The 144,179-nt window shown below is 44.7% G+C and overlaps 5 protein-coding genes across 5 annotated transcripts; 2 read left to right on the top strand and 3 right to left on the bottom strand.

The window, feature by feature from the left end:
* The first annotated feature begins 45,258 nt into the window (after positions 1-45,258).
* On the top strand, positions 45,259-56,467 carry NELFCD (negative elongation factor complex member C/D). Its single transcript, XM_080925676.1, has 15 exons — positions 45,259-45,376; positions 48,996-49,114; positions 49,310-49,419; positions 50,779-50,888; positions 51,702-51,809; positions 52,200-52,352; positions 52,519-52,649; positions 53,149-53,314; positions 53,759-53,893; positions 54,244-54,383; positions 55,058-55,172; positions 55,384-55,479; positions 55,557-55,697; positions 55,949-56,078; positions 56,156-56,467. Exons 1-15 carry the CDS (start codon positions 45,290-45,292, stop codon positions 56,188-56,190), a joined length of 1,776 nt encoding a protein of 591 aa, XP_080781802.1. The 5' UTR covers positions 45,259-45,289; the 3' UTR covers positions 56,191-56,467.
* A 44-nt stretch (positions 56,468-56,511) lies between these two features.
* On the bottom strand, positions 56,512-66,824 carry CTSZ (cathepsin Z). Its single transcript, XM_080924693.1, has 6 exons — positions 66,602-66,824; positions 66,028-66,191; positions 61,627-61,806; positions 58,021-58,171; positions 57,535-57,700; positions 56,512-56,910 (listed from the first exon to the last, which is right to left on the bottom strand). The coding sequence occupies exons 1-6, from the start codon at positions 66,745-66,747 to the stop codon at positions 56,800-56,802; spliced, it is 918 nt and encodes a 305-aa protein (XP_080780819.1). The 5' UTR covers positions 66,748-66,824; the 3' UTR covers positions 56,512-56,799.
* Positions 66,825-78,814: 11,990 nt separating this feature from the next.
* TUBB1 (tubulin beta 1 class VI) lies at positions 78,815-86,071 on the top strand (the record flags this gene model as incomplete). Its single annotated transcript, XM_080924760.1, has 4 exons — positions 78,815-78,871; positions 84,002-84,110; positions 84,772-84,882; positions 84,990-86,071. The coding sequence occupies 4 exons, from the start codon at positions 78,815-78,817 to the stop codon at positions 86,069-86,071; spliced, it is 1,359 nt and encodes a 452-aa protein (XP_080780886.1).
* Positions 86,072-89,623: 3,552 nt separating this feature from the next.
* On the bottom strand, positions 89,624-92,592 carry ATP5F1E (ATP synthase F1 subunit epsilon). The gene is made up of 3 exons (XM_080925358.1): positions 92,455-92,592; positions 91,027-91,153; positions 89,624-89,773 (listed from the first exon to the last, which is right to left on the bottom strand). Exons 1-2 carry the CDS (start codon positions 92,484-92,486, stop codon positions 91,030-91,032), a joined length of 156 nt encoding a protein of 51 aa, XP_080781484.1. The 5' UTR covers positions 92,487-92,592; the 3' UTR covers positions 89,624-89,773; positions 91,027-91,029.
* Positions 92,593-93,612: 1,020 nt separating this feature from the next.
* Positions 93,613-101,380, bottom strand: PRELID3B (PRELI domain containing 3B). Its single transcript, XM_080925633.1, has 7 exons — positions 101,203-101,380; positions 97,768-97,936; positions 96,742-96,831; positions 95,551-95,621; positions 95,346-95,448; positions 94,410-94,541; positions 93,613-94,061 (listed from the first exon to the last, which is right to left on the bottom strand). The coding sequence occupies exons 1-6, from the start codon at positions 101,232-101,234 to the stop codon at positions 94,422-94,424; spliced, it is 585 nt and encodes a 194-aa protein (XP_080781759.1). The 5' UTR covers positions 101,235-101,380; the 3' UTR covers positions 93,613-94,061; positions 94,410-94,421.
* Between the last annotated feature and the right edge of the window lie 42,799 nt (positions 101,381-144,179).

Below are 144,179 nucleotides of genomic sequence, written 5' to 3'. Positions count from 1 at the left end.
ACAATGCTCAGCCTCGCTTATTAGCCACTAAATGTCAATCAAAACCCAGGGACACGTGGAACTCCCTGTTGGGAGTTCACAGGTGGCAGGTGGCAGGGATGGGAAAGGCTTTATAAGAATAGAAAGTTTGCTGCTCGTTTGACAGGGGTGTCGGTCAGCACGGACCTGATTAAAAACAAACAAACAAATCAGTCTGCAGGATGCCCAGCAGTTCAGAGTTCTGGCTGCCCTTCCAGAGAACCCAGGTTTGGTTCCCAGCACCACATGACACTTCGAGACTGTCTTTAAGCCTAATCTCAGGGATCTGACACCCTCTTCTGACCTCCATGGGCACCAGGCACACATGTAATGCACAAACATACATGCAGGCAAAACAACCATATGTGTAAAATTTAAAATATTTTTAAAGTGAAACACACCAAGTGTGTGACTGTCCAGCAGTCACATCTTAGGGTACATTCTCAGCCAAAGGAAATGGTATCAGTATATTAATAGTGTGTACATTTTTATGTGTATCACAGTACTGGTCATAAAATCCAAGCAGGAGGGTCAAATCTAACTGTCACACAGTTGGTACATTTAAAAAGATTTTTTAAAAAGTGTGGTGTGATGGTTTGCTTACACTTGGCCCAGGGAGTGGCACTATGTAGAGGTGTGGCCTTATTGGAATAAGTGTGTCTTTCTAGTCCTAGTTGCCTGGAAGTCAGTCTTCCCCTAGCAGCGTTCATATGTAGATGTAGAACTCTCAGCTTTGCCTGCACCATGCCTGCCTGGATGCTGCCATATTCCTGTCTTGATGATAATGGACTGAACCTGTAATCCAGCCCCAATTAAATGTTGTCCTTACAAGACTTACCTTGGTCATGGTGTCTCTTCACAGCAGTAAACCCTGACTTAAATACAGCTGGTTTCCTGTCCCACACAACAATCTGGATGAACGGAGGTGTCCTGTTTCATGTGAGGCAGATCACCTGTAGGTAGCAAGTGGTCACATGACCTTACTCATGTGTGGAATCTGAAGTTGAACTCACAGATACTGAGTATATTACCAGGGATGGAAAATATGGGTGTACAGGAACAAAATTTTAGTTAGACAAGAGGAACAGCTTTTGGAGACCTCTTTCACAATGGTAGACTGCAGTTAACTATAATAGTCTGCATCCCTGACTTCTGCTAAGAGGGTACTTCTAGCTGGAGTGCACACTGTCAAAAAGAAATAAATGAGGTGAGATTCACTGGGAATTACTTGTCAAGCTACCACGGGGACTCAACGTAGATCCTCATCACTTAGGTAAGAAGCTGCACACAGTGTGGCTACAACGCCAGCTTTGAATAAAACAGAGACAGGAGGATCCCAGGAACTCATTGGCTATCCAACCCTGTGAATCATCAAGTTCTGGGAGCAGGGAGAGGCCCTGTCTCAAAAAGGTACCATGCAGGGTGGCTGAGGAAGACGCTGGATGTCATAGATTACACAGACAGACAGGCACACACACACACCACACCACACAGGGGAGGAAAGGTGAGGTAGTACATGTTAGTTAACTTGACTTATGTGTTCATATTGCGGTCTTATACAATGTATCTGTTGCATTCTAGATTTGTGTGGCATGTCCCTGTGATAGAATAACTGACATTCCCTGACTGTTATGAGCTCACATAACAGGCCCATTACTATTATGGAGTCACATGACTTATCTCTGATGTTTCTGTTTGTAATTTAGACTCACTACTTTTCTGTTTGTCTTGTGAACTCATGTCTGGTCTGTCTGTGTTGTGGAATTGTAAAACACGTCTCTTTGTACTGTGGAGTGGTACAGTTTTTGGTCTCATACAAACTGTCTTTCTAAGTACAGATTCAAACTGCATGCCAATTTTTATTGTGCTGATTTTTTTTTTAAAGGATTTGGTTTTTATGTTATGTGAGGACACTGTCACTATCTTCAGACACACCAGCAAAGGGCATCGAACGGTTGTGAGCCACCATGTGGTTGCTGGGAATTGAACTCAGGACCTCTGGAAGTCAGTGCTCTAACCACTGAGACATCTTTCCAGCCCCAAATGGGACAATTTTTATTGTGCCGATTTTTGTCACACAATTTGCCTGCCTCACCTGCTACCTTTCTGTTTGTGTTGCAATCTCATGCTAACTTGCTAGTTTTGATTGTGCATACAAAATGCCTTAGTGTAATGCATCTCACAGAACATGTCTGTCTCCTCTGTAGATTCCAACAACATGTGTTTGTACTGTGGCTTCCTAAAAACTGTCTGTATTAAAGGCTCATAAAACTGTCATTGTGCATTGTGGCTTCATATAGCATGATTGTATTGAAGATTGGTTCTACATGTATTGCAGGGTCACACAACCCTTCTGTCTGTATTGAGGGCTCATCCAATATGTGCATTTATGTTGAAGGCTGATACACATGGTTTGTATTGCAGATTCACAGGACATGTATATTTGCTTATGGTGTTATTGTTTGAGTCAGAGTCTCACTGTTTAGGATTGGCTGGCCTAGAACTCACAATGTAGTCCAAGCTGGCCTTTAACTCATAGAGATCCACCTGCCTCTGCTTCCTAAGTACCAGGATAAAAGAAGTGAGCCACCATGTTCAGAAAACGGGTTTGGTTGTATTGTGGACTGATACTACAGGACTGGTTTTTATTGTCAAATTGTACCACATATCTGTTTACACCATGGATCATACAATCTATCCAGTAGCTTTATAGAATCATGCAATATATTTGCTTATAATGAAGACTCATGCAACATGTCTGCTTGTGTTTTGGTCTCATATGTCTATTTGTATTGTAGATTCATACAACAGGCTGTTTTATTGTCGATTCATTTAACATCTCTATTTGTACTGGAGGCTCGTGCCATGTGTCTGTTTCTATTGTAGACATACAACCTGTCTTATTATAGGCTCCTATAACATGTCTGTAATTATTGTGAATTTATATAACATACTCATTACCATGGGCTCTCAAAACATGTCTTTTTGCATGGCAGACACATACAACATGTCTATTTGTACTATGGACTAATAAGTCCTATGTGTGCATTGCAGACTCATAGAACATGCCTATTTGTATGAAGACTCATACTACATGTTTGTTGATATTGTGGACTTATACAACATGTCTTCTTATATTGTAGCATGATGCAACGTGTAGTATGTACTGTGAACTCATACAACATGTACTTTATACTGTAGAATATATGACGTGTGTTTGTTCTCTGGTCTCATACAACATGTCTCATTCAATATGTGTTAGCCTCTCACAACTTGTCTTTTTATATTCCAGACTCATATGAGGTGTTGGTTGGAATTAGAGAGAGGGTTAGACAACACTTTTCTTTATAGTTCAGAGTGATACAACATGTATATTTGTTTGTGGTCTCTAAATGACATGTCAGTTTATGTTGTAGGCTTACATATTATGTGTTCTTGCATTGTGGACTCATGACATGTCTGCCTACATAGCAAGCTCATACGACGTGTCTGTACTGTGAACTTGCACAGGATGTCTGTTTGTATTGTGGATTCATATAATATGTTTTTATACAACACATTTCTTTATTATAGTCTCATACAACATATCTGCTTGTATGTAGACTAATACGTGGAAAATGAGGTCTCCTCGGATCACCACAATCTGGGTCTCACACTCTTTCTGTCTCCTCTTTTGCAGAGTATTGAGGAGCGAGGCTGAGTGCTCCAAAGTCTCTCACTCTCTGTGCGTTGTCCAGTTTTGGATGCCTTTGATCCCATCTACTTCAAGAACAAGCGTCTCTGATGAGGAGTGACTGTTGAACTGATCACTGTTTCTCTTGGAGTCATCTTGTTGCAGTGCTTCTTTAGCAGAACAATAAGGGCAGGTTTTCCCCGAGGCCCATGACCTGTGTCGCCTCAGATTCTTGGACATTTTGGGTATGGGTTCCACCTCATAGGTTGGGCCTTTTGAGAAAGTGGTTGGTCACTCCTGTAACATTTGTGCCACTATCATATGGGTATATCTTGCAGATAGGTTGCTGTCATGGGTCACAGGGTTTGTAGGTGGCAGATAGCCATTAGGATGCAACATACCTACCAGTATCATGAACACTAGTCAGTATGATCAACTTCTAGCTGATCAGCTCAATTATTCTGTGTTTGATGTTATAAGCAAGTATTTCGCATAGAGCTTTATCATCAGGTTGCAGACAGTAACTCATAGATTTGGCAATAGTATATGGGACCCTTTTGGCTAACAACTCAGGAAGATATACCTCGTTCTAATATGTGTGTTTGTGTGGTGCATTCATACGACACATGTGTTCGTACTGAAGACTCATACGGTATGTCTGTATTCCAGACTCACAGAACCTTTGTGTTAGTGCTATCAACTTATACACATGTGAGCTTACGTTTTGAGTTCATACAAGAAGACTGTTTATGATATACAGCCATACATTTGTGTGTACACGTACCCAATATGTCTGTTTGAATTTCAGGCTCATAAACATGTCTGTTTGTATTGTAAGTCCATACAATGTGTATGTTCTCATGATAGACTCATACAACATATCTGTCTGCATTTCATACACACAGCATATCTCTAGTGCATATACAAACAAAACATACATATTTGTCTTATTGTGGACTCGTAGAACATATCTGTTCACTTCGCAGATTCATATAGCATGTATGTTTTTACTGAGGCCTCTAAAAACCTTTGTGTTTTCATTGCAGACTCATAGAACACATGCATGTATATTGTAGGTTCACACAGCCCGTCTGTTGAAGGCTCATATAAACTGTCTCATGGCCTCATACAACATGCATGTTTGTATTGCAGAGTCATACTATATGTCTGTTTATATTTCTAGTTCGTATAACCTTTCTGTTTATATGAATTCAGACCTATTCAACGTGAGTGCTTATGTCACAGGTTCCTGCAGCCTCTCCGTTTGTATGGTGATGCAGACAGCTGACTGGGTTGCAGTTCCTATAATCCGTACTTACTGTGGACTCAGAACATGTCTGTCTGTGCTGTCAACTTACACAACATTTCTGCTTGTGTTGTGGTCTCATACAAAGCTATCAGTTGTATGTCAGGTTCAAACAACAAATCTGTTTTAGTTGTGGACTCCTACAGCATGTCTGCTTGTATTGCAAGCTCATGAAACCTGTCTTGCAGTATATACTCACATGACTTGTCTATTTATATTATAGACTGTTACAACAGGTCTGTGGTTATGTGGTCTCACATGTCTTATCCATTAGCATTAGAGGCTCATACAACATACCTTGATTTCAAGGTCATATAGTGTGTATGTTTGTGTTTTAGACACACATAACATGCATGTTTGTTATTAGGAACTCGTACAATGTCTCAGCATTTCATATCATTTAACAGGTCTCTTTGTATGGTCAGCTGGTAAAATCTGCGTTTGTACTGTAGGCTTACACAGCTTGTGTGTTTGCATTGTGGACTCATACACATGTGTTACTGACTCATACCAATGTCTGTGTGAATAGTGGGATCATTCAACATGTTCACTTATATGGTAGTCTCATCCTACATGTAAGTTTGAATTGTGAATTCATATGACATGTGTGATTGCATTGTGAACTCATAGGACATGTCTATTTGTACTGTAGACACATAGAGCATTTGTGTTTTTATTGTGGACTCGTACAACATGCCCATCTGTATTGCAGGCCTGTGTAATCTATCTGTGTGTGTTTCAAGCTAATACATGTCTGTTTGTACTATGGATTCATGTTACATGTATGTTTTTACTGCAGAGTAATAAAAAATGCATGTTTTCATTGTAGACTTATATAACATGTCTGTTTTGTAGACTCGTGCAATAGATATTATATTGCAAACTTATACAATGTGCATGTTTGAATTTTGGACTCAAAAGCATGTCTGTTTTTATTGCAGACTCATACATATTTGTTTATCTTGTGTATCTGTTGGTACCGCATGCTCATACAAGCATTTCTGTGCATATTGTAGACTCACATGATCTGTCTCTGTGCATTGTGGATTAATACAACACATATGTTTCTGCTCTGGCCTCAAATATCTGTATTGCATACTCATGCATGCTGTGACTGCAGAATTATAGAACATGCCTTTGTAAATTTTGTTGTCAACTTATACAAGATGTATGTTTATATTGTGTAATAATGAAACATATTTCATAGTTTGGATTCATACTTCATGTTAATACTATAGACTCCCATAACATGTTTGTTTTTATTGTGAATACATACAGCATATGAGCTTATGGCATGGTCTCATAAAACTTGTTTACATTACAGATACATACAGCATGTCTGGACTGTGGAATCCTACATATGTGTTTTTATATTATATAATCAATCATAAAACTTGCTTATCTCTATCACAGAATGATATGAAGTGTCTGTTTATAATGTGAACTTACAACATATGTGTTTTTTACCATGAACTATGGCATGAATTTTGTATTGGAGAATATGCATGGATGTTTGTGGTATGGACACATGTAACATGCTTGTTTTTACTCCAGACTCATAAGACCCATCTATTTATATTGTGAACTTGCATAGTATTATCACAAGCTCAGTGCAGAGTCCCACAACATCTCAGTGGTATCATGGGCTCATACACCCTTCCTGTTCGTACCGTGGAATCATAGGACATGCCAGATGAAAGACTCATAGGATGTTTTCGACTCTGCTTCAGGCTCATACAGTATATCTGTGTTGCTGATTTATGGCACATGCCTGTTTCTATTATAGACTTATATGCCATACATGTTTGTATGGCAGATTCATGTAGCATGTCTTTTGCATTGCAGACTCATACAATTGTCTAATGTTATTTCCTATTCATTGACATGTTTGTTAATATTGTTGAGTCATACGAGTCTGTCTGTATACAGACTCACACAGCATAGTTTTATTCAGACTCACATGTACTGTGTTTGTACCTCAGAAACATTCAACCTCTATCTAATGTTACAGTCCATGCTAAATGTCTACTTACATTGTAATCTTATACAACATATCTTTTAAAATTAAAAGTAATATTTTATGTCTACTTGTATTTCAGACACATGCATCATGTCTGTTCCTATTATTGAGTCACACAACATTTCTATTTGTATCACGAACTCATCCAACGTGTGTTAATATTTTCAGCTCATGTAACATGTGTTTATATGGTAGACACATGGGTTTGTCTTGTGGACCCATAACACATGTCTCTCTGAGCTTATTCTCATGAGACAACATGCCTATATTGTAGGCTCACACAGCATGCATGTTTGTAATGTGAATTCATAGAACATATCTGAGTGTTACAGCTTCATACAGCACGTCTGCATTACATGTTTATACAACACATCTGTTTTTCTTAAGGGTTTAAAATGGTTTAACTACAAAAAACAAAACAAACAAACAAACAAACCCTTAGGTGAGTAGAATTGGAATACACAAGAGTGTTTTCATGATGATGTGGAAGTGACTGTTTTTTTTCTTTTTTATTGAATTGAACAACTTTATTTTAAAAAACAGAAATAAATGTACAGATTTTAAAAGCATTTTTGCATAAAAGTTTATGAATACATTTTTGTCAGTACTTGATTTTTTTAAAGGTTTGATAGTATGCATTAAAATCTTACTAGTTACAATGAGCATAAAGTACATGTAAAACAAGATGTAACCCGGAAATAGTCAAAATTTTCTTGGTGTGTAAAGATTAAGCATAATTATTTCTCTTTTTTTCTTTTGGCCTTTGCTTTTCTTGAACTTTATATAGTCTGTGAGTTGTTTCTGGGGTGTTCAGAGCTTTCTAGGGTTAGTATCCAATTATCAGTGACTGCATATTATGTCTGATCTTTTGTGACTGGGTTATCTCACTCAGGGTGATATTCTCTAGATGCACCCATTTGCTTAAGAATTTCATAAAGTCATTGTTTCTGATAGCTGAGTAGTACTCCATTGTGTAAATGTACCACAATGTTTGTATCCATTCATCTACTGAAGGATATCTGGATTTTTTTCCAGCTTCTGGCTATTATAAATAGAGCTACTATGAACATGTGGTGCATGTATCTTTGTTGTATGTTGGAGTATCTCTGGGGTAAATGCCCAGAAATGAAATAACTGGGTCTTCAGGTAGTACTATGTGCAATTTTCTGAGGAAACGCCAGACTGATTTCCAGAATGGTTGTATCAGTTTACAACCCCACCAAAAGTGGAGAAATGTTCCTCTTTTGCCACATCCTTGCCAGCATCTGCTGTCATCTGAATTTTTGATCTTAGCCATTCTGACTGGTGTGAGGTGGAATCTCAGGGTTGTTTTGATTTGCATTTCCCTGATGGTTAATTATGTCCAGCACGTCTTTAGATGCTTCTCAGCCATTCGATATTCCTCAGTTGAGAACTTTTGTTTAGTTCTGTACCCCATTTTTTAATAGGATTGTTTGATTCTCTGGTGTCTAACTTTTTGGGTTCTTTGTATACCTTGGATATTAGGCCTCTATCAGATGTGGAGTTGGTAAAGATCTTTTCCCATTCTGTTGGTTGCCGTTTTGTTTTCTTGGCAGTGTCTTTAGCCTTACAGAAACTTTGCAATCTCATTAAGTCCCATTTGTCGATATTTGACCTTAAAGCATGAGCCATTGGTGTTCTGTTCAGGAAATTTTCTCCTGTGATTATGTGTTCTAAGGTTTTCCCTACTTTCTCTTCTAATAATTTCAGTGTACCTGGTTTAATGTGGAGATCTTTGATCCACTTGCACTTGAACTTTGTACAAGGAGATAAAAAAGGGTCTATTTTCATTCTTCTGCATGCTGAGTGCCAGTTGGACCAACATCATTTGTTGAAGAGGCTGTCCTTTTTCCATTGAATGTTTACAGCTCCCTTGTCAAAAATCAAGTGACCATATATGTGAGGGTTCATTTCTGGATCTTCTATTCTATTCCATTGATCCACGTGCCTATCTCTGTACCAGTACTATGCAGTTTTTAATACAATTGCCTTGTAATATAGCTTGAGGTCAGGGATGGTGATTCCCCCAGATGTTTTCTTGTTGTTGAAGATGGATTTCACTATTCTAGGTCTTTTGTTATTCCAGATGAAATTGTATATTGCTCTTTCCAACTCTATGAAGAATTGGGTTGGTATTTTGATGGGGATTCCATTGAATCTGTAGATTGCTTTTGGTAAGATGGCCATTTTTAAAATGTTGATTCTTCCAATCCATGAGCATGGGAGATCTTTCCTTCTTCAGAGATTTGAAGTTCTGGTCATACAGGTCCTTCACTTGCTTAGTAAGCTGTTTTTTATAGAGTCATGTTACATGGAAAGTTTGTACTCTACACTCCTACAGCATTTCTGCTTTTACTGTATGCTCAGACCATTTGTTTGCACTGAACATCCATACAAAATGTCCATGTAGTTTTGCATTGCTGGTTCATAGAGCACAGGTATCTACCCTGTTGCCACGTCCTGTTTTTGTTGCAGAGTCATATAATATTTGTATTTGCATCACAAGCTCATACATCATGTCTGTACTGATGGCTCATACAAACTATAAGCTTGCATAATGGATTCATACAGCTTACAACATATATGTCTCTTCATAGCGGACCCAAACGACATGTCTGTATTTCGTACTCAGACAACCTGACTGAAGACTCACATGACATATTTGTTTGTAAGGCAGATTTGTATAATATGTCTGCTTCTATTGCATACCTTCACAGCATATCTGTTTGTTTGCAGACTCATACAACATGACTGTACATATTGTCTCATGTAACATGTGTGTTTGCATTGTAAATTCATATGACATGTGTGTTTGTGGATATATATACAATATGCCTATGTGTATTCTGGAGTCATGAAATATCTCTGTTTGTATTACAGATTCATATAGCCTGCCTGTTTTCAGGCTCAAACAAACTGTACTACAGACTAACACAACATGCCTTTCTATTGTGAGCTGATACATGTATCCACTTGCATTATATTCTCATGCATTTCATGTGTTTGTCTGCAGATTCATATAAGATGTCTATTGTATTGCAAACTCATACAACCTGTTTATATGACAGGCTAATACAACATATCTATACACACTGTGGACTCACTGAACATGGTTGTATTGTGAACACATATGACATATAGTCTGTTTTGTGTGTCTGTATATATATATATATATATATATATATATATATATATAATATATACACAACATGTATATTTTTATTGCAGGCTAATACAACATGTGTGTATTGCAGGCTCATATAACCTGTGTGTAATTCAGCTTATGTAACATGTTTGTATCATAGAGTCATAGAACATGCACATTTGTACTACTGATTCATATTACATGCAAATATTTCAAGCTCTACTTTCTGCTTGTATTGTGTACTTATGTAGCATGTTTATTTTGTATGGAGTCACCCTACATCTTTTTTGTAATGTAGACTTGTACTTCATATCTGTTTGTATTGTGGACTCATACAACTTGTTTAAGTGTGGTCATGTTCATTTAAGCTGTTTGTATGTCAGATGTCATGCCTGCCCATATCACAGACTTCCTCAGATGTCTCCGTGTTGAAGACTCACAAGCATGACTATTGGTATAGCAGGGCTTATATACGTCTCCATTTGTGTTAAAGGCACAAAATGTACCCTGAATTGCAGTCTTACATGTTTGCTTGTGTTGAAGACTAGTATAACATACCTACTTGTCTTCCAGAGTTATACAATGTATCTATTTGTGACCCTGATTCATGCACCATGTCTGTTTGTATTGCAGAATCAGACAACATGTCTTATTAACATTCCAGACTCACACAACATTTTAGTTTGTAAGGCAAACAAACACAAACAACGTGGCTGATTGCACTGATTGAATTGTAGACTCACACAACATCTCTGCATTGCAGACTCAAAGAGATTTTTCTCCCATGTTTTTATTTCAGAAAGATAGCGATTTTTTCATTTTTAAATTAAGTTTTTGGGAATGTCATCTAGTGTGTTTTGACTATATTCAGTCCCAACTCCTCCAACTTCCATGTCCTTTTTTTTATTCATCCAACTCTGTACACACACACACACACACACACACACACACACACACACACACACCATCATGTATATGTACCATGTTTCCACTATCCAGTTACTAGGAAATGAACATCTAAGTTTCTTCAGTTTCTTAGTTATTGTAATTGAAGCAGCAATGAATGAATGACCATTGTTGAGCAAGTATCGTAGTGGGATGTTGAGTCCTTTTGGGTATAAGCCCGGCAGTGGTATAGATGAATCGTATGGTGGATCTATTTTAACTTTTTGAGGCTTCTGCAATGTGAACTACATCAAGGCTACCCAGTTGGGAAAAGATGAGATCTCAGAGTGCCTTCAGTTTGATTTTGGCAGATTGCTCAGGATTTGGAACACTTTTATAGGCATTCTTTAGTCAATTATTCAAGACAGTGTCTCCCTATGTAGTCCTGGCTGTTCTGAAACTCAATATGCAAAGCTAGAGTGGCCTTGAACTCATGAAGACCTTCCTGATTCTTCCTCCTCCGTGCCACCATACTTGGCTTTTGGCCATTTTTATTTCTTCTTTTGAGAACTCTCTGGTTGGATCCGAAGAAGATTTTTTAAAATGAGTCATTGTCTTCCTCGTTTTTTTTTTTTTTTTTTTTTTTTTTTTTTTGGGGGGGGTTCTTTGTATACTCTGTCTTATCAGTCTTTTGTCAGATTACAGCAGGCAGGGGCCCTCCCCCATTCTTTAGGCTTCTTCTTCAGTCATGTTTCCTTTATTAGTCTTATGAAGTCCCATTTGCCAGCTGTTGGTCTTCCCTCTTGGGCATCTGCCATCCTTGTCACATCTTCCCTGCATCTGGATCTTACAGGTAACACACTTTCTTCTGCAGTTTCGGTGTCTGTGGTTTCACAGGACATCTTTGATCCATTTGGCTCAGTTTCTCTACAGGGTGACACATATGGATCTAATTTCATCCGTCTGTATGTGGACACTTAGCTTTCCTAGCAGCGAAGTTGAAGATGCTATGCAGTACTCATTCCCTCCAGGGTGTAGTTTTTGGTCTACATGTCTGTTGTTGTGTCAGTGACGTGATATGTTTATTACTGTAGCTCTGTCATGTGTCTTGAAATAGGTCATTCGTTTTGCTTAGGTTTCGATCTGGGTCTTCTCTGCTTCCATGTGCATTTGAGGGCTTTTGAAGACTCATGTGAAGAACGTTATGAAGATTTTGATTGGAATTGCATTGAATCCATACATTGCCTTTGGCAGGATAGTCACTGTCACAGTGTTCATTCTTCCCACCTGTGTACGTGCCAGTTCTTCCTGTCTTCTAGTGCCTCCTCATTTAAAGTGCTTCCTGTAGAGGTCTTTAACCTCCTTGGTTACACTTATCCCTTCTTTTCTGGTGTCCCTGTTGTTTGAGGCTCTTAAATGGAAGTGTTTCCTGACCTCTTTCTTAATGTCTTTGCCACTGGTGTGTAGCAAAGCTGTAGATTTTTTAAAGATAACTTTGTATCCTGATGCTATCCTAAAACAGTTACACCTTTTCAGAAAGTTTCTGGTGCAATTTTGGAATCCAGGTGTATCATAGTTTATCTTCTATGCATAGGGGTGATTTTACTTCAAGTCTGAAACAGACAACACAGTGGACATCATCCCTGTCTCATGAATAATTTTAGTGGAACTGCTTTGAGTTTTTCTCTATTTAGGCTGTGGGACTTTATTGTGCTAAGAAATGATCCCTCCAGCATTATTCTATTGAGAGACAATGATTTTGGTTTTATGTTGCTTTGTAAGATTATTTATCAACTGAAGTAGGTTGAACCATTCCTGCATCTCTAGGAGAGAGCCAATTTAATCATGGCTGGTACAGAGATAGGCACGTGGATCAATGGAATAGAATAGAAGATCCAGAAATGAACCCTCACATATATGGTCATTTGATTTTTGACAAAGGAGCTGTAAACATTCAATGGAAAAATTCAATGGAAAAAGGACAGCCTATTCAACAAATGGTGTTGGTCCAACTGGCACTCAGCATGCAGAAGAATGAAAATAGACCCTTTCTTATCTCCTTGTACAAAGTTCAAGTGCAAGTGGATCAAAGATCTCCACATTAAACCAGGTACACTGAAATTATTAGAAGAGAAAGTAGGGAAAACCTTAGAACACATAGGCACAGGAGAAAATTTCCTGAACAAAACACCAGTGGCTCATGCTTTAAAGTCAAATATTGACAAATGGGACTTAATGAGATTGCAAAGTTTCTGTAAGGCTAAGGACACTGTCAAGAAAACAAAACGACAACCAACAGAATGGGAAAAGATCTTTACCAACCCCACATCAGATAGAGGCCTAATATCCAAGGTATACAAAGAACCCAAGAAGTTAGACACCAGAGAATCAAATAATCCTATTAAAAAATGGGGTACAGAACTAAACAAAAAGTTTTCAATTGGGGAATATCGAATGGCTGAGAAGCATCTAAAGAAGTGCTGGACATAATTAGCCATCAGGGAAATGCAAATCAAAACAACCCTGAGATTCCACCTCACACCAGTCAGAATGGCTAAGATCAAAAATTCAGATGACAGCAGATGCTGGCAAGGATGTGGCAAAAGAGGAACACTTCTCTACTGTTGGTGGGGTTGTAAACTGGTACAACCACTCTGGAAATCAGTCTGGCGTTTCCTCAGAAAATTGCACATAGTACTACCTGAAGACCCAGTTATTCCACTTCTGGGCATTTACTCCAGAGACACTCCAATATACAACAAAGACACATGCACCACAATGTTCATAGCAGCCCTATTTATAATAGCCAGAAGCTGGAAAGAACCCAGATGTCCTTCAGTAGATGAATGTATACAAACATTGTGGTACATTTACACAATGGAGTACTACTCAGCTATCAGAAACAATGACTTTATGAAATTCTTAAGCAAATGGGTGCATCTAGAGAATATCATCCTGAGTGAGATAACCCAGTCACAAAAGAACAGACATAATATGCAGTCACTGATAATTGGATATTAACCCCAGAAAGCTCTGAACACCCCAGAAACAACTCACAAACTATATGAAGTTCAAGAAAAGAGAAAAAAAAAAAAAAAGAAAAGAAAAAACCATTATGCTTAATCCTTGCACACCAAGAAAACTTTGACTAATTCCAGGTTACATCTTGTTTTACATGTACTTTATGCTCATTGTAAATAGTAAGATCTTAATGCAGACTATGAAACCTTAAAAAAAATAACCAAGCACTGACAAAAATGTATTCATATACTTTTATACAAAAATGCTTAAAATCTGTACATTTATCTTTGTTTTTTAAAATAAAGTTGTTCAATTAAAAAATCATGGTGGATTATGTATATGTATATGTATATGTATGTGTATGTGTATGTGTACGTGTGTGTGTATGTGTATGTGTATGTATATACATATGCATACACACAGTTTGCAATTATTTTATTAAGAATTTTTTATTTATCTTTATCTGTCTATAGTTCTTTTGTTGTTGTATCTTCACCTAACTTTGATATTAGAGTAATACTAAATTTGTAGAAAAAGTTTGGGAGTGTTCCTTCTGTTTCTTTTATTTTTTTAATATAACTTGAGATTATTGATTGTAGTTCTTCTTTGAAAGTTTGATAGAATTCTGCTGTGAGCCAACCTAGGTCTTTGTCGTTACTGATTTTGGAAGGACTTTTAGTGCAGTTTCAACCTCCTGATTTGCTATGGGTCTGTTTAAGTCGTGGATGTCTTCTTGGTTTAATAATGGTGGCTCAGCTGTATTAAGAAATTGATTAATTTATTTTAGATTTTAAAGTATGCTTTAAAGTATCCCCTTACTCTACTCTGGGTTCCTTTGGTGTTTGTTGTGATGTCTCCTGCTCATTATTAATTTTTATTAATCTGGGTCTCCTCCTTTTTTCTTTTGATTAAATCTGGTGTCTGTCAACCTTGCTTAAGTTTTTAAAGAATCACTTCAAAGATTCATTGATTCTATGTGTTGCTTGCCTATTCTCTCTAAAATAGATCACATACTGGGACAAGAAACAAATCTCAACCAATACAGAAAAACTAAAATGAACACATATTCTTTCTGACCATAAAGCAAAAATAATCTTGAAATTAATAACAAATTAATCTCTAGGAATTACACAAATCTGTGAATATTTAAAAAAGCATTCCATTGGTAACTAATGGGCAAAGGGGAAAAAATAAAGAAAAAACTTCCTGTAAAAAATAAAAACACAAGATACAAAATTCCTGAGATGTGTTGAAAGAAATCTTAAGACAAATTTTTAAAGGCTATATTTTAAAAAATCAGAAAGAGCACAAACAAATGACTTTGCAATGTAATTCAAGAGTTTGAAAAACAAAACAAAACAAAAAGCAAAACCAAGCCATACTCAAATCTAATAGAGCTGAAGAAATAATAAAAGTTAAGCAGAAATTAAGGAAACACAAATACAGTTAACCTATTTGTGTTGTGGAATCACACAAAATGTCTTCTTTTCGGTGCAGACTCAAAAAAAAAAAGTGTATGCGTGTGTTGTAGGCTCCTGCGACAGGTCTAGTAGTATTGTCGGCACATGCAACAAGTCTGTTTGTATTGGAGATTCATGGAACAGGTGTATGCATGCTACAGTCTCAATCAACATATCTCTCTGCCAATGACAATCACACATGTCTGTCAGTGTTGAGGATCCACACAACACACCTTAATTGATGATTCACACAGTGTGTCTTTTTATGTTATAGATCCTATAACATATCTGCTTGTACTGCAGACTCATAAACACTGTCTTTTGGTGCTGAAGAGTCACACGATGTGTCTTTGTGTCACAGTGTCATACACTATGTCTTATTGGTACTGTAGACTCATGTAATATGTACAACTGTGCTGCTTACTACACACAACATGTCTGTATTTTGTTTTGGGTAGGGGTGGGACTTCCTGTGTACTTCCCCTTTCTTTTGTTGGGATTTTGTGTGGTTTGAACTTATGCAGAACTTGTGCATGCTGCCCCAACCTCTGTGAGTTCACATGTGCATTAGTCCTGTTGTATCTGCAAGACAGTTTCTTTGCAGTCACCCATTGTCTCTGACTTTTCTGTCCTGGTTCCTCTTCCACATAGTCCCTAAAGTGAAGGGAGGAGTTTGATAAATTAGATCTGGATGCTCCAAAGTCTTTTCCTCTCTGCATGTTGTTCAGATGTGGGGTTTATGTGTTAACTACCATTTGCTGTAAGAGGTCTCTCTGATGGCTGATGGTGATTGCATCTGAGTTCACTGATGCACTGATCTCTGGGTGTGGCCATATGTCATTAGTTGTCATGTTATAGCTGTTTCCAGTTTGCAAAATAGTATTAGTAGCTTTCCTCAAGGGCCATGACCTAACTAGTCTCAGGTCTCTGGCCACTTTAGCAGTGTCAAGTGTGGGTACCATCTCATAGAGTATGCTGTAGTGGTTAGTTAGTCCCCCAAAACAGTACTGTAGTACTACTACTGCACCACTGTATCTTGCAGGAAAATCCGTTTTCTCCAATGAAATGACTCTGAATATTTTAACCACCCTACAGGGAAAGCCTCATGCTGGGGTTAATTGGCAACACAAAATGTACTCCATGTTTTTAATGTTTTGTTATTGTTGTGTTTTGGCTTTTTTTTTTTTTTTTTTTTTTTTTTTTTTTTTTTTTTTGGTTTGGTCTAGCTAGCATTATCTATTTTATTGGGATTTTCTTGTTTATTTGATTGCTTGATCTTTCTTTTTGTTTGTTTTCTTGACAGAAAGAAAGATTATGAAGTTGTAGGAACCTGGGGAAGATCTTGAAAGAGTTGGGGAAGGGCAAAGATTATAATCAAAATATACTTTTTGAATACTGAAAGAATCACTGTATTGAAAAAATTAAGGAAAACTTGGATTTGCTTGCATTTTTCTGTATTTAATTGTTTGTAATAGAGTCTGTATAGCAGACTCCAACACAACTGTTTGCACTGTAAACTCACGCCTGCATCAGTTTTAGAATCAAGCACCATGTTTGCTTGTAATGCAGACTCATACATGTTTACTTGTGTTGCAGACGCTGATGGCCAATTTGAAGACTCATGTAACACATTTATTTGTATTGTAGACTCACATGACTTGTCTATTTGTATTTAGATACATATAGTTTGTCTATTTGTATTGTGTATATGCACCCAACATATGTGTTTGTATTGTAGACACAAAGAACACATGTGTTTGTACTGAAAATGCACACAATATGTGTGTTTGTTCTGGAAACACACACAACATGTGTGTTTGTATTATAGATGCACACAACACATTTATTTATATTGTAGATGCACACAACATGTGTGTTTTTATTGGAGACTCACGTAATGTGTTTGTTCTGTATTGTAGAGTCACATAGCGAGGCTTGTTTCCATTGTAGACACATACAACATGTCTCAATTGTATTGCAGACCCATGCAACATAATATTTGAAGTGCAGCTTCAGACAGCATGTCTATTTATGTTTAGATTCACACAGCATGTTTTATTCATATCACAGAAGCACATGTTTTTGTATTATGGACACATACATCTTATTTACATTTTAGACTAGTACAACATATTTGTATAGAAGACTTAGATCACGTGTGCTTATATTGCCCACACATACAACATGGGTATTGGTTTGAAGACTCATACAACATGCTTGTCTATGTTGTACACATACAGCATAGCTTCTTCTGTTAGAAAATCAACCAACATATTTTATACTGCAGACTCAAACAATGTGTGTGTGTGTGTGTGTGTGTGTGTGTGTGTGTGTGTGTATTTGGACAGGGTTTCTCTGTGTGTAACACTGCCTGTCCTGCAACTTGCTCTGTAGACCAGGTTGGCCTCATACTCAAAGTGATCCTCCTGCCTCTGCCTCCAAACTGCTGAGATTAAAGGTGTGAGCTACTACCACCCAGATGCAACATGTCTTTTTATATGTAAAATCATGTAACAGGTAATTTTGAAAGTAACATTTCTGGTTGCTATGTAGACTCATATAACATGTATATTTGCATTATAAACTCAGGAAAGGTAATTGTGTTGCAAATGCACACATGTAAATTTGTACTGTTTACTCATATAACATGTCTGATTGTTCTTCAGACTCATTCAACATGCTTCATTTTGTCTGTGTCAGGAATTCATCCAACATGTCTGTTTCTATTGTACATGCCTACAATGGTCTTCTGAGTTTGCAGAACCACACAACATACTTGCCTGTTCTGCAGACTCATGCAACATGCCTGTCCATATTGTGAACTTAAACATATACCGGCTTTTTAATATCATATAGCATGTCTTAACTGTCATGTTCCTTTCACTGTACACTTGAGTCTGAAACTTGTGCATATCATGACATAGGTTAGCTTTGGATCTTTCTAGTAACCATATTCTGTTCTATTGATGTCTCATTTTTAACCTGCTTACCAACTGAACAAACATTTGAGTTGCTTCTGCTCCTTAGCTATCATATATGATTCTGTTATGAAGCTCATGACTGTGTTTTTGGCAGACATGTGCTTAGGCTATTGAATTTCTTTCATGGCTAAGGTTATTGAAGATTTTTCAGGTCTTTGTCAGTTTTAGGTATTTGGAGAACTGTTTGTTCCATTCAGTTCCCCCTGTATTTGTTCTTTAGTGCTATTTTTTTCTGACCTTGCATATATTCTGAGCAATAGTCCCTGGTTGCACCATGTCGTAGAGATCTTCCCTCTGCAACTGTCTCTTCCCTCTGTGACTGTCTCTTCTCTCTGCCCAAGCGTTTAGTTTGAGATGACCCCACTGGTCAGTCCTTGCTAGGATTCCTTGAACTATTCAGAAAGTTGTTTCCTGTACCCATATCTTGAAGCATCCTCCCTGGTTTCATTTACTCCAGTCAAGTTTTAGGTTTTGTATCCAGTTCTTTGGCCCATTTTTATTTAAGTTTTGTACAAGGTGAGAGAGAAATCTCACTGCTTCCTGGATATCCAGTTTCCAGAGCACCATATGTTGGAGAGTCTGTGTCTTCTCTAATACATTCTCTTTGGCGCCCTTGTCAAGAATCATCTGGCTGCAGCTGTGTGGCCCTATTTCTGCATGTTCTATTATTCTGTCTCTCAGTGTGTCTGTCTTCACAGAAGTACCAAGCTGGTTTTGTTACTCAGGCTCTGCACTGTGGTTTGATTATAATATTATGACATTAAGACACCCTCAGGGATTTGAGGCTCCCAGGTTTGTTTCTTTTGATGAGTTTTGCACTGAGTACTTGAGGTCTCTAGTCCTTGAATATTAATGGTTTTTCCAGTTTTGTGAATAACATCATTGGAATTTTATTGGGGATTGTGTGGAATATGAAGATAGTTTTTGATGATATAACCACTTTAACAGTATTAATTCCCGGGGCTGGAGAGATGGCTCAGCAGCCACTGACTTCTTGCTCTTCCAGAGGTCCTGAGTTTGATTCCCAGCAAGCACACGATGGCTCACAACCATCTATCTGCAATGGGATATGATGTCCTCTTCTGGTGTGTCTGAAGACACCTACAGTGTGCTCATATACACAAAATAAATAAAAAAATTCTAAGAAAAAATTTAAAAAATATTAATTCTTATGAGTGTGGAGGATTTCCCAGCTTCTAGAAATTTCTTTAGTATCTCTTCTTAGTGTTTTACAGTTCTGTCTATGGAGGTCTTCATGTCCGTGGTTAAGTCAGTCCTATTTCTTGAAACTGTTTCAAATGGGAGTTTTTTCTCAGCATCCTCACAGTCAGCTCAGAGAAGCTTCTGGTGTGTGTGGGCTTGTACTTCTATACTTTGCAGAAAGTGCGTATCACACCTAAGCATTTCCAGGTGCCCTGTTTGGTGTGTTTTAAGTAAAATGATTATGTCTGCAGCAGGAACCCTTTGACTCCTTCTTACGTTGTCTCTCTTACGTGTCTTTCTCTTGGATTTATTGCTTTGGAGAAGGACACAAACCGTACTAAAAACACACAGAAAGACTGGGCAACCGTGGGCCAGTCCTCGTTTTAGAGGAAATGCCTATTTGTTATAATGTTAGCAAGAGGGGGTTGGTTAGACATGGCCTTTATTATATTGAATCATTGTCTTTTACTAGTTTCTTCAGGACTTTATGTCATATAAAATGTTGAATTCTGTGATGATCGTGAGATTTTTTTTGGTGTGTTTGATTCAGTTTAGGCAACATGTTTTCTGATTTGTGTATGGGGAGCTATACTTTTTTCTTTGAAACAACTCAGCCATTGCATATGATATATATATAACCTTTTTAGTGTGTTGCTGCATTCTGCTTGATTGAGAAATTTTGTGTCTGTGTTCATTGTGGAAACTGATTTCTTTGACAGTGTCCTTATCCAGTGTGGGTGGCATATTGCAACAAGCTTCATGGAATGGGTTCTGTTACATCCCTCCCCTTTCTCCTTCACAACTAGTTAAGAAGTGTGTAGCTACGTACTGGTAGAATTCTGTGATTAATTTTTTCATGTGGCTTTATTTCCCAAGAGACTCTTCATTACTGCTTTAACCTTATTCCTTATTAGCTATCTGTCTAGATGTATCAATCTCTTCATCCAACTATGGTCTAGGAATTCATATATTTCTTCTATGTCTTTCCACTTGTTGGACTATATAGGTTTTAAAGGAATTCATATATTTCTTCTATGTCTTCGCACTTGTTGGACTATATAGGTTTTAACGTATCCCCAGACCATCCTCTTTAACTCTCCATTAGTCTCACCACCATCTTTGTTATTTCTCATCGCTAAGGTGATTTATGTTTCTTTAAAGCCTTGACTTTGCACTGATGAGTTATTTATCTCTGTTCCGTAAGAAAAGATTTTACTTATTTTTATTTCCTGGGTGTGAGTGATTTGCCTGCATGCATGTATATGTACCATCTGTGTATCTGGTATCTGCAGAGGCCAGGAGAGGGTGTCAGTTCCTCTGGAACTAGAGTTACAGTTGGCTATGAATCCCTATGTGAGTTCTGGAAGTCAGAGTTAGGCCCTCTGCAAGAGCAGCCAGTGATTTTAGCCACCGAGCCATCTCTCTTGGCTTTTTAAAGCTTATTTTTATTTGTTTATGTGTGTTGTTGTTTTTGCTTGCAGCTATGTTTTTGTGCTACATGCATTGGTGCCCACAGAGACCAGAAGAGGGTACCAGATGCCCTGGAACCATGAGCCACCATGTGGGTGCAGGTAACTATACTCAGGGGCTCTGCCAGAGCAGCCAGTGCTCTTAACCACTAAACCATGCCCCCAGGCCTTGGTTGGTTTTAGTACTGCTTGCTCTCTTGTTTTTCCTTTATTGACTCTTGTGGTTTTGTTTGCTGGATTGCTGAATGAAACATGATTAATTCCTTCATAATTCTCTTTCCTCCATCTTTTATTCTCATAAAACTGATCTTGTCTTGAGCTCTTGCATTTTTGACTGTCTTTCTTCCTCCGCTCTGTGTGGGGTCCCTTTCATTCCTTTCTAGAAGGCTGACTGGATTCCATTAGTTTCTCCTTGTCTTGGAAGAACTTTGTTCTCCATTGATTGTCAAAGGTAGCTGATGAATATGACCATTTTAGCTGACAGTTATTTAATCTCATGACTTGAAACCTATCTTTCCACACTTTCTTCTGTTTTTAGGACAGATATGATATAATTCTGATGAACTTGATTTTGTTAGTAATTTGGCATTTTTCTCTTGTAGCTCTCAACAGTTTTTTTTTTTTTTTTTTTAATTCTTCAGTATTAGGATTTGTAAATATTATGGGACATAGAGAAGTTTCCAACCTGCTTGGTCATGTGTGGAATTTGAAACACCTCTTACACTTGGATGCCCCTCCCTCCCTCCCTCCCTTCCTTCCTTTCCTTCTTCCTTCCTTCCTTCCTTTTTCTCAAAGATTTGGGTGTTTTTTTTTTTGCCAAAATCTACTAAATAGGTTTTCTATGTCTTTAGTTTGTATCTTAGCTCCTTCTACCCATCATACTTGTTCCCGCACTGGCTTTTTCTCTTCCCTTCTTGCTATGTATCAGACGGACTTGGAGGACATCATGTAACCCTGGGTGGCATCCGATTAATGGTCCTTCTACACCAGTGTCTGATTACTGGGTTTCTATGATGCAGATGTGTGCTATGATGCCTAGCAATTTTGGTCTTTTGAGCACGCCCCTGGATTGTTGAACGCTGTGATCATGCTTGGATATTTTTGTCTTTGTTGTTACCTGAATTCCAACCTTGTGTTTCATTCCCCATGATATCCTTCATTCTGCTTGCTCTTCTCTGTTACTGGTGCTGTTGCCATCGGTTCTTTGTTCCCTTTCAACACTGGCCTTCTTTCCAGAATCTTCACAGCTTTGACGATTTCTCATCTGTGTTGCTGCTGCCTTTCTCGTTCAGGTCTTGAACTGACTTTCTTACTCCATCTGCTTGTTTGAATCTGGTTTGAAGTCACTAGTTTTAAATATTCAACTTACAACTTCTTTGCTGGTTATTTCAACCACTTCAGCATCTTGGGTTCTGTTCCTAAGGAGTCAAAGGGTGTGCAGGAGTCATGGGACCTTGCCTTGTCCCATTTCCTATGTTTTTACCCTGGAATCAGTGCCCCAGTTTGTTTTGCTTCTCCATTGGTTTAGCCCCCAGCTTCCCACTGGCAAGAAACTAGGGGTTACCACACACCAAGCCTGAGTGTGAAAATCTTAGTGCAAATCACAAAGGGCTTTAGGGTTCCAAAATCAGTGGGTGATTGCTCACCTAGTCAGGGGAGGGAGCCTCAAGGTCTGGAGATCTAAACGTGCAGGGAGCTCTAGTCTTTCTTGGCTAAGAATTTTGACAGTAAGAGCTGTGAAGGTGATTCTCCCATGAGCAGTGGAGAGCAGGCTCCAGTGTGTGGGGCCCTTCTCTGTGTCTGCGGCTTTCCCACGTAAAGGTGGACTTTTGCAGGTACCTGTCCACGTGCCCGTGGCCTTTCCTTTTTCTCTTTTGCTTGGAGGAGTTCCTTTCTCTCTGTAGCTTTGTTCACCATGCTAGGCCAGGATTCGTGCTTCTTTTAATTATCTAACATCAGGGCTGGAGAGATGGCTCAGTGGTTAAGAGCACTGGCTGATCTTCTAGAGGTCCTGAGTTCAATTCCCAGCAACCACATGATGGCTCACGACCATCTGTAATGGGATCCGATGCCCCCTTCTGGTGTGTCTGGAGGCAGCTACAGTGCACTCATATAAATTAAATAAATAAATAAATGAAATCTAACATTCGATATTTTCATCTTCCTTCCTGTCCTTTTCCAGGGCAGCCACAGACTACTCTTTTTATTTCAGATTCTTAAAGGTTTGAAAGGGTGGGGCATCTAATTCACTGTTGTACCCTGGGGCTGTTTTTAAATTGAGTCATTTGTCTTTTGACTATTGAGTTCTCGGACTTCTCCACCACCCTACACAGCATACTTCTCGGTGCTCCCCGGTGCCTCTTTTTGGACTGAATGTCCACTTTCTGCATTCTGTTCTTTGAGGCGCTGGCATTTTTAAATTAAGAAGTCTGGTTTAATAGTGTAGCTGATTGTATTGTCCCTGTCATGTTTAAGAAGCTGATGGCTAATCTAATTCCACAGCAATTTTTATCTACATTTTCTCTGGAAAATATTACTATTTTAGCCCTTTCATAAGGGTGTCCAGCCATTTTTTCAGTTGGTTATTGTATATTGTTTAAGAAAAAAAAATCCTATTCTTTTTCTTGTTTTGAAATAGGGTCTTATATAGCCCAGGCTGTCCCCAAACTCTCTACCTAGCCAAGGATGACTGAACTCCTGACCCTCTTGAGGAACGAAGCCTGCATTACACAGATGATTCATGTGTCCAGGGGATCAAACACAGAGACTCACACACGGTCTGGAAACACTGCTGCAGCTGAACCATCTCACCAGGCCCAAAGTCTCTGGGTCCTGCCGGTGTTTGGCAATGAAGTCTTAGAACCTCCTTTTAGTGGTCAGTCATTCATGAGAGTCCAGTTCCTTCTTGCAGTCAGAAAATCTACCAGGCTTTGCTTGGGGGCTAGGCTCTTCTGTTGAGTCATGTTCTCTACAATTCGGAAGACCGTTGTCAGCTAGCTCAACCCGAGCCTCCACTTCCTTCCTGTAGAGAACAGAGCATCAAGGTGAGTCAGCTTGGAACTGTGGAGCCTCCTTAGGTCACTCTTGCAGAAGATCGTACCTCAGGCATGTGTACCACCCTGTAAATTTGCTTTCCAAGCCCATGAAACTGTTTGCTCTAGTCTCTTTCTTCCAGCTTCTTGGTGAGAGACTTAGCACCCAATACTGTTAGCTCAGTCGGGCAGGAGTTGTTACATTTGCTAATGTTTTCAACAAATGTCCCAGAGAAAAAAGCTTTCTGTGAGAGGCTGCAGGTTCCCAGGCAACACAGATGCAGTCTGTCCAGAGGTGGGAGATGACTGTGCCTGGGGGTTGGGTTCTAAAGGCCTTCTCTCTGCTCCCTGTCACACATGACTTCACTACGTCAAGGTGACTTCGGAGTTCAGGAAGGAGAAATGGGGATCCAGCAGGCTACAGTGCTGTGATTTCATTGGTTTTAGTCAGTCTGACCATTTCTTCTCGAGTGAACAGTCTCCGGATTGCTACAAACTGCAGCTAACTTTCACATTTCTAAGGATGCCGATTCCCCTTTAGGAGGAAACTTTGAAATATTTTAATAGTTCCCCCTACCCTTCCACAAACATCACTGTTTTAAAGTTTGTTAAAAAAAAAAAAAAAAAAAAAACAATTATGAGATGAGATTTCATGTAGCTCAGGCTAGCCTTGAACTCACTGTCTCAGAAATGATGACCTTGAACTCCCCCCCCCCATCCACTTGCCTCTACCTCCCAAGTTCTGGGATTATAGGCTTGTGCCACAACGTCTAGTTTTATATATAGGGTTCCAAACCAGGGTTTCATGAACAATAGACAAACACTACCAAGTGAACATTGCCACCCCAAAACTCATTTTTAAAAATTGATTCAGTGTGTGTGTGTGTGTGTGTGTGTGTGTGTGTGTGTGAATGACATGTGGAGTTGGTTCTTGCCTTCACCTTTATGTGGTTTGGTGAATAAACTTTGGACACTAGTCTTATACTGGAAATGCCCTTACCCCTGAAACTATCTCACTGCCCCCCCCAAACTACTTTCCCCCTAAATTTAATAAGTGTGGAGAAGTTGGACATATGAGGTTTGAGATATAGGTGAGGTTTGATGTGTTCATTTTTGAAAGTGTGCTTTCCTGGTGACAGCTGCTGCTTGGTTGGGGGGAGGATTTTAATGAATCTTACTTGTCACAGAGGGTTAAGGTACATTCCTGTGTGTCCATTGCTATCTTCTCTTGAGGCCTGCCTTTGCCACATCATCCCTTTCAATATTAACCCCTTGACATTGCAGATTGTGCTGAGATACCTCTGCGGTAAAATAACTAGGTTTTGAAGAATAGAAACCTCTTTCTTTGTCTATCAAGTTTGGAAAAATGCTACTTACCGGTAGTATTTTCCTGGGCATGGGCTCCATGGATGATTTTACTGGGGATTTGTATAGTGATGGAGAGTTTCCATCATATGATATTCGATTGATTTATTTTAGGTATATAAATGCTTTGCCTGCATGCAATTATGTGCACTATGGGTAGGTCTTCATGAATGTGTGTGGTGCTGGAAATTGAAGCCAGGCCATCACAGAGGTCAGAAAAGGATGTTGGATCCCCTAGAATTGGAGTCATGGGTGGGTCCAAGAGCACATGGGAAGATGTCTCCACTCAAACTTCTCTGCAGAAACAAGGGCTTTTAACTGCTGATCCTTCTCTCCGGGCCCTACTTTAATTCTTCAAATGTATTTAAACTTTGTTTCTGTGTGTGTGTGTGTGTGTGTGTGTGTGTGTGTGTGTGTGTGTATGTGCATGTGGGCATGGGATGGATGTCAGGTGCCTTTCCTCAACTTTTCTCCCTCTGTTTTGAGTCAGAGCCTCTCACGGAGTCTATCAATTTGGCTAGTATAGCTTGCTAATGAGCGCCAGGTTCCCCCCTGTCTCTGCCTGCCCCCACCCCATGGCTGGGGTCACAGGTGCCTGCTGCCTGCTGTGCCCACCTTTCTCTGTGGGTGCCTCAGGTCTGAACGCAGCTCGTCATATTCGCACCGCAGGCAATTTACCGGCTGAGCGATCTGCCGAGCCGTGTTTAAACTCTCACCGGTGTGGGACGAGTATAAAAAGCTTAAAATGACTTGTCAGTCAAACAGTATCAGTAAAGTCAAGCCGTCATCGCCACAATATAGGTTCTGCTGATGAGCATGCATTTGCCTTTCTAATTTGCCTGGAGTTATTAAAAAACGTTTTAAGTATACAGTAAAATCTAATTTCCCAACGTTTATCATAATAGCTAGTGAAAGAGGGGCCTTCTTCTTTAGAAAAACTTAAATCTCTCTGAGCTCAAAACATCTCGATAAAACTTCAGAGCTTTAATAAGCCCTCCCTATCTGCACAGTAAGACAGGTTGAGACGGTTCGCCTGGTTTGGATAGAACACCACGGTACTGATTGAAGTCCACGAGAGAAAAGCCAGTGTTAACAGTGCTGGCTCAGCAAACACTTGAATTGTTCAGATACTTTCCTGAAAATAATCACTGATAAATGATATGCGCTCCTTTTGGCTTAAGGTCCTGATGTTTCTGAAGACCGCATGTGCTCTCTCGGCTAAGCCTGTTCTGATGTCACCAGCTGTCACACATCCTAAGGGAGTCCGCTCTCAACTAGTGAATTTTTTTCTCAGTTTTCCTCTTCCCTTCAAACCGGGGTCTTCACTAAATCGTTCGGGTCTGTAGGAAACTATTGGCTCCGTCAACTCGAGCAGGTCTCTTCCTTTAGCTGTTGCAACGGCAGCATGGCGGGTCTACGGGCATCTGTGTGGTACCGGGAAATGAAAGCTGCCCCCCCACATGCCAGGCGAGTCCTTCACTAATGGAGCCCCAACCCCGGCCCCTCTTCAGCATCTTTAAAAATACCCTCACCTGTTGTTGCCCCATGCAAACTATTCATGGAAGCAAATTCTTCAGCCTGTACTGCACAGTCAGCACGGACCTCCAAGGGAACAGCTGAACATCAAAGTAGGCCTCGCTTCTAAAGGACTAGCCACCCTTCTCCGGTGTGCTGATATTTTCAAACACTTTTTTTTCTGGATACATTTATTTGACTGTTGCAATCAGATATTTTTCCATGAATTCAAATCTATCAACAGCCTTCTTTCTTGACTGGCGAATAGATGCTTGCAAACTCTTTCTCATGGGGGGGGGGGGTTACCATTTGTGTGTATTTCTGTATGGTATGTGTTGCCATGTGATGTGCATGTGTGTGTGTAGGTTTGTGTATGGGGGGGTATGCATATGTATATGTGTATGTTGAGTGAATGGTGTGCATATGTGTGTGGTACACATGTGTGTGTGCCTGGTTTGTGTGCATGTGTGGTATGAATTTTTTGTGTGCATGTATGGTATATATGCTGTGTATGCATATATGTATATGATATGTGTGCATGTATATGCATACGATATACATATGTGTGGCTTGTGCATGTGTGTATACATGTGAAGGGCATGTGTGTGATATGCATATGTGTGTATACATGTGAAGGGCATGTGTGTGATATGCATATGTGTGTATACATGTGAAGGGCATGTGTGTCATATGTATATGTGTATATACATGTGAAGGGCATCTATGTGTGGAGTATGTGTTCATGGGCATATGTACAATTATGTGCAGGGGCACATGCCAGTAGGCATGCATGTGGAAACCCGAGGTGGACATTAGGATCTTCTGTCTCTTCTTTCTTGATATATCTCACACGCTGAATCTGGAGCTTGCTGTTGCTGTGATTTTGGCTGGCCTCTGAGTCCCCCCAGATCTGCCTGTCTCTGCTCTACCCCTGGTGTTACAGGCATGTGCTGCCACATCCAGGCTTTGCTGGGTTCTGGGGATTTGAACCCAAGTCTGCATGTTTAAGCTGTTCTTTACTCATCGAGCTATCACCCCAGGCCTCATTTTAATTTTTGTGAAGAAATCTCACCACGGTGTGGTCTGCAGTGCTAATGTCTCCAATCTCTACTTGTTTAGCTGTTACATCATTGCAAAAGAAGCACCACGTATCTCCATGCAATCCCATAATAATACAAGCCATACTGGTTACACTCTATGAACACAACGAAATCTACTCTGGTCTCTTCTTGCTGTGGCATGAAGGATACCTGCCTGCTCATCTTTTGAAAATGCTGTTGGGTCCTTGCGACCGCAATAGTCACAGTGGCTATTCCTATGAACATAAGAGCAAATCAGCCAAAATATCAGCATGGACCAGAGCGTTAAAAAGTCCCATCCCCATCAGATCAGCCACTAGTAGTTCACTGTTGCCAGGACAGTCAGTTTTCTTCAGGAATGTGGGCCTGGGTTGCTGCCCGTGCGCCAGGAGAAGCTCCACACCATCACACACAGCACCACGGGGATAGGAGGTGGCTCCACACCATGGGAACCCGGTGAGAAAATCAGTTTATGGGGGGTATGAAGCCTGGAGGAGAGAGATAGGGTAGGGAAAGAATTTAAAGGTGAGAGCAACAATGGAGACTGGATCCAAACACATTATGTGCATATATGTTTATTAAAGAAAACACGTAATAGAAAAACCTGCTCTGGCAGAAAGCAAATAGATTTCTGGTTGAAAACTGAGCCCTCCCAGCGAGTAAGTGAGTCTGTGTAGACCACGGTGGATCTACCTTCAAGATTTTACATTTAAGAGGAAAGTTACAGCGTTTGTCTTTCTGAATCCAACTTGTTCTGCTCACAGGGTGACCTTGAGTTCCACCCTTTCCCCTGCCACTAACACTGTGAACTCTTCAGTGCCATGGCGGGAAAAGAAAGTGCTTGACAGACAAGATGGAGCAGCTGAGGGCCAGAGACATGCTTTGGCACAGGATCAAGAAAAGAATCCAAAGATGTCAGAAAGCAAGAACGCTAAACCGGAGCTGCCCTGTGGCTCCCACCCACTCCATTGCCCTACTTTGGTGTGTCTCCAGCCAGTCTGTCCTTTTGCCTTGGGGCCTAGAATGGCCAGGAGATGGTATGTTTTGAAGTGGGCTCTGACAGGGACACTGGAGATCAAAGTCCTGACCTCAGTGGAGATGTGCACAGTGGATAACTTGGCCAAGAAGGCCCTTGCCGTGTGCCAGAAGCAAAGCAGACTTTCATGATTGGCAACAAGGTAGGCAAGCTTATTGGGTTTCACAAAATGGTACAATGCCCAGAGAGCTTTAACCATGATTAATTAATTAGAGAGTTCCCAGGAGTTAAAGCCATGGGTGGCCCATCTAGTCTCTGGCCATAAAATAAAATCCAGATCAACGGAAATGAGGCTTGGATTGAGAAAATCAAAACACAAGGAAGCCAGGATCTATTGTTTAATCCCTTGTGATGGGTTCCTTCAGTGTCTCTTCAGTATCAGTGGGTGTCAGGGAGTCTTGGCATCCACATGAAGATAAAGGGAAACAGCAGCATGTGTGTGTATGTGCATGTGTGCATGTGTGTGTTTATGTGTGTGTGCATATATCTGCCTGTCTGTATGTATGTAGGTGTGTGTGTGTGTCTGCGTGCTCAAGAGTGGGTATGTGTGTGTGTGTGTGTGTGTAAGAGTGTGTGTGTTTGACTATGGGCGTGTGTGTCTGTATGCTCAGGGATGGGTATTGTGTATGTGCATGTGTGTGCATGTGTGTGTGTGTATGTAGCTCAGAGGATAAACTTGGATGTTGGTCTTTACCTTCCACCTTGTTGGAGGCAATGTCTCTCTTGCTCGCGGCTGCTAGCCTGCAACATCCAGGCATTCTCCTCTATCCACATTGCTATAGGAGTGCAAGAATTACATAGGTTCTGAAGATCTGAGCAAGCCCATTTCCAGGTTTCTTTCTGACAGATGTACACAGCTGGCCTTTGTATCAGGGACAGTCCCTTCACTGCTTTGCTAAGGTATGGAGTAGGTAAGATTATTGTAGTTACTTCTAAGAAGAGCCTGGAATTCCCCTGATGGCCCAACCCCACCCCCATATAGCATACAAAAGAAATATGGCATCTCTGAGGAAAAGAGGGATTGTGGACATCCGAGAGTTGGAAGGGTTATGCTTGGTGAGTGTCAGGACATCCCACTGATTCTGCAGGTCAGCACACAACACAACACTGCTTACTGGTCGACCTGCAACACCACATTACACTCTTTGCTCAGCCCTTAATCCCCAGTTCTACCCACACTTCAGCTGTTCCACAGGATGACTGAGGCTCAGCCACCAGCTGAGTGTAGAAGTTTCTCCAATCATGGATTCCTTCCGGACTACTGTCTGTACTCGACTTCCTAGAAAGAATTAGCAACATGCTGGGAAGCTGGTAAGTGTATGTATCTGAGTGTGCAAGTGTGCACATGGGTGTGTATGTGTGCATTTGTGTGAAGACCAAAAGTCAACCTCAAGTGTCATTCCTTTGGAGCTAGCCACCTTGTCTTTTCAAGGTCTCTCACTGGTCTGGAACTCATCAAGGAAGCTGGGCTGCCTGGGCAGGGATCTTTAGAGCTCCTCCTGTCTCCTCTTCCTCAGAGCTGAGATCCAAGTGTGTGCCCTTGGGTGAGTCTTCGTATGAGGTTGCTGGGGAAGTCCTACAGCTTAAGTGCCCAGTGTTTTCCCTCTGAGGCCTGTTCACAGCTCTGGCATGCTTCCTTGATTGACATTTTCAGTAAAGAGAGGATGCCCCAAGATGTGCTTCCGTTGTGTTCCAGAGCTTGGCTGCTGGTTCGGGAGGCACAGTATTCTCACATGACCAGGATAATATGAGCACACTGAGCTCGGGGTGGGATGACAGCTGAATGCAACTTTGCAATGTTTTCACTTAGAGAAGGCAACCCGGAGCATTAGGGGTATGTGTGGGGATGTTTTTAACGTCAAATGTGTCAGGGTTGTAAGGTCATGTCTGTGGGTGAACCTTGGAAGTCCAGGGCTATTAGCCCAGAGCATCTGGTGGTTTTGCAGCCCACTGCTTCATCTACAGTTGGAGGACACTGACGGAGGAGAAGGCGGCTGGAGCACCTCTTGCTTTCACCAGAGGGCGAGACTGGTGAGGTCCATCAACAGGAACATTTTAAATGGAAGGACATAGGCAAGGGGGGTTGTTTGTTCATTTTTACCACACAGTCTGTACAACAAGGATATAAAAGTCAGTAGTGGGGGGCACACACCTCTCATCCGAGGACTCCAGGATGAAATCAGGGAACCGGGGTCATCCTAGGCTAACCAGTGAGATTGAATTAGCCTGGAATTTACAAGGCCCCACCTCACAAACAAAGCAAAAACAACAAAAAGAGCAAAATCTGCCCTAATTTTTCAAGTTGGTGGAAATGAGGCAAACACCAACAAATGTAAAAGCAGTGCAGTTGTATGTAATGCACAGTAGACGGGAGTTAAGGAAGAGACAATGAGAGTGTTTTTTGCAATGATATATTTTGTTAAGTCTAAGTATCTATTTGGAAATTAACACATTTCTACCTGACTGACAAGTTGAAGAAAAGTCACACTGGAATTATGAATATTTTCAAATAATTAAAATGAACATATAAGCTGTCTGTAGTTACAGGGTTCTGTAGGCAAACTACTTTTAGTTAGGGTTCAATCTCTCTTCTACCCATCCCGGAGCAGAGGTAATGGAAGAGAAAAGTTTTTACAATATGGGGCAATAGTTCTTTGGGGGTGAGCTTGATTTTCTTTGGCATGAGTTCAGTCCCATAGCAAAAACTGAATAGTACTCAGCAGCTGCAGACCAGTCCTCTAGGCAGCAGACACCAGGCATGAACCGGCAGGTACGGCTCAGTCCTTTTAGCAAGCAGGCATCAGGCATGAACTGGCAACCTCACAAGCAGTTCTTGGGCGGATTTCTCTCAATGTTGGTACTATTACAAGCTGAGCTCAACAACACTATGTAAGACAAACCAATACCTGAGTGTCTTTGGTGAGGAATAAAAAGGTGGAGCAAAGCAAGACTCGGTGCTCATTTCTCACTATCTGAGGGGTCACATTTATGCATCCTTTTACGTGTTTGCTCTATCCAAACATCCTTTCCCCCGAGACTGCCTCAGAAAATGTGTCAGCTCATGTGTCTTTCCGGTGTCTGCTTTAGTAAGACATCCTTTCACCTGTGCGCCACGGCCAAACATCATTCGGTGTAACTAACTTTCCAAAGAATTAGAAGTTTCCACTTTAGGGTTCTGTTCAAAGCTCAGTTTCAAAGCTCGGGGTTGAAGAGGCAGCTTAGTGGCTAAGGGCTCTTGGCACCTTTACCCTGATGACCTGAGTTCATTCCCGAGAACCCATTTCTTTAAAGCTGTCTTTTGACCTCCACATGGATGTATGTGTGCTGTGACATGTATTCTGTCCCCTTTGCCATCTCCTCTCATAAGAAGTATAAAATTTTTACTTCAGAAAAGTTGAGAGTATTAAATTATGTTAGAAAGGTATCTAGCCAATGATCCTAGCTCTAGACTTTGGAGGCTATGAAGACAGATGGTTCAGCAGTTAAGAGCACTGACCGCTCTCCCAGCGGTTCTGAGTTCAATTCTCAGCAACCACACTGTGGTTCACAACCATATGTACTGGGATCTGATGCCTTCTTCTGGTGTGTCTGAAGACAGCGACCCCATAATCATAAAAATAAATAAATCTTAAACCCAAAGTTGTCGGAGAGAAGAAAATCATAAAGAGTAGAATTTAAGAAAATTGTTAACAATAGGGGGGAAAAACACGAATCAATCAAGCATACAACTTGTTCCTTGGAAATCCTGATAAAGTCTCTGGGCATGGTTATCAAGACCAGAAGAAACAGGGCTGCTTGAAGCATTAGTAATGGAAATCCTTGAACCTAAGACCCCGGATGTCAAAGGACCAGGGAATATTTGCAACAATATCTGACCAATTAGACAAGAGAAAAAAGATAAGCTAAGTAGTCCTGTTCATGTATGTTGAAGGAACTCAATGTGTTAGTTTTTAAAGTCCCAGTAAGAACAAAAACTCACCTAGGCCTTGATGGCTACTGTTATGATTCTACCAAACAAGGGAGGGAACAAAGAACACAATTTTAAATGTATTTTTATATAATTAAAATGAGTTTGGGGATTGGGGGATGGCAAGGTGGTTAAAGCCTGTTGCTCAATCATGTTTGATCCATGCATACCATGGTGGATAGAAAGAACTAATTTGAGGGTTCTTTTCTGACCTTTACATATGTCCTGTGGTTTGTGTGTGCCCCTCGCACACATTAAATAAACATGTTTAATTTAAAAAGCAATTTTTTGAATTAAATTAGAAAAAGCACACAATTTACTGGAAGTTGGATTCAGAAAAAGCAATGCTTAGTGGAAGAAAATGGCCACATTAAATATGTATTAGGACATCATAAATTCTTCTTATAAGAATATTAGATAGTAAATCAATGCTCTTATAAATTCTTCCAGAAAACCAAAGAGAACAAAGTGCCTAACGACTTACTTTATGAGGCTATTACACAAATGTCAGACCAAATGTAAACACTAGAAAAAAGATCCCTCCAGATCGGTATCCTTCATGAACACGAACACAAAACAGCTCGATGAAATAGATTAAATTAAAGTCATTAACCATTAATAAAAACAAAATCTGGAGCAGGTGAGATGAGAGAGTAGGTGGAGGGGCCTTGCTGCTAAAGCAGATGTCTAGTGCTCTCCCTGGGACCTGAGCAGTGAAAGGAGAGAACAGACTCCCTGTGGGTTTTCTCCAATTTCTACATATGCACTCTGGCACTCATATACACACATATGCGTGCGCATGCGCGCGCACGCACGCTCACGCACACACACACACACACACACACACACACACACACACACTTAAATAAACGCAGACAATTTTAAAGTGTTAAATAAACTTTTTTATTCAAAGTTTTTCTGTCAAAGTGCAGGCAGTTATGTTAGGAATGCAAAACTTATTTAGTATTCAAGAATCAACCAATGTAACTTGATTGATCAGAAGTAGGGAATGGAAAGGTGACCATCTCAACAGGAAAAAAAACAATTTAGCGAAAGTAAACATAAATTCATTATAAATATTTTTTAAAAGCTCTTTGCAAGTTAGGAATAGATAGGAATGGAAAGGGAATTTCCTAGGCCTTCAGGTTGGTTCTATCTCCAGCAGGGGGAAAAATACAAAATGTCTTTATCCTCTTTGATACTCAGCTTTGCTGTTAAACAAGGAACTGGAGGCCTGAGCCACTTGAAAGAAAGCAAAAATTAACAAAACACTATTCTGACAAATGTTTGAATTTGTCATGATGAATGACACATTTGCCACATAGACTGGTGATCAGTAAAACTCTCGAATAGTAGATAACATGACTCTTTACATAAAAAAAAAATCGTCTATTTATGAACTTCTAGAGATGGTCCATGTTTCTAGCAAGGTCACATTATGCAAGTAACTTCCCTTTTGTGAATTTTTACTCAGTAATGGTGAATAACTAGAGAATTAAAAAAATCTGAAGTCTCATTTCCAACAACTCTGGAAATAAGGAAATAAACAGTTAACAAATAAAATTGAAAACCACTAACTCCTGATACACCCAACATGATTAGCTGTAAATACTGGTGTGTTCTTCTCTTTAAAGAGATCTAACTTCACTTTTTAAAAAAGTCAGGTTCTCACTATATATCCCTGGTGGGTTAGAACTCATTCTGTAGACCAAGCTGTTTGCAAGCTCCCAGAGATCTACCTGCCTGTTTCCCCAGTGGTAGGATTAAAGAAATGTACTGCCGTTATGTCTGGCACATGCCCCCCTTTTGGGATTACTTTCTTGGTATTTTAGCTTGGAAAATTTTTCCTAACTTGTGGTCACAACAATTCGGTCTGTGATCATGGAAGAGATTGTATTTGTGGGTTAGAAAGTTCAAACTTGTTAATATGCACATTCTCTCAAAACTGACATGTAAGTTTAGTGTAAGTGCTTTCTTTCAAGTGGCTCAGGCCTCCAGTTCCTTGTTTAACAGCAAAGCTGAGTATCAAAGAGGATAAAGACATTGTCTTTGTATTTTTCCCCCTGCTGGAGATAGAACCAACCTGAAGGCCTAGGAAATTGCCCTTCTATCCCTAACTTGAAAAGAGTTTTTAAAAAAAATATTTATAATGAATTTATGTTTATTTTCACTAAATTGTATTTCTGCTTTTTTTCTTTTTTTCTATTGAGATGGTTACTTTTCCCTTCCCCATTTCTGGTCAATTAAATTACATTGGTTGATTCTTGAATATTAAACTAGTTTTGCATTCTTAGATGCTGCCAATTAAAATCTGAGGAAAGATCCTGCAGAATAGTTCTCAAACTGATGTGTCAATGCCAAGGATTTAGAAATGCCCAATTGGTTCTAAAGCAGAAGTTAAGGGACTTGACTCCTTGACCTCAAAAGTTACTCTCAAACTCTAATGACTAATCCTGTGAGCTATTGATGCAAGGATGGATGGATGGATGGATGGATGGATGGATGGATGGATGGATAGATGGTGGATGGATGGATAGTGGATGGACTGTGGATGGATGGATGGTGGATGGGTAGGTGGGTAGTTGGTTGGTTGGTCATAGGGCAGATGAGTGAGTGAATGTGTGGATAAATTGGTAAATGGATGAATGTGTGGGGCCCTAAAGACACAGAAATGGCTGAAGTCAGACTTGGAGATTTTTCTAGTCATCCCAAGGCCATGAGATAAATGTTGCTCTTGGAAGAAACCAAGCCCTGCCTGTGCCTGAAAAATAAAAACAATGGCCCTGAGTAATTCTCAGAAAAACTGCAGAATATACTGACTGGTAGCCACCTGGCCCTCTTGAAAGCCCTAGATAGGGTCCTGATGCATGTCATAATTAGCTCATGCTCAAATCTAAGTTCCAAGAAACAAAAAAAGATGATAGTAAAAGTACCTGATAGGGCTTGACATATGTCATGATTAGTTCATGCTCAAATTGCCAAAATACTATATGCTTAGTCCATAAATCCAAAGATCACTGTAACCCACCAATGCGACGTCACCACCTTATGCTGCTGCTAAAATCTGCCCTCAGACCTGTATAAAAATTGTGTACTTTGAAACCTCAGGATCATCTCTGTTCTGCTTGCAGAACAACCCCAGTATACTAGACTTATTAAACCTCTTGCTTATTGCATCATTCTCAGTCTCGGTGTCTCTGTGGGAGTGGACACCCCGATCATTGGACCACGCGGGTCCAAGAGATGGATGGACAACTGAATAGATATGTGGATGGATGGGTGAATAAATGGGTGGGTAGATAGATGAATGGGCAAGTGGGTGGATGTGGGTGGATGAATGGGTAGGTAAATGGATGGATAAATGGGTGCCTGGGTGGATGGATGATGGATAGAGGATAGTGGGAGAAGATTACACAAAAATTGCCAATTCATTTTTGACACAGATGCAGTGGAAATCCAATTGAATCATAATTACCTCTCTACAAACAATGTCAGAATAATTACACATCTTATGAAGAACTATGAGACCTGAGCCACATCTTACGCCATATGAAAAACTAACTCAGATTGATTGCAGAATCACAAGACCCAAAGTTACAAAAGCCTCAGAAGCTGTAGGAAAAACTCTGTCTTTATAAGCTGTGAGACAGACATGACACAGAGCACAAGGCCTGTAAAGGTCAGACTTCATCATCTTGTCAGACTTCTTGAGAGTGGCAGTTAAACAAAGAGAAGAGGGTACTGGGGGCTTTCAGAAAATGTTTGCAAAGCAAACAAAAAATAAATAGACAAAACCCAAAGCCTTGCTTAGGGTTGTTATTTTTTTAAACTCTTTTCATTTTAATAAGAAACAAATTCCCCTCACTAAAATGGACGCGAATTTGAATCGAGCGCTGACATCACGGGCCTGTACCGTCTTGCTCAATGAATGAAATGATTGGACCCAACTTTTTCCCATCTCATCTCACACAATTTGATTTCAACAGAGGATGGTGAATTCATATATGCTAACAACCACCATGTCTCCCTCATGTGGAACCTGTTTATCGTTGGGAATGTTGTTAAATCTTCAAGTCTACCTTGTCAAGCACCCACACTGGATCTCTCTCCACCAGGACCGTTTGTATGCTAACCTCTGTTGACATGTGTGTCTTTGAATTTCCCAGGTTTTCACACTGTTGGATCTTTGCATTTGGGGGTATCTGCTATGCTTACTTTTAATCAGATGTTGATTACTTTTAATCAGATGCATGTATGTTGTATTGAGGACTTCATTTTCATTCCACATGTCTCACTTTAATCCATGCTAAATGTTTTCATGAACCAGTTTAATTACTTGGTGAGTTTTAGTTGTCACTTCAGTTTTTCCATTAGTGACTCCTCTAGGGGTCCCAGCCCATACCTTGACTCAGTGTGTGCTTCTTCAGAACAATGCTAGATTCATCTCAGTGAGATAAACGAACTTTTCCCTCATATAGTTCATTTTGTCCGGCACTTGATGCCAGAGCTACATCTGCAGCTGTGTCCGACCTTCCATAAGCCATTTCTGGTATTCTTCAGCTTCTTGTGAACTGAACTTAGAGCTTGAAGAACTGCCTTGTCCTCCTTGTAAGGGAGCACCCATTGCCTCCTTTCTGCTTTTGTTCATCTCAGACGTATCTGCTGGGGTTGTGTCTGGAAGAGACACACTTTCATGTACAACAGGGCCTCCAAGCCACACTGTCCTGAGTTTTATTTGGGGGAGAAGTTGGTGCCACAGCACATGTATGGAGGTCAGAGAAAAACTATGAGGCGTCTGCTCTTCCCTGCCAACCTTACATGGAACCCAGAAGTAAAACTGAGGCTGCCAGGCCTGATTGACAAACATTCTTACCAACTGAGCTATCTCATTGGCCCATCTCATATTTTCTCGCTTGACCTTTAATGACTTTGATGAATTACTGCTTCTCAGTGTGTGACATGCTCTGGTTCATCCCTAGAGGCCCAAAATGACAAGTTCTGAAAGGTTTTTTCCCAATGTTTATTATTGCTGCCTTTGAGTGGTAGATTTTGTCAACCTGACTGATACTCTGCCACACAGAGAAAGGATTTGCTTCTTCCAAATGAAACAAGGGTCATTGAGATGAACTTGGCACATGGGGCCATAAACTCATTGGTGGGTTTTGTTTCTGTTTGCTGGACTGCTCTCTGTTCTCTGTCAACTGGGGTTGAATTGATGGCTTATGTATGTTAGGCAAGTGCTCTGTATCTGAGCTAAAGTCTCAGTGCTCAATTTGTGTTCTATTTAAATTTTTTGTATTGTGCATACATAATATATGTATGTGTGTGGGCACATACATGTCATAAAGCCTGTATGGAGGTCAGAGGGCATATGCGGGTTCTCTGAAGTAACAGAACTTATATAGTGAATCTCTCTCTCTCTCTCTCTCTCTCTCTCTCTCTCTCTCTCTCTCTCTCTCTCTCTCTCTCTCTCTCTCATATAGATATAGAAAAAGAAGAAGACTTATTTGAATGACTTACAGGCTGTAGTCCAGATAATCCAACAATGGCTACCTATGTCCAAGAATCCAGTAGCTGTCTAGCGCACCAGGCTGTATGTCTCAGCTGGTCTTTAGTACACAGCAGAATCTGAAACAAGTAAGCTCTAAGTCAGTGAAGGAATGGACTTGTTAGGGGGGGGGGTGTGGGGGGGGATTAAAGGTGGATCTTCCCACCTCAAAAGATCTTTATTAAAGGTTTATCTTTCAACCTCAAAGGTCCAGATTAAAATTGGGTCTTCCCCTGGTTGGGTGTGATGGTGCATACCTTTAATCTTGGTACTTGAGAGTACTTGAAGGCTGGAGAGATGGCTCAGTGGTTAAGAGCACTGACTGCTCTTCCAGAGGTCCTGAGTTCAATTCCCAGCAACCATATGGTGGCTCACAACCATCTGTGATGGGATCTGATGCTCTCTTTTGGTGTGTCTGAAGACAGTGACAGTGTACTCATACATAAAATAAATAAATTAATAAAAAAAATAGTTCTTGAGAGGCAGGAGTTCAAGGCCAGCCAGCTCTACAAAGCAAGTCTAGGATAGTTCTGTTACACAGAGAAACTGTCTCAAAACAAACAAACAAATAAACAAAAAAGCCAACCAAACCAAAAACAAACAAACAAACAAACAACAACAAAAAAAAAAAAAAAAAAAAAAAAAAAAAAAAAAAAGAAGAAAAAGAAAATGGGCCTTCTCACTTTAAATTATTCTAATAAGAAAAAAAAAATCCCTGGCAGGTGAGCCCAGTCATTTGAGCTTCAGTTAATTCCAGATATAGTCAGGTGACAACCAAGAAAGGCTATCACAGAAAACAACCCTTGGAGTCAGTTCTCTCCTTATGTAGTGGGTTCCTTGGACTTAACCCTGGCCATCACGCTAGGAAACAGGTCCTCTAACTGAGCAATCTTGACAGCTCTCTGGTTTTTTTGAGACAACTTTCAGCAAATATAGTCCATTCTGGCCTTTAACTCAGTAATCCTCCTGATTCAGACATCCAAATGCTGGGATTACAGGTGTGTGTCACCTTGTCTGGCTTGTGTTTATGTTTTCAACCAACATTACAGGTACTCTCATTAGTAAATCATCAATAGATTTTAGTTTAAAATTTTCCTAAAGTTATCTGCTCAAAACAATGAACATTTTATAACATTATTTCTGTGAGCCAGCAATTTGCAAATAGCCTAGCTGGATGGTTCGGGTTAAGGGTTATGACATCATAGACAAGATGTCACCCAAACATGGCCTAGGTGTGCAGACTCATCTCATGCAGACTTAGGAGTAGGAGACTACAATTTCTGGAAGCTTCTCAGTCGGGATTTTCACAATTGCATCTGGCCTCCTCTGAAGTGAATAGTCCAAGCAACAGGGGCCAAGATGGAGGTCACATGTCTCTGGGTGTCCCAGACCTCAAACCTTCCAAGACCTTTCTTTATTGCATTCAAACAGAGGGAATTTTAAAGCCCCACCCAGGCAAAAGCAGTTGAGATTAAGCTCCACCTCTTGAACAAAAGGGGTAAGGATTCTCATGGATCAATGTTATAAATCACCTAGCAGCTGTTAGGAGGGTAGTTTCAGTAGAACCCGTTTTTTTTTTTTTTTTTTTTTTTTAACTATTTCTTTTATTTCTTAGATTAAAATTTAATTACATCAGTTTCCCTTCCCTCTCTCCAAACCCTCCTTGCTCTTTTATGTTTTTCATTACTTATTGATACATACATGTATGTGTATGTATATACATATATATTTCTAACTACATAACCACACTTTGCTTGTTCTATATAATGTTATTCTATATATATTTTCAGGGCTGACCATTTGGTATTGGATAAACAATTGGTGCAAACTTCCTGGGTAGACCAGTTCTCCCATCTCTGTTGCTTAGTTGCCTGTAGTTCTTGGGGGAGGGGGTGGTGAGGCCTCTCTTGTCCACTCTGCTATGTCTCTTGTTGTCCTTGTCCAGATCATGTTTGGACAGCCATTTGGTGAGACTTTATGGGTGTAACTTCTGATATTATGAGGAGACACAGTCTCACAACAAACTCCCTGATCTTCCAGATCTTTCATTCTTGCTGTTCCCTTCTGTACACTCCCTAAGCCTTAGGTGTGGAGTTGTTTTGTAGATGTATCTGTTGGGACTGGGAACTCAGCTTCTTAATCTGTATTAGGTCATGCTCTGTCAAGGAGGTCACTTAACTAAATGTGGGCATCATGCAAAATAAAGCAACAACAACAAAGGTTTTCTGAGTGTACGAGGACCTCCAAAACCAAAATCTAACTTCTCGTAAATCTGAGACATTTCCCACAGAACTCACCCACATTGTGGCCTGTCATATCACTCTGGCCTTGGTTCTGAACACACAGTGTGCACCCTGGGAGCCTTCACATATTTTACTGTACAGACAAAAGCTGCCTGTGACAGTGCACTCCAGTTTGAGATTATTGTGATATAAACTGTAATGTTTTCCACTATCTACTTATAGAAACATAATGATTTAATTGAAGAAAACAAAGACAATAGCTTTCTCTGGACATTCCTCAGCATGGACCAGATTAGCATATCTGGGGGTTGTGCTGTATTAGTGTTTGATTTTAAGAATTGATGCTGAAGCTGCTGACATGAGCCTCTCCCATGTACACACAGACATACACACCAAACATACACACACGTATACACATACACACACGGAGACACACAAATCTATACACACACAGATACATACACAGACACACGGATACATATACACACATAGAAACACACCAATCTATACACACATACACAGGTACATACACAAACACAGAAACACAGATACACACACATATATACACACACAAACACATTTACACGGACATACACACTTAGACACACAAACATACTCATATCCACAAACACATACACAGATACAACACAGACACACAGATACACACACACACACATATATATATACACACACAAACACATACACACAGACATACACACTTAGACACACAAACATATACACATACACAGACACATAAACAGATATCACACAGAAACACAGATACACACATACACACAAACACATTCACACAGACATACACACTTAGACACACAAACACACACACATACACACATACACACTCTAAATAAGTGATTTTCAAGGTGGGATTAGGACAGAATTTACTTCAGTTTATGAAATGGTCCTGAACATACTTTTGCTTTTTTGAACTATGTATTTATGTAAAGCAGTGTTCTTGGCGCATTGACAATGATAAAATCAAAATATCAATCTGGAAACACTTAAAGAACTCTACATCCTGTAGGATCAAATCTTTAACCAAGATTTAATTTCTTATGCAAAGATTAATAAGCTCGGAGGTCTTGTTAGCATGCAAATTTGTTTTCATCTTTAACAAATGCAGAGATGTCACATATGCCATAGAATTACTTGTTTTTGAGGCAGGGCTTCTCAGAATTCAGGCTGGCCTTGAGCAGCCAAGGTGACCTCTACCTTCCAAATGCTGGGATTACAGGTGTGAGTCACCACACCCAGTTTAAGGGCTGGGGCTTGAATCCAGGCCTTGTGTGCGGGATAGGTAACTAGTCTCCTGATTAAACCCCATTTCTGGGCCCTAAAGAATTGTTTTAAGATAAATCTATGATTTACTATTGGTAACTGACTTGCATACCTATTTTATGTACTGACATACTCAGGTGAGAAGTGACAGCCAGGGACTGGGTCCCAGAGCAGTTTGAGCTACAGTAGCCACTCAGGTGAGAGCTGGTATGAGCCTGAACTGGGGTGGTGGTAGAGAAGACAGAGACCTGTGGACAGGTGTGGTGACATGTTTTACTGACTACAGGAGTGGATGGGAACAGAAGTGAGGGGTGACTTGTAAGTGTCTCATGTGGGTGACTGAGGAGGTGGCCACCTGAAAGGGCAAGATCTCAGATGAACTGTGCTTGGGATTCTTGTGGAGATGCCTCAGTGCCCTTAGGACCCCTAACAATGAGGCTAAGGGGCCTTACTGGTTAAATACTCAAGCCCAGACATTGAGAAGACTTGGGAACGGGCAGTGCAGATGAAGGTTCACAGCATTTGGTGGTTTGGGAAGATAAGGGGTGGGGGAGATTCCCTAGCAGGAGGAAGTAGGAGGAAGATCCATGTCCAAGTCTCCAGATCATGATCCAAGCCCAGGCCTGACAGACGAAGGAGATGGACAGCAGGAACAACTAATGAGAAGCCAGGGTGCTGCACACTCCCTTTCCTGGCTCCTCCCCTCTGACTTTACTCTTTCTACTGTAATTGTGCTCAGTATGGGAGAGGGTGAGAGAACCAGCTGTGGGGGCTGGGCTCTCTCCTTCCACCATATGGAGTCCAAGCATCAAAACCAATTTCCCCAGGCTGAGGGCAAGTGCTTTACCTGCTGAGCCCCCTCAGTGGTCCCACTGTCAACATGCATCTCTCCTCTCACCTCATCCTTCAGCCTCAGGACCTAAATCCCTACATTCCCCTGGAAAGCTTCTGCATTAGGCTTCTGCCCTCCTTTCCATCTAAGACAGATTCTCTTTCCCAGTGATTGACAAAAGGCTGGGTGCCCAGATTTGGTAGGTCTTAGCTCAGGCTACCTGGTAGGCACTCACTTAACATTTCTTTAATGGATCATGTGAGAACAACTTCTTCCCATGGACATCCTCCACCAGGACTCTTAACCAACGGAACACATAACTTTAGAGGATTAACCTCAGGTAATGAGAGCTAATGAAATTGTACTATATGAGTCTCTCCAGAAAACAGTAGTATCTCAGGAGGCACAGGCTAGGGGGCCAATCATCCTAGCAACAGTGACATGGGCTGGATGCAACGCTTCTGTTAGGCTTGTTAACCGGTTTCATAATAAGCCATCTATTGTTTAAGGGAGAGGCGAGTTAGACAATCCCTGCTTCCATAGTTACAATTAATTATCCACACATGAATCTGCCTGCTTTCCACTCAGACAGTATTTTCCTTTCATCTAAGAGCCATAGTTGGAGTTTAACAGACATTCACCATTCCCAACATTTTCAGAAAACAAATAAAAATGAACCCGAAACAAACCCAAAGCAGGGCACTCCTGAAGTTAAAACACCTTTATCGTGTGAGCTGGATCTCGACCACCGAGTAGAGATATGTAAAGTGGTCCTTCTACAACCGGCAAAGAAGCCTTTTAGAGTTACCTCCAAAGCACCAGGCTCCAGTCTGACCGCAGCATTGTCCCTGGCAGAAACCTACCTCCTGCTGGGAGATACCACCTGTGAGTGTACACACTGGAAGTCTAAGTAGTCTCTTACCAGACCATTCCTCAACTGTTCCCCTCCTCTGTCACCCCCAGTAACTCTGGTCTCCTTAACCCCCTCCATTGGCCCTCCTCCGGCGTAGCAAATAGCTAGAAATTCCAGATATATCTGTTCCATCACTTTCCTTAAACAAACAAAAACCCAGATGAACTTTTATAATAACTGATACCCGCTGACTACCTGCCAACTCTAATGCTTCAATACGCCATTGGCCTAAATCCTTGCAAGCGGTTATCAACTTGGGCAGCTCTGGCATCAACTAAATTGCAAGGCGCCGCAAGCTCCGGATTTTCTTCAGGTTATTTGAAATGGGAAGATCCACCCTGAGCACCTTAGGAAAGTCTCTTCTGGTTTTTGTTTGTTTGCTAGTTTTTGGGTTTTTTTTTTTTTTTTTTTTTTTTTCCTGTATTTGCTTTGGTTACCTAGCATCGTTTCATTCCTTTGTTTTGCAGGCTAGTTCCCTGGATGGAACATAGGTTGCGCTGTGACAAGGATCGCGTCCATAAGTACGCCATTGAGCCCCAGGCGTTACCCATGATCCGGCACTTTGTTATTCAACAAACGCTTGTCGAATGATGGAAGGAAGTGGGGAGTAAAATAGCATCTCAGAGCTTCTGCAGCAGGTTCCTGGTGACTATACTACACCGCTCTTTTCTCTAGCCTCTCCTCACTGTCTGCATCCAGAGCCTCACGGGTGATTTGGGGCCACCTGCCAGGAAGCCGCTCTAGTTATCTTCAGACTAGGTGTTCAGTGGGTCCTGCTTTCCAGGGGCCCAGTCCTGGCTTTTGTAGGCTGTAGGGCCGCCTCCACTGGAAATACGTTTTATATCTCGCTCTGCACTGCACCGAGTTCTTTTTGCCCATGGTGAAAGAAACCAGAACATTTCTGTGAGCCTGGAGACACTATCTTGAATGGATGCCTGCTCGGTTGGTAGCTGCACTAGACAGGCAAAGCTAAGCTCGCCAAAGGTTCGAGGTCTTTATAGCAACTTGAAGCCAGCTTGAACTTACCTGTGAGACCCTGTCTTAAAAATGAGAGGAAAAAAAAAATGTGACCTGGAAGTTTAGATGTGAAGTTGAGACTCAGTCTTATTCTTGAGAAAGCATTACAAGTATAGGTCACGCCCCCTGTGTAACCACGCCCCCACCAAGCCCGCCTCCCTAGCCTTGCTTGAGGCCCAGAACGGCGCATGCGCTCTTTCATTTGTTTTGTCCCGCGCATGCGCAGTGAAGAGTCGCGGCAACTATGGCGGGACCGGCGCCGGGTACAATTATGGGAGAAGACTACTTCGGGAATGCGTCAGAGTGGGGTGAAGAGACTGACGGCGGCCAGGTGAGAGGGCAGTAGGCGTTCCGCCAGGAAGCCGGGTCTCTGCCCTGTCCTCGCGGTGCGTGCGCCGGCCAGAACCCGGTACTGGGGGGAGGGGGCGTCAACGCTGGTAACCCTTGACTGCCTGACCTCCGACCCCGGCCCCTAGCTAAGCGATCTCTGGAACTGCACTGAGGGCTTCGGGCCGTTCCTGTCCCATTAGAGACCTCAGTTTCCCATGCACTCCGATTCCCAGTGACACCTAAGGCTGACCTGTCTGACAGGCAGGAGCATTGGTACCTCCTGGCCCGAGAGGCAGGACAGACACCAAGGGAGAAGAGGACCACAGTGATAGAGAGAACAAACTCTAACTCCAAACTCCAGTAGCATCCTGAGGGAAGAAAAACACTCTGGTGGTGGACAATACAAACTTTTTTTTTTTTAACTTTTGGGTTATTTTATCCACCCTCAAGAGTACAGGACAGGAAACATCTTGTAGCCTCGAATGTCCAGGGTTTAGTAAGAGATGGGGAACTGGCACCATCCAGTGTCCCCCCAAGACACCAGGGTTAGGAAATCAGAGACCCATCCAGGTATATGATTGACTTAAGCCTACCACGTTCCTCTGGACAGTGTGCAGGGACCCTGGGAATTTGCCTTTTCTACAGGAAGCAAGATGAACTTTGAATGAATGAATATAGGATGCAGTGAGGTAGACCAGTGGAGTGGTCTGTGGTGCAGTGAAGGTCACGGAGGGAAAGTGAGAGGTTTCTGGAACCGAAGGAAGTCCTCTGTGGTTGGTTGCTGGACGAGAAGCTGTCAATCATCACAGCTTCCCGGGGTCCCATAGAGCTTCTGACCAGTAAGACTCTTGAGCATCTGTGTGTGTTCTAGAGCAGCCTACATCACTTGGAGACTTAGTGGTAGATATATGGAGTCAGATTTAGCTAATTATGATGGTGGGCCAAGTGCTTTTGTGTGATACGTTATTCTAGGTTCTAGAGCAGCAGTTCTCAACCTGTGGGCCATGACCTCTCTGGGGGTCAGCTGGTAGCATATCAGATAACCCGCTTATTTACATTACAATTCATAACAGTAGCAAAATACAGTTATAAAGTAGCAACAAAAGTAATTTTATGGGTCTGGTCACCACAACACGAAGAACTGTGTTGAGGGGCTTGCAGCATTAAGAAGGTTGAGAATCACTTTGCTGGAGTTTGAATTGAGTGTTATTCATAACTAAGGCAAAAAGACTCAGTAACTTGCCTAGGCCATAAAGAGGGAAGGAATGAAGACTCAGAATGATGTCTGTTGGTGTCTGTTGCCACTAAGTGACTCGGTCACTGAGGTGGTCCAAATGCAAAAACCGGAAGGTGTGGGGGATGATGGCTCAGCAAGTGCTTTGCCTGCCACACAAATACCAGGTCCTAAGTTTAGAAACTGGCATCCACATAAAAAGCCACACATCCCAGGTCAGCCAGCTGAACCTCGTCAAAAAGGGGCGTGGAGATACCCAACCTTGATCTCTGACATCTACACACAGACAATGTATACACAGGAACACATCAGGAGACCACATGGACACAAGAAAATACAATGTGGATTAGCTTGGTGGTTGTCTTCTATGTTTTGTAACTGTTGAGGGTTAGGTGTGGCCTGGCCTGGCCTAGAGTCTACTGAATTTTAGTCTTAATGACTCTGGTTTGACCTGTTGATCCTAATGAGTTCTCCCTGATGAGAGTGATGAGCTATCGGCTGATCAAAGCTGCGACGTAGGTGTCCTGAGTGAATGTGGGTGAGTAGATGGGACTGTTACAGTGTGAAAACACTGGACACCTCTGCGTATGCACACTTGCTTCATCTCTGACTGTACTTGAAGGGGTAGAAGTCCAAGGAATGGAGCACGGAAGCTTGAGCTCGGCCCCTCTTCCCTAGTGTGGAGACAGGAAGAGGTACAGGGAGCCTGCGGTGCCATTGAGTCCAGATGACGGAAGCTGAAAGCAGTTGACTTACAGACACGTAGATGAGTTGACCGCAGGTTGTACATAGGGATGACAGTAGCTGAGACTGCACAGGGAAGCAGGGCAGAGTTACACAAGGGCTTGGGATTTGTTTCCCCTCTGAGGGAAACAAACTAAGCAGCAGGATTAGATTTGTGACTTAATAAGGGTAGCATCAATGTGAAAGGTGATTTTGTGGGGTGATAGACTGAGGCCTGTGGAGGTGTTGCTGCAGGAAGCATACAAGAAGGAAGAAGAAAGAAGCACGAACCTGGACCCTCATGTGGGAAATGGAATTCGGGGTATGGGGCTTGCTGGCAGGAAGTAGGAAGGAAGTGAGAGGAGGAGAAACTAAGGGCACATCCAAGGTTTCTGGGTGGTACATGAATAAGGAGTCTTTTGTTGAAGTATAGATTTGCAGGCTGGTCTGTTTCCAGGCAGAGACAGGATCAGTTGAACTCCCAGAGTTCGGAGTCCTGCTGCAATGTGGAGCGGGGAGAGAGTGTTTCCTCAAGTGGTCAAGACAGGTCCACCCAGGTGAAGCTGTAGACATGGGAGCAGTATCATGGCCCGGAGTGTCAGAGAAGTAGTGTTGGGTGGGGGACAGGGTAGAAGCCTGGCAATGCTGACACGTGAGTGACTCTCAGGGTGAAGAGCAAGCTTTCTGCAAGTACCCTTTACAGGTGTGATCCAAGTGTGGAATACATTCCGGTCATCAGAATGAAGTTGGCAGACTCTGTCTGCTCCTAGTACATTGCTTTCCGAGAGTCCAGACTATTGGGACAAAGTTCTTGTAAAGAGCCACGTTGTACGTGGATTAGATTGTATGTGGCTGTGCTGTAACTACTTAACAACCAAATTAGGGGGAGAAGTCATGGATAATGGTACAGTGGATGTAATCCTGTTTCAATAAAGTTTTATTTACAAGAATAGGAAGAGGGTTGAGTTTGGCTCTTTTGCTGGTTCCTGACCTGGCTCTTACCTTATTACGTCAGTTGCCTGGAGGATGGCCTCCTACTTTGTGAACTTTTTCTAGGTTCCCAGACTCGGTGCAGTCACTGTTGCAGAGCATCTGCTTGCTGTTATGACGACAGCTTTGCAGCCAGCCAGACCTGAGGTCATTGAGTCCACCAAACCACATAGTTGTTAGCAGGTCAGACAGCTTGCATGGGTGGTGTCCAGCTAGAAGTAGGTCTAATCTAGCCAAGCTTGTCGATTGGAGGGCTGGTGATTTTGACTTGTAACTTGGTGGTTCTTACTGTCAGAATTACTTGGGTAGTCTTTGTTGGAGAGGATCGGGTAGCACATGGAGTAGCAGTGGTGGCCGGCCGTTGAGCTGTCAGCTGTCATTCTTAGTCCTCCCATAGGCCAGCTCATAGGCTACACTCCTGACTGGAGTGGAGTCATGAATGCCTTTGTTTAAAGAGGATGCCATCCACGGTGTGCACGACTCACCACTGTGGGCTGGCCAGACAGCCTGCTTGCTGTGGTCCCTGACCCCTTTGAGGCTGCCACTGGTCTAGCTCACATCATGAGGTTGTTACAGGGCCAAATGAAATCTGTGTGACACTTTGAAATCTCTAAGCAAGATTGCAGGGCACTTCTATATTAAGGGGACCTCTCTGGACTTTTGCCTTTTCCAGCATCAGGAAGATGATTCTGGAGAAGGAGAGGATGATGCTGAGGTGCAGCAGGAATGTCTGCATAAGTTTTCCACCCGGGACTACATCATGGAGCCCTCCATCTTCAACACTCTGAAGAGGTGTGTGAGAGCAGTTTGCACACTCAGGGACTCGGGGAGAGCTTTGTAGTGTGAAGAATGCGAGCTTGGCAGGGAAGACAGCTAAGAGTCCTTGGCACCATAAAAGAACCTGAACCCCACTGCCTGTCCCACCCACCTGTCTACCCCAGCTCCTCTGTCCACTCAGTGTAAAAGCCGACCTTTTGTTCTTCCCAGGTATTTCCAGGCAGGCGGGTCTCCAGAAAATGTCATCCAGCTCTTATCTGAGAACTATACAGCGGTGGCTCAGACTGTGAACCTGCTGGCTGAGTGGCTCATTCAGACAGGTGCTTGGGAGGGTAGTCCCTGTCCTGGCCACTTACCCCTACTGTTTCTTTTTTCATTTACGAGTGTGTGTGTGTGTGTGTGTGTGTGTGTGTGTGTGTGTGTGTGTACATTGGATGTGTGGGTGCACAGGCATATATGTACACATGAGTGTGCATGTGCATGCATGCATATGGGAGTCCAAGGTTGAGTTTGGAGTCTTGGATTGCTTTATTACCTTACTCATTAAAGTGGGGTTTCAGTGAAACCCTTGCTGAGATGGCGAGTCTCATTAACCAACTTGCTGCAGATCCCATCTTTCCTGCTGAGTGCTGAATTAAAAGTTGACCACTACGCTCACCTGGTATTTTTCTTAATTAATTTATTTGTTTTATGTAAGTACACTGTACACTGTCGTTGTCTTTAAGACATAACCAGAAAAGGGTGTTGGATTCCATTACAGATGGTTTTGAGACATCCTGTGGTTGCTGGGAATTGAACTCAAGACCTCTGGAAGAGCAGTCAGTGTTCTTAGCCACTGAGCCATCTCTCCAGCCCTTGCCTACCTGGTGTTTTTGCATGGGTTCCAGACATCCAAATTTTGGTCCCCATGTTTATATGAGAAGCACTTTAACCACTGAGCCATCTAGCCAGTTTCTGCTCATTTTCTTCAAGAGACAATGCTGATAAATTCGTCTTCCAAACATTCCTGGTTTCCAAGATTCAAAGGCAGAAAGTCTGAGTTCCATCCTTTGTACGCTCAACTCTGAGCGGTGATTCAGTTGCTGGGTTTGCAGGTAGCCTGCCGGCTGACTCTCACTGAGCTGCTTTCCCAGCCGTAGGATTACAGGGTACATAGTGTGTGCTCAGTGTCTCCTTTCAAGAGGCCTGTTACAGCCAGCACTAAATGATGGATAATTTAGGACTGGCTCTGATGATGGCTTTTAGCTAATGTGATCAGAACAGAGCCTTACTGTAAATCCACTGAATTGGGTACACTGACGTCATTCAGGCGCTGTCTGGAGACCAGCTGCCTCACGGCTGTCAGAGTGACTGGATCCTGGTGTGGCTCTCAGCTGCACCTGCTCTTTCCACGGGGCCTGAGTATACTTTCAGCTCCTCACCTGGCCCCGTCTTAGATGAATGGGAGTGTGAAGATGTCGCTCTTGGCTATACAGAAAGGGCAGACATCTCATGGATCCGTGTTTCTTTGGGGAGTATTACCACCGAATAGACCTAGAAACTATTTCCATAGGGTCCAGAATCTTCACTACCATTGCTGTTGTGGTGGTAGAGCTCTGTGACACTAGTAGACTGACCGTGCTGTTTTTGGGAGTAGGGAAGAGGGTATTGCGTCAGGTAAACCTTCCATTTCCTCCCAGGTGTTGAGCCACTGCAGGTACAGGAGACTGTGGAAAACCACTTGAAGAGTTTGCTGATCAAGCACTTTGACCCTCGGAAAGCAGATTCTATTTTCACTGAAGAAGGAGAGGTGAGAGGCGCTGTCCTTGTCCAAGCATGCCATGGCCTTTGCCAGCTTCCTCTCTGCACCCTGAGGAGTTAGGTGCTTGCACGGGAGGTTCCAGTGCTGAGGCCAAGAGTGCCCATTACCTCCCCCAACTCCTGTGTGGAGGTCTGGCTTGAAGGCTGCTAGCAAATCACTGACAGACATTGGTCACATAGGAAATGATGGAGCAGATCTTATACAGTGTGTATAATTCCAAGGGATCCAGTGTGTGGCTCAGCACCTGGTAGAAGAAGGCAGGGTAGGAAGGAAGAAACAGTAAATGTCACAGACTGCTGTGGCTTCAGGCTTTCCTTCAGGACCAGCTACCTGGAACCACTGTCTGGTCTGAGGTGACTCTGTCTGCTTTGGAAGCCCCCTTGTGCTCAGGCAGTGGCAGGGAAACAGCCACAGGACCCTGGTGTGGCACAGTCCTTCAGTTACCCAGGGAGCCAAGAAACACATTTGTGGGTGCTGAACGTGGTGATGGGCAGAACCACCTGTGCTATTCCACTTGCCTGTTCTCTCCTGCCAAGAGCAAAGGGCCTGGTAAGCATGAGTTAATGATGTGGCTCCAAGGGATACATGCTTCATGGGACTTTTCATATGTCTTCTCTCCAGTTAGGCACATCTTTCCAAAGTTGTCAGTGGGCATCTAGGAAGTTAACCACTCAGCTAAACTGCATGCCCAAGGCGAGCCCTGGCCACCCTTAGGTCTCTTCCAATTGGAACAGTTGCTTGTGTAGCAGAGATTTCCAGGGCTAAAGTGAAGTGTTTGGCCTTGTCCTTTGTCTTCGGCAGACCCCAGCTTGGCTTGAGCAGATGATCGCACATACCACATGGAGAGATCTGTTTTATAAGTTGGCTGAGGCCCATCCTGACTGTTTGATGCTCAACTTCACTGTGAAGGTAGGGAAGAGCCCTGGTGTCCAGGGAAGAGAGAAGCAGGTCAGCTCTGTGGTCTTCTCGGGAGTTTGCACTGAGCTTGAGGAGCAGAGACAGTCTGTGCTCAGAGCAACACTGTTTCAGTGTGGGGCATACCAGAGCTTCCATTGCGCATGTGCGCTGACAGGTCTCGGGCAGACCTGACCTGACTGCCTGTTTTCAGACACCAAGGCCCAGGAGACACGTGAGTCTGGGCGAGGGAGCACCTACATGGTGGCACAGCAAAAACATAAGAAAAGTTAGGGATCAAGAGCAGTTCTTGCTTGGCTCAGTCCCCACAAAGAGTTGACTGGCTCACCGCTCTGAAAGGTGGGGGTCCCAGGTGCTGACCCTCAGCTTTGTGTTGTGTGGCAGCTCATTTCTGATGCGGGGTACCAAGGGGAGATTACCAGCGTGTCCACAGCCTGCCAGCAGTTGGAAGTGTTCTCCAGAGTGCTTCGGACCTCTCTGGCCACGATCTTGGATGGAGGAGAAGAAAACCTTGAGAAAAATCTCCCCGAGTTTGCAGTAAGTCCCTCTGAATCTCCGGCTCCAGGGGCCTGGCTGAGGTCAGTCTTCTGAGAGTAAGACATCATCACTCTGTAGATTGTCCAGGCCAGAAAGCCCCTGGCCAGAGACTCCTTCATCTGCACTTACCACTGCAACCTGAACTTTGTCTCCTGCACTTTTCCAGAAGATGGTGTGTCACGGGGAGCACACGTACCTGTTCGCACAGGCCATGATGTCCGTGCTGGCCCAGGAAGAACAGGGTGGCTCTGCAGTGCGCAGGGTCGCTCAAGAAGTGCAGCGCTTCGCCCAGGAGAAGTGAGACTCCTGCTTGCCCTGTTCCTGCCTCCCTTTCCTCAGAAAGACCCTAGATCTAGGTCCACAGCCCAGCCTCCAGCTCCATCAATTCTAGGTCATTTTTACCCCGTGGACCTGAGCTCAGTGTAGCTTGTACATGGGCCTTGGTAGTGGCCACTTTGCTGAGGACAGGATGGCTCTGGTAGGCACTTGTGCACACACGTGGAAGATGACTTGACAACAAAGTAGTCCAGCCCCGACCTCCGAGCCCAAGGCACTTCATTGTCTGCTGCTGACACAGGCTGACATATGACATGTCTTCCCTGCTGACATGTGCAGGGTGTGTAAATCCCTCATGGAGGCTGCAGCTACAGCAGGGCCATTGTTCCCAGGGGTCAGTTAGTTGAAGGAGTGAATAGCAGAATGGTGAGAAAGCACAGGGGTCCCACCAGCTCAGTCTTGGATGTTCAAAAGTGAAAAAGAGAAAGCTGTTAGTGATGGTGTGTGGTTTTCCAACCAGAGGCCATGATGCCAGTCAGATCACGCTGGCCTTGGGCACAGCTGCCTCCTACCCTCGTGCCTGCCAAGCGCTTGGTGCCATGCTGTCCAGGGGAGCCCTAAATCCTGCAGATATCACGGTCTTGTTCAAGATGTTCACCAGCATGGACCCTCCTCCTGTGGAACTCGTAAGCTGCCTGTGCTTCAGTGAGGCCAGGTGCCCCACACGGGGTGTCGGGTGGTTTGGGAGGCCTCCAAGTTCCCCTCGTTCTCTTAAGGTTGTGCATGCTGAGTTTTGTTGCGGTAATTTGTATCGAAGTTGTTGGACACAAGGTCTCACTCCGTGGCCCAGGCTGGTCTCAGAGCCAGCTGTCTTACCCTAGCCTGAGTACCAGGGCTACAAGCATGGCTATACCTGGCATGAACCCTCCTCCCAACCTTTCTTTCTGGTGCTACTGAAGTTGAAGCCAGCGCCCATCACATTCTAGGCAAATTATTTACCACAGGTACATCCTGTGCCATTAAACTGTCAGTTTCTGCCCTTCCTTTCAGCCTTCCCCCTGTTGGCCCTATGGTTGGGAGAGCCATGGCCTCCCTTTTTCTAGCCCACTCCCAAGTGTGCCTCTCCTTAGATCCGCGTGCCAGCCTTCCTGGACCTGTTCATGCAGTCACTCTTCAAGCCAGGAGCCAAGATCAACCAGGATCACAAGCACAAGTACATCCACATCCTGGCTTATGCTGCTAGTGTGGTTGAGACCTGGAAGAAGGTACGGTGCTGAGTACCTGTGAGCTCTCAGACCAGTGGCCTCCCCAGCTCTTGTACTGTGTGGGGATCTGGGTAGCAAGAAATCTCGAGCCTATCTAGCATCAGAAATGTCTTACCATTGTGCACAAGAGAGTGAGAGCCCAGCACCTGCAGGAATTGTGTGGCATCTTACACTAGGACTTCCCTGTACCACCCAATCAGCTGCCTCTGATTGGTTTCTGTGGGCAGTGCAACTGTGTAGTCTGACAGTTGAACAGAATTTCGACTGTGGAGACCCGGAAAGGGACTTGGGGAGAAAAGAGGCCATGCTGGGATGCTCTCATCATCCCTCACCAGCTTGTGTGCTTTCAGAACAAGCGGGTTAGCATTGGCAAAGATGAGCTCAAGTCCACGTCAAAGGCTATAGAGACTGTCCACAATCTCTGCTGCAATGAGAACAAAGGGGCTTCTGAGCTGGTGGCTGAGCTGAGCACGCTTTATCAGTGCATTAGGTAAGTGTGACAGCTGTTATTAGGTGACTGACACCTGTTCCTCCATCCAGTCCCCGCAGTGCCAACTCCTCCTGTTCCCATGGTTAGAGCATATACTCTTGTGCTGAGAAAGCAGGAGGAACTTGGGTTTCTTGGTCCTAAGTACACATGGGAAACTCAAGTGGCTGCAGGGAGGGCATACTGGCTAGAAATCTGCCCAGCAAATCTTTACAGAGTAGACTAGACATCCAGAGTTGGAGAAACTGGGTTCATCTGTAATCACACTGTTAAGCCAACAAGCATGGCCTGGACAGAAATGACTTGTGCCTAAGTATGTGGATGTATCCTGGGGACTGTACCCTCTTAGGTGCTTGCCTCTCTCTTTCCTCTGACTAAGGAAAGGTCTGAAATAAAGGTAAACTGGGACCTAGACTGTCAGACACCCCACTCTGTGTGATTGGTTCCTTTGTGACTACTGTGGTGTTATGAAGAAGCTGAGAATCACATCCCTTCTGAGAGGACCTCATCAAACCACCTCTATCTCAAGGCACTACACTTCAGCAGAATGAAGGGGGTGCCACTGTGTCCCCAGACTCCACTTTTCTTGATTCTCAACTGTTTGCTGTTCTTTGGCATACTTCAGCCTCAGTTTTCCTACTTTGTCAGAGGAAACCTTGTACCTTGTCTGTCTGTAGGTTTCCAGTTGTGGCGATGGGTGTGCTGAAGTGGGTAGATTGGACCGTGTCTGAGCCAAGGTACTTCCAGCTACAGACTGATCACACTCCGGTTCACCTGGCCTTGTTGGATGAGGTAAGAAGTTGGAAGGACCACTTGTGGGATACATAGTGGTCTGTGTCTTGGCCCTTTGTGTGGCCTGTATTGGTGAGGTCAGTGGATGTTCACCGCAGCTTTTTCTTTTAAGGACCTAGTTTCACTTGACTGTAGATGTGTTTTTATCAGGTGTTAGGGGAAAGGCCTATACCAGGCTCCTCAGTGATGATACTCTTCTGGATGTTCACAGATCAGCACCTGCCACCAGCTCCTGCACCCCCAGGTTCTGCAGCTGCTTGTCAAGCTTTTTGAGAGCGAACACTCCCAGCTAGACGTGATGGAACAGGTGAGCTGCACCCCAGAGTTTCTCGGGACTGCGAGAGCTACCGCTCTGACCTGCTCCCGGCCCCTGCTCTTCCACAGCTTGAACTGAAAAAGACCCTGCTGGACAGGATGGTGCACCTGCTGAGCCGTGGCTATGTCCTTCCTGTGGTCGGCTATATCCGAAAATGTCTGGAGAAGCTGGACACCGACATCTCACTCATCCGCTACTTTGTCACTGAGGTCAGCAGTGAGTGCACCGTGGGATCATGGGTCACTCTCCGCTAGCCCAGCCCTTACAGCTGGATGGTGTATGATTCCGTGTTTATGTTAATCGTGCACACCTCAGCTGTGTCCTCTGCCTTAAGAGGTGGAGGCTGGGGTGTCTCCAAGAAAGCCCTGGGGCCGGCAGGGCCTCTAATACCTCCCTGCCTTTTATGGAGCGCTGTGCCCCACAACCAGCAGGTGCATTAACCCCGAGGTCTCCCTACTAGGTTCTGGACGTCATCGCCCCTCCATACACCTCAGATTTTGTACAACTTTTCCTCCCCATCTTGGAAAACGACAGCATCGCGGGCACCATCAAGGCAGAGGGCGAGCATGACCCAGTGACAGAATTCATTGGTAAGGCCTTGGAGCACCCTTTGCCACGATGGTCCACCTTACTCCTCACTGTTCTAATGCCATGTATTCCTGTGCAGCTCACTGCAAGTCTAACTTCATCGTGGTGAACTGAGAGCATCCATAACTGAAGCCAAACCTTCCATACCCAGCTTGGGAGGACCAGAGGACTTCAGAAAGCTGCTCTGAAGAGGCCCTAGCAGCCTCCTGGGAGCAGGGTCTGCTGGGAAGGAGCAGACAGCTTTCTCAAAGGCAGCTGCTATAGTAGCTCTATTGCAGTTAGGTGTGTGCCTCTGGGTAATGGGGATCCAGCAGCTTCCATGACCCAGATGGTTGGTAACTGTATTGTTTAAATTTCCAAGAGTAATGTTGGGCTGTGTGTGTGTGTGTCCTCATGCTATTCTCATGTAAATAAAGTACATAAGCATGGTGAAGCCAGGTATTTTACTCATCTCTTAGGCAAATCTGGACTTGTTCCCTGTCCCATGGATTCCAGGGTAACAGTCTTAGACCATAGCTGTGGCTGAAGGCAGGCCTGGAAGGTCTGGTGATGGAGGAAGCAGGCCTGGAAGACGAGGTGAAAAAGGGGCAGGCCTTTCACCATCTCCTCGGGATGCAGTCCATACTCTGGTCCTTATGCCCACAAGCACTGTTTCTAGCTGTCTGGGCATGTCCAGTGTTGATTCCTGTCATGGTTTACAGTGTTGCTCCCAGAGACATCTACCTAAACAATAGGGTCCCCAAATGTACAGGCATCCTCAATGGCAAGGTTGTAGCTGGCACCTGTCCCTCCCTTAAAGGTGCTGGTCACAATCCTCATCCAGCCTCTCTCGCCCTGTAAAGGAGTAAGAATTTGGCATTAGTGTCTCAAAGGCCCCTCTGTTGTGTAGACCCAGGCTCTGCCCTCAGCCTAGCCCTGTAGAACCTGAGGGTCCAGACAGGTTCCCTCTTCCCCACATAAGCAAAGCTCTGTGATACCATCCTCTCGGTTAATGTTTAGCTGGAGGGCGTTCTGCAGGCAGCTAAACAATGCAAGAAAATGTGACAGTCTCCTTGTTGTGGCCATTCAGTAAACATGGCTGACATTTTATCATCCCCCTGAAACAATTAACAGTACTGTGTCCTAAAAGATAAAATCAGCACTTTTCCTCTTCTGGACTTTCAACCCAGCTCAAAAGGATTCTTGAAAAACATGGCAGGAGCAAGGATGAGCTGGTACTCAAGGAATGGCCAGCCAATCACCACCATCAGGACCCCAGCCTTGCCTGCTTCTTGGAGCCATTGGCAACTCGGGCTTCTAACACCCAGTGATGCACAGGACAGCAGCAGTCCTGCACAACCCTGAGGTCAGACCCCAGACGCTGCTTGTGTCCTGGTGACATGCCTGTAGCCAGCCCTCCACAAAACTGAGGAGGGGTGTGCACTCTGGTCTAACCTTAGGAAAGGGAAACTATCTTACCCAGGGTTCGCCCCATGAATTGCGGACAATCCAATACTCGATGCCATCGTTGCTGACGCCCCAGCCGGCTACAGAGATGATGTGGTTGATGATGGCCTGGTCCTTGTGCTCAGCATAGATGCCGCCAGTGTAGTTAGACATCCCCTCTGTCGCCATTATCCCGCAGCTGTGAGAAGCCACCCATCATCAATGTAAGTGCCACACTGGTGCTGGTTGTGACTTAGGCTACAGTGGTCCCACCAGCATCCAGATTTACCACAGCCAGAGCCTTCTAGCTCACATACAAGTTCCTCGGGGCAGACTGGCTAATAGCTTCTGTTCACTTCCAAGAAAGCCAGCGTCTTTACAGGCAGAGAAAATCATGTGGTGCTCAAGCTAGGGGATCCCACTGGCCAGGTAGGAAGTGCAAACAAGGTACATACATGCATGTGCACAGACCTAGCCGTGCCAGGGCTTCACCACTACCCAAGGAGACCTCTCCTTTACCTGATGGGACCATTGGCGTAGATCTCGGCCATCATCTTCTCCCTCCCGGACAGGGAGCCGTAGTCACCCACTCTCCAGAGGGTATAATTCTGGATGGTGTGGCACTCTTTGAATTCAGTGCAGGTCCCACACTGGTTAAACTTGTCACAGTCTAGAGCACAAGAAGTCACAAGCATGACACCATCTCCTCAGTAACCGTCGCCCGCCCCATCCTCTCTACTTTTCTAGTTTAGCCTGCCATTCATTAGCTGATGGCGGAAGCTATCCTGCTCTCAGGTGCTGCTCCACTGCGTGCAGGAGAGAGCCCCTCCCACTCTCCAGGCCTTGGCAGAACAGAAAGGAGGAGCGGATTAGTCCATAGCAGGGCTCTCCAGTTGCTCCTCTCTTCCCCTTAAAGGCCAGGAGGACCTCACAGCACATTGGAATTGAAAAGTGAATACAATCAGATTATTAAAATTAACCAGGCGATTGTGCCGTGGGCTGGTGAACAGCCAAAAGTGCATCCTCTTCTTTACTTGGCTTTAGAAGCCTCAGCATTTGGTTTACAGGAACAGCCAAAGTGACCCCGAGGATTAAGAGCATGGCTACAGGTGGCACAGTGCCTGACCTCAACTTACACCACAGAGCTATGGTGACCAAAACTAGTGCTGACATCGTAACAGAGACAGATGGACAGAACAGCTGAACCCTTAATTCATGACAAAGGAGGCAAAAACATACACCGGAAAAAAGCCCAGTCAACCAACAGTGCTGGGAAAACTAGGTATGCACCTAAGAAAAATAGTTAGATTTGTACCTTTTTATCCCATATAAAAATCAATTCGAATGGGATCAAAAACCTCAACTTAAAACCTGAAACTCAAGCTTCTAGACAAAACTATATGGAATCCCCCTAAGATACACAGGTAGACTGGAGCTTTCTGAGTGGGACAGCAGCAGAACAGGGACTAGCCCCAGGTAACAGAAGGGACCACCTGGAAACAATGTTTCTGTACAGCAAAGGGAAGGCAGAGCACACGACCCACAGAACAGAAGATCTGCCAGCGCCACTTCAAACATCCAGAATTTACTAAGCACTGCAGACATCGGATAGCAAGGAAGTAAAACTGCCAACCAACAGATGGCCACATCCATCGAATAAACAGTTTTTGAAAGAAGAAACACAAATGGCCAAAGGTATATTTAAAAGTGGGTCTGGGAATGGTGGCAGATCTTTAATCCCAGACTTGGGAGACAGGTAGGAGGATCTCTGAGTTTGAGGCCTGGTCTACATAGCAAGTTCCAGGAGAGCCAAGACTACACATAATGAGACCCTGTCTCAAGGGAAAAAAAACAAGCTCAATATCCCTAGTGATAGAGCCATCAGGTAAATGCCACTTGAAACTACTCAGAGAAACTGTGTCATCCTTGTCACAATGACTGTCATTAAGAAATCTGACTGCAAATGTTGGAGAGGATGTTTTGGAGAAAAGGAGTCCTTATTCATTGCTGGTGGGGATGTGAATTAATACAGCCATTATGGAAATCAGTTTGGGGATCTCTCAAAAAATTAAAAATAAAACTACCATATGACCCAGCTGTTCCACACCTGGGCACATACTCTGACCCCCATACCCTTCCAGAAAGTTCTTTGTGGTTCTCTGTTACTTTGTACACTGAGGCTAGGAGTGGAATGAGTCTAGCTGTCCATCAACAGGTGAATGGATAACAAAGACCTAGTATGTATAAAATGATACCATGCCAAAGAAAAATGAAATCACAAAATCTGCAGAAATAATGAATGGACTTAGCGTGTATAATATGAAGCAAAGTGACCCAAACTCAGAAAACCCTTTCACCTTCATATGGAGATCCTATCCCATGATGTATTCATGTAGAAAACAAATACGCATGTGTGTGCAGTGTAATTTGGAGAGAACAGAAAGGATAATAAAAATGGACAAAATGCTTACCAGCGCCATCATCTAGCTAGGATATATGTGTAAGTCCTTTGTTCTTTCAAGGAAGACGCTCATGTTCTTAATAAGAGTGCCCCCCTAATGCGGCAGTGATTTCACGTGTGGCCATTGCTCCACTGGGGGGTCGAAATGTAAATTACATTTATATTGAACACTCCCGTAGGACATAGCTCTTTTAAAAATAACTAAGCTTGTATTTGTTAGACAAAAATTATAGCTGTCCAAACAATGTGAAGTTTGCTAAAAGTATGTTGGGAGCAATCCTAATTTTGGAATTCCTCAGAATTCCTGGGAATTCTAAGATAAAATAGTGATTTATTGTACCCAAATCTCAAAGGGTAACAGGCTGGGAATTTGGAGATGCTCAGAAACCTGCTTTTTACACATTCTACAATGTATCACTGTTGCTGAATAAATGTATTTTGGTTTTTTTTTTTTTTTTTTTTTTTAAAAAAAAGGAGTAAAATGAATGCTATTGCAAGACCCAACTTCAGATCCTCAGCACCCACTGAAGGTCAGCATAATGCCACCTGTCTGTCATCCCAGCCCTGAGTGGTGAAATCTAGTAGGTCTCTGAAGTCTGCTTGCCAGTCCCAGTGTGAGTTGCACCAAGAACACAGTGGCTCTGGGAAGAGGAGTCAGTAGTTCTGATGACCCTAACCTAGTAAGGGTCAAAGGGACCTAGCCTCAGGTGGATGACGCCGGTTCGGGAATGAAGGAAAAAGGAAAAGGCCCCCTGGGACATTCCACAAGCAGTCTATTGCCTTTCCTCCACCCTGCGGTCTGTCTGCCTGGTGAGGTCTCTGGTCCCTGTGGGTTTACCAATCCAGAACAAAGGACAAACCCAATGAGACGAGAGAATTCTCTCTGTAAGTAAGGCCCATGAGGTAGACAGGAGGCACCAGCCATAGGGGTGTTGCTGAGTGACCGAGTGGCCTCTAGGTATCTTTTGAGTCCCTCAGGCATCCTGTGCTAGCCATGAGGGAAGTCTAAGGATCAAAGCTTAAAGTCACTAAAGATGGTTTTGGTCTGGGAGCTTTTTTCCTTTGGTTTCCAAGGAAATCAGTCCAAAAGGAATATGCCAGCCATGGGTTTCTGGGGCAGGAACCAGGCAGGTGCTACATTTCAGCTGGACTGCATAACTTGTAGCTCAGAAAGCAGCCACACCACCTGCTCTGTGCTCCAAATTTTAAGAAAAGGGCGCTTCTACCAGCGGCCTACCGATTCCACCCCTTATAAAAGACCCGTAAGACCATCCAAATGCCAGGTGTGAGCACTCACATGCCACACCCAATCATGTGCTACTCTGCTTTATTTTGATCTGTTTGCTTGTTTGTTTCTTTTTAACACTCAAGATTGAGCCTAGGGCCTCATGTATGGTAGGTCAGCACTACCACTGAGCTAAATCCCCAGTCTGGACTTGTTTTCCTGGTATCATTCCATGCTGAACTCACAAAGACCATCAAGGCAAGCCTGGAACCAGCACCAAAACCATCCAGCTCTTCTTGGGGGCTGCAGTCTCCACCCCAACCCTCTGCAGCATCCCAGCCACATAGTGTGACAGATACGAGATAGATGTGGGCTCTCGGTCACTCTCCCTTGGAACGAGACAGGTGTAGAGCAAAGCAGGGACATAGGCAGGGCCTACCTTGGTCCTTGGCCTGGTAGTTGTTGCAGGTCTCATCGGGGATGCCATGCTTGTGGGCATACTCCCACACCGGAAGGTCATTGCCCCCCTCACAAGAGCCAGCATTGCCGCAGTCAATGACATTCTGTACTGACAACAGGGTGGAGGGCCATGCGCCTTTTCTCTTGATGTTGATTCGGTCTGTAACAGGCAGCACCCTGGTCAGCACAAAAGCTCCCCCAACACCAAGCTCCCCCAGCAAATGCCACAGGGCTCTGCCCCAGGCTCCTTCTAGTCCTGGAGGACTCGGCTCAGCTATGGCTTCAGAGACTTTCTCTGGTCTTCCTCAGGTGTCTGCATGAGGCAGGGCCAGATCTAGAGGTCCTAGGAACTTGTAAAGCACCAGTACACGATGGTGATGAAACCACTTGTGTGAGGAAGTTAGAGACCAGACACACTATATGGAGAAGGCTGAGGTGCGCATCTCCAGGGATAAGGGCAGCCTAGGGAGCCAGATGAGTCTCAGGGAGGGGTCAGACACCAGCACTTGGTGCTTACATGCTGGGCCCACACACTAAGAGACAGCTAGGATCATCACAACATCCACCAGGGGATGCTGACCTACATCCTGAAGAGCCATGTTGCTCTTCACTCTCAAGCTCCTCACACAAGACAAAGCAGCCATGCCCAGGCCTTACCCACTCCTCCCATAAAGCAAAGCTTACCTTTGTTTTCCCCCCTCTTAACACCCCCCATCACACAGCTTTCTGCTCTGAGCCATCTCCCATACTTTCTCACTGTGTTCCTGCTTCATAAGGCTGCCACCTAACCAGTCCAGAACCTTCTACAACCACCCCTCACATGTCCGACTCACACTCCACCGCCTCAGAGGGCTTGTCACTGGACAGCGCAAAAGCAGACCTTGTCTTGACACCATTTAGATCTGTTTCTGTGCCTAGAATGTCTCTCCATGCCAACGGCAAGCAGGCCCCAAGCTGCCCAAGGTAGATGGACCCTCCCTCCTGCCTCCTTCCCCCATCTTGGTCCCCTCTGGCCTTTTCCCTTTGCATCCCCAACAACAGCTCACCTCTCAATGAGAGGGCACCTTCAAGCCCAGACCTCTTTCCCAGAATCCAATGGTTCCACACCTTCCCTCTCAGCACTGTGGGAGAGTGATCTACCATTGTCTTTGGCCTTTCAAGCTACTCTTGTCAGAGTCACTATCTCTACACCATCCATCCATCCAAACCCCTTCTCCATCCTCATCCGACAGCCTCTTCCAGACAGCGATCAGCAGAAGGGTCACCCCAGCCTTCTGGAAGCTCCTGGCATGTCTCTTCTCCATTTGGCTCCAGCAATGCAATTCTCAAGACTTGCTGAGAACCTTTTCTTCTTCTTAGGTCTCTCCCGGGTAACCTCAGCTAAGACCCCGCTGTTGGGGGCTGTCTGAATAACTTCAGGCCCGGAATCTTCTAGAACTGACTTGATGTCTAGTTTCAACCTTGACCAGTCAACTGGCCCCAGACTTCAGGCTTCTTGAGACGGCCCTTCCACACAACTGCACACAGCTCCTCACCACAGCCCCAGTATCATATCTTTATTGGTGTCTTCTGCACACTGAGCAGTATGCACCGTAAGAATGGCCAGCAGGAGAGAGCTCCACTTTGTGGGGCTTGTGCCATGGCATTGGAAGCAAGGCAGCAGGCATGCAGGACAACACTTCAATGTTGAGAGGGACACCTGGGGGCTAAGTTACCACGTACACAGTACAGCCTGGAAGATGTTCCTTCGTGGTGGTTTGAATGAGAATGGCCCCCATAATCTCACATAATTGACTGCTTGGTCTCTAGTTGGTGGACCATTTAGGGAAGAATTAGGAGGTGTGGCCTTGTTGGAGGAGGTGTGTCCCTGGGGTTGGGCTTCGAGGTTTAAAAAGCCCACACCTCTCTACCTCATGGTCATGGATCAGATTTAAGTTCTCAGCCACTGTTTCACCACCACGCCTGCTGCCATGCTACCCACCATGACGGTCACGGACTCACCCCCTGAAACTGTAAGCAAGGCCCCAATTACATGCTGTCTTTTTAAAGTTGCCTTGGTCACGGTGTCTCATTGCAGCAATAGAACAATAACCAAGATGTTATGCAAGAAGAGACTGGAAGGGATGTTAGGAGAGGAGCAACTTGTGTACGAAGGTGACAATTCCTATCCTGTGCCTGATGACGTGAGGACAAGAAAGGAGGAAGTCCCAGACTGTACAGGCTCTGGAGGTCAGAGAAGGCCCTGTCTTTAGTCTTAGAGGAATCCTGAAATGGTACCAAATAAACATGGTGGGACTCAGGTTTAGTAGGTAGACTGTAGGACTCTCTTGTCTGAGACTAGACAGGAGCCAAGGCATTGGGAAAGACACCACGTATTCCCATTACTAGGGACTAAGGGAACACCTAAAAGACGTGGGACCAGTTTGCAGGAGGAACATAAGGTGAGTTGATAACCTCTAAGCTTTTTTGCCGGAGTATCCTCAGGGGCAGGATGGGCTTGGTGAGTAAGACAGTAAGTCTGGGGCTGAAGGCTGCAGGGATGGAGGCCAGAGGGAAGTTAGGAAAAGGTCACAAAACTCAGAAGTGTGGGGACAGGTGAAACAAAGGACCTAGGAGGGAGGCAGAGGTGGGTGTGGCACAGAAGGGGTTCATTAGAACAGTCTGACTCTCGAGGCTGGAAAGAATGACATGGGGTAATGCGGAAGTAAGGCAGGTGAGAGCTCAAGGATTGAGGAGAGTAAGTGGGTGGGGGAGGGGCAAGCAACAGGACAGTGGGAGATGGGTGGGACCAAGGGTCTCTTGGTCACCTACAGGAAGTGACTGATCGAGGACACGCTTGGATGCTTAGCCACTTCAACCATTTGCGAATGCAATAAAACTCCTCATTAAAGAACCCACACACCCCTTAACCCAGAGATGGGGAAAAGCAAACTGGTCCCCTGCTCTGTTCTTGGCATATGGCCAGGGCCCCAAGGAAGTCCCCTCTGATGTCTGCTCATCGAAAGAGGAAGCAAGGCTGAGACTGGTACTGATGAAGATGTCAAAGAAGAAAGAAGCAGCCATTTTTCCCCCAAGGACATTGCCTTCTAGCAATGGGGAAGGTACTACCTCAGTAGGGCCTAGTGCCCACCCAACAGCCTCCGGCCATCTCTCCCAATCTTGCAACGTTCCACACCCTCCTCACTCCACAGACACAAGGATCTTTCCCACTCTCTGTCACACTCACCCCACCCTATGCTCTGCTAAGAAGGGCCTTTTACTTCCTCAACACCAGTCCCCGCCACACCATTCTTAAGTGCTCCCTGGACTTTGCTCTAATCCTCTGCTCCAGCTGCCCACCCCCTACCCCCTGCCTGCTAGATAAGCAGCAGCTCTTGTCAGCCCGCCTTCTTCTTCCTATTTCTGAAAAGTCAGCAGTAGGCCCCAGCCCTCAGAGGTGACTGTACAAAGGGCTAAAACTACACCTGCACCTGGCTAGTTCTAGGGTACAGACTGCCCTCAGACAGGAACCCCTCACCCTAAAAAGAGAGCCTAGGCTGATGGGCTGAACTGCAGCTGACATTTACCTCACAATGCAGTCTTCCCACCTGAAAGAGGCTTCCTAGGCTGGGGACTGAGAGTCAACTGGCAGGCAAGAAGCCTACATAAGCCCTACAGGCTAGAACGCTGCCTTTTCGCTAATTAAATGTCGTACTAATCCTCAACGCAGGCTCCACCCACAGCAGACCTGGCCCAAAAGATACCCAATCAAGAGAGGACACCGCCTGAGTCATACCCCCAGGCAGGAGGCTCCCTTTCCACACGGGTTTCCAGGAACCACCTCTGGAGACGGCAAAGCTGAATCTACCTACTTTGGGTAGATTGGCACCCCCCTGGCTCCTGCTTCTTCTACCAAGGAAGGGTCCAGCAGCCCTCTGGATGGTGTGGACCTCAGCAGGCCTCTCTCTTCCTACTGAACCTTCTACTTGCCCCTTCGGCAACCTTGCTAAGGTTCGAAGAAGAGTGCTGGTAGCCATTTCAAACTGGGGAACACGCTCACCCCAAATGCCAACTGCCACTGAGAAGCAGTTTCACTTCCTTGCCCCACAAACCAACTGTGAGCTCAGTGATTTTGTAACACTGGTTCCATGGTTCTCAATGGCTGAAGTCACAAACTCTGAGGAAGGGAAGGTTCCTGGGAGCCCCTTGTCACCAGATCCCAGTCCAAGCCTGTCCCTCAGAGCCCTTAGTAGGCCCACAGGAGAGAACTCCAGAATGATGCAGCAACCTCACTCTGGCTGAAGGGAAAACCAAGCCTGACTCCTGGTACAGGGTCATGGGACCCACCTGGCCAAGGTACTGGCCCTGCCCTAGGTTTAGCATGGAGCTCCAGGCCACCCACCTGCCATGGCGCTGGTGCTGCCGTGGGCCCAACAGGAGCCACAGTACTGTGGGATGTGCTGATTCCTGGTGACGCTGGCATAGTTGACACCGTTCACATTTCTCCAGTCCCAGTTCTTGGGGAGATCCTCTGGGGACAGGTACTCATGTGGCCGAGGATAGGTCCTGGGAAGAGGTTATGGCAATGAAAACCAACCCCTCTCCCCACCAGGGTCACAAATCCAGTCATTCCTCCTGTGGCCCTCTTCCCTTTCCCAGAATGTGGAAGTTTCAGAGCTTGACCCAGAAGAGCCACCAGCAGAGCCCAGGACTGTTGGAAGCTGACTGTGACAGAACATCTCCAAACTACCCTGTGCTCACCAGCAAAGGCCAGAGAGGCGAGAACTGCTCAGACCAGCAAATCCCAAAGCTCCCCGGATGTGAAAGTTATCCCAAAAGGAAGAGATGAGATTTGTGCTTCCCAAACCTAATGAGGCAGGGTGACCCACAGAAAGGCAAGGTCCCAAGTGTCAGGGGGTCGCACGCCTGGCCTATTAGTTGACCCTTTTCCTCCCTAGACACAGCCCCGCGCCCACCTGCGCCCCAGCTGAGCCAGGCGGTCCCTGCGAATAGGATGGTAGCAGGTCTGGCCCGGGCGGAAGTAGAGGCTGGCCTGGGCTGCACCCGCCAGCAGCAACATCAGCAGCACCAGCCGCTGCTGCACCGATCCCGACGACGCCATGCTCCTGCTCCGGGCCAACTCTGATCCTGGATCACGCGCAGCACCTTCGACCTCTTGACCCGACCCGCAGGCCCATGCGCTCGGGACGCCCCGCCCGGTCCTTTAGGAGGTGCCCAAGTTGGACACACCCCGAGGGCGGGGCCTTCCTCGCTGCTCCTGCCCCCGCCCTGCCCGGCCGCCCCCAGGAGAGAATCTGCCTCCCTAGGGATCAGCAGGATCAGCAGAACCTGGGGGCACACAACCATACCCCAGACCTGACAGTGCCACCAGCCATTGTGATAACGCGGCCCAGAGAGCACAACTTAAGTTTACTATCCTGATGCAGGGGAGGGAGGGCTCAGCAGGCTTCCATGGGCCACTCAGCCCAGATTCTTTTGTCTCTCTGCTCTGGAGTGATGGTGCAGGTCAGGACTCCACTAGGAGCACACAGAGATATCCTGAGGCTGGAAGAAGGTGTGTGTCACCCAGCATTGGACTGTAGCCCGGCTTTCTGAACCCCATCCCCCCAAAGAACCAGGCTTTCCCAGAAGAGACTCTCTTTCACAGAGAAGGATCCTTCCAGGATTACTTTGCACATATTTGCACAGAATTTCACTTGGCACATATAGCGTGAGTCCCTGGGGTTCTGGAAAGGGTCTCTGTTAACCAGACTCTCCCAAGATGAGGAACTGAGAGAGAAAAGGGACCTGGCCAGTCTAAGTTGGTTTTGTAATGGAAGAATTTCCCCTTCCTCCTGTGCCCCGTGAGTTATAGTCAGCAGTCCCAGGCCACAAAGCTATCTCTTCTTTTGTAAGGAAAATTCCCTAATGTTTTATCGGAGGCTCTCTCCAGGTAGTGGGCGTGAGATTCCCGATGGTCAGTGGCCAGCTGGGCTACTGTTCCTCCTGTTGAGCACGGGAGTGGTCAGATATCACAATGGCTGTCTGGCTGCCTGCCTTTTCAGATCACCCAGAATTACAATAGGTCTCAAAAGCCTGCTAGATACCTCCTGTTAGAGAGCAGAACAAACTCGGGGCTACCCTTAAGAACACAAGAATTTTGATCCCCATTGCTCTAAAGTAGTCGCTGAGGCCAATAAACACTGGGCATCTGTCTATAGGAATCTTTCATCTTGGGGAGTCATGGCAACCTCTCTCTTCTGCTGGGTGGTAAGTAGGATGGTAAGAACGAGGGCCACCTAAGGTCCAGGCAGAGAGCCTCCAGTCTGGGCTCCCTAAGGTAGGTCTCCCCAGTTCATTCATGTATTCACCTTAGAGCCTTTCAGTCCACTCTCGGGGAGGGAGGAGGAAATGCCATCTCCCACATGGGTTCCACATGGACTCTCTCTCACAGGAGGGGAGAATCGGTCTTGGCCATTCTATGACATCATACAAGCAATCTCCACTCTAGTGAAGGAAACAACAGAAGCTAGCAACATTCATCGTGAGAGTATATACTCAGCTTGCTCATGGTCCCGAGTTCAATCCCTGGCACAGATAGTGACTAAGTGAATGAGTGGCTTTTTAACATTAAAAGAGATACATTTTAAATAATGTGTCTATGTGTTATATGTGCGCATGAGTCCAGACGTCCTTAGAGACCAGAAGAGCACACCCAACACTATAGAGCTGGGGTTACAGATGTGGGTGCTAAGAACCCAAATCGGGCCTTCTGGAAGGGCAGTCTGTATGCTCAGCTTCTGAACTAATATTAACTAATTAAAATGGATGAAATGAATGAATGAAGTAAGTAAGGAAGGAAGAGCTGAAAACACTTTGTGAGTAACAGAGGTTGTCCCCACTCTCCGGAAGCCAGCCAGGGTCTTCTTGATAGTGTAAAATCCACCCACATCCCAAGGCCTTACAGTCTGTCTGGAGTCCGCAGGCAGGCCCCAGACTGAGCACTCATACTTCATGATGGTTTACAGGCATCATGATGCCGTGTGAAGACACCCTAAGCTTACCAGCTCTTCATCTGGCTGTGTGGTGTCAGCAGCCCTGGGGGTGCTGTGAGCAGGCTCTGGCATCATCATAGCAAATACTTAGAAGCTGTTTAGATATGACAGGCCTGCCATAGAACATGTGACAGCCCCACCCCCCAGTCATGTAGGTCTACAAGCTTAGGAAGCTTCACTTTTCCTGGGCCCAGAAAATTGCATAGAAGGTGTGATGACCTTAGTGTCACCTGGCCTGCAGGAAGCCATAGGAGCTAATACGCACCCGCAGTCTTGCTCTGTAAGTGCTGTCACAAGGAAGCGTTTATCTGATGAATCTCACTAAATGTGGCATAAAGGGGTGGGGAAAGGGGCTTCGATACTGCAGGCTCATGAAGAATACTCTGTCCAAGATGGGGGAGCGGAAGCCCATTGGAGTTCCCCTAACAGAACTTGGGAGGTGACGAGAAGAGAGGTAGGTTAGAGAGAAGGGAAGGGAGCTCAAGAGTTTGAAGCCAAGAAGGAAACGGGCCTGTGACTCACTCTCTGTGTTATTTCAGCCTCTTGTGATGGCAGCGCAGCTGAGCTGCCAAGGGCTCTTCACCTTGAAGCCTAGCTGCTTGAGTGATATTTAACCATTCTGCTTTAAAAACCCCACTGCTTTATAATTTTCTAAGTCCATGCTAAAGAGGAACCCTTCCCACAGGTCTTTTTCTGGTATGTGTGTGTGTGATCTTGCTGAGAGAGCCACCAAGCAAATTCCAATATTTACCCCTCCTGTTCTTGAAAGACCTCAGTCCTAAGGGCTTCTCTGAAGGGCACGTGGGTAAAGGGAGACAGTTGCTAGGACCCGGAAGGTGTAGACATGTGGTCTACCTCTGTCCTGGTCCCATACATCATGTAGGGGGCTGAGTTCATCCCTGCAGTGCGCTCTCTCTCTCTCTCTCTCTCTCTCTCTCTCTCTCTCTCTCTCTCTCTCTCTCTCTCTCTCTCTCTCTCTCTCTCTCTCCAGCAAACTCACTGGCCTGGCAGCCTAGAGCCACATCCTGAAAGGTGTGCTCCCTTTTGACATCACGTCAGGAGTCAGGGAGGTCATTTTGGGCATCGTGACTCATCTACTTTGGAAAGAAAGAGGATCAGGGCAGGGCCCGCACCGCACTACCTTGGAGGCTCATCCCTCACACGTGTTGCTTCGAGCAGCTGTTTTATGAGCAGGCGTGTGTCTCTGCCACCCAGGCTTGGGGCAGTCAAGCAGGTGTTCGTGAGCTGGGCATGTTTCCGGAAACTACTATACAGTTCTCTGCCTGAGTAACTGGCAGTGTGCCCTGGGTTGTTCTCAGAGATAACTTGAATCATCCCAGTTTGGCATGTTGCCAGAGCAGGTAACTCAGTCCTGCTTTGGTTCTTCATCCTATCCTTACCGGGCAGGGGTAGATACCCCGCTTCACGTTCGGGAAGACAGCGCATCCAGAGAAGCCAGAACTTTTAACATGAGGCTCCCGAGTACAGGTCTGATTTCAATGTGAGTTTTTTTTTTTTTTTTTTAATATTCCATAAAATCTCCTGGCAAACACATGATCCAAGGCCACAGACACAAAAGACTATTCATTTCTAAAAATAAGGCTGATTTTTCCCCTCGTCCTAATAAAGAACAACATGCGTATTTTTGATTTAGGCCAGGGTCAGCCCACCTTCCTAACTCAATGGGAGGGTGGACTGCAGTTCGTGCATGGTGGAGTGGCCTCAAGATCTTCTCTCTCTTCTTCCTTTGTGTGGTATTGTCTGGTTCCCACCCTGGCGAGCTGCAGACATTTCCTATTATTGCACATTCCTGAGTGGGGCCACATCCTGGAGACAGCGTTTGTTTTGATGGCTGCTGACAGTGTTCCAGAAGCAGGCTGGTTCTGCAGGGCACCATTGCCTTCTTACCAGCCTTGGGCCTCTTCTCTATCCCCATGATCAGTGGCCTAAAGCCTGTGCTAGCTTACAGACATCCAGGCGAGAAGGCTTCTGATTGGGTGGTTCAACTCTACCATGGGCCCTGCCATTGTTCTTAGGATCATCTTGCCTCACATCCTGACTTGCCTGCCTTTGGCACGTGCTTGCCTTGAAAGTAGTTTCCTGTAGTCATACTCATGAGGTTGGTTTCAAGGCCAATATGTCTGGAACATGATGCCTGCAGCTGGATACCTAACGTATGTATAGCTGATATGTGAATTCACGCCTGAGTTCCTTCAAAGAGACACTTCATCTTTCCTTCGATAGAATTCACTTGCCCTCTAAGGGTGGGGTTTCCTAGCACCTATTGGGTGGTATTTAGTATGCGCCAGGCTTCTGTTTTCATCCCCTGGAGGGAGTAAGGTCACAGAGGGAGGAGCTTGCATTCTGCCAAAGAAATGTATGAAAAGGTTCAGGAAGTAGAACGTGCTTAGAGATTGTGATGGCTATTCCCATCGTCAACTTTACTACATCTAGAATGAACTACAATCCAGAAATGGGGGGCTCACCTGTGACCCAGATCCTGAAGCTGGAAGACACAGGCTTGTTTGTGATCAGGATCTTGAGGCAGAGTGGCCATGAAAAGCTGAAGGCCCAGGCAAGGTGGTACACACCTTTAATCCCAGGAGACAGATGCAAGCAGATCTCTGAGTTCAAGGCCAGCCTGGGACAGAGCAAGTTCCAAGTAAAAAACTTAGGTCCAGGTGTGGTGGTGCACACCTTTAATCTGAGCCATACCTTCTACTGGAGATCTATTTAAAGACAATGAAACGAAGGCTTCCTTCTCTGCCTGCTTGCACTGACTTGCCAGCACACCTGGTGGGACCTACTTCTTCAGGATTCCAGCTGATACAGAAGGCCAGCTGAGACACGGAGTTTGGTGGGACTGAGCAACGACTAGGTTCTTGGACTTCTCATTCGAAGCTGCCTATGGTTAGGTTAGTTGGACTGCAGACTGTAAGTCATCATACAATAAACTCCCTTACTGTATAGTGACCTTCCTTAAGTTCTGTGACTCTAGAGAACCTTGACTAGTACAGAGACGGTTGCCAATTCAGTGAGTAAGGACTTGAATTCCATCCTAAAGCCCCCCACCCGCCTGCCACAAAAACCCAGAAACTGTCTAGGATGACATTTTTGTACTCCCAGTGCTGGGGAGACTAAAACAACCAGATTCCTAGGACTAGATCAATCAGGCCAGCCTAGTTGGCAAAGTCAAAGCCAATGAGAGATCTTGTTTTTAAAAAAGGGATAGATGGCGCCTGACCTCCATACACATCTGTGTTCATGCACGCACGCACGCACAGGACGGAGGAGGAAGACTGAGAGTCTGGGGTCTTTTGCAACCTATTTTTTATTCTATGACCTGGGATTGAATGCTGAGGCTATAGCCCTCAGTCATTCTGGAGGAAAGAACATGTGTACTTTGGTATCTGGAAACAGCTGACAGGCATGATAAAAGCAGTGGGTGCCTACGGGGAGGTCTCAGAAGAGTTGACAGACCACCGGACCTGTCCATCAATCAATCAATGTGGCTTCTTCTGTCCTTTCCCACATTTCCCCCGTTTAGAGGACTTCCCATGTCTCTCAAAACAGCAATGTAAAGGTTGGCCTACCTCCTGGGATAGCCAATCTTCACTGTCTACTTGACATACCTGGGAAGAGTGAGCCTCAGCTGAGGAATTAAGTCCATCAGATTGGCCTGTCAGCATATGTATGGATTTTCTGGATTGCTGATTAATATAGGAAGCTCCAGCCCACCATGGGCAGCACCCTTCATAGGAGAATGGCTTTGTGCTGCATGGAGAAGAGAGATGAACCTGAACCTGGGAGCCAGTTAGAAAGCAACGTTCTTCCATGGTTTTAGTCTCTTCTGCCTTGGGTTCCCTGGAGAATGAAGTATAATCTATAAAAAGCACTTAACCCTTTACTTCCTGAAGTTACTTTAGCCGTGGTGTTTAACACAGCAAGAGAAACCAAATTAGGCCTGGTTGTCACCGGTTTCAGGAGAATGTTTAGGGGGATCTGGTAGCTGTTGAGGAAGGGTGCAGCCCACTGGGGGCTAATTTGAACACCGTGTATGAGAAAGCCACAGGCAGCAGATGAAGAGTCTTACGTGGAGAAAGGTATGCAGAAATGGGGATGTTAGCATACTGTGAGTATTCTCAGCTCCCAAGATATCTATCTGGCTGGAAGCCCTCTCACTAGACTGTCTTCTGACACCTTGGACTGAACCCTTGGCTGGATGGGTCTGAAGACATGTCAAACTATTCTGAAGTTAAGGTGAGTCAGTTTCTTCCCCAAGCCCCCACTTTTGGGTCATGACAGAGAGAGAGAGAGAGAGAGAGAGAGAGAGAGAGAGAGAGAGAGAGAGAGAGAGAGAGAGGGTCTGTGCTTCGGTATATGCCTCAAATCCTGGGGGTGGGGGTAGGATCTTTTCTAAGGCCCCTTAGGTAACATTTGCTGGGTAAATAGATCATTTCTGAGACTCCATACGGCAGCTCTCTCAGACAAGCACCAGGCTTGAAGAACTGAAGGAATATTTGTGTTTGGTTTTGACTGCAGGTGCAAACTGATGACTGTGAGCATCTCCCTGTCCCCACCATGGGTCACTGCTTATCAGCAGCTGCACACCTTGGGAACTGAAAGTACAATTGGGAAGGTTCAAGATCCACTGCCTTCAGAATCACAGCAGCTCCTGTGTGTGTGTGTGTGTGTGTGTGTGTGTGTGTGTGTGTGTGTGTGTGTAACACACATACTCATAGTCTGTCTTTTAGTAAGAGAAACCTTGGCTCAAGAGGCTGATATCTGTTTACCTACAGGGTAGCCAGGTTTCTTCATGGTCTTTCTGGGACTGTAGGCCACATGAGGAGGAACCCAGCATGCTATGAGCTCTTGCAGACATTTCAGCTTCAGGAGAGCAAGATGGTAGGCTCCTTTGTAGAGCTAGAAAACCATGCACATCTTTCAGCCCCTCTCTGCTTGAAGTGACATTTTCCTCCTGGAACTTTCTTTTTTGATTTAGAGACAGACACTTGAGGAGGTATGGTTCAGGAGAGTAGAGCTCGGCTGCCCACACCTGCTGAGTCACTCATAAAGGCCTCTTGGATGTCATTTTCTTGCTAAGACATTAGGAAAACCTTCTGCTCCCGGATCACAAGCAAGCACTGTAATTCAACAATCTTCTCTAGTTATTCAAGCAACTTCAATGCATCCGACCAGAGGTGGGTGAGATCAATGAGTCTTCTGAGTACTGGATAAATTTCATCAGCCAAGTGGGAGTCAGGGAGTTCTGTGTGGCCTCTAGGGAATGGCTCCTAGGGAGGAAGTCTGGAAGTGGCTGATTGGGGGCTTCGAGTGGCACTGTTCTTTTCTTATCTTCTAGGCTCCATTCCCATAATAGATCCCAGAGTCATCCCGGAAAAGGCTTGCTACAGCCATCTTCTTGTGGCCTGAAGATTGAGCGCCTACAGGAGATGGTGTTGCTGGGGAAGGGCTGCCTATTCCTGTTTAAGAATCTCAGTGTCTTCGTGTCCCACCTTGCATGCTAAGCAGAGCCACCTCTCCTGCCCTCTGTGCCCCCAGAGCAGCGTCAGAAACTTTGCACCTGAACCTCAGTCATTGCTAACCTGCCCTTGCCATATCAATTCCCAGGGGGCCAGAGAATGACTTTGTCATTCACCACAGAGGGCCACTCTTCCTCACTCACCACAGTTGAGGGCGAAGGGGTCACTTTCAGACTGGCAAGTGGCCAGACCTGAGAGTGACATGGCACTCTCTGGGGACACTGTTCACCTGCATCTTGAACTGGGCACTTCCATTGGTTTAAGAAGTTGCCCTATGTTCCCCGGTTGACTGGCAGCCAAAAGTCCTTTCCCTGAGAGAGCAGGTATTCTCATAAGCCAGCAGCTGAAAGATAGGGTTAGGGTTAGGGTTCCCTGCCACACAGCACCTGAGTATGAGGGATGACCAGGAGGCTGTGTCTACTTGTGGTATTCATTCAGGGAGCTGCACCTAGTCCTCCATGGAGCCTGAGACACCTCTGAGGTGTTAGGGTCGGTCATACTGCTAACGTCTCCAAAGAGACTTGTGACTTTGAGACTGCTGATCCATTTTTGCAGATGAAGATACTCTTAGCCAGGGAGAAGATGGGCCTCTCTCAGGGGCAGCCCTGGGGACCTGCCAGCCCTCTCCTGCCCAGCATCTACCTCCACCCCAGCCTTCCTGCAGTCAGCATCCAAAGTTGAGCACTGGGCTGAGACTAAGCAAACACTGTTGATGATACAGGAATCAAAGCAAACAAGGACTCTCTTTTTGCCAACTGCCCCATTAACAGAAAAGCCTTTTAAGGCCCCATCTGGAAGCCAGGCTTTCCCCTCCCTAAGCAAACTGAGATGACCAGGAGGAATGTGCTCAAGTGAGGGCTGCTCTGGGGGGATCCAAGCAAACCGGGTCCTGGTCATACTGTGAAGAATGAACACAGGGAGATCAAAAAGGGTCGTTGGAGCCAGTCCTGAGGTCCACACAGCAAGGTAGCGTGCAGCCACACGGGCCCCTTCCAAGGCTCTGCTCAGAGGCCCGGGTTACCACCAACATGGCTTCCCACAATAGCTCACTGTGGCTGTTCCCCACCCAGGTGAGACTGATGGCCAAGTTTCTTGGAACACTTTCTACTTTCAACTAAGACCACCTCTCAGGGGGTGGAGGAAGGCGTCCTTGAGCATGGTGTCCCTCTTCACCATTACAAGGACACACTCTTGAAAGAACCTATTATGGGCTTGAAGGAAACCTGGGCTCTGAGTCCAGCTACACAAATTCTCCCAGCTGCTGGCGAGTTCTTAACAGACACCGCTGGGACCCTGCTGTGTACTGGGCACTTCAGGGTCTCAGAGCCAACATGAGACCAGGAGCCCCTCCTCACTGGCCAGGAGAGAGGGCATGCTTATGAGTAATTAGCAAACAGCTTCCCAAGGCCAATGTGCACCTCTGTGCTTCCCTGAGGAGATGAGGGGCTTTTGAGGGCCTGGCAGCTGCCTCTCAGCCACCAGGGTTCCCAAAAGCAATCAAGAATGAAGTAGGAGGGAGGCTAAAGAATGTTCTGGCTTCTGAATGGATGCTGCCCACACTTAGAAGATTAACTCTATTTTATAGATTGGTTTTGTAAATCATGGGAGGCACATGCCACCGTGCACAGAGAAGTCAGGGGACAGTTTGTGGGAGTTGGTTCTCTCTAAGCAGATGAGGCCTTGGGGGGTGAGCTCACGTTGATGAGCTTGGTGGAAGGCACCTTTACCTACCCATCCATCTTTCTGGCTCTTATTTAACGCTTTTGAGACAGAACATCATTCCGTAGCCCATGATGGCCAGCTCTACCTTGTGGTAATCCTCCTAACCCAGCCTTTTCACCAGATGATGTCAGGATGACCGGGGTATACCAACACATCAAACTTGTGTGTCTCTTCTTTCTCTTTCTTCCCTCTAATTGTGTATGCATATGGGAATACGTGTGCCTGTGGGGGTATATGCCTGTTTTCCTGTGTGTGATTTTACATGTCTATGCTCATGGATACCTGATTTTAATATCATGAGTCTTTCTCGATTCTTCCACCTCATTCTCTGAGACAGGGTCTCTCAGTCAAGCCCAGAGCTCACCAGTCTGGCTAGTCTGCCAGCTTGCTCTGGGGAATCCCTTATCTGCCTTCCAAGGCTGGAGCTACAAGTGGGTTTTCACACCCACCTGGTACTTTCCATGAGCTGGGGATTTGGTCCTCTGTGTGCATAGCTCTCTCACTGCTTAGCTACCTCCTGAGTTTTACATTCTCCTCACCTTTGCTGCTCAGTGGTCAGGACAAGGACATCTGAAAATCGTGTGGTCAGTCAGACCTCTGAAGTAGGTCTCAACACTACATAAATGAAGCCCATGCTGACTTTGTAGAGAGGCCCCTCTCTGGTGGCATCTCGACGAATTTATTGAATGCTGTCACTTCTAGAGTTAGCTCCGTTAGATAGCCAATGGCCAGCCTCACAGTGCTCTCCAGTGGGATATAGCTGGCCACTCACAGACCACTACACCAAAGACAAAGCTAAGACCACCGAATGCAGATGTGATATTCTGTTCAGAATTCACCATGTGCATTTGTTAGCAATGCCAAGTCCACCTATTCCAGCAGCTCTGTCTCCTGCTCTGAAACCCTGCTGGGATTGGGGCCTCAGGGATGGGCACCCTGTGCTCAACTTGGCCCTCTGGAGACAAGGTCTTTTCCAGGGCCTCTCTTTGGTTTGGAGCCAAGGCTTTTCCACAGGCTGATTCAACCCCTGTGGAGGGAAAGGCTGGTCTCCTGTTTCCTCCTTGTCACCTCCCTGTGCACTGGGGGCCCCACTGAACCTAAGGAAAGTTCTCTGGACACAACCTCTTGCACAAGCCCTGGGAAAATAGTGTCAGGGTTTGTTCCCATCCTGTAGGAACTAGTCTCTGTAGGCAGGCAGCAGGGGCATGAACTTCTAGCCTTTGGTCTAGCATGGTACTCATTTAAGTCCACAACCCATGAGATGGTTTCTCTGGCCTGTTAGAACATAAGGTTTCTCAGATCAAACTCTGGAAAAGGGACTGGAGGAGAATTTGAGACCGGGTAGCCCAAGCTGGCCTTGAACTTACTGTGTAGCCAAGGACAGTCTTGGACTTCTGGTCCTCCCACCTCCATTTCTGTGTGCTAAGATAGATGTGCACCACAATGTTTGATGCAGTGCTGGAAATCCAGCCCAGGGCTTTACACATACTAGCCAAGCACTCTGCCAAACTGACCCATGTCCCTATCTCCATCTTTTCTCTCTCAAAGGTGATTTATTTCGGTTTAAAAGATTTATTCCATTTTAAATTATCTGTGTATGTGTCTGGGAGGGCCTGGGCACTTACAGGGGCCTTCAGAGGCTGAAGGTGTTGCATTCCCTGGAACTGGAGTTGGTTGTGAGCTGCCTGCTCTGAGCGCTGCGAGCCACACTTCAGTCCTCATGCTGAACCGCTGAGCCTTCTCCCAGCCATGAAAGAGCAATTTCGAGTGCTCAAGATGTTTCTGTCACCTTCTCAGCTTTGGTCAGGTTTAACAGAAAGCTTTATTTTATGATCATTTTACTGTTTTAAGTAGTGGTTATTTTATTTATTTTTATTTTATTTTAGTGTGTCTCTGTGTGTCTGTGTCTGCCTCACAGCAGTTGTGTGGGGATCAGTTCTCTCCACTATGTGGGTTTCAGGGATTAGACTCCAATCCCTGGGTTTGGTGACAGGTTCCATTACCTGAGGAACCAGCTGGTCAGGCTAGCACTTGTTTTTACTCTTAAAGTTTATAAATCGAAGAAGGAAAACTGTCCAGCCACATTCCTGAGGCCCGAGGCTGACTCCCAAATTGCTCTTTAGGCAATGTGGCCGAAGACAGCGAGGCAAGCCATTGACAGGTAAAATGGTGGCACGGATAGGGAAATCTCTTTCGGGGTGGATCTCAGCTGCTCCATTACCTGTGGATGTCACCCAAAACTCATGGATGTCAGTGACACTACTGTTGTGCCCCAGGGGGGCTCAATATCTGAGATGTCCACCCCACAAAGAGAGCAATGCAATAGCAAGAGGTGGTGTAATTCCAGGACACTGGGTACATCCTGTAGCTGAGACAAAGACAACCCCCCAAAAAACGCATCCCCTTTATACATTTTTGTGAAGCAGGATTAACACAGCATGAGTCGGCTACTTTCCATTTTTGGTCAGTGTTGTCCTTTCACACAATTGGAGACCCCTAGAGGAGTGATATGGTTATCTGGCTTCAGGTGTCACACCCATTTGGCACTTCTTAGGTCTCCACACAACCAGAGGCTATTGAGACCAGGTCTGTGAGAGGGGCAGGTTCTGGGTTCTAGCCACACAGAGGAAGCCCCGGTTGGACTCATCTAGGAAATGACTGAGCACAGCTCAGGAAAGTGCCCCCTCTTACCCTGACTGTGGAAAGCAGGGAAGGCCTGGGGTGGGGCCAGACAGACCCCTGGGCCAATTGGGAGAACTTTTGGGTGGGCTGGTCTCCACCAAGACGATGAAACTGCACCCAGCTCACACTGGTGACCCAGGCTCTTCCAGACTCTGCGACCTAACTGACCGGTGGGTTCAAGGCTAGGATGAGGGAAATCGTGCACATTCAGATTGGCCAGTGTGGCAACCAGATCGGGGCCAAGGTGAGTAAGTAAAAAATAGCAAAACAGCCAAACCAACAGAAGTTTGGTTCCTGGGAGGAGGCTGGGTCTCTCAGGTTTGCATATACTTGCTAAACGGGTGGCTTATTAAAGAAGGTCTTTTAGCAAAACCATTAGAGTTAGAGTGTTAATTAATGTTAATTTTGTCTGTAATTACACATGGAAATGGTAAAAGAGCCGCTCTGTTCTTAACGCTTTCGAAATGAGCTTACAACATCTAAAACCAGTCATTTGTTTCAAGAGTTTTCTGAAGCTTTTTGGGGACATTTTCTTAATGTAAACTGTGTTTATTATATTATTGTATTTGTGCATGTGACTATGTGTGTGATAGTGGTGGTGCTGTGTGTGTGTGTGTGTGCGCGCGCGCAGGAATAGTGTCCCAGCATGCATTTGGAAGTCAGAGGACAGTTTTTCCCAGGTGTTCCTTTCCTTCCACTGTGGGTCCCTGAGATCTAACTCAGGTCATTAGGATTGACTGCAAGCTTCTTTCCTTTGTTAATCATCTGCAAAGCAGGGCTTTACAACTTTTTTTCTTAATTATTTATTTGGGAGGGTGGGAGCAGGCTGTGCTCTTCTGTTGATCCGTGCATAGCCAGCCAGAGCCGGTTCTCTCTTTGCATTAGAAGGGATTGAACTGGGTCATTAAGCTTTGTGGCCAGCTCCTTAACCCAGCTGAGCCATCTCACCAGCCTTAGCAGGGTTTCCTTTTTGCTTGTTTTGTTTTTTGTTTGTTTGCTTTTAATACTATATCACCCTATTGTCTTCCACTCCCAAATGTTCCTTTAAAAACTTATTCTTTGGCAATTTTACACATACTTATATTGATTAGATCCCCAGGTACTATCTACCATCTACTAGTTTCCCTGGACAATACATCTGTCTTCTCTTCTTCCTCTTCCTTTTTCTCTTCCCTCTCCTCTTCCTCCTCTTCCTTTGTCTCTGTCTGTCAGTCTCTGTTACACACACACACACACACACACACACACACATTTTTATAACCCATCGAGTCCCCTCGGTGCTGCCTGCTGGTGAATCTTGGGCTAAGCTGGTACAGGCAGGCACAGATTCTGTGAATTAGTGAGTGCTGTGGTCATCCCATGTCCAGTAGACACCTCCCAGCAGCCCTCCCCGTCTTCTGCCTCTTGTGTTCTTTCTCTCCCCTCTTTCTCGCTGTCCAGTGAGCCATGACAGGTGTGGTTGAGCCCATGCTTATGGTACAAAGAAACTTAATATGCAATAAAAAATTAAAGAGACAAATACAGAGATGAGTAATTAAAACACTCTGCCACAGACATAAGTTCTCTCTACTTCCTTTCCCCTGCTACAATTCTCAGTGAGGCTCTTGACTCCTTCCCCTGTGCAAAGCCAGGAAGGCAGGGGCTGGAAGCCAGAATCGCCCCTTCTAATTTTAAGAGCCACAATGAATTTGGCGCTTCTATGGAGAGAGCCACTATCCAATACTTCACTTAGTGACTGCCGTATTAGTTCCATTTCTTAGCTTTGACGAACGGTATACCGTCTACATGGATGTGCAAGTATCTCTGTGCTGTGTTGACTTGGAGGCCTTTGGATGAGAGAACACTTAGGTGAGCCAGAGGTGGGTTGCCTTGAACTGTAGGTCTTGGGCAGATACTAGTGCTGCCTGAAGAGCATCGGGCACCCCTTGGTGCCACAGGAGTCAGATCAGACCTTCCTAATCACCAGAAGAGTGGGGGATGGGGAGGGCTCGGGGAGACGGCTCTGACCTTAGGTGATAAGGGGAGAGAGGCCCTGGGGAGGAAGTGAGCAGAAAGATGGGGGATCATCAGCTCTTGCAGCCTTCGGGATTGTGCCATCTGGTGGCTGGAGCCCCAGCAATGACTTCTTGCCGGGCCTTTAAGAAGGTCAAGAAACATTCTGAAGAGATAGCTTAACTGGAAAAGCTCTTGTCAGGGTACACGAAAGGCAGGTAAACTGTCAGAGGTTTGGATCAAAGCCAGTGAGCTCTAGTTCAGTGAGCAACCAACGCTGTCTCTAAAAGTAAGGATGAGAATGACCGGAGCTGGGCTGGAGAGAGGCTCAGTGGTTAAGAGCACTGGCTGCTCTTCCAGAGGTCCTAAGTTCAAATCCCAGCAACCTCATGGTGGCTCACAGCCATCTGTAATGAGATCCAATGCCCTCTTCTGTGTGTCTGAAGACAGCTACAGTATACTCACATAAATAAAAATTAATTAAAAAAAAAACGACTGAAGAAACCACTGGTTATCGACCTCTGGCCTTCACACGCACACCCAAGCAAGGGTATGTGCACACAATCATGAACACACACACACAACTCTAAGACATCTTTCATCTCTCCCATTCTCATAGCTTCCTCGTACTTATTCTGCTGTTCTGCAAAGCCCATTCCAGCACAGTGTTGGGAAAATACCCTTGGAGATTTTCGACTCAAGGGAATGTATTTTTATTGAGAGGTTTTTTTGTTTTTTTTTTTTTTTTTTTTTTTTTTTCTGAATGGAAATGGCCTAATGAGACCATTCCAGTGATTTCCTGTGTTAATAGATGCTGTGGGCTGGCAAGATGGTTCAGCTGGTAAAGAGGCTGATGATAGGAGTTCCATCTTGGGGACCTACGGGTAGAGAGAACCCACAACCACTGATTGTTTTTGCACACATTAGCAAACACACATGAAAAAGTGAATGAATAAATGAATGAATGAATGATGGTATACCCCTTTTAAGTCATCACTTAGGAGGCAGAGAGATCTCTGTGAATTTGAGGTCTGCCTGGTCTACACGGCAAGTTGCAGGCTAGCCAGGGCTACACAGTAAGAGTCTATTTCAAAAAAAAGCAAAAAGATGTATGCATGTTTGGAAACAGAATATGCCGTACATAAGTCTGAATTGGGATTATATTGGGTGGTCAAAACGCATTACATCAAATTGTGCAGAAGGGCCCTGGTTGTGGACTTTCAAAGTGAATTTCATGAAGAAAAAAAATCCCCAAAGCGAAAAAGAGATGCTGTTGTGAAACAAATAATGCTGGGAGCCAGCCCCAGTGTGAGGTTCTTCTTTCTTGTAGTTCTTCTTGAGGCAGCAGAGGAGAAAGAGATTCAGGGGTAAGACCAAATCTTACCAGATATTTAGGGCTGCTGTATAATAAAAGTTTACTAAGTCTAAGTTACTGTGCTACTGTAGCTGACCTGCCTTCTGTGATCTTTGAGGCCAGAGACTGCAGTCTCTGTCACTTAGCACCTCTTCCTAAAATGGCAAGGGATTAAGTAAATAGACTTTGTACTAGCTCAGCTGAAACTGCTGGGCTCTAACTTTTAGTCTGCTAATAGACACAGGAAGAAAAAGGGACACTTAGAAAAGTAATTATAATGTTTATTTCTAAGTAGTAGAAGTGTCCTGTGACTTCTAAAGCTATCTAAAGGGAAAGAAGAAAGATCCTAAGTGTAGGAAAAGGAAAAACAAGTTCTTCTAAAGGAAAAGGAGATAGAGTGGGGTGGAAAGGAGAATGGATTATGAATAGGAATAAAATTGGGGAAGATGGAGATGATGAGAGAGAGAGAGGGAGAGAGGGAGAAAGAGTAAGGGAAAGAGTAATAGAGATAGATAGATAAATAAATAGATAGATAGATAGATAGATAGATAGATAGATAGATGATAGATAGATGAACTTCTCTCTTTGTTCTCAGTACTTATACATCTTCAGAATACATGATCACATGTTACAAAGTTCATCACAAGTTCATACCAAAAGTCAAATCATAAAATGCAATAGAAGTTTATAACAGAGAATGCTTACATGCATATCCATTAGGAGTGATTATCTGGATAAACATCCATCACCTGTCTTAGCTCCACACGTTCACTGAAGGCTTAAAACCATAACTAAGTTATTAGTAAAGTTTTGTATAGCTAAACCCAGTCAATATTTTATTCTCTGTCCTAGAACCTATAATAAATTGCTGGTTCCCTTTTTATGACCTTTGGTTAATTGTTTTACAACCTCTTGGAATGTGCTCTGTGTAGGAGAAAGTCTGGTTACCATCTAAGAGTAATTAACTGGTGACACTTGGGAGACTGGCAGAGTTCTCATTGCAATTTTGGCTATCAGAAAAGGACCTAATGACAGTCTCACTATAAAAAGGTTTAATAATCAGTTATAAGTTTAGGAATTCTTATAGGATCATCCTTAAGACTTAAGTTATTTATATGTCTATATAGCATCACTACAAGACAGTACATCTTCATAGATCTGCAGAGATCTGCTCTAAAGGGGTGTGCTATTACTTAATGACTGTTATATATGTTTAATAATAATGGGAAAAACATATTAATAGCAGGGATCTTTCCTAAATTGAATCCCTTACAGCCTTGCTGAATAAGGGTGAACCAGTCACAGACCATATAAGAATCCGAGGTTGGCCATCTCAGGATGATCACCTGCTAGTTATTAGCTTGTTCTGTTATGGCTCCTGACAAAATAGGAAGTCAGTTTGTTCTCATTTCCTGAAATCAGCACTTCTCCAGCTCAGACCGAGGCAAGGTGAAATTTGAGAGCTCCTCATCTGAAGTGAGGACCAGCTGTAACGAACCGGGGTTAATAGCAAAATCCAGTGTGTTGCTTTATACGCTTGGCATTTCACTTCAGCTTAGATGGATCTAGCATAGCCTTCTTAGTCACACATAGTGGAGGCAAGAGGAGAAGAGGGAGGAGGACATGTCGGGCAAGGTCAGCAGCCCCCAGGCCACCTACTCCATCACAGGGGCCAACTCACCCTTTCAATTACTGTTCTTCTTACATCTATCTATCTATCTATCTATCTATCTATCTATCTATCCATCCATCCATCCATCCATCCATCCATCCATTTGCTTGTTTATTTTATTTAAGTGTGTCAGTGTGCATGCACATACAAGAGGATGTACACATGCTGTGGTGTAAATGTGGTGGTCAGAGGACAATTTGGGGTAGTTGGTTCTCTCGTTCTACAGTGTGGGGTCACAGGGATCAAACTCAGGTGGTCAACCTCGGTGGCAAACACCTTTGGTGGCTGAGCTGCCGAGCCACTGGATGGCTCCTCTCAGGTATGTGGACTGACTGAATTACTCTCTCGGCCTACAGTTCTGGGAGGTGATCGGGGAAGAACATGGGATTGACTGCACTGGGAGCTACCGTGGGGCTTCTGCTCTTCAGCTGGAGAGGATCAGCGTTTACTACAATGAAGCCTACGGTAGGGCTGCCTGCTGGGTGAGCTCTGGCCTGTCATCGGGGCAGCAGGGGCAGAGAAGATGACCCTAGTGTGGGGTCAGGCCTTATGTGGGACGGGCAGGCATGCAGGGTTTTGGAGTCTGGATAGTGAGTGGCCCGCTCCAGTTGCAAGGGGCAGGATGAGATGCAGTCAGCCATGTTAGCCAGGCGCTCCCCACAGGAAGGGTGAGAATCCATGTTCTTGGCGAGACAATGAGCCAGACACACAGTAAAGAGAGAAGCAGGGTTTTTAAAAGGTATTTTTACAGATTCATGTCATGGTGGGCTGGGTCAGATATGATCATAGATATTAAAATGTCTTCTTTCTCTCTTCTCTTGCTCTCCTCTTTCCTCTCTGTCCCTTTTCTTCCCCATTCCCCTCCCCCTCTTTCTTCATGTGCTTATGGCTAGCCTCCTCTACTTCTCTCTCTCTCTCTCTCTCTCTCTCTCTCTCTATATATATATATATATATATATATATATATACTAAAAGAGAAAAAAAAGAAGGAAAATGTCTATTTACCAAAGGTCTACTTCTAGAATAGTCATGGTTTTTGGACCAACATCCCAAGGATCCATTTTGATGAAACACTAACTTTTAGAAAAACAGCCACCTTCTGACTTGTTCTGACTAATCCGCACAGGTGAGAAGTATGTGCCCCGGGCCGTCCTTGTGGACCTAGAACCTGGGACAATGGACAGCATCCGATCCAGCAGATTGGGAATCCTCTTTCAGCCTGACAGTTTTGTTCATGGTAGGCTTCCCCCCCCCCCCCCCCGAAGATTCTATGGGGAAGAACTGGATGTCTTCCAGAGGTTCTCTGCTCACCTTACCTTTCCCCCCTCACACTCCTGGTCACAGGTAACTCTGGTGCTGGTAACAACTGGGCCAAGGGCCACTACACAGAAGGAGCAGAGTTGATCGAGAATGTCATGGATGTGGTGAGGAGAGAGAGCGAGAGCTGTGACTGTCTGCAGGGTTTCCAGATCGTGCACTCTCTGGGTGGAGGCACTGGCTCCGGCATGGGCACCCTGCTCATGAACAAGATCAGGGAGGAGTACCCGGATCGGATCCTGAACTCTTTTAGCGTCATGCCATCCCCCAAGGTGTCAGACACGGTGGTAGAGCCCTACAATGCGGTGCTGTCTATCCACCAGCTGATAGAGAACACAGACGCCTGCTTCTGCATCGACAACGAAGCACTCTACAACATCTGCTTCCGCACCCTGAGGCTGACGACACCCACCTACGGAGATCTCAACCACCTGGTGTCCTTAACCATGAGTGGAATCACGACCTCCCTGCGCTTTCCCGGCCAGCTCAACGCAGACCTGCGCAAGCTGGCAGTGAATATGGTGCCCTTTCCTCGTCTTCATTTCTTCATGCCTGGCTTCGCTCCACTCACAGCCCAGGGCAGCCAGCAGTACCGAGCCCTCTCAGTGGCGGAGCTCACCCAGCAGATGTTTGACGCCCGCAACATCATGGCTGCCTGTGACCCTCGCCGTGGCCGCTATCTGACTGTGGCTTGTATCTTCAGGGGTAAGATGTCCACCAAGGAAGTGGACCAACAGCTGCTGTCTATTCAGACAAGGAACAGCAACTGGTTTGTGGAATGGATTCCCAACAATGTCAAGGTAGCTGTGTGTGACATCCCACCCCGGGGGCTGAACATGGCGGCCACCTTCCTGGGCAACAATACAGCTATCCAAGAGCTCTTTACCAGGCTCTCTGAGCACTTCTCGGCTATGTTCAGAAGAAGAGCTTTTGTGCACTGGTACACCAGTGAAGGGATGGACATAAGTGAATTTGGGGAAGTTGAGAGTGACATCCACGATCTGGTGTCCGAGTATCAACAATTCCAAGATGTCAGAGCAGGGTTAGAGGACAGTGAAGAGGGCGGAGAAGAGGAGGCAGAGATGGAGGCAGAAGACAAAGACCATTAGGAGAGAAGTTATAGGGCAACCACTTTCAGAAGTTTCTCCAAAGGTTTGTGGCTGTCCTAAAGCCCTTAGGGCCCCAGTCCCCCACCTTGGCAGAGCAACAAGAGCAGCAAGGCCTTGGCCTATAGTTGCTAGATAGGCTTGAGAGCCAATGCATGCTTTTTCTTTTCTGTTTCTTTCTTGTTTTTATTCTTTAAAAAAGTTTATTTTTTAAAATTGTGTTGGGTGAGGGAATGTAATAGAATTTGAGAGCAGGTGCCTAAGGAAGCCATGGGGTCAGATCTCTGGAGTTAAAGGTTATTTATTGTGAAGCAGTGGATGCTGGGTGCCCAACTCAAAGCAATGCATACTTTTTCTTCTTCCTTTTTAAATAGCAAGTGAGTTTACTGTGGTGAGCCCTATTTATTTTTTGTACTAGCTGTAGGATGGACATGCAGACAAAGTGTGCGAGTTTGCCGGGAGCCCTTTAGCAGCGTTGATGGGTACCCAGTACCTAGGACAGCTAGGATGCTTCAGAGTCCACTTTCACAAAGCCAACAGAACTGTGTGTCTGAAGAGTGTGTGGGAGGTTCAGGGCCAATGGAAGTACGAGTCCGCCTCCACGGTCAAGCTGTGTGGACCTTATGTACCGTTCGACAGGCTGACTGGGAAATGACTAAGAGAGGCAAGAAAAGCCACGTCTCTCCTCTCGGCTCCCGCTGTCCAAAAGACCAACAAGAGCAAAGCATTCCAGTCCCCAGGCCTTTGTTCCCCAGTAACCAGTTTCCAACATATTCTCTGTTGAATTCTCTGCTTTCTGATTAGAATGAGATGCCAGAAGTTTGCTTGCTAATGACTGTCCTTGGTTTTCCTCTTAAAGGCTGAGAATGTCCTTTACAACTTTCACTCACTCATCATCCCTGAAGCTGGTATACAGGCACTCCACTCTCCGGAAAGGGCACAAGGCACGCTCAGCAACCATCCGAATGCAGGCGCGTGGCTGCGATGCCGCAGCGACCTCCTTGGTGACAGAGGACACGGTCTCATTAGGGAACTTTTGTAGTTCAGATTAATTTGCAGAAGTTGCCACAGACATCAGCCGGATGACACGGCTTTAAGCGTCACGAGGTTGGGTTGTAGCCTCACATTATAGCAGGACCAGCACACAGGAGCCTCTTACAGTTTACCTAGGTGTGAGGTGCATGGGGTCTCTGTGGTCTCCTATTTGGCCTCTCTAAAGGGAGCTATTTCCATGAGACTGGATTCTCTTGGTTTGTCCCCAGGATGCTGGGATGGAACCCAAGGCCCTGGGATGTGCAAGGTGAGTCTTTGTCACTAGCTGTTCCCTTGGGCCTCAGTTTATAATCATCAATAATAAAGCAGCAGGTGGGCGCACTCTTCGCATGTGCACTGTGAGGAAACACTTCATACCTAGATAAATAGTTCATATCTAGAAGAAATCAGGCCCTATTGTTGACATGATTTGCCAAGCTCCCATTTATACAACTGAACAAAGCACGAAGTCTTTCAAATACTTTCCACGTTGGTGTGGACTGAGAAACACTGGCTTAAGTGAGATACACACCTCTCCACTCTTAGCTGGAAAAACCGTAGATGCCAACATGACTTACAGCCCACGACTCTGCGGGAGTCAGCTGCTCGAGTAACCTGGACGCTTTCACTGTAAGCTTCAAAAGGCAATTACTTATGTGCAAAAAAAAAAAAAAAAAAAAAAAAAAAAACCAAAAACAGGCCAGGCCTTAATTCTTTTGAAAAATAATTTTTTCTTTGCTTTGTGAAAGACTGAAGACTTCTGTTTGTTTATAATAACCACTAAAATGCAAATAAATTCCACTTTAAATAACTAAGTCATTTTATCTCAGACTCAACAAACTCCTTTCCTTGGAGCCCCACCACTCAGACTGATGCTTCTCACCTCCTGTTCTATAAGGCACATGCAGATTAAATCACTGACTAAATGCCCAGGGACACCTGGTCCCTTCATAGTATGGTTGCCACAGTGACACTGGTGTGGGTCAAATCAACAGGAGTCAGCATCCAAGCTCCCTGGATTCCTTTGTTTTGCACATAAGGACACATTTCTGCCTCTGATACCACTAGGTTAGTCTCATCACTTGGCAAGTTGTCCTATGTCACCCTGAGGGGCTGGATCTGAGTCTATTTGATCCTGGTGTTAATTCAGTATTTTTGTTGGATCAGCTGAAAACTCTTGGAATCCTTAGTGGACACTCAATTTTGGTTGTATTTATTACTTTAATCTATTTCCTTGAGACTCACCTCTAGTCATCCCTCTGGTTCTCCTAATAAACAATTCCCTAAGCTGGGAGTCACTTAGCCCTTTTAGTTAACCTGGTGTTAAAGCCTATGAGTCTGCTACCCTCATCCCTGGTCATGGGAGATGTTTCCTGGGACCTTAACGTAGGAAAGCTGGAATAGAGCTGAGTGCTACAGGTCCATCAGAGGACTTCAGCCCTAACCTTTCAATCTGCTGATCGACCTTGAGCTGAGAATCCAGTAAGATCCAGATGTGAAGTGTTCTGAGGACCGGAAGCCAGCCCTACGAGTTGAGAACAAAGGGGCTTTCTCCCCCAACTGTCTTCAGCCTCACCTGAAGCAGCACACTGAGCAAGAAAGAGTTCTAGTCATTTTTCTTCTCTAAACTTTTCAGTGGTTCTGCTCAGCCAAAAGAAAGGCAAGAACAGAACTTCATTCCTAAACATTTAATGAATGAATGGCCACCCAAAATATTACCAGACTGTCCTAATCACTGTGCCTAGACTGGTCATTAAGAGTCACAGGTTTTAATTGTAGTTCAGCCGACACAGGACACAAGGTATTGACTGGCTCTGACTCATCCCCAGTGAGAAACTCACTCAGAAAATTCAGATTAATAAAGGTGGAAAGCATTTTGTCTAGATAAACTCTGATGTTAATGGCTCTTCTCTACAGGTTGTGTTAAGCAAGATGAGTTATACAACCTGTCCATTTAATGTGTGCTGTTTCATCTGGGTTACCAGCTAATCAGAACTGCTTTAACGTGAATGACATTCAGAGACTAGGAACAACACTGTCGGGAGCCATCATCTCATAGAAGCTAATAACTAGCAGGAATCTTTCTTAAAATGGATTTCTCCTGGGCCTTTCCTATGGGAGCTGGACTCAGGAAGATCACTTGCTAGTTACTAGCCTCTTCTATGGTGGCTCTTGACACAACACAACCTCCACGACAGTGCCAAACTTTCACCAGTTACTGCCATGACAAACAGAACATTCACTCTGACACGTGTAAGCAGGGGTCCCTATAGTCCATGGTCAGTAGATATTATTATTTCTCTCCTTTAAAAAAACCTCTGGTACCTATGGCCTTACTGACATTATTATGTGGAAAACTCGTGTGTGTGTGTGTGTGTGTATATATATATATATATATATATATACATACATATATATATATACATACATATATATATATATATACATACATACATACACACACATATATATATATATATATATATGTATATATATAAAGTAGAATGAAAACAAAACCCAGCAGAGAGTGAACCATGTTAATTTATTGGCATAGTCAATTTATCAACAAGATGGGTAGTCTGTCCTCAGGAGGTAAGGTTGATTTCCATCTGCCAGAACAGGTGCCCACAAGCTTCATCTTGATGACTCCGCACTTCAGGCTTCAGTCAGGTTCTAGGAAGTAAAAAGAAAATGCAACAGTTGCTAGCTTGCCATGTCTCCTTCACATTCACCATGACCAAGAGAACCTACTTGCATCTGCCTGCAGCAGACTGTGGTGGCAACCCAGAGGGGAGACCCAAGCCTGGGCTGCCTGTGGGCACACAGTCTGCACAGGCACCTCCTTGAGTCAATTCTTCTTTCTACTGTGACAGAAAAAGCTTTGTCCTCAAGACACTATGATCCTCTTCCCCTTCCCAACAGGCTAGGGTTCTCCCTGCTGGAGAGATGCTAGGCCAAGCCACAGCTCTGACAAAGTCACAGCCCAACATAAATCAGGTTTTACTGGTCCAAATTCTGAGATTAGACAGACTCCATGAATGGGGCTCCATTCAAAACCCTGCATTTCCAGGTTCAGAGTAAGATGTCTGTTCATTCAAGGTGAAGATGAAAAGTACTTAGGAGAGAGTTTCAGTCAGGTTTGGAGCACAGGTGTCACGGACTATGCTACTGCAGAACTGACGCTTTTCAAAAGCACAAGAAAATGAAATCTGAGGAGCGTCTCTCTCTGATAACTTGAGGTGCTTATCATTGAAATAACAATGTAAACAAAGTAGCTGGGAGATAGAATCAGTCTGGAGAATTGCAGTCGGAACTCACTGAACCACCCTGTCCTGGCAACTTCTTACACCCCCCTCAACCCCAACCCAACTGCCCGCCCCCCCCCCCCCCCCCCCCCGTAAAAATGAGCCAGCTTCCCTGGCCACATAACTTGGCAGAACAGGACTCAGCTGGGGTTGACAGCCCTTCCTGTTCAGTGTTCCAGGAGAAGGGATGCATGGGGGCACTAGCAGCTGTAGGGAGGAACATGCAAACCACTGCCATCCATGTCTCACGCTCCAGACCGTTACATAACTCCAATAGCAATTACGGGGTGGGGTGGGGATGGTGAAGCTATCTTCCCAATTACTTGATGTCGTGCAGATAAATGAACCAGGTTTAATTAAAATAAGATGGCTTTCTATCTCAGGATTGCTACCTGCACTGAAAATCAATGTGTCAATTACTCTGCTTGTCGGGGCTGTATGGGGGCTCTCCTTGCTCATGCTAGGAGATGTCTACAACCTGCACACTTGGAATCATCACCCCAGTAACCAACGTCCAAATCCACCCACCAAGAGGCAGGCACTCAGTAAAGTTTTTGAGTTTTGGCTTGATGGCACTCTAAGAACTGGAAGAGACGACTCCCGAGGAAACCGGTGACTTACCAGCTACTCCTTTTTCACTTTCACAATTTTTATGCTGCTGCCGGAAGTCTTCTCTGCGTTCGCTTTGAACTCGGTCTTCAGGGCATCTCTCACTGCTTTTGCGCAGATCTGGGAGAAGCGGATGTAGCTGGCAAAGTGAGAGGATATGAAACTGGTTACCAATAGATAGATGGTGGTGTCATGATCTGTGACAGCCTCGTTTTCTTTTCATGCTCTTAATTTTGGGTGGCTACTCACTATGGTAAAACTGAACTGAGAACTGGGCAGTATCAGATAGAATCTACGCAAAATAAATGATAGGAAAGGTGCCCCCAGATTAGTTGGTACTTGTCTGGGAGATCACAATTCTTGGCAGTGTAATCTAACATAAGTTTGTTTGTTTGTTTTTAAAGTTCCACAATGTAGGCAAGATTCAATTCACTTCTGTATTTAAGTTGCTTTAATTATATTAATCATATGTGTGTGTTAGAAAAGCTGTTTTGAATTTAAAAAGTGCTTATTATGGTCAATTATTTAAAGGTGTTGCTGAAAATATTGGATTTTTGCCTCCTGTCTAGTCAGTGAAAACATCTCCTAACCAAGGTTTCCAAACTCAACCGGAAGTTCTTGGAGAATATCAACTCTAGCAAAGGGGGCTCACAGGAAGCTTCCTGTTAGGTAGATGGAGTCAACACTTTATTATCCCAAAAGACGTCACTTTCCTTTCACACATTTGACACCAGAGATGGGGTAGTGGCTGTCTGTTTCTCCTGCTTTTAATTTGGGGAGCTCAGGAGCAAAGGGTTTACCTTTTCTTTTCTATATGCACCTGTAAGACAAGAGTAAAACTAATAGCTGCCCAGCAAGGAGCCGGGTGGAGGAAAATGAGGTGATGTACACCTTGAGAGACAGCTTAATTAGTCGCATCTAGTGTGACCCTACCATCCTTTTGTTCTATACAATTTTGCTTGAACTCCGTCAGGGTACAGGGCCTTCAGATACTCAGGAAGGTGTACTTACTACCTGGAGCAAGGAAACCCACCATCACTCTTAGCCTCACAGCTCCCACCCATCACAGGGTGGGTGCTCATATGGGCTCCTTCAGAGCTCTCCCGAGTTTAGAGGGCTTTCACCTTTCTTCACCACTGGGAAAGGTCACTAAGGTCACACTTGAAAATGAACTTGTGTGCCCCTCCCTCTGTGCAGGTGAGGAAGTGTCAGAGTGGCCACCCCAAGGGCGCTGTGCACTTGGCCATCACGGCGACCATGCAGGTACTGTAGGTTTCCTCCCGTGAGGAGCGGCCACCACTGTTTGGGGTTCGTGACCTCATGACCCCACGGCGTGCCTTGTCCACGGCGACGCCATCTTGGCCGGTGGCCGCGTGGCTTGGCCGTCCCGCGCGGCCTGCTGACGGCCGGCCGGACCTTCCCAATGCTTCCCGGGCGTACCTGAGTCCAGCCTGTCGCCAGTACGCAACCATGGTGTCTCGAGCGGGGCGTGTCGGGAAGAACCGCTGGGTTGCTTCAGAGTCGCCTCAGCCCGGCCCGGCAGCAGGAAGGTCAGGCCTGAATAGCGGAAGAGGTGGGGTATGCGGACCTGCCAGTCAGTACCTCACCCCGCCCTTGCTAGGGTCAGGAGCCAATAGGAGCGCCAGCCGCGTTCTGTTCATTGGCCAAGAGGCTACCGGAAACTGCGGTCGAAGGGACACCTGGGAAAGTGAGGCAGCTGCATCCCGGTCACCTTCCCAGGTGCTGCGGGCAGAGGGCGGGACTTCGAGCCGGCGCTGAGTGACAGCTAATGTTTCTATCCTCAAGTACACATGCTCAGGATTCCATTTGTACTCAAGTAGTACTCACGACGGAACCACATTGCAAAGTGAAATATTTATATACTTAAAAAAAGTCATTAGAGCATCAGACCCTTACCAGAGCAGGGGTAATTCTTGGAAACCATACCTGACACTTTGTCCAACGTTTATAGTGTTCGGTTTTAGCTGGAATTAACATTCCACTTGTCAAAACTGTTTCTTTTAGTCTGCTTTTACAAAAGTCCAAAGAATTCTTAAACTGAGCAGTCTTTTAAAGTGGGAGGCTAAGAATCTGAAGTTGTGGTTTTGTATGCATGCTAATTGGTCTCTACAGAAAACCTAACTAGTAGCCCACCCCATAAAAGGCAAAAGGGAGTCACCAGTTACGAAGACAATACTGTACACATCAAAGCACACACCACTAAGACAATCCCTGAGGTTGTTTTGCAGCCACCCCGAGTCCCCAAGGGCTGCAATCTCCCAGGACTTCCCTCTGACTACTGTGTTCCTCACTCTGCCCTTCTTACCCAACACCCTGAATGAAGGTAAGAGAACCTAAGTCCTAAGTGACACGAGTTGTCTCTTCATGAAGAAAAGATGTTTTGTGGTCATAATTGCCTCAAAAAGTAATCATATTCAAATAGCCTGACCTACCATGTCTTAGCAATTACAAAACCATGATTCCGACATGTGGCAATTTCAAAGTTAAGTCAGTGTGAAATGCTCAGAGATGGGAAGAGCTGCTCTTCTGTCTTCTTCGGTGTTTTGTTTAAGAGAGATGCAACAGTAAGGTAATGACTTTATTTTTTCAGTTAACATAACCAGCCCACAGTACAGCATGCAAAATCACAAGGTACAAATTCAAGGAAGGGAATGCTTTTACTAAGTCACAAAATTTGGCAAATCAATATAGTACCCGTTAATACAATAAAATACTTTTTTTTTTTTTTTTTTTTTGCTGGAGTCATATATTACTAATTTTCACTCCAAAAATATCATTTAAGTACCAAATCCAAACACTGGTTTCCAGTAGGGCAGGTTATTTTATACAAATTAATGTCATTTAAAATTTTACAATTTCTCTTTGTAAAGTGAGTTCCTCATGCAGGTGGTTCTGGTTCACAGCAGCGGGCAACTGTGTGGACAGGAGGGCGGCCGGGTCTGTTCTGGTCGGTCCACAGCCAGGGAGAGTGCTCCAGTATCTTGAGCTTTAAGAGACTCCAGATCAACACCAATTTCTTCTAAGTACTTAAAAAACAACAAACACACCCGTCAATTGTTCACATGAACACAGCCTGATCCAGCCAGTCCTCTCCTGTCCTAGCCTCAGAAGATCCCCTTTGATTTAGAAGCTCTAGATCTTTTGTTTTGACCAAAAGTCACAGCCTTACCCTAGCTCTTTAAAAACAAAACAAAACAAAAACAAAAAAAAAACCCAAACAAACAAAAAAAAAACCAAACCAAACCAAAACAAAACAAAAAACAAAACAAAAAAAACACCCTACCTAAAGTAATTGTGTCTTTTAAATAGCAAACAATATGATACCAGCTAGAGTATGCCCCCCCCCCCCCCCCCCCCCCCCCCGAGCTGCACACCAATTGCCACTGTCATTTGTCCACCAGTGCCGCCGCCGCCATCGGTGTCCTTATGCTTCCTCTTGCCGATGCTGCCAATTCTTCAATCTCAGCATTCAGTTTATGTATCACCCACTCCATGGCTTCTCGGCCCTTAAAAAGTGCAATACATTTATTGTTACCAACAGCAAAGGTGTGACCAGGTTTGGGGTGTGTGTGTGTGTGTTTTACAGGCTAACTAAACCCCAGGGACAGATCTCTTGTCCTTGCTGTTTTTCTCTTTTCAGTTATTATTTACCAAATACCAAATGCCTTGAGCAATTGCTTGATCCAGAAACCGATTTTATTTTGTATGCAGAAGATGTTCTCAGAATCATGTACTATTAAGTAGCAGAGTGTTTTGCTGACTGACCAGATAAAGTAGTCAAACTCCTTTTCTTTATATATCAACACTGTAAATCAATTGTGCACACACCTCAGAACCTGGTCCTTGACACCCCCACCCCACCCTAGCCACTCGCGCTCTTCTGTGGCTCTACAGTTTCTTGAGGAATGAAGGAGGCACTTCATGCTTCCTGTTGAAGGGCCTTTGCACGTGCAGCAATCTCCACTCAAATGTTCTTCCTGGATACTCTTGAACCAAGTTCTTCCCTCTTAACACTTGGCAAAAACATCAATTAGCAAACATTCATTAAGCACTCAGGCCTGCCTTTACTGATCTTTCCTAGCAGGGTGTAATTAATGCCTCCTCCGTGAGCCCTATGAAGGCAGAGCACATTTGTTTTGCTGCCCGTACATCTCAACAGAATGACTTGATAAAATGTGCTAAAGAAACAACATGGTAGGTGCCCCCTCCCCTAACTTCCAGCCAGCTTAGGGGACAGGTGCATTCAGAACAAGCCTTTCCAGGGAGAGGGCCCAGGTGGGGAGTACTGAGATGGAGACTGGCCCACTTACTTTGTTAGCATTGGAAGATATGGTGCTTGCCATGAGTCCTTCAAGGTAGCTGCTGAGGCTGACCCCTTTCACAGTGATGAGGGCTTCCTGGGTTAGGACAGTTCTGGCAAAACAACCCACAGCTTTAGACTTACATTTACAAAGAGCAATCCACCAAGAAACAAGAGAGCCCCACTGAGTTAGGTCACTGCCTGGCTTTACTTACTTCTCTGGGTCTTGAGGGTGTGGCTTGTATGTGAGCCTCTCATCTACTGAGACCATATTTGTAAATGAGATCTATGGGTTGGGGAAAAGTCAAGCCATTTTGGAAAAGAAGATTAGAAACATTTCTAAAATCAATACAACCCTAAATCTTATTTGCTAAACAAACAAACAAACAAACAAACCTTAAAATAAACCATCTTGGCATTGCTGGGTAACTAGAATTTAATTTTCAAAATTTAAATTCAAATTTCACCAAATTTTTATCTGGAAAGGGAGGTAGCTCTTTGGGTAAAGAAATGTGTTTCTTGTAAGCTTACTGTGGTGGTTTGAACATGCTTGGCCCATGGGAAGTGGCACTATTAGGAGGTGTGGCCTTGCTGGAGGAAGTGTGTGTCACAGTGGGGGTGGGCTTTGAAATTCTCCTAGCTGCCTGGAGTCCTTCTCAGCTCCTTCTCCAGCACCATGTCTGTCTGCACACTGCCATGCTTCCTGCTATGAAAATGGACTGAACCTCTGAAATTATAAGACAGTCACAATTAAATGTTTGCCTTTGTAAGAGTTACCTTGGTCATGGTGTCTGTTCATAGCAATGGAGTCCTAACTAAGACACCTGCTGACCTGAGTTCTATCCCCACAAATCCTGGGAAGGAGACAACCAACTTGCACAGCAAGCTGTCTTCTGACCCCTTTCACATGGTTTTCTGAGCATATCCTCTCCTATGCTCTAAATGTAAAAGGAAAAAGGACAGGAGGAAGAAGGGACGAAAGAGAAAAAAAAGAATTTAGGAACTGTCTGCTACCATTCTGCCGAGTGCTGCGCTCACTGTCCTGAGTGCTGGCACCTAAAGAGACAGGGCCATACGGTGAGGAGGCTGCATAGGGTGAGGAGGGAGACCCTGCAGCATGCAGCACCTTTCCTCATTTTTATTACTTATTTTTAACTTTGTGGTTAAATGTGGGCAGGTACTCTCTAATACCCCTGGCCTTTCAAAAAAGGAAAAAAAAGGAAGAAAGCCTCTTTCTACGCTGTCTTGAATGCAATCTGTACTTGGTGTCTTTGCACTTGTGATCCTCCTGCCTGAGCCTTTAGAGCAGCTGGGATTACAGGCACAGGCCACTGTCCCAGCTCATATAGCCACACACTTTACTGTAAGAAAAGAAATGTTAGGAATGAAACAAAGGTAGGACTCACGTTGGTGGACTTGAGCTCCATTGTCCTCTTTACCGGGTCAACTACAGAATGCTCTTGCACATATGTTTTCGTTCTTGCTGCACCAATAAGCTATAAGCAATACTACGGTTAGCAATCAGTTTCCAGCCAATCAAGTCCGTCTTTCACTTGAAGGTACAAATGTGTTAATTACATTGAACCAAAACCTACTGGAGGCAACAGGAACTCATACACAGAGGAACTCAAGATGGCTGTATGCCCTCCTGGAGAACCTTCCCCAGAGGCAACCAGTGACTAGCTCACTGATGGTGTGACACTATACTTGACACTCTTATTTGCTGATGTGTGACAGTAGGGCAGGGAAAGGGTGTCTAGAAGTCATAAGACCTGGGGAAGTAGTGTCTAGTAGAGTCCAGGAACACTGACAGGACTAGTCAGTGTCTCAACCAGCCTGTGCCCCATTATCTACATAAGAAAGCAGGAATCACTCCTGAAGGGGGTCTCTGGGTGTGTCCTAGAGGCCCACCCTCCTCTGCAGGGGTGAAATGCAGGCTCCTCCCTATTCTGAATAGAGCGACCTTCTCTAGAGATAATGCAGAAACCTGGATTTAAGCACAAGGTTGTGTCATCAATGACTGGCACTGTAATTTCTCACTGCCTCTCTCAGCTAACTAAAGCTTGGCTATTTGTCGTAGAAACTGAACTAATTCTAAATGTAAGCACCATGGCCTAAAAGTGAAAAAAGCACAGCAAACAGAATTCTTGTCACTTAATGTGCACAACCTACAAGAGCCCAATGTCATTCAACAGCCAGGACCTGACTATGGTAAATCTCATCAGAGGCCTCAGGCTGCAGCAAAAACAGGACATGACGTGACTCCTACTCCAGAGCTAACTTCCTGCAGCCATGGAACCTTTAGGAAGGCCGAACAGTAGTCCTAACTTATCGCATGCTCCTAACTCCGTTTTTAGAATGCAATTCCAACCCATGCAAAAGCATACATGGCATTTGAACGGAAACATGGTAGAATATGCTGGCACACTTACAGACTTCACAATGGAAGGCAGGCCCCACTCTGTGCTGAGCAGTCTGTGGCTGTGCAACTTTCCAGAGGGATCGACATGTCTGTCCAGCACATCAACGCCAACCACGCTTGGGTTCATGGGGTTTGGGTATTTCTGCATTGCAGCTGTCGTAACTGTTTCCCATGGATGGCTGTAGACAAACCAAAAGCTAACTGTGTAAAACTGTGGATGAGGTAACCACTCTTCTACCACAGTGAGCCATGTCTTATGATGGTGGTAGGTTTCTGTGCGGAAATAACTTTGAAGATGCCAAGTGATGACGATTTTAAATGGGAACAGACTTTTGTGTTTTCCAGAACACAGAAGGTATGACACATCTCATATCTACAAAGCACTCCACAGAGGCACACTGTCATGACAGTCCTTTCTCATCTTTACCACTATCCACAGGAGGGAAGAAAAACCAGCCCATGAAAATGCATTAGAGGTTATGTTCATAGAAACAGAGGTAAGATGCCAGCCTACCATTCATTTCTACATCTACCACAACTGTGTAGCTTTAAGAATACAGGGCCTGTGGTGAGAATTAGGAAGGTCCCACCATCAGTTTACAATTAGCATCTTCCTAATCAATATGGTATATAACACCAGCTCCTTTGGTTGTTACCTACTGTTTTTTTTCCATGTCTGGCTTCTGCTCTGCAAAGGTCGATCAATAGGAAATGCAGAGGTGCTAATGATCACCTTTAGCATGAGCACCTGCCCTCTGGCAGCAAACTGCGATTCTTCATCCAACCTATCTTGGATTTTAGGGGGACTTCTGAGACATGGCACATGACTGGTGCTCGTGTACAGTCAGTCACTTTTGGGTCCCCCAGCAGCTGAGTGTGGCGTATGTCCCAGATGCTGCTCTGTACAAGTCAAAGATAACTGCTGCGATCTCTGTCAGTTACCAGTGTTCCCATGTACAGGAATGAGACCGGACAGGCCAGTCAACTGTGGCCAGGGTCTCCTTCACATAGTTATGGTATGTCAATGCAGCTAGCTAATCGCTGGGACACTAGTTATCATGTATGTACCCTTGGTGAAGTTTGAGCTAGGTCAACAATGATGGTTTCCAGTTGGCCCAAAAAGAAGAGATATGGAAAATCACAATAAAGCACAGCGGCCCCAGCCCATTTATTAATTTTTCAGAAGTGGGGAGAAGAGAAAAGTGTATAGTTGGCAGCTAACCATGTTTCCTGACTGGATGAGTGACCAAGAAGGGCCTTCTCTGATTTTCATTTTAGATAGTTGCCATGGTGACAAGAAGAGGTCTTGGCCTATATCACTGCCATTTGGGGACTGTTTAGATTTATGAAGCTTCTACTTATAAACCTGCATTGACTGTGGAATAAAGCTTGAGATTAAATACAAATTAAGGCTCATTTATACAATATACAGAGCTTGAAATCCATCTTCAGAAAGCAAGGACAGAGACAGTATAGAAAGCAGTGGGGTGACTACAGATGTACCAACAGCTTTGGTACTGACTGGTTAATCAGGGGTTCTCCAGAAGAGAGTGCCTAAAAAAATCCAAGATGGGTTGGATGAGGAATGGCCTGGAGTCCTGCCTGAGAGAGCAATGTTCTCAAGATGGAACCCTAAAAATGGTAGCAAGACATCAAGACTGCAATTCAGGAGGAGGTTGGAAGCTCAGTGTGCTTCTGTCTCTGTTACTCTGTTTTGAGATGCGGCCTTGCTATGTAGTACTGGCTACCTAGCACACACTATGTATGTTCAGGCTTGCCTGAAATTCATGGCAATTCTCCTGTCTCAGGCTCCCAACTGTTAGGGTTACAGGTATGCAGCACCACCCTAGTTGACATAGATCCCAGTGCCAGAGTGTAGGCAGGCTGGGACTTTGATTGGGTGGCACAGCCTATCTGGATAGAAGGTATTGTTGGGCTCCTCCCAGGGTATGATAGCATTTATTTGTGGACCTGTCTTCTCGGAGACAGGTCCTGGAGCTTTCATCTACTCTTAGAGGTCTGTGACAAAACAAAACAAAACAAAACAAAACAAAAACAAAAACAAAACAAAATAAAACAAAAAACAAAAAACCAGACAAAAGGACTAATATCATGGATGAAGAATAAGACAGGAAGGCCAACAACCAACTTTCATCTACACCCTGTTAGGTAAGAGGAGGGATGGGTCCAAGGAGAGGAGGTGGGGAGGAGCCAAGCTAAGGAAAGAGTGTAGAGGACCAAAAGGGAGGAACAAGTTCTAAGAATGGGACTTGTTGCCAACAACTCTGAAGCAAAGCATTCAGATACAAAAGAGGACTGGGGTCCAGAATCCCTGGTTCTAAAATAGACCACCAAAGCATGTTAAAGAGCAAACCAAAAACCACATTCCCACAGTCCCAAGTGTTACAAATGTTGAGATTCTCTTCTAGTTCTAGTATTTTGTCCTTCCTGGGACAAAGCAGATACTCAGATGCAAACACTGCCTTTAGTAACAGACCTTAGAATGGGCATATGTAGATTAAAACACACCATAAAGCTATACTATTGAAACAGTGTGGCAACAAAGGCAAAGTTGAGTGACACAACTCAGGTCATCTGGAAGTGGATTAAAATGTAAGTCAACAATAATTATGACAAGGTGAAAGAAACGCTGGAACAGGGCATTAACCAATTACTTGGGTTGAAAGCCCTGTGGTTCTTGTGTGTGGCATTGGGTGGTATAATTTCCAACACCCCACTGATTCTGGTCCTGTTTCTCATAGCAAGTTCAGAGAACCATAAAGCTGTGACTGGATGTGATGGCAGACACTGGCTGTCTGGTCAGTTGTCATGGCTCAAAGGAATAGGGAAACTAAGGTCAAATTAGCTGGAAGAGCAGGCCTGGTCTCCAGATCTCTGGCTCTGCTCTCCAGGTTGACTGTCACCAATGTTTGGCATCATGGTGTCATGAGCTGAGACCATCAGGAAGAAACTCCACCTGGATGGCCAGCTTCCTGGATGTACATGGACGGTCCACAATATGGGAGAATCTCAGTCTCAACACCCCAGGACACTGGGATACCGTCAGATCACCCCAGGCCATCATGGCATCACTGGGGTTCAGTCAGGACACCGTGAGGCTCTCGGGTATCAGTCAGGAAACTCTAGGATACCCTGAGGCCGTCAGAGCTTAAGAACACCCCAAACCACCAAGAAGCCGTCAGGCCTAGTGCTCTGAGACCCCTAGAGTCACTTCCGGGTCACGCTCGACGGCTGGCTCTTGTCCTCCGTCAGTGGCAGCGGGGCAGAAGGGATTCCCAGGCCCAGGGTCACGGAGCCCTAGCTCGGGTTGGGGTCGTGACCTTGGCGGTCCCCAGAGTCCCAGGCTCAGCTCCGCTTGTCGCGCTACACCCGACGCCAGGAAGTTCCCCGAGGGCGCCACAGGCGGTCGCCGCACCCCACTCACTCAAAGACATGCTCCGAAGTCCAGATCTTCATGGTACCAGCGGCCTGCCCGGTGTCCCTCAGCTTCCCGGGTACGGTGAGGTACAGAAGTTCGCCGGCCCCGCCCCGTCCCGGCCAGCCGGCTTCGCAGCGCGCAGGCGCCGTCGGGCCTGGCGCTAGGACGCCCGGAAGTGCCGTCCCGCGGCCTATCCGAACCGGGTTTGGCCCCGCCCCGCGGCTCAGTCAGGTCCCGCCCTTTTGACTTAGCGTAACCAAGCCCCGCCCCCCGTGCCCGGCGCAACCAAGTCCCGCCCTCGTGCAGGCTCAGTGCGCCGGCGCAGAGCCGCTTAGCGCGGCGGCGAGCGGGCTGGCGCCTTAGTGCGCATGCACCGGCCTTGGCGGCGGGACTTTTTGGCGGGTTTGGCGGGTTGCTAATGTTCCCTTTGGACGTGGCTGAGCCTGGCGGCGTTTGCCAGAGCACAGTTTTGTGGTGTTGTCTTAGAAAATTAATCTCATTTCTTCAATCTAAGCAATGGGTGGAGGGCGACCACAATCAGTTCCATGCCCTTCTTTGCCAACCCAGGGGTTGTGAACCTTGGTGGGACAGGCTGCTTAGACAGGGCTGGACCAATTGCTCTGTGGTCATAGGCCATCTCCATCACCATTTCTTAGTGATGCCCACGCCCTCCCGTGCCTCCATCACAACTTCCTGTGACATATTCCTCAGTAATTAACCACTCTGAAGTCATCTTGTTTATCTGTTAGCTCCCAGTATAAGTCATCCCCCAGAATGCTAGCCCTGGCCTGTCTCCAGGATGGCCTTCAGCGCCTCTGGATAGCAGAGGTTCAAAGGTTATTGAAAACGAAATAGTTATTTGAGGAATGAATTAATTAAGCCATCTAGTTTATCTGCTTGACTTCTAGTCTGTAGGCACGTGAGGGTGAGGCTCTTGCTAGGCTTGTTCAGTGATTTCCTTCCTGTACCTAATAATTACAGATGGTATTATTGAGAGAATGACTAAGAAGTGAGGGGGCAGGAGCGGATGGCATGTGGTTCTATTCAGAGATGTGCCGGGTAAGATGGACGAACTGCTTGGCTTGGGTTTCAGGTGTCACTTCCCACCTCTGCGCACCCCGTTCCCCCATCCTGTGCCTCCTGACAGAACAATTTGCCATTTGAAATGACAGGTGGAGGAAAATCTTTGCATCTCGGTACCTAAAGAGCTACATAGAATCACCGTTTGTCCCTAGTTTATTCACTTGTTAACAAATAAAGCCAGGTTTAGGAGGGTGGATCATTTTTTTTTAATAGCCAAAGCCGTTTATATTTTAAAAGATAAAAATTACATTAGACAGGAAGGAAATGATATGGTTGATAGCTGCTAAGTGCAATTTGTGGTACCTGATATTTTTATTTTTATTTTTTTTTTAATATTGAGTACTTTGAGTGACTTCTTGGGGAGGTAATGCTTTAAGGGATGCTGCTGAGAGGGCCCCAGCTTGGTTAAGATGTGAAGTTAGTGTTTCTGGTTATTACTGGCGGTAGAGCTATCAATACAGAACAGCCAGTCCCTGCTGTCCAAGAGCTTCAAGAAGCTAGCTGTCCAGCCTCCTCCTCTTTTTCTTCTTCCTCCTCTTCTCTCTTCCCTTTTATTGCCCCCTAGTTTAAGATTTTTATTTGTCAAAGTCATACCAGAAAATTTACCACTTTTCCATTGCTCTCCAAAACACCACTACATCAGTCTACTGACTTTGCTTCCTACATCTGGAGCAATGGGGACGAAGTGATGGATGGATGTAGGTCTGGGGTCCAAGGGTCTTTTCTGTGTCTCCCTCTAGGGAAAATGCTAATGACTCTTTTGAGTTTGGAGAGCAAGGTCTTTTATCGCTGCCTCCTAGAAACACACTAAACGGCTCATTAAGGGAGCAAAACAAGGTTTTTAGACTCTTTAAGAAACATTTATTTTATGTGCATTGGTGTTTTGTCTGAATGCAAGTCTGTGTGAGGGTGTTGAATCCCCTGGAGCTGGAGTTATGAACAGTTGTGAGCTGCCATGTGGGTGCTGGGAATCGAACTCAGGTCCTCTAGGAAGAACAGCTAGTAGTCTTAGCTGCTGAGCCATCTCTCCAGCCCAGTTTTTAGACCCTTTAGCGCCATGATAGTGACGGTTCCTTTTACTGATAGAGAAGTCATTAGGCCATCAATATAATTTGGAATGAGGTGACTGGATCTTGTGGGTCTGGTCTAGGCATGCCACCTGTGACTCTCACCTGCCAGGAACTTCCCAAATGGTGGGGGACAAACCATGAGGTAAGAGAGAACTACAAAGTATCCAGAGAGAAGGCTCTGTGTGGGGAGACCATGGACTGTGAGGAGGGGCCTCAGATCTCACTGAGATTGCAGATGGGACAAGCGCAAAGGTTGGGGCTCAGGCTTACCCTAGGCATCAGCTTGTGAAGAGGAACCCGCAAGCACCGGTGTGAGTGGGCTCCATGGATGAGCCCTGGCTCTGACCCTGACTGTGTCTCTGCCTCACTGATTTCAAAGCTTTACTCATTCGCCCTCCACTTGTCATATTCTGTATCATTATTTCATCTGATTCATCGTCAATTAAGCTTTTGGATCAGTGTGGTATACAGCAACCCACCTTTATCTGAAGGCTTGTTTTCCATAATTCTTCAGCCATCCACAGTCTACTGCAGATACTAAGTGCAAAATTGCAGAAGTGAATAATTTACGAGATTAAAGTTATATACTACTCTGAGTGGTATGAGGAAGTCTTGTTTCAGCTCCATCTCCCCTGTCCTGGACATGTGTCCTGCAGAGTATCTGTGCTGTGTATTACCCACCAATGCAAACCATTCCTTTCCAGGGTGTCTGTATCGTGTACACCACCTACCAACACAGATCATCCCTCTCCGGGGTGTTGTATACACTATTTATCTACAGTTCCAGGAATCCACCGTGGGTCTTGAAACACATCCCAGAGAATGAGGACCCACTATCGTAATAATGTATGTATCTGGTACTTGTCCCCCGTTTCTGTCACAGAACTCCTGACCTCGTGTGATTTCCCGAGTCACTGTGAGTTCCTTCAGATGTCCCAGTTCACAGTAAGGATGCTGATAAGATGGTGTAAATGGGATCATACTAGCCTCAAGATGGAACCAGACATGGGGAAGACTCATTAGAAGGCTAGAACCTTCATCTGTTCATCTTCCCAAACCACCCAGGGTGGTCACAGCCGGAGATTGAGCTCTACAAAGCATCATAGATAAGGGAATCTGATGTTTGCGAGTTGGTGAACACAAGTCACAGGCCGGAGGGTATTGTGCCCACTCCATGGGGACAGAAGCTCCTGTGTACTGGACTCTTGTGAACCCACCCCATGCACTTCTTCATTAGATAGTCAGTCACTATCCTCTATTATAATGATTAAAATGAAGATTTTCCCTGGGGCCTTTGAGACATCCTAGCAAATCATAAAAGGAGGGTGTAGAAAGAGGCATGGGTTATAGCTGGTCACTCGGGAGTGCAGGCGACCAGGTGAAAGTTGAGATCAGTGGTCCAAAAATGGTGAAGATAGGAGCAGTCTTGGGGGACTAGGTGCTTAACCTGTGGGGCTGATTCTATTTCCAAGAAGAGGGTCCTCTGGAAACTGCACATGTGTGCTCCCGTGTCACATTAGTATGTGAGACCAGTAGGAAGTAACTGTCAGAACTAGCTAGCTACTTGCATGACTACTGTGCTTCAATAGACAGCCTGTGTCCTCTCCAGCATGGGCTAAATATATGACTCCTGAAAGGAAGCAAGGTCCACAAGCTCTCTGATACATGTCACATACTTTTGAAGTGTCATTCACTTTGGGACAGCCTGGTGCTCTCCTCCACCTGTTATTTAGATTCTCATCTGATCTCACCTGATTTTTCTGGCAATACCATGAAGGATTGGACTTCCTCACCTCCCTTTAACACATACCTGTTATCTTTAATCCTGACTTCTTTTTTTTTAATGTGTGTTTGCATGTGTGTGCACGTCTATGTGTGTGAGTGTGTGCATTTGTGTGCATGTGTGTGTACTTGTGTGCTGAGGCTAAAAGTCAGTGTCAGATGTTGTGATGGTTTGTATATGCTTGGCCCTGGGAGTGGCACTATTAGGAGGTGTGGCCTTGTTGAAGTATGCATGTCTCTGGGGGGTTGGGCTTTCAGACCCTCTTAGCTGCCTGGAAGCTAGTATTCTGATGACAATGTAGAACTCTCAGAACTGCCTGCATCATACCTGCCTGTATGCTGCCATTTTCCCACTTTGATAATAAAAGATTGAACTCCTGACCCTGTAAGCCATCCCCAATTAAATGTTGTCCTTATAAGAGTTGCCTTGGTCATGGTGTCTGTTCACAGCAGTAAAACCCTTGGCAGATGTCTTCCTCTATCATTTCACACACCTCTTTAAAGGCAGGGTCCCTCACTGAACCTGACCCTTGCTTTCTCTGCTGGTTGTTAGCTTCATGCCTGACATTTTTACATGGGGGTTGCTGGGTATACTTGGGTCTTTGTGCGTCTACAATAAGTACTTTATTGACCAAGCATTTCTTCAGCCCCTTGACTCAGAGTCTCCTGTTTACCCTTTGCAGTCTTTTTTATCTTTGCTCCCTGCCTTAATTCACTACAGGTGTAGCTTCGGGCAGCCTCTAATAGAAGCCATTGCTCTCCTCACTTCCTCTACTAACTGTTCTTGCTTTGAGCAGCTTCCCCATGAGGCACTGGCCATGGAGACATGGTCAGTTGCCTCCATTAGTAGTACGGCTGCTCTTGGCCCCCAGTGGGCAGAGGCCAGGATGGCTGCTCAACAACTCCCAAGCACAGGATAGTGACGGGTATCCATACAAAAAGAATGTAGTTCCAATGTCACGGAGGTCCCAGGGTGGAAATTCTGGCATGTGGCTGACAGCTTCTGGTAACATGGTCCACTTACCTGACTAGCTTGGATCTTCTGTCCCCCACGTCCCAACCATGCTGTACTTTATTGTGACACAAGCAACCTGACACCTGTGACCATATCCTTCCACACCCTTGGACTTCGAGCCTGGGTTTTCTGCTCCCTGAATGTACTCTCCCTGTATTTACCCTCAACAATCTTACCCTTTTTGAAGTTCTGTTCAAATACTCCACTCCTTAAAAGGTAGCCTGGAGGTGCCTTTCACGGAACTCCGTGTGAAGCCCACTTGGCTGGTACACTGCATATCACTCATTACACAAGGATCAAACTGTCCACAGCCACAGCCTGAAGGACAAACGGAAGACATCCCTGTCAGAGATATGGAAGTCCTTCTTACCCTCTCTTTGTCTTTGAATCCTTGTCACAAGCCTCCACCAGGAAGTAAGGATCATTCTCACATGCAAATATTCACTTCCAAACAATTACTAGCTTGTACTGACTCTTCTAGCCGCTGTGATAAAATAACTGACAAGAAACCAAGTAAAGGGGTTGGGTGGAGGCCTAGTTTATGTTTCCAGGTTGTAGTTCATGTAGTGGCAAGTCATAATGGCAGGGATTTGAGGCAGCTGGCCACATTGTATCACGGTATCACAGTGTATCATTATATTACATTATATTATTGTATTACATTGTATCATTGTATCACATTGTATCACTGTATTACATCATATCACATTGTGTCACGTTGTATCTGTATCACAGTTAAGAAACAAATACATGAACAAAAATGTAGAAAGGCTCAGCAGGTAAAAGCCTTTGCTTCAGAAGCAGGACAACCTGAGTTTGAATCCCAGAACTGATGGGAAAGGGCAAAATTTGGTGGCTTGAATTTAAAATTCCAGCATTCAGTTGGCAAGACTGGAAGTGGAGACAGAAGAATTGCCCAGAAACTTGAGAGCTAGCTAATTTAGCCTGAAATACAAAGCAGAAGCATCAGACTTTGCCTCAGTCAGATGAAGGGTAAGAGAGGGCATCTACTCTGACAGCCAAATGAGCACTGTAGTGTGTGTAACACACATGTGCACACTTGTGCACACACACAACATATACATGCACACACACGCACACACTCACAAACAGAGTCACATATATACATAGATAAATAGCAAAGAGCAATGAGTGCTGTGTTCAGTCCACTTTCTCCTTTTCATGCAGTCCAGGACGAATGGTATCACACATGCTAGGCAAGTCTTTCTACTTCAATTCATACATGTAATACAAATATGTAAAACTTCAATTCTAAGTTTTGATTGTTTATAGGTCTCATATACGTATAATGTAATATGTTTGTACCACTCCATGTATCATACATGTGGAAATATGCTACCATAATTTTGTACATCATTCTTTTCATGTTCAAGTCTCAGCTAGAACCTTTTTTAAAAAAACAAAACAAAAATTGATTATTTTCATTGTTTGTTTTTGAAACAAGGTCTCACTGTGTAGACCAGGCTGGCCTTGAACTCATGGAGACCTGCCTGTCTCAGCTTCCCAGTTGATGGGACTGGAGTGTACACCACACCATGGTTGGCAACAAAATTAAATTTGAAACCAGCATACGAATGAACAAATCTTCATTTTAACATCTTTCTACATACATATCTCTGTGTCTGCTTCCTACTCATCCTCCAATTTCTTCTCCTGTTGTGCCTCCCTTGGCAGAATCTATTTTCTGTTTTCTGGCTGTGTATGTGTATCTCTTTAGGTAAATCTGGTGTATTATTCAGGGTTCTCCCAAGCAGTGATTCTCCACCTTTCTAATGCTGTGACCCTTAATACAATTCCTTGTGTTGTGGTGACCCCCCCCCCAGCCTAAAACAGTTTTTGTTGCTGCTTTCTAACTGTAATTGGAATGTAAATATATGTGTTTTCCAATGGTCTTGGATCATGACCCACAGGTTGAGAACTGCCGTTCTAGAGGAACAGAATTTATAGAATGAGTCTATATAGACACACAGAGAGGGGATTTATTAGAGTGGCGTTGGGTTGTAGAATATCCAGTCCAACAAGACCGTCTCCCAACAAAAGTTTCAAGAATCTGGTAGTTGTTCAGTTGACATGGATGGACGTCTCAGCTGGTGTTCACTATACACCAGAACCCTAAGACTCGACCCCAGTGAGAGAATGGATTTTCTAGCAAGAGTTCTTGCTAGCAGACAAAGAGCAAGCTTCCTCCTTTGTACGTGCTGCCCAAAGAAGGTGTGGCCTAGATTTAACTTTCTCTTCCCACCTCAAAAAAAAAAAAAAAATGGATTACAATTGATTATCCTACTTCAAATGATTTAATTAAGAAGAAAGAAGAAGAAAAATCCTCCACATGTATATCCAGCTGCTTGGATTCTAATTAACTCCAGATGTAGTCAAGTGAACATCCAAGAGCAGACATCGGACCTGGGCCCTGTGTGTAGCAGAACGTGTGATGATTTATCCTTCTTCCTCTGTGATGACTCATCTTGGTTGTCAATTTGGCCACATCTGGGATCAACTGAAACCTGAGCACTGGGCACACCTGTGAGGGAGTTTCTGAGCTAGACGAGAAGACCACTCTCAGTCTGGGCCATACCTTCTGGTGGCAGCCTGTGTGAAAGAACTCGAATGAAGGGATCTTCTGCTGTTTGCCTGCTTATTCTCACTGCCGATAGCGAGTTCATCCACCCTGTTGCTGAGGCATTGAAACCTGCTTCTGCAGGACTCCAACATAGACTGGAGGCCAGCTGAGGCATCCAGCCTTCTGGGATGAACTAAGAAAAACAGATTCTTGTACCATCCAGCAGGAGAAGGCCATTGTTGGACTGTCAGATCACAGCCTGTAAGCCACTCTAATAAATCCCATAAATCTAACAAATCTAACAAATACTCTTCCCATTGGTTCTGTGCCTCCACCCATTGTTCTCTTCTGTTTCTCCCTTTAGGTCTATTCCTTCTCTTCATGGCATATATATGTGTACAGTATCATACATGCTATCTACATCTATATATTTATATGTGTACAGTAGCATACATGCTATCTGCATCTATATATTTAAGTCCAGAGTTCAGGAATGAGAGAAAACATGGTTTCCTTGCTGAGTCTGGCTGCCTTCTCTGGCGATGGTGCTCTTTGGTCTCACACACGGAGATGACATAGCTTTCCCTGAATAAATGAGCTGAATAAAGCCTCATGGCCAGCCCCTCCTGTTTTATATACTGAGTTCCGTGTCTTACAGCTACCTTTAGGTAGTTAATAGGATCATTCGTTATGTGTTGTTGAGGCGTCCTCTCTGCTATCCCACACTCCTCTCCCCTTCTGTATTTACCTCCCTCCCTAATTATAGCCCCACTCCCATCTTTCCATTTCCCTTATTGGATCACCAGAACTCTGATATTCCCTTCTTTATTGCTGCTGTTCCTCACTTCCCGACACTGGTTCCCTTTTACTTCCTTGGCTTTTGCAATTACTCCAGGTTAGAGACACATCTGGAGATTTGGAGCTTGGAGTCTCATATGAGAGAAAGCGTATGACACTGGTCTTTTGGGGTATGGGTTACCTCACTTAGTAAAATCTTTTTCAATTCCATCCATCTACCTGAAGATTTCCTTTTTCTTTACAGCTCAACAGTATCCTCACTGTGTACAGGTACCTTGACTGCATTAGCCATTTGTCTGCAGACGAGCAGGCGAGTTGGCTGTCCAGTACCAAATGAGCAGCTTCAAAAGCCATCTACAATTAACATACAGACCGAACAGGTTGTACTTATGTATTTAGAGCACACACACACACACACACACACACACACACACACACACACACACACACAGAGAGAGAGAGAGAGAGAGAGAGAGAGAGAGAGAGAGAGAGATGCACATACACATGCACTTACTGTAATAACAAAGAGAAGCCATGAATTTGAAAGCAAGTGTGGCAAAGCCCATGGGAAGGTTTGGAGGAAGAAAGGCAGAGCCAGGGAGCAGGGAGAGTAAAGGGATGGGAGACTGAGGGTAGGGTGGGGATGATGCCATTGTATTACATCTCAAAACAAGTGTTTAAGAAAAAACCTCTATGCTGGTTGGTTTTATGTCAGCTTGGTGCAAATTAGAGTCATTTGAAAGGAGGTAACCTCAATTGAGAAAGTGCTTCATAAGATCTGGCTGTAGGGGATTTTCTTAATTAGTGATTGATGAGGGAGGGCCTAGCCTATTGTGAGTGGGGCTATCTCTAGGCTGGTGGTCCTGAGTTCTATAAGAAAGCAGGCTGAACAAGCCATGGAGAGCAAGCCAATCAGCAGCATTCCTCCATGGCCTCAGCATCATCAGCTCCTGCCTTTCTTAAGTTCCTGCCTTCACTGTTTTCAGTGATTAACTGTTTCATGGAGCTGTGAAATAAGCCCTTTCCTCCCCCAGTTGCTTTTGATCATGGTGTTTCATCACAGTGCTAGTGACCCTGACTAGGACAACCCCCTAGTCACTAGTGTGGGACACTGGGAGGAACAGTTAGAAGAAAGATGTAGTGAGTGCTTAGTGTGAGGTACTTGGAGGGTTGAGCCCGAAGGAAGGGGTGGAAGGGCAGGCAAATTTAGGAAGCTTTCCTGGCAAAATGCTGGGTCCACTCTCTCTCTCTCTCTCTCTGACTTCCTGGCCCAGGTTGCTAGGTGCAATGTTTCCAGAGTCTCTCTGACCACCAAGTGGGTCCCAGACATGACCAGCAGAATGTAGGCAGAGAGTACAGCAGCCCTCTGGTCTTGCTTGAAGTGTTCAAGCAGCCAGAAGGAATGAGCAAAGCAGGAAGGAAGCTTAGACACAGGCTTATACCCTTCCAGACTTGTGTTAAGGCTGTAAGACCTCTGCCAAGGGGACCCATTGGTAGCATTAGGACTGCTTCTGCAAAGATTTTTCTTTCTTCCAAACGTACTTGTGTGTGTGTGTGTGTGTGTGTGTGTGTGTGTGTGTGTTTTCCAGCATCTTGTCAAGTGCAGGCACTCATTATATCTAGAACAGCTCCAGAGAAGCAACCTACAGATACTTCAGCCTTCTCTCGCAGACACAGATGCTTCTATTGGACCTGTTCCTCAGATGGTTCCACAGACCCTGGACAACAAGGAAACAGCCAATTCTAAGACTGAACAAACATCTCCACTCCCACTTTTCTAGACTCTCTAGAAACATCACCCCCAAACAAGCGTGAAACAGTCAGAGATCACAAGGACCCTATTCCTGCTCCAGCATTGCCTCTAATTTTTCTTTTTTAATTAAACCAAGATGGTAGAATGTTGGAATCCTGTAAACCCCACCCCTCAGTTACCTGGCAACAGCCAGGTATACCCCACCCCACAGTTACCTGGCAACAGCCAAGTATGCTCCGCCCCAGGTACCTGGCACTATAAAAGGGGCTGCTTTCCCCCTCTTCTCTCTCGTTCTTTTGCTCTCTTGGTCTCTTGCTTTCAGCACCTTGCCCCTTCTCTTTCCATTCCCTTCGCCCCTCTTTCTCCATGTGCTCATGGCCGGCCTCTACTTCTCTACTCCTCTCTTCTTTCTCTCTCTGCCTTACTATCCTCTTAACTTCCCCCATGCCCTGAATAAACTCTATTCTGTATTATACCGTCGTGTGGATGGTCCCTTGGGGGGAAGGAATTTCCAACATGGATTCCCCAGAGGTTTTCTTCTTTCCCCCATGCCTCATCGCACCTCCATGGCCCATACTCTCCACCCCTCATCTTTTTCCTAACAGCCATCAACTGCAAGACTCTCACATTGCTTTGGTTTTATTGGGGGGTTATGAGATGGCTCCACAGGTAAAGGACTTGCTGTCAAGCCTGATGACATGAGTTTGATCCCCAAGACCAACATGCTCCTAATCAACCAACCAACCAATCAAAAAATAGATAACTATTTTTTTTTAAAGTTTTAAAAGAAACTCTAGTCAAGCTCAGCCTTGTTTGCACTAGTGATCTCCATAGTTCAGGTGACTGTCTAGAACTTTCTGTCTTTCTGGATAAGACTTTCTGTCTGTCATTGGTTTCTCATGCTCCTAAGCAAGTTATTCCTAAATTTCTTCCTCTTGGCAATTCCAGCAATCCCTCGTCCTGAGAAACATGGTAGAACTTCTTTTGTGTATGTGAGTGCGTACTCAGGTGTGTGCATGTGTGTGCAGCTTGAAGACTTAGTGTTAACCTAGATTACTATTTCTCAGGGTCTACCGATTTGGTTTTTGAGACAAGGTTTCTCTCTGGCTTGGGGCTCCTCAAGTAGCCTCTGCTGGCTGGTCAGTGGGGCTCATGGGCCACCCTGCCGACACGAAATGTCCTTAGTATAGAAATGGTAAGAGATGCTTCTGTATTTTTTTTCTCCTTCAAACACAAGTTCTCAGGACTAAGCTCGGGTTCTCATGTTTGTGAGGCAAACAGGCCATCTGCCCGCTGAGCTATCTGCCTTACTCACTACTCACAAAGGATAATTTTTACAAAGCTAATCCAGCCAACCCTGGGTGTTGGGCTCTACCAAAATTACCTCCCCCTCTTTCTACGCTAAAAGCATTTTCAAAGAAAAGACTCTTACCCAGGGGTTTGCAATTTGGCTAAAAATTCTTACCAAATACTAGAATGTCACATTGTGTGTGAGCCCTGAAGGAACTGTTCCCACACCCCTTTGTCTCTCTTATTCATCTAATTGGTGCTCTTTGGTCATTATCCCAACAGAAGCAGGGACAGGAAGAGGTCCAAAGGCAGCCATCAGGTTCTGGAACACCTGAGGAGATTCAGAGAGCACAGGGAGGGGCATGCACAGAGCTGCTTCTCCTTTCTTGTTTGAATGGTTGGGAGTCAGTTACAGAATGCCCTGTTCTTTGGGAGCCATGGCCCATGTAGCTGCAGGCCTTTCATGGCTCCAAGGGGAAGAGCATGGCAGTCTGCAAGCCAGGATTCATTTTCTTTGTGAGAACATAATTAGTTTGCTAAAGGGGACAGAGAATAGCTCTTCTGTGGAACTTGGAAGTTCTCTCCATCTGAGTGGAGGCAAAGAAATTCTCTAGCCATACTGGAGGAGAGTGGATTAGACCAAGCCTTGGGCCTCCATAGGGGACCTTGGAAATAGGGACATTAGTGCTGTGTTTTGGCTGGGCATGAGTTCAGATGGCTGCTTTTTGTATGGCCCGTTCTTGCTGATGCTTTTTTTTCTTGATGAGCTGTGAGATCTAATATACCAGTGTCCAGTGGGGCCACCGGGGATGGTTAGAGCAAGTACCCCCATGATCCATTTGCTAAGGGGGTTCAGCTACCCACTGTTTCAAAGGATCAAAGAGTCACCTCTTTCATACCTATGGCCCAAATCCTTTCCTTAGTGACTGCCTGGGAACTATGTCTTGTATTTCTCTACAATGGCTCCAAACTCATCTCTTGGCTCCCTGGCCAGCATGGGATCTTTGGATGAAGAGAAGAGGGACCATTATTCCCACATCAGTGCTAAGAAGCAGAGGCAAAGGGATGCAGGGTGACCTGTTTGATCCATGGTCAGATCCTCTTATCTCTGGGTTGTTGTTGTGACCAAGGTGTGACTTAACTACAACACAAACACATTACTTGGGTGGTGTGCCACCCCTTCACATCTGAGGGCTGGGCCAGCAACAGCCAAGGATAGCTGCTGACAGTGTGACCTGCTGAGTGGCCCTTACTCATTACCGGGTAAGAGGGTCCCAACCATGCAGTGTTTTGAATGCTAGAGGAAGTGTGACAAATACTGGGAAGATTTCACTGAGAGAATTGGGGGGTAGATGGTAAGGTGGCTCAGTGGGTAAGGGTGCTTGATTACAAGCCTAATGACCTGAGTTTGATCCTCAGATCCTACATGATGGGAAGAGAGAACCAATACCTTCAAGTTGTCCCCTTGTCCCCATACATGTGCTCATCTCCTCCCCAATAAATAAAAAATAAACAGAGATGTACATAAAACAAAAGGGAAAGTTGGTGTTTTGATTTACTGTGGGTTTTCTGGGATCCTTTGGAAGAAACGTTCTGTGTATGTTTCAGAAACTATTTCAAAGGCTTGAGGGTGTAGCTTAGTTTGAAAAATCCTGCCCTTACATACACCCAGGTTATGGGTTTGGTCCCAGTACCACATAAACTGGGCTGGGTGGCATAATCTGGTTATTTCAGCACTTGGAAGGGGAATGCAGGAAGATCATCAATTCCAGTGTTATCTTGATGTAGGTGGCAAATTTCAGGCTGGTTTGGGCTACATGAGCCTAAAACAACAACGACAATAACAATAATAATAATAAATCACAAATATTAAACCAAAGAAGCCACATAAAAAGGAGAAAGCATAGAAAGAAAGTCAGTTGTCTGCCATTACTTATCTTGTAAGAACTGCTCTGGTACCTTCCTTAAAACATAACTTAGCATCTTACAGACAGAGCCCCGGAGTGGAAGGGCAGCCTGACATGTGGTACCTTGTACGTAGAAGGTTCTTGCATGAGGCCCTCAGAGGTAGCTCTTTTCCAAGGCCCTGGGGATCAACACACCCTTGAGGGCAGTTGCTCGTAGTTAAGCAGGCTGCCAAGGGCCCTGCTGAGTATAACTAGCCAAACAAGGGCCAGGAGGATAGCACTGCCTCACTTCTGTGGTGAGGGAAAGGGCTGCACATCTCACTACTGTGCTGAAGCCATTGACAGAAGCACCCAGTGGAGGAAAAGTTTACTTTATCTTGGCTCATGTTTCCTATTCAGACCATCATGATGGAGAAGATGTGGAGGTAGGAGCTGAGGTGTTGGTCCTGTGTTCATAGTCAGATCAACAAACAGAGAGAGGGGGAGGATTAGGGGTGGGGGAGGAAGAGGGGAAGAGGAGTAGAGAAAGGGAGAGAGGGGAGAAGACAGAGGGTGAGGGCCAGCTCACAGTTTCCTTTTTGTCCTGTTAGGACCTCAGCCCATGGGATTGTGATTTTCATATTAAGGGTGTGTCATCTCAGTTAAATAAATCTCTCCGGGACCACACCCACAAATATGGCTTTCAGGTGATTGCAAATCTAGTTGAGTTGACATTCACGATGAATCATCAAAAAAGACCCAGTTGAGTTACTGATGCCCAGCATGAAAAGCAGACTGTGGCTGGCCAGCTCTGCCAATGGATTGGCACAAGCTTTGTATTCCCATGTGTCACCTAGGACAGCACTCAGGATGTAACGGGGCGAAGACATTCTTTTCCTCTCCGGTTGCTTAATCGCTGATCTATTGCTGTAAAGAGACATCATGACTAAGGCAACTCTTATAGAAGAAAGCACTTAATTGGGGGCTTTCTTAGAATTTTATAGAGTTAGCCCATTATCATCATGGCAGGTGTATGGCAGCATACAGACATGGTGCTGGAGAAGGAGCTGCCAGTACAATCTCATCCGTAGGCAGAGAAGCAGAGAGAGAGAGAGAGAGAGAGAGAGAGAGAGAGAGAGAGAGAGAGAGAGAGAGGGAGGGAGCAGAAGACTGGGCTTGGAATGGGGTTTTGAAACTTCAAAGCCCATCCCCAGTGACAGACTTTCTCCAGCAAGACCACACCTTCTAATCCTAATCTTTTCAAATAGTTCTACTACTCCCTGGAGACTAAGCATTCAAGTCTGGGGCCTATGGGGTCATTCTTATTCAAACCACCAAACCAATCCTGTGTCCTCTGTCCTTGTAGTGCCTCTCAAAGCAAACCAAACCCAAGGCAAACGGGCAAGACTACATCCTTCCCAGCTGTCAACCCACTTGTCCCTCTGTCACTTGTCCGTTTGGCTGATGCAACAGCACTCCAGGAGTGTGCCAAGAGGACTTTTAAAAATAAAACATCAATCAATAGTATCCAGACAATAAAGCAAACTGAACCTGATTGGAGAGGTCCAGATATCTGCAGGAGTCTAGGGTCTGGGTCTTCTCAGGCCTGGTGTAGATGGTGTGTGGAGAGAAAACACCAGAATGCACCATGTTCAAAGGTGATCTCTGTCATTTGCACATGTATCCTTACAAGTTCTTACATGCCCAGTGCCAGGCATGCAACCTCTGCTCAGCAACTTATTGAATGAATGAGGAATCAATATGGAGTCAGCTAAGCCATAGCATCTGAGTACACCCGGTCTCACTTAGTAATGGGGCTCAGCAGTGTAGACAGCTGATAAACCGAACTAATTAACAAAACTTAGAATTCGTAAAACATACCATGAAGGTCCCCAAACCAGACAGAACACACAGTTGCAGGCAGAGGACCGGCAAGTATTTAGATCTGACCAGTGAACTCATCAGCTCCCAGGAACATGTCTAAGGAGACCAGAACAGAGAGCTGCATGGTGGTGATCCAGCGATTCTCAGAACAGGTCCCAGGGGAGGCTTCTGGTCATACCCAAGTGGCCTCCAGTTCAGAGAACAGCTGTTGTGTTCAGGTCCAAGGGAAAAAAAATTCTCATCCATATGTCCTGATTAGAAGTGTCCAGATGATTGATCGGAGGGTCCCCAGCCAGCTCTGGAGCATAGCCATACTGCCGAAGGTCAGTCCAGTGTTCAGCAGCATGTACCCAGCTCCTTCTGCTTCTGTTCTTCACCAAGGAAATATTTGATAAACAGCTTTATTGCTTCTGATGATGGGGGAAGTAATGGAATAAAACATGTTCTGAAGAGCTGGGACTCAAAATGAAACACAAAACTGAAAAAGCCCCTTTCATAGATTGTTACATTTATTGTATGTTATATTAGCAATGAGGAAATGCCACAGCACTTTCTTGCTGAGGGTTCCCAACAGATGATGATGACGGTGATGCCGATGATGATGACAGTGATGGTGGTGATGATGACGATGACTATGATGATAATGACAATGGCAATGATGACAATGGTGATGATGATAATGAAGATGACAGTGATGATATTAATGATGACAATGATGATGACTATGATGATGATGACGACGGTGATGGTGATGACAACAGTGACGATGACGATGATGACAACGATGATGGTGATGATGATGACGATAATGACAATGATGGCAGTGATGACGACAATGATGATAATGACTATAATGATAATGACTTTGGTGATGACAATGATGACGACGATGATGATGATGTTGATGATAATGACAATGATGATGATGGTGATGATGATGACAATGATGATGATGGTGATGATGATACTGATGATCATGTCAATGACAACATTGATGATGATGAGAATAATGACAGTGATGATGGTGATGTTGATGATACCTGTGTGCATTCATATGTGTGCACATGTGTGAAAGCCATATGATATCCTCAGGTGTCTCTGAAAAATGTCACTCACTTCCTTTGAGACAGGGTCTCCTATTAGATTGGAGCTTACTGACTAAGTCAGGATGACTGACCAGTAATGCCTCAGGACTCTTCTGTCCCTGCTTTTTCACTGTTGGCACTATAGGTGTGTATTATTGTCCCTGGCATTTTACTTGGGTTCTGGGATTGAATTTATGACCTCATGCTTGTAGGGCAGGCAGTTTAGTAAATGATCTACCTCTCCAGCTCCGTAATGGTATCTTAAATCTACGCTAACCTTTGTTCTAATCACACACAGTGGCTGCTGGCAGATAGGAAAACAGCCACTGGTCTCCCATGTGTTGAGGGTCTTTGGAATATGGAGCAGGATAAAGACCACAGTCAACGCCTAGTCATTTTTCCTTTATCATTTCCTGTTTCCCAGGAGGGAATACTGGAAGCAGCATGTTTTCTTGTCTTCAAATGGCCCCTGTGATGGTTCAATGTTGAACATCCATCCACCTGATGGAATTCAGAATCAGAATGGAAATAAATATCTGGGTGTGTCTGTGAGAGATTGCATCACCTGGATTAAGTAAACTGCTGTGGGAAGACTATCTGTAAAGGTAGTGAAAACTATTTCATGGGCTGTGATCCCATGTGGATAAAACAGAGAAAGTGAGTTGATCGACAACCTTTACGCTCCTTTGCGTCCTGTCTGTGGATGGAATGTGACCCCAATTTCCTGCTGCTGCCATGCCTCCCCTGACTTGACATACTCCATTACTAGAACACGAGGCAAAATAAAGTCTATTTTTCCTTGAGTTGCCTTTGGTAGGTGTCTTGTTGCTGCAACAACACAAAACTACTAGGGCAGTGTTACGCATAGACTGGAATAAGGCAGGGCCTCACTGTGTCTGTTACTGACACCAGCCACTCGGTTTCCTCACCGCAACTGTGTTCAAGCATCTGGATTTAAGCACAACTAACCAGCCCATAGTAATGCTTGCTTGTCCCCTAAAATTACAGTTGGGTGACCAAGTTTTCTTTGAAAACATAGTAAAATATCTTTTATGGCCAGGTGTGCTGGAGCATGTTTTCAATCCTAGTACTTGGAGGCAGAGGCAGGTGGATTTCTGTGAGTTTGAGGCCAGCCTTGTCTACAGAGTGAGGCTCTGTCTTAAAGAAAAAACAAATAAACAAAAAACCTCAAATCACCAACTTTTATGTTTTATTGAAAATTAATTGAAAAACCTCAAACTTAGACACATTCAATTCATACCAGCAGTGATCACTTATAAACATCAGATACAAAATTCTGTCCAAAGTGTGGATTTTCTGGAAGAAAAATCTTAGCAAGCTGTGTATGGGATTTAAACAAAGAAATCAGAAGCAATTTATTTGCAATACCTCTTTCTCTCTGTCTCTGTCTTTCCCCTCCCCCTAACCTCTCTCTTCTTTCTTTCTTTCTCTCTGTGTCACGTAGTGTGCATGCTGGGAACTGAACTTTGGTCTTCTGCAAGAACAGCAAGTGCTCTTGACCATGGGGCCATCTCTTCAGCTCCGGATACATTTTTAAAAGAATGTAACAAGAAACTTGACTACAAGAAGGCTTACTATGCTACTGGACAGAAAAAGGATGTTTCCATTTTTTCAGTTATCCCTAAATGAGTCTTCACAGGACACACTAGGGACTTGGTGGAGCAACTTTAACCCTAACCCTTATTCGAAAGGCTGCATAGAGAAGGCTCTCCAGAATGTCCCTGAAAAGGTGAAAGAAGGTCCCTCCCCAACGGATGTGACACTGTGGAATATCGTCTCAGCTTTGAAAACACTGTGATATTGGAGAGAGATGGGTAGCTTTCAACCTAACCCTGCCCGTGTGGATGGTATAAAAAGGTGGTCTATATCAGCCTTTTGATTCCAAAGGGAGAGGAGGGAGCAGTGAATGAATGCTGGGATAGGCAGCGAAGAACCTGGGGGAATGGGCACATTGGATTACCCCAGATGGTGAGTTAAAATCAACCTAGATCAAGCAGAGAGAAAACACTAAAAGATAATGGTCTGTAAAGACCCAAGTGAAAATGTAGGACACATAGATATTGAGAGACACAGAAAGGTATGAAACAGCAATGATAAAAGGGGAATAGGATGCGCAAGCAGCGGGCACACAAAGCACTTAAGAATTGTCTTTTTCTGGCCAGGTGGTGGTGGTGCATGCCATTAATCCAGGAGCTCGGGAGGCAGAAGTAGGTGGATCTCTGTGAGTTCAAGGACAGCCAAAACTACACATAGAGGGACATTGTCTTGAAAAAGCTAACAAAAGAGAATTAGTTTAGTTTAGTTTTGTTTTTAAATAGATTGCAGCCACTAAAGCCTACTAAAGTTTTTTGGGAATAAAAACTACCAAGTAGACCATTGTGACCGAAGAGGGTCGCATGGCGGATCCTGAGAAGTGGCCCATCACTCCGTGGAAGCCATTAGATGCAAATTAAAAGAGCATACCAGTTTTGGGATTCCAAACTTATCAAATATAAACACACAACGTTTAGAGCTGGTGCCTGTGAATTAAAATGGAGATTTCCATATATTTCTACTCAAAGTACAGATGGACATAATCTCTAGGAGGGTGAATAGCTGGGAAAAGTCTCAAAGGTTCCCGTTGGTCCTGGTGACTCCTGTCGATGGAAAAATTTGGAACTGTATATTCAGAAAGTTGAACAAACATGCAGACCACAGAATTATTTGTAGTAATGCAAAATTAAAACATACATACATACAAACAAACAAACAAACAAAACCAAGCCACTCTCTGGAGTTCAAAACACTATCCATTAGTTGGCTCACAGAGGAAAAGAAAGTATTTTGTGGGGTTCTAGAGAGAAAGAAAAACCTGGGGGTAGGAAAGGCATATAAAAGAGTGTTGAAGGGTATTGGGGATAGTTGGGTACTCTGTCATGGTGACATGGGGGTTTACAATGTCAAAAGATAAGCTTAGAGGATTTTTTGGCAGGGTCTCACTCCCTCAGAAGGGTTTAGAGGGTGAATACTCTGTTGGCTGTCTTTGATTCATCCTTTCATTGGTGTAGACTGAATGTTTGATGGGAAACATGGAGAAAGAGTTCTTTCAGATGTTGAATGGTGTCAAGTGTCACATGCCAGGGATTAAGGTGTCACCATGCAGCCCTTGGGGACCCAGTCAAGTTCCTCAGACAGTTGGCAGAGGTTCTTCCCAGGGTAGCCAGTTGGTGACACCTCATGATACTCATGAGAAGGTGCTTTCAAGAGCTTCATTTGAACTTTAGTCAGTAGGGGGTGCCCTGATGCTGGGAAAGCCAACATTAACCAAGAGTAGCACTTGCTTATGAGCATTAGGTCTTTCGTCTTGGTGACTATCCATGTCCCTACTCAGGGCTCGCTGCTTTTATCAACTCTCAAAGTCATGTGTACCATAAAGGGTAGAACTATCTTAATAAGAGTTAATTAATGGTTGCTATTAATGCTGTTGTTAAAAGTGTGGTGTTTTCAAGAAGCTGACATTGTGAGGAGAACAACTTAGCATCTTTTTCTTATGACAAGTTCTCGATCGTGATGTCGAGAAAGTACTAGAAGGAAATTGATGTGAACTTTCAACACTTCCCATGCTTGTTAATCAAGACTAATGGTGACCTTTACATAAAGGACACTTCATGAGGCATTCATTAAAGAGAAGGATTTAGCTGTCAAAACTTTCTTCTTTTCAAATTTCTTCATGGAGTATAATTAATGAAACACCACATTTATTAAATTTTTAGGACTTGTGTAGAAGAGCCAAGAAGATAATAAAATAAGGCTGCTTGATAGCATTTTGGATACAGAAAGGCATTTGAATAGCATATTTAAGATTTGATATAGGCAACAATATTGCAACAGAAGGATCAAATAATCTCTAGGCTCAACCATATGGGAAGAATAAGCATTTCAGAAGAGAGACAAACGGCCATTGTAGCAAAGAAAGCTCCAAGGTAGAACAGTTGCTGTGTTTGTCTGGGTGAAGTGTGGAAGCTGAGAGGTGTCTGCAATTTCATTAGCTCATGTGGCTCATGTGACATAGTCATGTAGCAAGTGGCAGGAAATCTCTTTCCTTCAGTCCCTCAAAAATACTTACCAGCTGTCTTAAAACAGAAAAATATAAGCTATGAAAATGGCCACTTGCGTGACTTGAATTGAGTCAAAAGTCTAAAAAGCTTTATTGTAAGAGGCAAAAAAAGGAACAAGAACACTAAATAAGAATACCGTTGTTGGAACACCCATCAGAAAGCATAAGTGTTCAGCCTAATTTAAAAACAAAACAAAACAAAACAAAAAGCATTTCAACAGTATGTTCATGAGAACGTATTTTTAAAAAAGAAACCTAAAATTAGAAAATACAATAGATATACAACTGTGATAATGCAGAAAAGCAAAGGTGGCAGAAATTCAAGAGAAATCACATGGAATAAAAGAAATCTATAAACACAGACATACAAAAACATAGCAAAAAAATAAAAGCTTCTCCACTTTCAACTCCCACCAAGAAAAGAATTCCAGAACTTTCATTAGAAACTGACAAAATTCACTTGGAATAAAGTGTTAAAATGTTATCCTGGACCAAAATCTGAAGCCTATGAACAAAACAAGACACATTTTCTTTAGAATTTTTCAAAGAATGTTCACTAAACCTTATCACTCACTGATTTATATCTGACGAGGTTTTTATATTAAAAGCCTTAGGCAGGGACTGGAGAGGTGGCTCAGTGGTTAAGAGCACAGACTGCTCTTGTAGAGGACCTGGGTTCAGTTCCCAGCACCCACATGATGGCTCACAATCATCTGTAACTCCAGTTTCAGAAAATTCTATGCCCTCCTCTGGTCTTTGTAGGTGCTTACACACATGTTACACATAAACTCACATAGTAACACACATACACATAAATACAAAATAAACATCAGTGAATCTTTAAAAGATATGGACACATACAACCAAATTACAAGTTATGATGACAACTTAAAATAGTGTTTTAAGGATGTGTACAGTGGCTCATGCTTTTATCCCAGCACTATAGAGGCAGAGGCAGGTGGATCTCTAAGAGTTCAAAGCCAGCCTGACCTACAGAGCAGCTTCCAGGACAGCCACAGTTGTTACACAGAGAAACCCTGACTCAAAAATACAAACAAATAAACAAACAACCAAACCAAACCAGACCAAACCAGACCAAGCCAGACGTCTTCTAAAGTCCAACTGGGACAATGGGGAAATCAAGAACCTGATAAAAGACATAAAATAATAACAAAAATGCACATCAAAGTACATCAGAACTGAACATTCCACACAAAGCCAATGAGAGCAGGTAATGTTTCCATCTTCAAAATGAAAAAAGAGAAGATACATTTGTTACTTAGTAAACACACAGAGAAGAAAAGAACACTCAGAGAAGAGCGAAAAACCAAGGCTGTGACTAGGAAGCAGAACAGCAGAGCTAAGGAAACTGAAAGTGAGTTTCCCGAAGCTTCAATGCAGATTAAATGCTGACAAATCTGTAGAAAGCTCGAACACATAAAAAGGATGCATTAGTCCAGGGATCAAAGTTATAAGAAGTATGCGTAAATAGGCCGCCTCACAAGTAATTCTCAAAGAAATGTGTCTTTCTACACTGAATTAAAATTCTTAAATTTGGTGCAAGATGAAGAGTGCCTTTGCAAATTGGTAAGGGAGGAAACAAATTCAAAAACACATCAGGGAACTATTAAGTTTCAAATAAAAGACTCTACATGGAATGTTCAGGAATGGGTTTTCAGAAGGAAGGAAAACAGTGTCTTGCCAGAAGCATCCTTGGCAGACGGGGCAGACAGAGTACAACTGATGGAAGGCCCTGGAACAAGTGGAGGAAGCCAGGAATAGAGAGGGCAAAGCCATCCACAGCACACTGCGTTACAGAGAACACAAGATTCCTGGAATTCAAGGATGGCTCAACCACAGAACTAATAACATGAGCAAGTTAAATGAGGACCCATAGGTCCTCATTTCCCTAGATTTTTGAAAAGTAACATAACAAAATTCACCTGTGTTTTGTGAGATAGAACCGGTTTTTTTAAAAAAAAGATTTGTTTATTTATTATATATAAGTACACTGTCGCTGTCTTCAGACACACCAGAAGAAGGCATCAGATCCCATTACAATGGTTGCTGGGATTTGAACTCAGGACCTCTGGAAGAGCAGTCAGTGCTCTTAACCACTAAGCCATCTCTCCAGCTCCAGGACCAGCTTCATAATACATTATTATTTTTAAAAACTTAAAATAATACATTAATTAAAAAATAAAATTATAGCCACTAAACAATTATAGAGCTATTTCTTTATAAGATGGGTGAGATTACAGTTCAGATTCACTTAATGTGGTTGTGGGACAATTAAGCCCCAGAAAGAATACAGAGTGGGGCTCACAAAGACAGGTCAGAGCTTCTGTACTAAGGCTAAGAAAGGAGCCGATTTCTGGAAGCAGGCAGACTAGTAACCCAGGAGTTTCCCCCACGCACCAGCAGCAGTGTTCACTAAATTGGACAAGAAAGGCAAGCGAGACAAGACCCTGATACAGTTGTCTCCTGAGAGATTCAGCCAGAGCCTGACCAATACAGATGTGGATGCTCGCAGCCAACCATCCGACTGAGCACAGGGACCCCAATGGAGGACTGGAGGAGCTGGAGGGGTCTGCAAACCCATAGGAAGAACAACAATATCAACCAACCGGAACCCTCAGAGCTTCCAAGGACTAAACCACCAGTCAAAGAGCACACATGGAGCAACCCATGGCTCCAGCTGCATATGTAGCAAAGGATGGCCTTTTCTGGCATCAATGGGAGGGGAGGCCCTTGGCTCTGTGAAGGCTTAATGCCCCATTGTAGGGGAATGATAGGGCGGTAAGGCAGGAGTGGTTGGGTGAGTGAGGTAACACCCTCATGGAAGCAGGGGGAAGGAGGGAGAGGATGGGGGTTTGCGAAGTGGAAACCTGGAGAGGGGATAACATTTGAAATGTGAATAAATAAAACAACCAATTAAAAATAAAAAAGGCCAGCAAATCCCTACAAAAAAGCCTCACAAGAAACACCCATGTGAAAATGTGCTCTGGAAACTGTCAGGAACGATTTTAACATGAGCTATCCTGTTCTCTGGCAGGGGAACTTTACCCCCCCCCAACCCCTTTTCTTTTTCTTGGCTTTTAAAATGTGCTTTGGTCAGTACACAGAATAGGGGACTCCTGACTCACTCACTCACTCTCTCGCGCTCTCTCTCTCTCTCTCTCTCTCTCTCTCTCTCTCTCTCTCTCTCTCTCTCTCACACACACACACACACACACACACACACATTAGTGTGGCTTGCTCCCAGCTCCTACAGCCCTCACCTCTCCTTAACCTCTCCTGGTGGTCCCTCTTCCTGCAAATATTCTTTTTGACAGTTGTAGGCAGCAAGCTCTGAGGCTCAAGCTCCTAGGAGAGAGCTCCCACTGAGCGTTGGCCCTTACCCTCAGATGGCAGCTCCTTAAATCCAACTAAACTGCCTAGAAGACATTAAACTAACAACCAAAATAGTTGCAGAAAACTGACAGAAGATTCCTTTAGAGAAGATTGTCTTTATAGAAGTCTAATATATTTAAACAGACGAGTCCAGTGGCAGAGCTGGCATCCAGGATGTGCACAAAGTTCGGCTCTAAGACATCACTGTCAAGGACATTGCTGTCAAATCCTCCGCCACCTGCCAGAACTCTGGTCACATATTCTCCAGGCTACTCCGCTTTCTAAACATTACAAAATTACATGTTCCTTCTTCATGAGCCAGTCTACAAACCCCAAGTGTCAGAGCACACGAGTCTACAGGCAAGATATAAAATTACAGATGGCAGAGTGTGTCATTCTAGGCCTGTGATCTCACACTCGGGAGGCTGAGACAGGTGGATCCTGAGGACCACACAGTGAGATCACATCTCAAAACAATTTATCTCACAAATCTCAATAATTCAAAGGTTACCTAAGCTTATGATCAATGCCCAGCACCGGTGGAGGGGGACCATCAAAGCTAAAACAGAGAGACCAACAGAGTATGAAGAAACAACAAAATATAAAAGCCACAAGAAAATAAAACAATGCAAAGATTTAAAGACATAAGAAAGCATTGCTGGTCCTAGTTACGGCTTCTTTTTGTCCCCAAGCTTAACTGTCACCAGCTTTATTAAAGACACTTTTCATAAGCAATCATAGTATTCAGGCAGGACATGGGCAGACAATCAACAGTATACAAGAATTTCCAAATTCCCTTCTTGTGTAGACTACCAAAATCAGAAAGCCACTGAAAAACCCAAAGGAATCTTCATTCAATGCTTCGAAAGGGGAAAGTAGCTTAGAGTGAGGGTTGACATTTGACATTGAGGATGTTGTTTAACAACTTTTCACAAGCCGACCCTGACTTTCAGGAAATGAACATGGCAGAATTTTCAATCTGAAGATCCACAGTCTTTTATAAAAGGAACCATTGCTCTTCTGAGAACACTCGATGAAGTCACTGCAAAGTCCACATTGTCCAATAGACTAGGAAACCAATTTTGGGGGTCAGGTTTCAACAGGTCTCTGGTTTTAAGGGAATTGCATCTACATTCATGGTACACAGGGGAAAGAGTTTATAAAAATGAATTTAGAGTTTTCCCAGACCACAAGGCATTTTGTGCCTTGGTATCCACCTATGCAGGATCAGGAGCCTCTCAAAATTATCAAGGAAAGAGGTTTTCTGTCCTCAGTCCAGCTTGGGTGATATTTTGTTAGTGACACATGATCCTTTCCCCCCAACAATGAAGTGTTCTCTGTGTTAACAATATAGTTTTAAAAAAGCAAAACAAAATTCTGCATTTTTATAAAACTTGATGAAAAATAGTATTTCAAACAGTACAGTCAACAGAAGTACACAGTTATCAAAAATGCCCACACATCACTTGGCATCTCCAGCACCTTCAGCTTTCTGTGTTTTTGGCATCTCCATTTTCTGCAGGATTATTCGCATCCTTCCCGGCATCGGCTTTCCCCTTCTTCCCCTTGGGTACCTTCTCTCCCTTCTTTTCTGGGGCCTTTTTAGGCTTGGACTCAGGCTTTGGAGGAGCAGGTTTAGCAGTCAACCTTGCAGATCTTCTCTGTGGCTAGTCCTTCACCTTGGCTTTGTCTCCTTTAGCATCCCCTTCAGCCTTTCTTTTGGACATGGCGGTGGTAGCGGATGTGGGCGCTGAACATGGGTGTACAGTGTTGTGAGTGTTTGGTCGGTCCGGCGGTCGTCCTCGCTGCTTCTTCCCTAGTTATGGCTTCTATTACCGTGAAAAGATGCCATGACCACTGCAACTCTTAGAAAGGCAAACATTTCATTGGGACTAGCTTACAGTTTCAGAGGTTTAGTCCATTATTGTCCTGGTGGGAAGCATGGCAGCATGCAGGTAGACGTGGTGCCAGAGGAGTTGAGGGTTTTATATCCTCATTCGCAGGCACACTGGTCATAACGTGAACATAGGAGATCTCAATGCCTGCGCCCACAGTGACACATTTCCTACAACAAGGCCACACCTCTCCTAAAACGGCCACTCCCTACGGGCCAAGCACTCAAACAGGGCTGTGCTTATTCAAGCCAACCAATTACAAACTACGAAGGTAGGGCAGATGGTTTAGTAGACTGTAGTAAGTAGAACCCAAGTGGCGATAGAAATGATAAAGCAGGTAAGACCTCAGCACCATATAGGGTAGGCCAGAAGCTGCTCACTGCTCCCCAAGGGGCTGCTCACCCCTTCCCCCAACCCAGCTGCTGCTCACAGCCCCTCCCCCCAGCTCCTGCTCAGTCACTCATCCCAAGCTGCTATTCACTCAACCTGAGCTCCTGCTCACCCCACAAGATGTAGTGCCCTGGCCTGAAGAGAAAGTGGAGGTGCCTGTGGCCCAGGGTCTGTCTGGTGCTTAACGCCAGGCAGCAAGTGCATTCAGAGTAAGGCATGCCACAGAAAAGCAGACTTCAGTGCTACCGAGGATGGAAACAAGGAAATAGACACTGTTTGAAGTATTTTACCTTTTAAAACTAAATTTATATATCAATGATTGTGGGAGGTAAAGATGTTTCAGCAGGCAAAGTCGCTTGCTACCAATCCCGAAGACTCAAATCTGATCGCAAGGACCCACGTGGTGGAAGACAAGAATGATTCCTGTGCTCACGTGTTGATATGTCCATGCTGATATATTCACATGTACATGCACACGGACCCAACACACACACATGCAAACACACACACACACACACACACACACACACACACACACAACCAAATGTTATAAAAACATGATGATTTTAGGCCTGACAGATGATTTGGGAGTTAAGAACTCTCACTGCTTTTCCAGAGGATGTGGGGTTCTGAGAGTCCACATGGTGGCTCACCCTTTTCTGTAACTTCAGATCCCAGAGACCTAATACCCCCGTCTGGCCTCCATGGAAGCCCTCATGTATGCCTCTCTGTCTCTGTCTTTCTCTCTCTCTCTCTCTCTCTCTCTCTCTCTCTCTCTCTCTCTCTCGCACATGAATAAAACTTAAAAATCACATAAAATTGTAACTATAAATGGGCTATTACTTACCATTTCCCCACATGTTTAATGCATAATGTTAATTTTTTTATTTCCTCAAGCATTTATTACTATTATTTTTTCCTTATTGCTGAGGAATAAGCCCTAAGCCTTGCCCTTGTAAGAAAGGTGCTCCACCATTGAGCTGCATCCATACCCTCAAAGCGACCACCGAGAAAGATCAAAACCCTCTCTAGCATTTTGAAGCCAGTAGCACGAGTCTGGACCTCCTGACCCTATCTGATAGTAGTAACTCAGTACCCACTGACAAATCTTCCATTCAACTCTCAACTTCAATGAAACATTTTTCATTTTAAAAAGTATTTCAATACAAGTGAGACCATAAAGTATTTGTCTTCTGTGGCTGGCTGGTTTCACTGAGAGTAAAGCTTTCTGCTTAGACCCATGCGCTTGCAAATGGCAGGATTCAATTTGTCTTTTATTGCCAAATAGTATTCCATATCCCAAACTAAAGCAAACCTGTTGGCCATTAGACTTGTTCAACATTTTATAAATACTAGGTTTCTGTAGCTCTAGCTGCCCATGAAGCTACTATATTCCCCAGACTGGCCTCAAACTTACTACCCTCCTGCCTCAGCCTCCTCAGTGCCAGGATTACAGGTCTATGTTTTCCTGCCTAATTTATATGTCATTTAAGAATATTTATGTTGCACATAGGTGGGCACATGGGTGGAAGCCAGAGGACAGCTTGCAAAAGTCCTTTCTCTTTCCATTGTGTGGGTCCTGGGGTCCAAACACAAGTCTGCTAAGCCTGGTGGCAAGGTGAGTTGCATGGTGACTCTACCTGATGAGCTATCTCCATGGCTCTGTCTGCCATTTTTTTTTCTTTTTAATAAAATGAGAACCTTAAAGAAAGAGTTCCCTTTAACTACGTGGGATACTGATATGGCAAACAAAGGTTTGGCATTTATGGAACCTCCTTGATATGTAGCAGGTATGCAGAGGTCAGATAAACCTTGGGACATTGGACTAAAACTATTGACAGGTGCAAAATGCTTAAAAAGATACCTACCGGGGATAGGCTTGGTGGTTCACGCCTTTAATCCTGGCACTTGAGAAGCAGAGGCAGACAGTTCTCTGTGGCAGATCTTTGAGCTGCCCTAGTCTATGAAAAGACTCCCAAACCAGACAGGCCTATATAGTGAGAAACCTCCCCACCCCACGCTACCAAATCTCTCAATGGGTCCTGGGACGTGATGGGTCCAGTGCTGGCCTAGCATGGACAAAGGGCTGGGATTCATTACCAGGAAAACGTAAAACAGATGTAGTGGCATAAACCTATCTGCCCAGCCTTCAGGAGGTGGACTCAGGAGAATTAGAAGTCCAAAGGTATCCTGGGTTACACAGAGAGTTGGAGACCAGCCTGGGTTATAGGGTACCCTGTCTCAAAACATGAAAGATAAAACTACTGTTGATAGTCTGTGGCTACACTGACACATGCCTCGGATGGGTAATGCTCTTTCAAACAGAAATAACAGGCACAGATCTAAGAATTTTCTCAGAGAATTTTTCTGAGGAAAGAAGATCCACCCCAGGTATGAGTAGCACCTCACTTTTTCCATGGCCCTTTTTCACCAACTAAATAAAAAGGAAAAAAATAAGAAAACCATCTGGGCACCAGCAACCCTCTTCTCTGTTTCCTAACTGTGGGTGCATGTGGGGAAAACCAACCACCTCACTCTCTGGCCACCATGACTTCACTGCAATAGCACCTTCAAACTATGAGCCAATAGACCCCTCCTTCCTACAAAAAATAATAGGGTGCATTGGCAATGTAAAAACAGGAGGGCAAAAGCATTTCTGCTTCCTGCACCATACTCCTATGTCTGAGGAGAAAAGGGGGGAACTCGGAGCTTGGAGTTGGAAATTCTAGATTCTGATTCTAAAATGTGAGGGAGCAAGCGTGCTTTCACCCACACTTAGCAGCCTCTTGTGTAAAGCTGGGGTTGTGGTACCTCCCTCACAGGGCTCAGCTGAGGGGCTGAAGTGACATTTAGACTTGGACTACTTGGACTGGACTGCATCTGATAATTCTTCTCTCACGTAGGATGGCAATTCCATTCTCCTGAGCTTTGGGGGGATATTTAAAGACAAACATTCTTCATTTATGTTGTGGTTGTAATGTTATGGGTGCAGACCTGGGGGCTGCCTGCTCTGTATAAGAAAGGCAAATCCAGACAGCTGGAGCTTGGGGCACAGGGACGGCTTGACATATGGAGCCCTGCCTCAGGCCTCCGCAGACATAAAACACCATAATTAGCTGGTGTTTTGACCGTGCTGTCCTGAGCCCACCCAGAGCTCCTCAAAGGAGACCCTACATCTGCATTCATTTTACAAAGCACCCTTCTATAGAGCACAGGCTCGAATTAATATTCCCTCCCATGGGTGCATTAATGAATGCTTGCATAAATGTTTGCAGGAGGGTAGTTTGTTTTAATAAGAATGTGGTCACCTGAGTGTCCAGTACAGGAAGAACTGGGGAGCAAATGGCCCCCAATCATTCTACAGACAAGCTCACAGACATGGCGATGGAAAATTAGGAGAACATGACAAACAGACAAATGCCTGATATGACATTTTGCTGGAAACAAAGGCAGGATCCTAACCAGTGCAAATGTGCACTTTTATTACAGAAAAGGGATGCCGGGTGAATTCTAATAGTTAAAGTAACTGCTGGGAGACATTGCATTAGTGGTAGGTCAAAGCCACCAATGGCCATCATGGCACTGAGACAAAAATGGGCAAAGCTGTTCCATGACACAAACAGACTGCTATGCACTTACTGATCCTGTCAGAGGCAGTGCCACCTGCATAACCCACACTTAGGTTAAGGCTCAGAGGCAAGACTTTAAAAATGCCCACCTTGAGGCTGGAGAAACTGCTTAGCAGTTAAGAGCATGGACCACTCTTGCAGAGTTAGGTTCCCAGCACCCCTATCAGGGGCTCACAGCCACCTGTAGTTCCAGTTCCAGGGGATCCTGTGCCCTCCCTCTTCTGACTTTCAAAGGCAACTGCACTCCTCCCCCTTCCTTTGCCCCTCCCCTCCCCTCTCATTCCATCCCTCCCTCCCTCCCTCCCTCCCTCCCTCCGGCCCTCCCGGCCCTCCGGCCCTCCCTCCCTCTCTCTCTTACAAGCACACACACACACACACACACACACACACACACATACACACACACCACACACACAAACACACACACACACACACACAAACACACACACACACAGTGTGGGGGTGGACAGGAGTGAGAAACTGAAGTACACATATCCATACAGACACCTTTTTTAAAAAATAAAAAGCTGCCTGGCTTGAACTAGTGAGAGAGAGTTTGAACTGGTTTGGGCAGCTATTGTGAAAACTGACATCCAATTAACAAACAGTATTAGTTTTCAAAAGAAACAGCTGCACAGCCACAGACATGGTGAGACGTTTGGGGGTGGAAAGCCACAGAGATCTGCTTTTAGATGGTGTTCAGAAGTTGACAGTCTCTCCAGGTTTACAAAGTCTGAAGGTCCCCTCCTCCCCCTACTAAAAGGTACAACCGGAGAAAGACTACTTTGGAATAGCTGCATATACCAGATGGGACTATGAGTCTGATGCGCCAAAATCATGTGCACAATCTAAGTTTTGCTTGGTGAAGAGAAATGAAGCTTCATGGGAAAATCTTAGGGGGCCTGGGTCTCTGAGGCCAAGACTGGCAGGAATGTTCCAGAAGCCCCTGGGAATCAGGAAGTCTGCCGTTCTAATCACCTGCCCTTGCCTGCCCTTATTCTTTGCTTCATATTCCTCCAAAATGTGAATATGTATTTATGTATTCCTCTCACGGCCTCTCTAAATCCCAAACCCCAAACACTGACGGCGTGTATAATTTCCCTGTTTTCTTTGCGGCTGGTAATTTATCTGGAGTGTGGTTCGACTGTCTTATCTTCCTTTCTCTCTGTGACCTGTTAAATTGCTTTGGTGGGTCTCGCCTCTCCAGAGACCGGAGAGAAGCACGAAACTTCACGCCGGACCGAGCAAGGCCCCACATCCGCGTGGGCGTGGGATGAATTCACAGGACAGCACAGTGACTCACCACGATTTAGGGGACAGTGTGGAGGAGGGTGCAGATGACAAGGGCTCTGGCACCTCAGGAGACAGACGCAGGTCGGGCATCTTGACGTCAGCCCGAAGCTGGTCTTTAAAAATAGTGAAGACTCATCCGTGAATCAAGATGACCCCGCAGGGAGAAAATGAAATTGATGGTGGGAGGTTATATTGCTCTGCAGAAGAAAAAGTAATTTATACTTGACCTCAGGGGGGTCAAAGTTACCAGTTAAACTAGATTCGGAAGTACTTTAAGTGTTCAGAAACTTCTCAAAGCAGTTGGAGTGAATTTGCCACCTAACTTACAAAAACCTAAGGAAAGTTCTAGAAGCTAATGCACAGCATAGGACTCTCAGCTCCCCCACTGCACTGCAGTAGCCTTGGCAGGTGGGGCTGGCTTCTGCCTTGGTACAGCATCTGCCATCTCTTGTGGGACCCTTCTGGAAATAATCTAGGGCCACACATCAGAATATATGGAAAACAGTATTCACCATGGAAGCTGCTACCACTAACCCTAAGAAGATGAGAATGGTTCTGAGTGTTCTGCATGCTTGCACACCACACGCAGCTTCTGGAGCTGGGCTGTTTATCCAGGAGAGTCCAGCAAGCCAGATTTGACTCAACTTCAGCAGTATCTACTTTAATTAATTTAACTGGTTTTCTTTTCTTGATGGAAAATAGATATTAGTTAACTCTTCTAAAATAACACTCCCCCCCAACAAGAAAGTCTTTGTGAGTCCGTTCTATACATGAAATGGTTAAATTCTCCAATGAGTGGACCCATGCAGGAATCTAATCACAAAAATAATATTTAAACAGTCCCCAAAGCTGGACACATGGCTGACATTTAATAAATACCAAATAAGTAGCCGGTGCACATCTGTAGTTTTAAGTGCAAAATCAATTTTGCACTATAAAAACAATCACCTGCGGGAATGGGGAGTCTGCGTCATCTAGTGATTCACAAGTTCATGGCAATAAATGTCAAGGTAGGCTTTACCTGCCGAACCCAAACTTTCTATTTATAAAAGCCTCACAAAGTCAATAATTAAACATGGCAGTTCTTCAAAGCATGGCTTAAAATTTTGGTTTTTTCAAATAAATTAACTCCATTTTTCATTATTACAAATTTAAAAAAAATGCAGGAGGCTGGTTTTTAAAAAATTTTATCTTCTGTTCTGTTCTTATTCATACGTATGTGTGTATTGTCTACACACATACATAGTGCATCAAGCAGTTATTGTGAAGTTTAAGATGCACTTGGGTCTGTGATATTCACTTATTTATTTATTGTGTGTGTTTTTTTCTGCACTCACATGCTACTCACATGCTACTCACATGCTACTGAGCCGAGTGGAGGTCAGAGGACAGCTTGTGGGACTTTGTTCTCTTCTTCCGCTATGTACATCCTGGGAGTCAAGTTAGTTCTCAGGCTTGGCAGCAAGCTCCGTTATCCAGAGAGCTGTTTCCTCATGCCAGCTCTCAGCTCCATTTCAAGTGTGTTTGAGTCCTTTGATATAGTATCCCTGCGGAACTAAATCCCAAGTAGCAAGGGAAGAAGGCAAGTATGTGTCATTCTCCCTTATGTTTGCAAAGGAGGAGCAGCTACATCTATGTTTCCTCCTGAGAAGTTGTATCAAAGAGCACACTGTTGCCGGGGAGAGGATGCAGCGCCATGGCACAAGAAAGGGAGCTGAATGGGGATTTTGCTGGACCAGAGCATAGAAAATAGAACACTTTCGGGTTTCATTAACCATTTGAAAGAAAATCATGGGGACTATCAGGCAAAGCAAGAACCTGACTGGGTAACTAGAAGCTATGACTCTAATTCTCTAATTACCACCGAGTGAATATCTGCGGGAGCAGCAGGAGGGGAGGGATAATTGTCTCTTCAAGTGAAGACTCGTGATTCCTGTGGGGGTAAGCCACATTCTGTGTCACGCGCTGGGAGAGACAGGCAGTGCCCTTTTCTTCTGGAACCTGCGGAAAGCACAGAACACATTTATGACAAAGAGGTGGCGATTGGATTGAAGCAATTTGGGGTTGCTACAATTTAGAATGGGCTAAAGAAAGAAATCATCTTAGAGCAGCCTTGAATCCTTCCAAAGTTCTTCTGAACAATGGAGTCTATGTGTCAGATGAAATCTTTTAGCCTTTATCGTTGCTAGAGATGTCAGTTTGGCTCAGAAGAAATAAAAAGCATCCCGTTTGTAATACTCTTACCTTTGTGGTTATAAAATATTAATAGGAAGTATTTTTAAAAACGCGTTTTATAAGGAGGCAATAGAACTCAGGAACTCAATGTATTATCCACAATGTCTGGCATAAAATAAAAAATTACCTGGCATAATAAGAAAGCATTATGAACCATAATAAGGGAGGCCAGAGTCAGTAGAAGCAGATGGAATTTGCAGAAACAGGGATTGACAGAAGAGAACTTTAGAGTATATAACACCTCTCATTAATATGCTAAGGAAAACCGATGTGTGTGTGTGTGTGTGTGTGTGTGTGTGTGTGTGTGTACATACACATTGGTATGTATATGCACTTGTGTATGAGGTCTGTATGCATATATGGAGGCCAGAGATTGGTGTCAAGTATCTTCATTCACCTCAGGTTTTGAGATAGATTCTCTCACTGAACTTGGACCTCACTGATTGGACTTGCTTGCCTGGCTGATGAATCTCAAGGATCCTCTACTCTAAAAGTGCTTGCTCCTCTTCTTAAGCTTTTATGGGTGCTGTAGGCTCATATTTAGGTCTTCATGCTTGGGTAGCAAGTGCTTTACCAACTGAGCCATCTCCCAAATCTACACTATGGAATATTTTAAAACAACTTAGAAGATATCAAATATCTCATACTTCTGGTAATGATCTTTAATACACTGAGAATAGGTGGTTCTCATAGTTTGCTGATGGCTTCAGGGATGATATTCTTTTTTTCCCAAAGCATATTGTTTATTTTTAAAGAAAATAAAGTATTATAGTAAAGAACTCATAAGTGGAAAGGGAAAATTATAAAAAATTGAAACATAGATAACCAGATCTAATAAGAGATGATATTCTTAACGGTTTCTTGTAAATGTAGTTTTCACATCTATACATTGTGATGTCAGTGTGCAGATGGTGTGTGTGTGTGTGTGTGTGTGTGTGTGTGTGTGTACTATTCTAACATTGAGGTATATTCTTAGTCTTTTTCTAACTCTCATTTTGAGATAGGGTATTGCTAATTTTCTTAGGCTAGCCTTGAATTCCCTATAGTCCAGGCAGGCTTTAAGCTTATGATCCACTTGTTAGCAAGGGCTACAAAGCTTTACTGTCTTGTAAATCCCTTGACAATCTATCTATCAGACAATCAAACAAGCAAACTTAGATGTATGTTTTGAGCTGGGTTCCCACAATGACCTAGTGTTCTTTGCTTTGTGACCAGCTATGGTTCTCTGTCTTTGTCCACTGTGAAGAAGGGTTTTTTTGATGAGGACGAACACTTCATTTACCTACGAGTATAAAGACACATTATAGAATGCAGTTAGGAATTATGCCGGTCTAACCCAATGACAGTTATGACTTCTCTTCTAAGACCCATTCTAGGTAATCCCAGGCACTTGGTTAGATTTCTAGTACCAGGAGTTATTTTTCTTCTGTTTAGCAGGCCTTAATTAGATAGCCATTGGTTACGGCCAAGATATGAATGGCATTACTGCATCTTTAAGGATCTCTGGCTACTGCTGCAGTTCATAGGCATTACGGTTGGGCATGACTATTGGTTGGTCACCCTCTCTTAGCAGCTGACATAGTCCCAGCTTTCACACTTAAGGTTCGAAAGACATTGAGGAAGAGGCTGTGGGGTGACTGTAAAGCAGGGGCCACAATGCCTGCTGTGAGGTCGTTTCCTAGAAATGGCAGGGAAGCTTCATCTATAATACCACAAAAATATGGCTGCCCAAATAAGACCTGAACAATGACAGCAGCAGTAGAAATGGTAACATGGAAAGGGGGTGATCTCAAGGGACCCCACTCCTAGACAAAGGCAGCTAATGACTGCAGAGAGAGCAAGGATAGCCTCTCCCTGGTTGGTTACCCAGTGCAAAGGTCAGCACTGAAATCATACTCACCCAGAGCACTGAATGGAAACATCAGGCTGTACACACACACACACACACACACACACACACACACACACACACACACACGGCCACCAACCAACCTGAGATGGACTGAAAAGGATCATGGGAGAGCATGAAGGGTTGAAAGGGGGAGGAGAAATGATGTAATCATATTTTAACTTTAAAAATGTGAGAACGATCTTAGGAGCTATTTTATTTGCATGTAAAACAGTTCCGCCTTTTAGTTTAGATACTGCTAAAGTGTTCCATTGCAATCACCTATCGGCTACAGAGAGATGCAGTTTCAGGACTTTGATGGGCTTCCTAAATTTTTACGGACATCAGTTACAAAGAAAACTGAGGGGCTGGAGTGGTGGCTCAGCAATTAAGGGAACGGTTGTTTCTGCCAGAGGCTCTGGGTTCCATTCTAAACACCTATATGGTGGCTTACTACCATTTATAACTCAGGTTCCAGGGGGATCTTTTCTGACCTCTGCAGGCACCAGACACACAAGTGGTACACAGAAATACACACAGGCAAAACACCCATGTTTATAAATCAGCATACAATGATGATAACATGAAAGAAGGCAAAAGGAAAAAGGTTTTTGATAAAGTCAAAACTGATAACAGAAACTACTGCAGCTGAGCTGGTTTAACTGGACTATTATTCTTCAGTTTGAGCAGGGATGTCTGGGCTTGCCACAATGCCGAAAATTGATGGTTAGATGCTTAGCCAGCTCCCCACATGTATCCATTAGCACAGGGCTACTAAAAAATCCCTGCCTAGTGTCTGGGATTTATGTCTGTCAGACACTGCTCAGTAGCTATGATGGAAAATGGGGAGCTGGAGCTGTTCTGAGGGTGTCAGCTGCCGGATCTCGACTTCCCCCGCCTCTCTCCATCAGCCTCGGCTGGGACAGAAGGATGGTAAACATGTCTCCAAACCCAGACAGGGCCATGCCCTGTTCTCTCACCCTGGTAGCTGAGAAGCAATGAAAGTCTCCATTTATGGGTCTCACCAGAGACTGTGGTGCAGTCTATCAAATGCACACATACACACACACACACACACACACACACACACACACACAATTCTTTTCTTTTTTTTTCACATCAGAGGTTTTTTTTTTTTTTTTTTTTTTTTTTTTTTTTTTTTTTTTGATGTCCAATTCGCTCATTTCAATTTCCAGTTCTTTCCAGACCCTGCTATTGGGGAGCAGTTCTCAAATGGAAGAGGCTATGCGTGTCTCAACAAACATGTTCAGCTACGTGCTGTGAAACATATGGCTCAATTTTCATCTGGAGCCAGATATGTAATTTTTTTCTCTCTTTTCTTTTTTGTTTGTTTAGTTTAGTTTAGTTTTTTTTTTTTACACCATCTTCAGTGGCTCAAAAAAAAAATACTACTTCTTGGGTCTCTCTCCTCTCTGGACAGAGGTTTTCAGGGCTTCTGTGGGGTCTTCTGAAGTCACGCTAGACATGAATTTGACTCTACCTGGCTTCCTGCATGTACGCAGATCTGGGGGAGAAATGGCTGTGCTCAGAGGCCTCAGAGTGGGCTAAAATCTTCTGGCCATCGCCCATGAGCTAAATAAGGATGCTGGCGCTAACTTCTGAATCCTGCTCTGTGACATGAACATCGGCACAGACCTCACATTTCACAAATTGTCAGGCAGTGCTGAGTATTCACACTCGCACACGCTGACCGTGGTGGCTTTTGTGCCACCACAGAGAGGTGGCTAGATTTCTCTGGTGACCTTTGGGCCTGAAATGCCTATCTTGTTCACCGTTACAGATTAAACTGTGCCTCTTCTTAAAGATGGTGATATTTTAACCACCTAGTCCATGTTGGGGAAAGCACTTGGCAGATGCAGTTGAGGTAACGTCACTGAAATCTTAAACCAGGCTGGGAAAGAGACTCTGTTGGGGAGAGTGGAGTTCGTAGCATGCATGAGGCCCTGGGTTGTATCCTCTGCACTGCCTGAACCGGAAGTGGCCATACTAGTGTCTGCAGCACCCTAACTTGGGGGATCAGAGGGTCAGGGTCATCTTTGGTTTGATAGTGAGTTCAAGGTCAACCTGGGATACTTGAAGATTCAAACCCATACCAAGCAATAAAGGGGGTTGCTAACATTATGTTTTTTTTATATATATAAAAAGGGAATTTAAACTCACATATAACACATAACAGAACCTCAGAAGCTACCACAAGGCTGGGACAGAATTTCCTTCTCATCCCTCTGGAGGTTCCAGCCCTGCAGCACCTCAAGTTTAGAGTTCTACCTGCCGCTAAGCATGAGCCGTTGCAGTCCAACTGTGGTGCATTGTTATAGAAACAAGGAAAACTGATCTTCTGTCCCAAATATGAACCACGACACACCGTCAAGGGGTGACATCCCTACCCCCTCACAGTTCGCTGGGTCTTAAGAGGATTCAATGCCAACAAACAGCATAGACACTTCCTCAGTTTCTCTTTGTCACCACAGGAAGAAAAGCCACTGGGAAGGACCAGGGTGGCTGCATGGGGGGAGGCTGCATGGAACATTCTGGAACTCCCATGTGACAAGCACCTCATATTCCTCAATAACAAATGATTCAAAAGCTGTCTGTTCAGCTCCCACCTGAGCCATCTTCTCGGAGAGGCTCTTTGTGAAGGGTAAGACAAGGGTGGGTGCCTATGGCTCTTTCTCTACCACCATTTTCAAAAATCACACACTGTCACTATGCCCTGTGTAGTGCCCAGGCTGAAAGGAGCTTTTAGCTTCTCATTTTAAGACTCCCAGAGAGCAACTGAGAAAAGTAAGTGCCTGGGTTCTTGGAAGAACATGTGAACCTTTGGAGCAACCAAACATGCTTTCAGAACTGGACTCAGCTTAGGATATATAGCCCAGGTTGGCCTCAGACTTGCAGTGTTAGTAGAGGATAGCCTGAACATCTGATCCCAGCGTTGCTTCATGCTGGTTTTGCTTAACAATGTTAGTGAAAGAAAATTGCCACTGTTGCAAACAAAGTCACTGATCATTCACAGCTCTTAAATAGGCCAACTCACTTGACAAAGTCATCCCAACATGAAAGCCTGGAGGTTCCTAAGATGTAAAATGGGGCGCGATTATTCATATTAATGAGAGGGCTTTGTGACTCTTTTGTAAATAATTGGGTTTATAATAAACGTTTGTAATAAATGTTTGGTGTTCATAAACTATTCTAGAATACACTTATCACAGTAAACAAACCCTCTATTAATTACAGAGAAGATTTACTGAGGGGCCGATGGCTCCCAGTTTCGATGTTGGTGTTTTGAGAACAAGAGACTCAGGGAGGTGTGGGCTCTGACCTTAGCGCATTGGTGGGAATCCACTCACCCCACTTGTGAAGACTGGAAAAACTCACAGCTTAAGGGTCTCAGGATGGAGACTAGGAACTGTGGTTCAGACAACTGAGCAGACGTCAGTGTCAGGAGAGCAGGGTGGGACAGGGATTGTGCTGCACCTCAAAGGAGGAGGTAAAAGGAGGACAAAGAAAAGTTTTCAGGGTATCCATGTGGGTGCCCAGAGCCAACAGTACTGGGAACACCAATTCTAAAGTTCCCTGCTGTGGAGAAGCTGTCTCCTTGTTTTGTGTTTGGTACCTTGCTTGCATGGTTGAATCAATGCTCGTGAGAGTCCTGAGAGACATTGACAGAGGAGACACAGCTACCTATGGGAATTCTGAAGTCAGAATTCACTTCTTACAGAAAACATTGCTGTACCCAGCAGCAAGCTTCTTGTGGAGAGCTAAGCCTAGAAGCTTGTTGAGGTGAGTTTGGTATCTGTGGTGACCCAGAAGGCAGGAGGAGGCCCAGCGCTTCCACAGTAAACACTTAAAAAAAAGTATTTATGTGAATACACTGAAGCTGTCTTCAGACACACCGAAAGAGGACATCTGATCTCATGACAGATGGTTGTGAGCCACCATGTGGGTGCTGGGAATTGAACTCAGGACCTCTAGAAGGGAAGTCAGTGTTCTTAACTGTTGAGCCACCTCTCCAGCCCAGCAAGGACTTTTGATGTGAGGTCACAGCCAAAAAATGGTCCTGGTGAGAACCTTTAAGACCACACATCCTGGGAACACCCATCTTAGTCTCTCAGGGAGGGGTGGGGGGAGAAAACCCTCACAAAGCAGTGAGTGTGCTAGGTGAAGTCTAAAGCCATCACAAGAGATATGGGTCTTACTAGCCCAGCTTTGGCCAGCAAAGAGAAGCCTGTTTCCTGCTCAGAAGCCACCCCCAGCCTTTCAGACAGAAAAGACTCAGGTCAGTGGACAGACAGCACCTGTAACAGCAAACCTGGGTTCCAGTGCTGTCAGGCAGGTCTGTGTAGTCCAGAGACTACAACCCTGCTCTGGGGGAGGCATAGCTTCCCCCTCTGGTTTTATTTTCACACACTAGTAGAGCTGCTTAGGCTTCTCCTCAGAGCAAATGGCTTTGGCCTTCTCCCTTCTTCAGTAGCTCTCAGGGCCTGTCACTGAGCCTGGGGTTGTGTGGCTGGGGCAGTAAGCCCCAGAGACCTGCTTGTCTCTGCCGTCCCATTGCTGGGAGCACAGGCATGGACCTCCATGCTAGGCTTTTGCTTGGTGCTGGGGATGGGGCTCAGCCTACCATGATTGTAAGGCAAGAGCTTTATTGGCTGAGTTGTCTTCTCAGTCTTGGCACTCATTTTTATTTAAACATTTAAATCAAATATTTTATTTAAGTATATATTTTTTATTTTTGTATTGTATAAAACTGACATGGTCACTGAAGTTTTTGACATTTGCTTAGATATCTGCCTAGATACACTGCTTTGCTCTTTCTAGCCAGGTATGACTATTTCTATGTGACAGCATCTGAACCATGTAGTCCCCAGATACTAGACTAGATCCTCTGTCCAAGGGCACCTGAATGCTGACTAGTCCTAATTGTAAGGTCCCTTTCTCCCAAAGATATGCTGAAGATCTTCTACACAGGCTTTTCCTTCCCATGCAAGAAAAAAACCAACCCAATTCAACCTGCCTATGGACAATTTGATAGACTGTCAAGCAAGGCCCAGGGGGGAGTTGCTTTGAATTGGTTGGGTATGGGATGAACATGTCCTGGAGAACTAGGATATGGCAATGACATAGGTTCTGCCAGTGAGGGATATAAAACATCAGCTCCCAAGCCTTGGAGTTCAGTTAACTTTCGCTTTATACTCAACTCACCCCATCATTCAGTCAGCGCCTGACTGGAGCTCCCAGTGCCTGTGGCCTCTTACTGCTGCCCCTTGTCTTCATTTGATCAGGGGTCAGGCTCCTTCTTTAGTTATCCTTATTGTTTCTTTTAATTAGTTTTTCCTTTTATTTTGGATTCCAGAATTAACACTAAGGGATGCAACGTCTCATGTAGCTCAGGCTGGTCCCTAATTTCCCAAGTAGTCAAGGAGAGCCTTGAACTTCTGATCCTCATGCCCCCACCTCCCCGAGTGCTGAGACTACAGACGTGGACCACTCTTTCTAGCCTGTGTGATGTGAAGGAACACACCCAGGGTCTTCTGTGTGCTAGGGAAGCCCTCCACCAACAGAACCTCAATCGTATGCCAATATGTTTCCTAGGCCACGAGGCTTATCTACAAAGACTCCTGGCAACAAAGTCCCAGCATTCTCTCCAACAATTCCAGAGCTCTCAGTTTCACCACGTGTGGCTTCACTCAGTTCTACTTCATTGCTGCTTCGGGACTGTCTTTGGACTGAGTGGAGAGTAATTCAGAGCCTTGTGGATTTGTTTAGTGGCTTTTTGCAAACCAAACACCTTGGGACGGTTACTCAGTCAGGTAGGCTTGCTGTCTGCTTCGCTTTGCAATGCTCCCCTTGGGGGAAGGAAGGCACGGGCTGCATTGCACAGATATCTTGCAGTGCATGCCATTTCTATGAGTTTACCAAGCTCTTTTGGAGGGAGGCGAGCGGGAGAGGCAAGGTGTGGGGAGCTAAGCTCCAGCGTCTGTGAGAGGGGCAAGTAGGGCCATTTCAGGTGTGGACAATGGGGATAAAGGTTCACAGTGGATGGGTTCACAGTGGGTACCAGGCAGCATGGATGAAATGCAGTCTGACCTGAGTCCTTCTACTCAGCAAAGGAGACTAATCCTAGCCTCGCTAGTTCTGCTGAGAAGTTGTTTGCATCCCATAGTGTTTATTCTGAAATCCCTAAATTGCTCTTGCAAATTCTTTTGAAAACAAGAACGGAACTCAACCAGTTCTCAATGAAGGAGCAGGGCAGCAAGTTGGGTTAGAAAGTTTGTAGAGCTAGATTCTTCTGCGTGTTTGGCAACAAGCTGGGGTGCTTGTTGTCTAAGCGTGAAGACCTAAGTTTGGAACCCCAAAACTGGACAAAGTGACAAACTTTTGTGAACCCGGAAATGGGGATCCTTGGAGCTTGCTGGTCAGGCATGCTAGCTTAATAGGTGAGTTTCAAGCTCAGTGAGAGAAGAGACTCTGTCTCAAAAAATAAAGGTCAAGAGTGAAGGAGAAAGACTCCAAATATTGACCTCTGGCCTGCACATGCAAAAGTCTACACATGCCCTTTCTCTGGCTCTGAACAAGTTTACACACACACACACACACACACACACACACACACACACACACACACACACAGGCTTTCTCCATTGCTCTGCAGACACACCCAATACCATATCTTGTTGAACTTGAATCACATATTATTGTAGTTTTAGTAAAATTCAAAATTATATATGATATATACGTTATCTTGAGTAACTGACTGGTGTTTCAGAGGAGAAAAACTTCGCAAGTTTCCCAACAGCCTGTTCTGCACCAAGGAGGGGAAAAGAAGAAGAAAAGAAAAGAAAAGAAAAAAAAGCAACAAAGTCAGTTTTCAGAATAACCAGGGTGAGCTTCCCTAATGTTCCAGAAAGTTTCTGCTCAGTGCTTCTATCTCTGATGCAAACTGGGTGGCACATGATTTAATTTCAACTTATTAAGTCAATTACCTGAAAAATAGGCACCAAATTACAATGTATACTGTTTTTTTTCCCCACTCTATAGAGAACCAAAATGTCACAGGTAGGTGGGATACAACAGAATTTCAGAAGTTTTGTGCTTGTGAGTGTGATACATGGTTTCCAGTGACTCATGGTACTTGAGCTAAAGACTCCAACTGGCTGACTCACCGCACCAAGCTGAAGCTTCAAGACTTTTGTATCCTAACAAGACTTGACCCGAGTTATCTTGACCAGCACACGCCAGGCTGGGCTGTGCAGTATTTAACCAAGCAACACTGTAGCCAGATGATGTACTCAGTGCCCCGCCCCCGTGGTGATGGAGCTCGGTGATGGAGCGGGGTGATGTAGCGCTCTGCCTCCCTTTAAGATGGTTTTAAATGCAGCAGCTATTGTCAAGTCCTAATGAAAAGTGGGGCTCTTTTTTCCATCTGTAATTTTGGAAATGGCTTCATTTCTGTTCTGAGAACATGTTCAGCATTTTGGATGGCTTAAGAATACCATGTTTCTTAAAGCTGCCGGAAGAGCAATGTGAAGGTCTGGGGCTGAAAAGCCCAGATTCCTCTATTCATTTCACTTCCTGTCCCACCGAAGCCTGGGAGACTACACAATGAGCTTTTACTTATGTGTCTATTCAACTGGCAGAAAAATAGAGCCCTAAATAATCAAGGCTGATTCACACTTACCAACTTGCAACAATATTCTTCTTGCTAATTTGTGACACCTTGGAGAAAAGTCAGACCCAGTGCATTTATCATTTATTTCTGTGTCCTATTCTGACCTGGAAGGTGGGTGCTGTTCTTGGCCAGAGAACGTCAAAGGAAGATCTTAATGAAAAGGAAAGACGCCAGTGTATCTGTTGTACTCACAGACAAGTTTTCTCTGAGAAAATGTCAGTTCAGG

Source organism: Micromys minutus (assembly GCF_963924665.1).
Source record: "Micromys minutus genome assembly, chromosome: 11".
NCBI classification, from domain to species: domain Eukaryota; kingdom Metazoa; phylum Chordata; class Mammalia; order Rodentia; family Muridae; genus Micromys; species Micromys minutus.
Note: the sequence above shows the minus strand (reverse complement) of the source record. Positions and strands in the feature narration are given on the sequence as shown.

Bases quoted from the DNA above. Each gene is read 5' to 3' on its own strand.
- NELFCD (XM_080925676.1), top strand. From the start codon at position 45,290: ATGGCGGGACCGGCGCCGGGTACAATTATGGGAGAAGACTACTTCGGG. The intron at 45,377-48,995 runs GTGAGAGGGCAG...TGCCTTTTCCAG, and splicing joins AAGAGACTGACGGCGGCCAG to CATCAGGAAGATGATTCTGG. The intron at 49,420-50,778 runs GTGCTTGGGAGG...ATTTCCTCCCAG, and splicing joins TGAGTGGCTCATTCAGACAG to GTGTTGAGCCACTGCAGGTA.
- ATP5F1E (XM_080925358.1), bottom strand. From the start codon at position 92,486: ATGGTTGCGTACTGGCGACAGGCTGGACTCAG. The intron at 91,154-92,454 runs GTACGCCCGGGA...TCACTTTGCCAG, and splicing joins TGGCGACAGGCTGGACTCAG to CTACATCCGCTTCTCCCAGA.
- CTSZ (XM_080924693.1), bottom strand. From the start codon at position 66,747: ATGGCGTCGTCGGGATCGGTGCAGCAGCGGCTGGTGCTGCTGATGTTG. The intron at 58,172-61,626 runs GTAGGCCCTGCC...CTTGTGCTCTAG, and splicing joins CTACCAGGCCAAGGACCAAG to ACTGTGACAAGTTTAACCAG. The intron at 56,911-57,534 runs GTAAGATAGTTT...ACTCCTTTACAG, and splicing joins ATTCATGGGGCGAACCCTGG to GGCGAGAGAGGCTGGATGAG.
- PRELID3B (XM_080925633.1), bottom strand. From the start codon at position 101,234: ATGAAGATCTGGACTTCGGAGCATGTCTTTGA. The intron at 96,832-97,767 runs GTAAGTGTGCCA...TATTGCTTATAG, and splicing joins TGCCTTCCATTGTGAAGTCT to CTTATTGGTGCAGCAAGAAC. The intron at 95,622-96,741 runs GTGAGTCCTACC...CCCAACCCATAG, and splicing joins TGGAGCTCAAGTCCACCAAC to ATCTCATTTACAAATATGGT.